Source organism: Bos javanicus, chromosome 1 (genome assembly GCF_032452875.1).
Source record: "Bos javanicus breed banteng chromosome 1, ARS-OSU_banteng_1.0, whole genome shotgun sequence".
Classification (NCBI taxonomy): Eukaryota; Metazoa; Chordata; class Mammalia; order Artiodactyla; family Bovidae; genus Bos; species Bos javanicus.
This window is the reverse complement of record NC_083868.1, coordinates 143,035,507-143,176,878: the sequence shown is the minus strand read 5'-3', so window position 1 is coordinate 143,176,878 and position 141,372 is coordinate 143,035,507. Positions and strand designations below refer to the sequence as shown.

The window sequence follows — 141,372 nt, the reverse complement described above, 5'->3', positions numbered from 1 at the left end:
CTCCTGCCGTTTCTAATGCAGCTTGAACATCTGGTTCACGTACTTTGAAGCCTGGCTTGGGAATTTTGAGATTACTTTGCTAGCATGTGAGATCAGTGGAATTGTGCAGTACTTTGAACATTCTTTGGCATTGCCTTTCTTTGGGATTGGAATGAAAACTGACCTTTTCCAGTCCTATGGCCACTGCTGAGTTTTCCAAATTTGCTGGAGTATTGAGTGCGACACTTTCACAGCATCGCATTTTAGGATTTGAAATAACTCAACTGGAATTCCATCACCTTCACTAGCTTTGTTCGTAGTCATGCTTCCTAAGACTCACTTGACTTCGCATTCCAGGATGTCTGGCTCTCTGTGAGTGATCACACCACTGTAGTTATCTGGGTCATGAAGATCTTTTTTGTGTATTTCTTCTGTCTATTCTTGCCACCTCTTCTTAATATCTTCTGCTTCTGTTAGGACACCTACACACATCTGAGAAATTGAGCAAAACACAAGGAGCCGGGGAGATACTACCCCTCGGAGAGCCCAGCCCTGTGTCCCAAGATAAGACTCCAAAGCAGCCAGATGAGAAAGAAATGAAGTCCTGGGAGCCCCCGAGGCAAGGCAAGTGCTGTTGGCTGAGTTGTGTGCCCTGAAAGTCAGTTCTTGAGGCTCTGCTCCCCGAGCCTACAGTGTGTGAAGGCAGGGACGCAAGAGGCTGGTAAAAGGCGGACAGGGCCCTGATGGGATCCATCTGCCTCAGCCTCAGGAGAACACAACAGGCTGGAGCGGCCCCCACCAGACACCCAGGCAATGGGCACCTTAACCTCTGACCTCCATCTTGCTGTGAGCAGCCAACATCGGCTGTCCAAGCCGCCCAGTTGTGGTATCTGGTTAAGGAAGCCCAGGTGACTGAAACAGCGGGGAGGGGGTTGGAGGGAGGGTCCCAGCTGGCGATGGCTCCTCTTGGGATCCTGCAGTCCTCTACACCATTCACTAAAGCCACTGCTCCCAGGAGCCCCTGGGGGCATATTGAATACACAGCCTGGACTCCCAGACCCACTGGTTGGGTGGACAGATTCCAGGGCTCCCCCAGGCCCAGTGTCCCCTTCCCAGGGGCAATGACTGGTGGAGGTAGGCCCTGGAAGACCAGCACTATGCAGCCACAAAGGCTGAGAGCTCAACCCTGCCGTCTGTTTTTACTCATTTGCACAAAATGGAATTGGGTGGCATTTTATACAGTACAGAAATTAGCACTTCTTCCATTAACATGGAACTAATTGCTGTTGGGAGCAAATTTACAGTTAATGACTCAAAGGTGTAAAGGAAAACACTGAAGGCACTGTTGCCTTTTCTCAAAAGCACAGTTCGCTCCACACTCATGGAACTCAGCCCAGGAAACGGGGGTCGCAGATGGCCCCTAAAACGGAGCTGAGTCACCTCCCCTGGCACCGGAAGCCTCTCCTCCCCCACCCCGGATCAGTACCGACGCATCTTCCTTCTGGGGGCCCAGAAGCCCTCCCAGCACACAGGGTCCCCCGTGTTGACCGCCTCCTCCCTGTACCGGCCGATCCCACTCCTTTCTGCTGCCCCTCCCCCACCAGACTCTCCATGGACTTGACATCCGTGTTCCTGTCATAGCCCCTCTCCCATGCCTCATGAACTTTGTCCATCAAGCAGAATGACATTAGAAAATCCATGTTTCAGAGAAAACTTCTCCTGTTTAGCAAAAGGTCTGTGACAGGATATCTCAGACTACTGAACGCCCGCGTCTCGTTCCAAGTGTGGTTTGATTGACAGCAGCAGGAGTGTGCCTTTCCCCACCCCTTGGCATCTCTGAATCAAAGTCTCATGAACCCTCCCCCCCACTGTGGGGTCCTGGGAAATAACAGGGCTGGAGGTCGTGGTTTACAGGTCCTACCTGTGTGGGTACATTATGTGTTCACAGACTCCTCCAGAGCTGACACTGGCAACACAAGCCCTATCCACAGGCAATCCACAGGTGCCAGCCCTCCTCTGATGGTGGGCATGGCAGACTGCGGTGGGCAGAGCCCCTGGTAAGGAGGACCCTGGTTTGCAAGCAGTGACACCTGGGCAGGTCCTTACTGCCCTGAGGGACAGATGACAGGTGGCCTGTGCAGGCTGAGCAGGTCTGAGCAGGAGAAGGACATCTCTACATGGCAATGAGCCTGGCCTCTCCCTCCACCATCAAGGGTAAGAACCCAGCCCAAGGAAGACATTATGAGGAGGAACCCTGCCTTGGGGTGACCCAAGGTCAACCTCAGGCTTGGACACCTCCCAGGGAAGGGCTCACTGGAGCCACCCGCTCACCCAGCAGCCACCCTGAGATATTCACGAGAAGAGCTGCAACCTGAGCACCCTAGGGGAATAGCACAGGGACCCCAGCTAGCAGGAACCAAGTGTCCCCCTGGGGGACAGAACTGCCTCCCTCGAGAACAGTCAATATAAAGAATGTTTAGAAGTCAGAAGGAAAGGCCAGAACCTGGGAGATACGGGGAGAGATTTCAAAAAGAACCAGCAGAACAGGATACCAGCCTGTGAAAATACTTGACCTCACCACAGTCAGGGACCTCCCTGGCGACCGTGGATGGACTGGATCTGAGACGCTGTTACCTGCGAGGCTGGGCTGGTGTGTCCTGAGTCAGAGCAATGCCGTTCCTGGGACCCAGGGACACGGAGAGTCAGGCTCATGGCAGTGTTTTCTGCTACAGCCACAGATCAGAAACCACCCATTGTCCATCCACAGCAGGTTGTCCATCCACGATGGGATGGAGAAATGGATGGGTTATTTATGGTCACAGGTGTGAACACCACTGAGCGACACCCACAAACATGGCAGGCCGCCTCTCACAGGTGAGGCCAGCGAGGGGGCAGGACCATCAGGACGGGTACACAGGCTCATTGACCTGAGAGTCCCAAACCCACAAACCCGCACAGTGTGTGGTTCAGGGATGTGATCGGTCACACAGACACGGAAGGGCAGCAAAGACCATCACAAGGCTTTTTACCGCAGGGCCACATCTGACTGTGGGACAGGGCTTTCACGTTCTGTTCACTGTGGATCCCGGACACACAGAACAATACCTGGTACATGGCAAGGGCTCAGAGATGTGCTGGATGGATGGATGGATGGACAGACGGATGGATGGATGGATGGATGGTTGGACAGATGGACAGACAGATGGATGGATGGATGGATGGATGGACAGATGGATGGACGGATGGATGGATGGACAGACGGATGGATGGATGGATGGACAGACAGATGGATGGATGGATGGACAGACGGATGGATGGATGGATGGACAGACAGATGGATGGATGGATGGACAGATGGATGGATGGACAGATGGAGGGATGGATGGATAATTAGATGTGACCACAGAGGGCATGCAGGCAGCTTCTCAGTTTCTGGTGAATGTTCTGTTTCTTAATCTGAGACGAGGCCATGCAGTCTTTAAAAGGCACACATGTATTATACACACTTCTCTGTATGTACTATTTCACAATAAAAATATAAAATTAAAAAAATTTTTATTAATTAATTTATTTTAATTGGAAGTTAATTACTTACAATACTGTGGTGGTTTTTGGCATACATTCACATGAATCAGCCATGGGTGTACATGTATTCCCCATTCTGACCCCCCTCCCACCTCCCTTCCCTCCCATCCCTCAGGGTCGTCCCAGTGCCCCAGCCCTGAGCACTCTGTCATTTGGAAACAACCAACACTGGGGAAGGACATGTATTTACTGATGTAGAATAACTAAATCTACTAATACTCCTATTGAAGTAGAATAACTAAACCTCTGTGGTTTTAGTGCAGAAACAGACAAATATAACAGAAGAAACTCAGTACAGCAAGTTCAGGAATAGAATATGGAATCCTTATTTTTTCTTTTCTGAGTTTCAGAAGAGCTCAAGAAACTGAGCTGGATTTTGCTACAGTTTTGACAAAAGTAGAGAAATGCCATGGCTTGCCAAGGGAGATTGGCACCTGCCCTCTTTGAGATGCTCAATTCTCCCAGTCCTGGCAGGATGAGGAGGAAGTTCTGGTGTTGAAAGTCTCCTGATGCCAAGCTGCCCACCAGGTGAAAGTGGGTTTGCTAATTAGTGTCATTAGCAGAGAGGTTGGGAGGGGCCCTCTGGCTAACGTTTCTGCAGGAAGGAGGGAAGAGAGGAGAGAAAGAGAGGCATGGTTAGAGCCTGGGAGCTTGGGTGTAGCCCTGAAATGAAAGGGTGAGGAAGCAATACAATTTCCAGGACTTCCTCGGTGGTCCAGTGGCTAAGATTCGGAGCTCACAATGCAGGGGGCACAGGTTCGATTCCTGGTCAGGGGACTAGATCCTGTGTGCTGCACCCAAGACCTGGCATAGCCAAATAAATAAATAAACAATGCCATTTCCACTCCATCCTATCCTGTTCCTTTTATAAAGAATGCTGGTGTTGTTATCATTCAGTCGCCAAGTCATGTCCAACTCTTTGCAACTCTATGAACTGCTGCATGCCAGGCTTCCCTGCCCTTCACTGTTGCTTAGAGTTTGCTCAAACTCATGTCCATCGAGTTGGTAATGCCATCCAACCATCTCATCCTCTGTCGTCTCCTTCTCCTCCTGCCCTCAATCTTTCCCAGCATCGGGGTCTTTTCCAATGAGTCAGCTCTTTATAGCAGGTAGCCAAAGTATTGGAGTTTTAGCTTCAGCATCAGTCCTTCCAATTAATATTCAGGGTTGATTTCCTTTAGGATTGACTGGTTTGATCTCCTTGCTGTCCAAATAATGCTCAGTTGTGGATGTGTCTGTTGGTGAAAGTAAAGTTTGATGTTGTAAAGAACAATATTGCATAGGAACCTTGAATGTTACAGTCCATGAATCAAGGTAAATTGGAAGTGGTCAAACAGGAGATGGCAAGAGTGAACATTGACATTTTAGAAATCAGTGAACTAAAATAGACAGGAATGGGTGAATTTAATTCAGATGACCATTATATCTACTACTACTGTGGGCAAGAATCTCTTAGAAGAAATGAAGTAGCCTTCACAGTCAACAAAAGAGTCTGGAGTCAATGCAGTACTTGGGTGCAATCTCAAAAACGACAGGCTGATCTCTGTTCGTTTCCAAGGCAAACCATTCAGCATCACAGTAATCCAAGTCCATACCCCAACCACTGATGCCGAAGAAGCTGAGTGCTGGTGGCAACCCACTGAATGAATTTCACAGCATGTGACCACCACGTGCTAAACATGGTCTAAAACCTCTAAAGGTTTTCAACCTGGAATCCGTGACGGGCTTCCCCAAGCCCATGGCCTCTGGAGTGCACATGTGTGTGTGTGTACATGTGTGCATGTTGTGTGTGCGTGTGTGTTGTGTGTGCATGTGTTCGTGTGTGCATGTGTGCAGGCATGCATTTATGTGTGTGTGTCTGTGTGTGTGAGTATATGCCTGTACACTTCTGGAAACTAGTCAGAGCTCTTCGATCACATTTTCAGAGGCACACTGACCCCAGTGCACAGATCACAGATGAAGAAACAGAGGTTCAAGGAGGCCCAGAGCGAGTCCAAGTCCCACCCTGCCTCTGCCCTGGGCTGAGCCCTGTCCCTTCCAAGATGTTCCTGAGTCTCAGGTCACCCTGTGTTACCAGAAGGGGAGGCATCCAGTTGCTTTCCCCCCCGGAACCCTGTGTTCTGCCTGCACCGCCCTGAGGATCGGTTCTGAGCTGACCACACTGCTGTTCTGCACCCCCTAGGACCCCTGGCAGCAGCGAGAGCAGAGGCCCAGCTGGACTGCAGGGCCAACCTTGTGGCAGACCCGAGAAGTCAGCCCTGAGCCTGACACCATGTCACATGACCCTCACCAGGGGCCCACCGTGTAAGGCCCCCATCACCCGGCCCGGCGGGGGTCTAGGGTGGGTGGGAAATGTTACCACAACTGATGTGCAAAGTCTAAACCAGTAAATAAGGCAGGAGGGCTCATGTGGACGAGAAGGAACATGCTTGGTGAGGCACGGGGGCCCCAGGAGAAGAACAACATGGAGGGGAGTGTTTGCACAGGTCTTCCCAGAGGCAGCGCTGGCCCCCTACATAAGGGGGCCACGGCTGACTGGCGATGCAGGCCCCAGAGAACAGGTCTTAGCGCTCCGCTGGCTCCTGGCTGCAGAGTCAGAGGTTCCATGTGGAAATCCAGCTCTGCCCTGGCCCGGTGGCCTTGGTTTCTGGGAGCGTGTTTCAGTGAGTGTAGATGGTGACAATGATGCCTACTGCGGCAGCTTTGAGGTCTGGCCCAGCCAGCACCTGGACCAGGGCATGCCAGGACCCTCCCCCTTCCCCATGCTTCATCCACGCCAAGCCCCTGAGCCCTGCAGCAGCACCATCAGGGCTTAGTACAGGGTCAAGCAGTGACGGGCCACATGCTGATCCAGTTTCATTATTTTGTCACTAGGATTGGTACTTCACAGTGGGTGATCCTCCATAAACCCAAGGTCAGGCCCAACGTCACAAGCACTGAGTCATAACTGCCATGGAGTGATGGGCAAAATTGCTGACTCACTTTCACACCGTGAGCCAGGTGGGGAGAGTCTGGCTCTTAGGAACAGAAAATCCACCCTGCAAGCTCACACAGGATGGGGATGAGGGGGCAGAAGGAGGCTCTGCCCCTTGGAGGAGCCCCAGCTCTGCCCTCTTCTGTGTGGGGCATTTGTCCTCACCCTGGTGGCCAGACGGCTGTAGCAGGTCCACAGTGATGATGTAGGGGGAAGAGGGAGCAAGATCAGTCACCTCGAGATGCTCTCTTCCTATGGCAGAGGGGCCCAGTGCACCTCTTCCTGCCACCCTGGGGTCTGCTGATGACCAGTCCTGCCCAAGGCAAGGACCCCTCCCTCAGGTGCCCCAGGCATGGGGGAGGCGGGAAGGCATCTCTAACACACAACAGGGCCTCAAGGGAGGAAGGCATGGGTGTCCCGAGGGAACCTCAGCACAGTTTCTCCCCGTGTGCGCCATCCTCCCATCTAGGAGGGCCTCCGTCTCTGCTCCAGGCAGTGAACCCACCCCGTCAGCAAGGCTTCCCTCCCTCCCATATCCTGCCTCAATATAATTAATAATCATTTTATTTCTGCACATAGAAGATTTCACTCCATGTTTTAGTTTCTGGTGAAAAGCCTCAGGTGATTGCCATGTTTCTCTGACCTGGTGGGCGTGACCCCAAAACGGTCTTCCCAGCACCGGCTGGATGCTCTGCTCTGTCCACCATCTGGCAGGGGGCCTGGGTTCGATCCCTGGTCAGGAAACTAGATCCCACGCACTGCAACTAAAGACCCTGTGAGCTGCAACTAAGACTCAGTGAAGCCAAATATGTTTTTTTAAAATGATAGAGACTGTTCAGTGTATACTTGATATTTAGCTACATTAATTTTTATGTAATTTTTTCCCACCCCAAATTTCATCCCAGAAAAAAAAATCTCTAGGGTTCAGCCCAACCTTCCACAGGTGAGATGGTTAACATGGCCGACCCCCATGGGGACCTCACTACACGATGGCTTGGCTTCCCAGGGGTACCTGCTCTGGCAGCCCCTCCAGTCACAGATGTGCACCCCCAAGGATTCTGGGAAAGACTGCCTGTCGGTTTCTCCAGAAACAAGAGTGAGCCATATGGCTCGGCCGAGTTCTGGGGTTGGGGGAAAACAGTGATGCCTTCACAGGGACCCTTCCCACGGGATGGCCAGCCCTCCGGCTCCTGTGTCTCCTGCAAAGGGCAGGCATCCTGGATGACTTCCTGCTGCTCTCCACCATTCAGAGAGAGCAGCGGACACCTCACCTGGGAAGCCACCCTGGAGGCACCAGGCCGGGCCCGTCCCCCCAGCACTGCATGTGCAGTGGCCTTGAGGCCAGGAGGGAAGAGGGGAGTCAAACCACAGGAAGACATAAAACTAAGTCCTTTGCTCAGATGGGGAGGAAGGAAAATGCACTAAAAACAAAGGGTCAGTGATGGGATGGAGTACGGGGGCATCCGGAGGAAGGGTGGGGTCACAGAGAGAGAGTGCTGTATGAGGTGGCTCCTCTCCCTGCCCTCAGTGACAGCACCACACCCACTGTCTGAACTGGGCACACCAGGCGTACCTTTGGCCTTGACCTGATGCTAGGTTGTGATACCCGGGCAAGGAACTGGATGCCAACCACACACGGGCCCACTCCACACGAGGGCCTGGTGTCTTGTTGCTGCTGAGCCTCTTTGCTGGCAGGGCCCCACCCCGTGTTCTCCCCCTGGGACCGCTAACACCTAAAGACCACCTCCGTGCCACTGGGGTCTTCATGACATCTTGGCCGTCACTGCATCACACACAAGCGGAGCCCAGCGGTTGCTTCCTACCTACGGAAGACCGTGGGTTCAGGGCTCTGACTGCTCCAGCTTCAGCAGGCCTAGCCAGAATAACCCACCCAGGAAAAAGTGCTGGGATTCTAGGTCCTATGGTCATGGGCTGACCAAGGAAAGCCTCCTGACTTTCCTCCAGCATTAAAAAGCTTCCCTAACCTTACCCATCCAATGCCGGTGAAAACCAGCAGGGGAACATCTTTCCTTGGCCTTTTTAGGCAACCTTGGAGGACTAGAAAATGTAGCTGAAATAATTTCCCCTTTAAAAATGCACACACAGAGAGCCCGCTGTCTTAATGTGACTGCCTATGTAATTAGCAAACAGGGTGAGCGCTTCCCTTCCACGGCGAGCCTCACCCGCCCGTCTGCACTCTAATTTGCCAAAAGGCTCCAACTATATTTGCATGTTTTTCCATCTAATTTAGCCTGATCACAACTTAGAGCAGGTGCAGCTCCAGCAGACGACCTGAGCTGTTAGCCAGGTCCCTCCACGGGTCCCTCCACTTAAAGGGCCCCTGCCTGTCACGGTCAGCACAGGTCATGCAGCCAGGCCATCCATGCACAAGACACTCATGCCAGGGTTGCCACCACGGTCACCTCTGCTGGGTCCTGAGGACCCCTGAGGAACATGAGTGTACCACGGATGCCCTCTGCCCTCCGCGTCCCTGGATGACAGTCACACTTGCCATGAAGTCATGGTTGGGTGTGTGCTGAGATGCCCTGGGGGGCCTGGGGCCCTGTTCTACCTGCAGAGTGGCTGGTGGGAGAGCTGCAGCCCATGCTCAGGGCCACCCTGCATTTAACCCTCACGGCAGGCACACTGCTGTCGAAACCAGCTGCACAGAACCTGTCTGCAGTGCCCCACCTACCACAGGGCCCCATCACCCTCCTGTGCTCCATCTACCAGGGCAGCCAACTCCCAACAGCCACCTTCCACTAAGGTACCCTGGAAGGAGTCCCCGCCGCCTGCAGATCTGCATGTTGAAATGACCCACAGAGGCAAAACTGACTCCCCCAGGCTGCCGCAGAGATGGGGGCCAGCCCAGAGGGGACCGGCTGTTTCACCGAGATGTGAGGTCGACCCCCGGCTGCATCCTAGAAGGGCAGAGACTGTGATCTGCCCCCAAAACCTTCCCAGGTGGCCCCAAGGAGCTCAATATTTAGCTAATATTGGGTTAATGTTGAGGGTTCAAAAATGTGTTGATTTCCCTGCAAAGGCCCAGTGCCTGGGTTCAGGAATCGTGTCCATTTCCTAGTATGCAACCAGCTTATGGATGTACATACACACTCACACACACACAGTCGCATGCTTGTGGACACAAGCACACACATACAAACTCACATTCATACATACTTGCACATCAAGAAGGCACACTCATATGCTCATGAATATGTTCACACATTCGTGGACACGAGGTTGCACACGATCCTATTCTCACACACACACCTCCTAAGGCAAACAGCTAGTCCTGACCTCCAAGTGGGGGAACCTCAGGGCCCGGCTGGGTTGATGCACAAATGCAACCTCAGGCCGTGCAGGTGGCTTGAGCTACGGCGAAGGGAAGCTGCCGGAGGCTGGACAGGCACCTGCAGAGCACAGAGCAGCGGCCCCCAGGATCCAGCCCATGGGGACTGTCACCCGACTGCCTCTGCCACCTCCCAGGCTTGCCCCACTGGGCCCCCTGAGGATGCTGCCAATAGCCACCCTTGCTCCTCAAGGACCCAGCGGCCCCAGCCTGGCCACACCCCTCAGTCACCTGATGGCCCCCCTATCATAACCCCTCCCTCCTTGCCCTGTGGCTTAACCTGACCCCTGCCCCTGAGACACACACCACACACAGATACACACATACACAGACTCACATATGAACACACCTCTATCCACACTGTGTACACAGATACACACATACACAGACTCACATATGAACACACCTCTATCCACACTGTGTACACAGATACACACATACACAGACTCATATATGAACATACCTCTATCCACACTGTGTACACAGATACACACATACACAGACTCACATATGAACACACCTCTATCCACACTGTGTACACAGATACACACATACACAGACTCACATATGAACACACCTCTATCCACACCGCATACACAGATACACACACAGGTACACACACAGTCTGTTTACCATGCACTAAGGATGACGCTCACTGAACTGAGAGCCTCATAACAAAGGATTCTTCATCCTCTTTCCCATCTCTTACTCCCCTGGGCAGCCCAGTGTCCCCCTAACCCTCCTGACTCCCTCATCTCAAGGAGCCTGATTCTGATGGGCCTACCCAGCACACTGTATGCAGCACCTTAACTTTCAGAAGGTCCACCATGGATCCCTGCTCAGTGATGGGACTCGGGATCCACTCACATGTTAATCCTACCTTCCTCCTCTCCACCCACCCCCCACCCTAAGATGCATCTGTGGTCAGATTTTTCTGTAAGGTCAGTCTTTGGTCTACCCCCTCTCTCGCACTCTCTATTTCGTACCCTGGCCTAGACTGCCAGATGAGTACTAAGCATTCTGGCAAACTGACCCAGCAATGATGGTGATGGTGGTGATGGTGATGTGCTAATAGTGATGATAATGGTGATGGTGATCGTGATGATGGTGATGATGGGGATGGTGGTGGTGATGGTGACGGTTGTGATGGTGACGGTGGTGGTGATGGTGACAATGGTGGTGGTGACGGTGACGGTGGTGGTGATGGTGATGGTGGTGATGGTGACGATGGTGGTGATGGTGATGGTGGTGGTGGTGGTGATGGTGGTGATGGTGATGGTGGTGGTGATGGTGACGATGGTGGTGATGGTGACGGTGGTGGTGATGGTGATGGTGGTGACGGTGACGATGGTGGTGATGGTGACGGTGGTGGTGGTGGTGATGGTGGTGATGGTGACGGTGGTGGTGATGGTGACGGTGGTGGTGATGGTGATGGTGGTGATGGTGACGATGGTGGTGGTGATGGTGACGGTGGTGGTGATGGTGATGGTGGTGATGGTGACGATGGTGGTGGTGATGGTGACGGTGGTGGTGATGGTGATGGTGGTGATGGTGACGATGGTGGTGGTGATGGTGACGGTGGTGGTGATGGTGATGGTGGTGATGGTGACGATGGTGGTGGTGATGGTGACGGTGGTGGTGATGGTGATGGTGGTGATGGTGACGATGGTGGTGGTGATGGTGACGGTGGTGGTGATGGTGATGGTGGTGATGGTGACGATGGTGGTGGTGATGGTGACGGTGGTGGTGATGGTGATGGTGGTGATGGTGACAATGGTGGTGGTGATGGTGATGGTGGTGATGGTGACAATGGTGGTGGTGATGGTGACGGTGGTGGTGATGGTGACAGTGGTGGTGGTGATGGGGATGGTGGTGGTGATGGTGACGATGGTGGTGGTGATGGTGATGATGGTGGTTGTGATGGTGACAGTGGTGGTGGTGATGGTGACAGTGGTGATGGTGATGTGGTAATAGTGATGACGATAATGGTGATAGGATCGTGATGATGGTGGTGATGGGGGTGATGGTGGTGGTGGTGATGGTGATGGAGGTGATGGTGGTGATGGTGACGGTGGTGGTTGTGATGGTGATGGTGGTGGTGGTGGTGACAATGGTGGTGATAGTGACGATGGTGGTGGTGATGGTGACGGTGGTTGTGATGGTGATAATGGTGGTGGTGATGGTGACGGTGGTGGTGATGGTGATGAAGGTGGTCATGATGGTGAAGCTCATGCTGTTTCGATTCATTGAGGACTTACTCTAGGCTGATTAAGTATGCTAAATGTTTTATGTCTCCTTTTAATATTTAAAACAATTATCTGAGATAGTGCCACTTCACAGAAAAGGAGACTTAGAGAGCTTTGATAACCTGCCAAAGCCCCATAGCTAGCAACAATGGCATCCAGGCCTGTGTGCCCCAAAGTGCGTGTTCCTGCTGCTGGCCCTACTCAGAGGGGTGGAAGGAAGCCAGAATATCTCCTTAGAATCCAAAGAGGAGGAGACAGGTGGGGGACCTGGGGAAACGTGAGTGGTTGCAAGGCAGCCCCCTGTCAGTGCTGCCCCCCTGTCCTGGGGCTTCTAGACTTCTCTACAGGGAAACCCCTCCTTAGGCTCTTCTGGTTTTTCATCTGCCAGTCCCCATGGAAATGCTTTATCCAGAGACCTCTCCAGACCACCCCAGTCCCATCCCCATTCCAAGGTGCACTCTGTTTTCTTTATTTAAAATTAATTTATAATCATCATATGATATTGTATAAGTTTAAGGTATACAATGTGTTGATTTGATAAGTTTCAATGTAGCAACATGATGTCTTGGCTAACACCCCTGTCTCCTCACATAGTTATTATCTTTTGTGTATGGTGAGAACAATTGAGATCCAATCTCTCAGCAACTTTAAAGTTCACAATGCAGTCCTGTTGACTATAATCACAGTGCTGTGGGTTAGATCTCCGGGCCTCATTTATATACGTGGAGCGAGTCTGTGCCCTTAGACAACACGTGCTCAGCTTTCAAAGGCTGCAGCTCGGGACCCGCATCCTCTCCTGGGCTGTTCAGCATCCTTGGAAACCAGGTTGAGCTTGGTGCTGCCAAGATGGAACAAACTGCTCCCACCTCCTCCCTTGCAGCTGGCTTCCTGGGCTCCTGGTTTCCTCTTTCTTTTCTTTGCCAGATCTTTTCATCAGAATAGGACAGGGAGGCTTCGGCGGCCCTGCCCTTCACATTGTGGGGGTCAGAGCGCAGGTGCAGAGCCCTCCACTCAGCTTTCCCTGCAGGGGCCCTGACGCCTGGAGAGCCATGCCCCTCCCCTCAGCCACCATGGCCCTGTTGGCCCTGGGGGTCCAGCTGGTTAGATGTGGAGGGGACAGCTCTGCGCCACCCTAACAGGGGCTGGCCTGGGTGGTCTGTGTGAAGGGTGATGGGGGGCCTGTGAGACAGAAGCTCCCTCCAACCCCGACACGGATGCCCTCCTTCCCACAACCCATTTCATTAGCAAAGAGACCAGCAAGTTCCAGAAGCTGAGGATCCTGCCCCCTGCTGCCTCCAGTCCTAGCTCCCCAGGCCCCCACTGCTGGGCACCCAGGGGCTGTTCCCTCACTGTCCTACTGGACGTCTCACAGTGGGGTCTCCCAGAGCGGGGTAAGTGCAGATGTCTGAGCCAGTCCAGGGGTGGGGGTGTGAGATGCTGTCCAGTCAGCCCTGTGCCCCCACCCCTGCAGGGCTCTACCTGGAGAGCAGGGGCCAGGAGTGCCAAGGCTCCCTTCTTCCCCATTCACACTCAGTCCTGACAGGGAAGAGCCCAGAATGCGGTGGGCTTGGCCCAAGAACCACACCATCCCTGGCAAACCTGCCTCCCAGGGGCCTACCTCGAGGATCCCAGAGCCCAAGGCCCCACGCAGGGAGTGGGGGTCAAGCTCGGGAAGATTCAGGAAGATTCCATCCACACCAGTGCTCCCCACTCCCGCTCCTGTGGTCAGCTGTGCCCTCTCTGACCTCACCTGGCTGTGTCGCGAGCACAGACAGGTCCCTGTGGAGAGAACCCCTGCAGGCTCTTGACCAACAGTGACAAACAGAGCAGAGAAGAGACAGGCTGGGACCGGGCCACAGAGCCGGGCGGTGGCAGCACCCTCCACCCAGCCACACCCACCACCCACAGGTGACTCGAGAGGGAGAATCCACCCAGCACCTCCCAAACACAGGCCCCTTCTCTGTTGTAACAAGCACAGGGCAGCGGGAGGGGTGGGAGAGCCTGGAAAGTCCCGACAAGAGACTCAAAACTGAGTCACCGTGACCCTGGGGCAGGGAGACGTGCCATCCCTGGCTGGGGTTCAGGCTCAGCTGCAAAACCCAAGGCAGGGAGAGGGTAAGGGCCAGCCGTCTGCAGGTGTAAAGAGCCCTGGGGTGGGCAGACTGCGCCTCTCCCGGGCCTTCCTGCATCCTGCTCTCTGCAGCATGACCCTGCAGCTCCTCCACCATGAGAGGTGGGCCAGCCCCTCCTTCCCCTTGAACCTTGCTGGCTGGCATGGCTCCAGACTCAGGCAGGAGACCATTAGCCCTGCTTCCCTCTTCTTCACTCACAACCCACCTCAGACCAGGGGCAGAGTCTCCTCAGGAAGAGGTGCTGAAGATGAAATGATAATGCCACACTGTGAGCCCAGACAGCAACAACCAGAACTACGCTCTTGGCCCGCCTCAGAGACAAGGCTCTAAGGCACTGAGCTTGGGGCGTACCTGTTATGCAACACAGGAAGTCTGTCCTGACTGCCGCAGGAATGGATGCCAGAGGCCGCGTGTCTCCATCCACCCTAGATCTGAATAAGATGTCAGCTTCTTGTATCTTTCCATTTATGCCCCATCTAACCCTTCCTCTCCCACCTCTTTCCCATCTCCAGTAGAGTGTGTTCCAATGACAAGGACCTGCCTTCCTAAACCAGGCTAGCCTAGAATGCAGCAAATGCTCAATAAACCACTGGTGAACCGATGAATGAGTAAGTGAACGAATCTAGTCGTCTGCCTGGATTCACAGGGTGAACTGTGTCCAGTGACCAGTGCACATACCTACCCAGCTGACCAAGCTCTGTGTGTTCTGAGCACATGGCCTCCTGCACACGGGCACATTCAGAAACACGGGCGTGGCTTCAGGGGGACCCACAGGCCATAAATGACCCCTTGAACACTCGGGGTGCAGCCACTCTGAGCACAGCATTCTGAAGGAGGTCTTGGTCACTGTCATGGAACAAGGGCATTTCTACCCAGGAAACACATGCACACATGTGTACACATCCATAGGTGTGTACACACGAGCACACACAAACATGCACACATGCGTGTATGTGTGTGAAGGTGGTACCAAAACGCGCATGGGCACACGGTACAGATACACACGTGCACCCGCATACACATGCATGCACACACTCAGAGTCCCAGGCCACATGGCCCGCACCTCAGGGGACACGAAGGTGTCTCACTGTCTCTCCCCACTGAATGTGGCAGGGTGGCTGGCTGAGTCTCCTCCAGCCTGTTTTGTTGAACCAAAGGCAGGTCTGTGACAACTTAGTCAAGTGACCATCAGCTTGGGTCTGGGCAGCTGGGGCTCAGGTGGCTGTACCGGATGACTTCACCCTTTGGTTTCCACACTCTTGCACGTGTGTATGTGGGCACGTGCACGCCTGTGTCTACAGGCTGACAGACCTCACCCGGGTTGGGCCCACAGGAGACCAAGGACAGGCTGAGGACAGGCATGAGTGAGGGACTGTTTTTAGGATGGGAAGGAGCGGTGTCAGCCAGCCGCCAGCACCGTCTCCTGGGGTGTGGGGTGTGTGTGTCTACACTGCAGAGATGTGGGGTCCTAGGACTAGAGAAAGCTCAGGAATGGCCATGGAGGCTCTGCCAGCTCTGCCCCTGTGCCCAGGAGAACCAAGACTGCCCCCCAGAAATTCTCACCTGGTGTCCATACCCCCCTCCTTTCCTGGCCCCAAGAAACCATCCCCCACCCCCCGGGCTAAGCCTTCTCCATAGGCCTGCAGGGCTCTGTCTGGTTCCTCAAACCCCACGTGTGCACTGGGATTCCCTGATCAGATAATGAGACTGAGGCCCAGAGAGGCCAGACAACTTGGCCAAAATCTAGGCACCCCACCAGGCGTGTGGAATAGGCTGGATTCCAAATCCATCCACATAGAACATTCACCCTGATACCCCAGAATGCGTGTCGATGGCTTTGCTGGGCAGCCTGACCACACTGCTTCCTCCCCAGCAGGCAGGGCTCAGGACCCCCTGTTCCCAGGCTCACCCACCCCTGCAGTTCAGCAGAGGGCCCTGCACACAGGACATGTGTGCCAGCTGCCAGGCTGTTAATGCCAAGATAGAGAACATTCTAATTAAGAACATTTTACTGAATTTTAAAATGGGGGGAATGCATTAAACTCACTAGTTTTGGTTTGTTGCTTTCAGACTCAGTTTACGGTTATCGCCCTTCCCCTGCGAGGAGCAGCTCCTGCAACAGCCTGCTCCTGCACAGGCTCCTCCCAAACTCCTTCTAGGTCTCAGCTTCAGCTGCTGTTGATGGTGACCGTGCAACCTGCTCAAGGTCAGCAGTTTGTAAAGTATGTGATCTGCAGACACCCAAGGCACTGGGATGGGGTGTGGTTCATCCATTCCCAGGGGCTCCTCCAGGGAGATTTACCTGGACAGCAGGTGTGGTGTGACCAGGAAGGTCTGTGTGTCTCTGGACACCCGGGGACCATGGGTTATGGGGCCCGCATCTTCCCCTTCTGTGCTGGGGTAACCTCATCTCTCGGGCAGAGTTCCAAGACCAGCAGGCACAGTGTCACCCAGGAGCGTTGTTAGAACCCAGCCCCGCCCAGCAGTTTCGAGGCCGCCCCAGAGTCAGAAACTGCTGCCAGTGCAGGGATTCGCCTGGACAATCGTGGCTGCAGGTCATCACCAAGGTCAAACCACAGGTGGGCAGGGCATTGCGGACCGAGAACCCTAGGTGAGGAGTCCTGTGGTCCCAAGAGACAGCGGCATGGATCCCAGCTGCCCAGGGCTCAGGTGGCTGCTTTGGACGACTTCACCCTTTGGCTTCCACACGCTTGCACATGTGTACGTGGGCATATGCACACCTGTGTCTACAGGCCAACAGACGTCACCCGGGTTGGGCCCACAGGAGGCCGAGGACAGGTGTGAATGAGGAACTGTGTCTGCATGATGGGCAGGAATGGGCTCAGCCAGCTGCCAGCACTGTCTCCTGGGATGTGGGTTGTGTGCGTCTACACTGCGGAGACCTGGGGTCCTGGGACTAGAGAAAGCTCAGGAATGGCCACGGAGGCTCTGCCAGCCCCGGCCCTGTGACAGAGCAGAGCGAGAAGCCAGCCAGGCCCCGCCATCAACCTCACTGTCGTCGTGGGGTTGTTAGCCCCAGCCAGGAGCCCCCAGGGTCCCCGCACTGGGCAGGAAAGCCCTCTCTGCCCTGGGGGAGGGGCACCGTCCTGAGTGTGGTCCTGAGAAACACCCGGAAACCGGGAATCAGGAGCACCCTCCCTCCAGGTTTCAGACGTTGCCTCTTTCCTCCTCACCTCCAAGCCCTCCTGCACCCAAACACACCCCCAAGGACTTTCCGTCCCAAGACTACCTTACCCTTGTCTCTCTCCCGCCCAGAAAATGTCCCACTGCCCCGCCTGCCTAGCACAGCACAGTGCTGGGGAAAAGCAGCAGCACGACCCCCGCCCCTACCCCGCTAATTCATACTCAAGCGTGAATGGCTGGACTTCCCTGCTCCAGAAAAATCCCTCCTGCCTCAGGACAACTCATCCCACGCACCATAACTAATGACACCCTTGCTCCGGGGCTCGAGAGCCGCAACAGGAGAAGCCACCGCAACGAGAAGCCCGCACGCCATGAGCCTTCTCAGACGAGAAGCCTTGGGGGCTAGACAGCAGCCCCCACTTGCCACAACCAGAGAAAATCTGTGTGCAGCAATGAAGACCCAGAGCAGCCAAAAAACTTTTCTAAAAAGAGAGAGAATGTCTGATGAGGCCTCCCAGAACTGCCAAGTCACCTAAATGTCCCTCTAACTGGTTGAACATTGAAATAAAGCCTAACCCGGGTCCTTGACCCCGCCTGCATGTAGAACCATCTGAGGGTTTTTACATACCTGTGGAGGCCCACCCAGAATATGTCCAAATGAGGAGGCAGAAGGGTGGCTGGTATCAGTGGTTTTAAAAGCTTCCTGAGTATTGAGGACCAGCCAGGGTTGAGACCACAGAGCTGGGAGGAGGTTCCCGCACTGAGGGGAAGGCAGGCTGGTGGGGCTGTCCTTCCCGTGGGAGTTTCCAGGACTCTCTGGGCCTCTGACTCTATTACCCTCCCCCTCTGACCCTATCACCCTCCCCCTCTGACCATCACCCTCCCCCTCTGACCATCACCCTCCCCCTCTGACCCTAACACCCTCCCCCTCTGACCATATCACCCTCCCCCTCTGACCATCACCGCATTCATTCGTTTGTTCGTTCATTCATTGGTTCCCAGCACTTACCGGGCACCTGCATGGAGCAATCTGCCCGAAGCCCCAGAAATGTGTCAGTGAAGCAGATAGGCCCACCGCTATGCTCATGGGGCTCAGATCCTTTGAGGAGGGGAACTCGGAGCCATCAGAGTCCAGGGTGCATGAGGGGTAGGAAGGGTGCTGCCTAGATGGGGTGCTCAGGGAAGGCCCTCTAGCCAAGGAGCTTGGGCTGGGAAGGGGGAAGCCATGCACAAGGGCCCCCCAGCCAGAGGGGGCAGGAGTCTGCAAGGGGCAGCGTGGCGGGGCAGCATGTGACGGGTCCAGGCCTGCGACAGGAAGGAAGTGGGGACCTTGCAGGTCCGAGGACAGGCTTTCTTCCTCCTCAGGGGACGCTGGGCCTCCCACGTCCAGCAGGATTCGATGGCTCCTCGAACAACAGTCTCCCTGTGTTTGCCTTATTCCAGGGACTCTTCCAGGGCTTGGCTCTGTGCTCAGACCTCGATGCCTATGTGGATCTGAGTTCTGACAGTGAGGGTATGCGGGCTGGTTTGGAGAGCAAGTGTCACCTCAGGGGCTACATGGGTGCCCAGTGTGAGCCATGAGTTTCCAGCAAGCATTGTGAAGGAGCTTTCTTGGCTGGTGGGGTTTGCTCTGGCCACTGGGTGGCCACTGGGTGCTGGGCCGACCCACAGGGTCAGTGTCAGCGTTCCATTTGATGGACTCAGAAACTGAGGCAAGCAGCTCGAAGCTCCAGGCTCCACCCAGACCTGCTGGCCCCAAAGGCAGGGACTCAGCTCTCCCCCTACAAGGGCTAACAGCTCAGACTGACCCAGCATCTAACCACCCACAGGCCCCTGAGGGGCCTCTGTGTCAGCTGCTGGCTGAGGAGCCCTGCTTCCCCTCCCCCACTCTCCACCAACAAGGTACAGAGCCTCCCGGAGGGGCCGGGGGAGGAAGGGGAAGCCATAGTGGGCGGGGTGTCCAGGCAGGAAATGTGGGGGCTGCAGTATCGCCCTGTACTCCACAGGGCCACAAGAACCCAATCTTTCCGGCGACTTCCCTCTGGGGACCCCCTCACGGATGGGGGTGGTGTGGGCAGAGGAGTTTCTGGGTGAAATCCCCAGCTCTTTCTCCGTCGGGGCTTTCCCAGCTGGCAGGTTTGGGGGACGACTTCCCTCCCTGCAGTCAGACCCTCTCCCGCCGCCCACACTGGGAGGGGCCGCAGGGATTTCTCTCGCAGTCCGGGGCTGCGGTCTTCCAGCTGTCCAAGTTCAGAGGAGAAAAGAGCCAGCCTGAAACGAGCTGGGCCACTCAGAGACAGCAGGCCTCCCAGGGGCAGCAAGAGCCCACAAAGCCCTAACAAAGCAGGGCAGTGGCCAGGAGCGGACCCATAGATGTCCCTCATCCTCTTCCCCCACTCTCTGGTCAGAACGCAGGCACCGGGCCACCGGGGGCTGGGGACCAGGGAGGATCACCTGCAGCCCTAACACCCCAGGCCAAACTCAGAGCCGTCTCGCTGCTAAAGTGTGGTCCACCATGGAGTCGACTCTGGGGCGCATCACAAGGGCAGTGCAGCACCCCACCCATGGGGGTGCCGTGCAGACCCTGGTTCCCGGGGGCAAGGCCCAGTGACGCCAGCCAGGCACTGCTCTAGAAAGCAGGGTCTGGATGGAGGATTAGGCAGCTTAAATTCCAAAGGGCAAACCCAGGGCAGCGAGGAGCCACGGGGCCATGGACGCAGTGCCCTCAGTGGTGGTCGGCCCCAGGAACACAGGCTTTGCATGTGGGCTTCCCTGGGGGCGGCTCCAAAACGGGGAGTGGGCAGATCTGCCCTCCACCTGTCAAGGCTTGCCCTGTGGGGCCTCTCAGTGTGGCCGCTGATCCAAGTCAGGCTCAAGCGTTATGACACCAAGACAGAGGCAGAAAGCGGCTGCGGGACCGCGTGGACATGGCTGCTGGACGCTGCCCTAGGCCACTCACACCCACAGCTCGGTGCCCACAGCCCCTGCGCTGCAGGTGGAGGGCGGGGCTCAGGACAGGTGAGCCGCCCCCACAAGCCACCAGGGTCCAAGCTGCTCTCTCACCACCGTGGTGCCCGGCTCTCCTGTCCCTCCCCTGGACTCCCCGGAGGAGAGGTCGGGTCCCTGCTCCACTGTGGTACGGGGAGGCCCGAGGGCAGTGGGGCTGCACCCTGCGGGGTAGGGGCTCCCGTCCTTCAGTCCCATGGTCAGGCGTGTGGGCCGAGCTCCCACCACACCCGAGGACTGATGCCCACCTCGCTGCCGCCCACCGGCCCTGAATTGAACTGGCTGCGGAGGAGGCTGGCTTTGGCTAAGGACTTGCATCTCCTTGTTTTCCGGATGGGAAATCCTCTCTCTCTCTCTGAGTTCAGGGGCCTGAGAGTATCCGCTTGCCCTAAATCTCCTTTAGTTAGCCAGAGGAGACGGGGTATGGAGATGCCCAGTGTGGGCGGAGGGGGGCTGGCCTGAAGCTCAGGGAGTGAGGGGGGGTTTGGGGCGACCTCAGAAAGTGGACACTTAATGCCCAGTGGGGGCTCCCATGAGAAGGTAGGAGGGCTGTGACCTCGTGTCCCCGGCTCCCCCATGTTCAGAGTGCAGGAGGGAAGGCACCAGTCACCCGTGCACTCACCTAGGGTCTCCCCCAGCTCCCCTCCCCCACCCCAACTGCATCACTCACTACATCCCAACTCAGGAGTCGGGGCCAGTGCAGTCAGGGGGCCTGGAGCTGAGAGAGCTGCCCGACAGGGCAGGGGAAGGACAGGGGGCAGCCCCCACCCCCTCACAAAAGGGGGGCTTTGGGCACCCCTCTTCCCATCCTGTCCACCCTGCTGCTCCCCCAAGGCCCCCCCGTGTCCAGACAACACACCACAGGTCCCCCTGACCGTCCCGCACAGTGAGGGCTCCTGGGGCTGGCTGAGGTGGCCAAGGAGGGGGGGAAAGACAACGTTTCCCCTCGTCCGCGAGGCCACAGTGGTGAGTCCCTGCCCGCCCATGACAGGCCCCAGCCAGCTTCCTGAGACCCACACTTACCAACCCCCCAGCAGATCCACCCCAAAACATGCCAGCCCCGAAACGTGTGAGCCCTCAGGACACGGGCAGGGGCGTGGTGTCTAGGGCACTGAGTCTGTCGCGTGGACCCTACTGCCCCCTTGACCTTAGGCCCCACGGACGCTCACGGAAACACGGAAGCCACACCCCGCTGCTCCCCTCCCCTTCGCTCTCACCACAAGGGGGCAGGGGGAGCCCCCAGCACCCGTGGCCCGACTCTCCTCTCTGGGCGACAGACCGAGGGTGGAGGTGATTCAGGACGCTGCCTGGGAGTGCCCCCCGGGGTGGTGGGAACCCAGGCCCCCTGGCCTGCCCTTGCCCACCCCCACCCCATGCACATGCCCCTGGGCACGGCTCCAGGACCGACTTGCTGGCAGGGCGGGGACTTGACCCCATGATCCCTGAGTGGCGCCAGCATCTCCTGGTTCCGGGAAGGAATGTTTGGGGCCCTGTGGGCGGCAGCGCCTGGGCCCAGGTCAGTGGCTGCCCCACGAGTCTGTTAATAGGTGAATCATTGACTCCAGTCTTCGGGTCATCCATGGGTGGGCAAAAGAGTGTTGCCATAGCAATGTCTAAACAGGAACCCAGGCCTCCAAGTGTTAGGATGCAGGCTGGACTCTGGGGGCCAGGGGGGTGTGGCGAGGAACCTCAGACAGATGTATCCAAACCCAGATCTTAAAGCAGTAGCGTGGCTGCTATGATGGAGGCTACGGGGCAGCCTGGCCTGGGTGGGGCAGGGTGGGGGTGACCATCAAACTCTTCACAGACCACTCACTGTCATTTACCATGAAGTCAAGGCATCACAGAATTTACTCACAAAGGGGCCTGAGGGACCTGCCCTTCACTTCATGGGTAGGAACATCAACTCGGGTTAACCCAGCCAGTGGTTGTGCTGGGGCTTCCCCTGCCCCAGGCCTCCTACCCCCTGGCTGTACATTTCTAGGCCTCAGTTTCCTCTTCTTTAAAATGGGCTGGTGTCTGTCCTGCTGACCTCAGAGGCTTCCTTCCAGGACCAAGAGGAGAGTCCCAACAGGCGAGGGAGGGCGTGTGACTCAGGTGGTCATTCCTGACCTGGGTGGAACAGGGGCCCCCAAAGAGCTGCCTCAGTTCTAAACCCAGGAACCTGCAAACGCAACCTTATTTGGAAAAATGGTCTTTTCAGCTGGAGTGAAGGTAATTCTGGAATGCGCTGGTTGCCTAGTGGTCAGGATCCCAGACTTTCACTGCCGTGACCCAGGTTCAATCTGGATTACCCGGGTGGACTTCAAATCCAGTGACCAGTGTCATTAAAAGAAGAGCAGAGACACAGCAGGAAGGGGGCCCCGAGACCGCGGAGGAGGCAGAGCTGGGGGCAGGGAGCAGATGCGGCCTCTGCCAGGGAGGCCGGCAGCACCAGGAGCCGGCAGAGCAGGAAGGAACCCCCTCGAGCCTCCTCGGGACCGATGACCTGACCACTCTGGCCGCCAAACATATGTCCATTGCTTGAAGCTGTCTGGTTCATGGTCAGTTGCTTCAGCAGCCCCGGGAGACCTGGACAGCTGAGCTGGACACGAGCTACCCTTCCCAGGAAACACGCTGTACAATGGCTGAGGGGACCGGCGGTGAAGACAGTCAGGATGTGGCTTGGGAGGAGATGGCTGGGACTCACCCCCCTCGGAGCCCACGTGTCCTCAGAACCCTGGTTTAGCTCGGTTTTTCACAGAAGAAAAGCAGAAGCAGCTGCAACAGCCCCTGGTGAGTCCCCACCGGGAGCCGGGGGTGAGCTCTCAGCATAGACCTGCACAGGAGGACCCCACGTCACTGTTACCAGCCACCAGAAGGAAACTGATTTCCAGCGCCTCCAGGAACTGCCCCTTTCACCATCATGCCAGTGCCCCTGGGCCAGCGCAGGGCCTCCAAGTTCCTGCAGACAGAGGGTAGGTGTCTCACCTCCCACTCAGCCCCCAGGTCTGATGGGTCTCCTTTGCTGGTGCCCAGAGTGCCACCCACTCCATACGCAGCAGTCTGCAAACCCATCCCCCAGCCTTACCTGCAGCATCTCTGAAGACGCCTTGGAAAGCCACATTTTTGAGCCAGATCTTTTTTGTATTGATTTCTGGCTCTTGGTTGGGGGAGGGGGGAAGGCTGTGGAGAAAAGCTGGGCTCTGGGGACCTGACAGTCCCAGAGAAGACAGAGCCACCCTGCTCCTCACACTCTGTCCCCTTGACCTTGGGGTGCCCTTGAGCACACCGCCCCACCCTCTCTCGCTAGTCTCTAGCAGCAGCGGTCATCAGGTGCTTCCAGCAACACGGAGAACATCAGGTCTCCCTAGAAGTGATGTGACGGATCTGCTGACCAACACACACAGGTTTCCCCTCGAGGTGGAGAAGCTGGCAGAAAACATCTTTGTGTGACTGTGTCTTCAAGTTCAAGTACAAATCAGTCACAGAGGGAAGTCAATGAGAAGCAGAAAATAGAGCCTGCTCGAGGTTGTGTGTGTGTGTGTTCTCTGTGTGCATGGATGTGCAGGTGTGCACACTTGTGCATTTGTTGCTCCGTGTGTTGTATGGTGTGCACATATGTGTTTGCGTGCCTGTGTGTGTCTGCATGTGTATGTGACTTGCTCCGTGTGTGTGTGTGTGTGCACATGTCCACACATGTGTGTGTGCACTTCTACTCAGTTCTGTTTTTCTGACAGCAGCCTGCTCACATAGGCATGGAGCCGCCTGCCTCCCCCGCCCCTGCAAATTCAACCCTTGGCCTGGGATCCTGGAGGAAACCCGCAGCAGAGCACCCTGCCCAGTGGCTGCAGCAGCCAGGGAGCTGGCCCTGACACGGGCCAGGTGGGGCTGCAGCCTGCGTCCGGGGCACCACTCAGCTGCTGCGCTGAGTGGGAATCCCCGTCCAGCACCCCTACTCCCCTCACTGTTGCAGCAGGTGCCTGCCCGTGGGGACGCAGGTCCAAGCGTCGACCCTCGGATCCCAGGTCCCACTGCAGCTTTTCTGCTTTCAAATGTCACTCTGACACGCGTGCATAAGCCTCTGGGTCTCAGCCCACTCCCCAGCAGCCACCCGCAGCATCTGGCTGGCAGGACCTCTGAGCCCATGACCTGGCCACTTGTGCCAGGCTCTGGGGCTGCCCGTGGGGGCCACATGCCCTCCTAGGATGTGGCAGGACAGAAGCTGCTCTATGAGTCTTCCCAGCAGCAGCTGTGGGGGCGGGGTGACAGGTGGCTGGGGCAGGCTGACATACCTCATCATTGTGTGTGGGAGGAGATCCCGCCAGGGCTGCGGGAACCCCCAGCATGGTGCTGGTCTGCCACAGCAGTGATTTCCACTTTTTCAAATTATTTTGTAAAAAAATAAATAAATAAGGCAAAAACTGCTTATTACTGAGAAATACCCCTGGATCCCTGTGGGGCTCTCTGTGTCTGTTTTGGAGTCCTCTGCTGGACACTGGCTCCCCGAGTCAGGATGGGGGTCTCTCAGAGCTCTCTACACAGCCAGCCCTGCCCAAACAAGCGAGGGCCTCTGCGGATGTGTGTTGCGGCTGCTTCCCGCGGTCTGGACCCATGAAGGTGACCTTTGTGACAAGCTCTGTGCTTCCTTCCGGCGTGGTCTCAGCAGCCAAGGCAAAGCCTCTGCTGCCATCTGGTGGTGAAACTTGGAGTGGCAGGTGGTCATCTGGGAACTAGACACCCCAGGACCATCTTGTCCACCACCCTCGTAAACTGGTGATAGAGCGTTTGATAAACCTGTCTGTGGTCACACAACGAGTTGCCTGCAGAGCAACCAGGCTGACTTCCTCAGAGCCCCTGACTTACAGGTTAGGGGCAATGCTGTATAATAATACCCATCAAGTAGGGGTTCAGTCTTGCCCTTGAGGTCAAGCAGATGGGGCGGGTCCTGGCCAGGCCCTCACCAATGCAGAAAGCCAGGCAAGTGACTCAGCCTCCAAGCCTGGGTTTCCCCCTAACAGTGGAGCCCATTACAGGTGGCTGGGCTGCCCGGGGGCCTCCAGCTGCCAGTGTGGTTGGCATGGTGCCTGGCACACAGTAGGTGCTCAATCAGTGCTCTTGCCGCCGCTTCTGCTGACGACTGTGATGACATTATGACAATAACGATGATCTTGCTACTCAGGATGAAAATGAGACCCCACTAGGGAACAGGATTGTTCCTGCTCCAGAACCTCGTAGCCACATTCAAGCTCATGTTTGCCAGGTTGAGATGCTGCGCCCCTCCCCACAGAGATGTAGAATGAGGCGGATCCTCGCGGGACTGCCTTCCCCCACACTCACCCTGCCCAGGGACACGGTCACTCTTCCTGAGGCATCCCCAGATTCACCTGGTCGCAGGAGTCACCAGGCACACAGACTCCTGACTCCAGCCCCATGGGCTCCAGTTCGCTGGGTCTGGGCTGGGGCCGGGCACCTGGATTTGTGCAGCACTCTGGTGGGTCCCACAGGCCGGCAAGTTTGGAGGATGCTGACCAATTCCACCTTCCAGTCGATTCTGACAGGAAGGTGGTTCCAGTCGTGGGGACAGCCACGTGTCTTAGGAGAGGGCCAGGTTTGGTGGCCCAGGCCTGTCTGGGGAGCCCCCTCCCCAAAGAGAGAGGTGTCCCCGAGGAGAGATGTGGCCAGAGGTTCCCCAGAGCAGGTCGGGGCCTGGCACCCACACAAGTGACGCGCTCCAGGCCTGCACCAGGTAGACGGACATGAGCCTGAAGAGGGGAGCAGACAAATAGCACAGCCAGGGAGGCCTGAACAGCAGAAGTTCATTTTCTCACGGCCCTGGAGGCTGGAAACCTGAGCTCAAGGCTTGTGTCCTCTAGGGCCTCCCTCCTGGGCATGTAGCCAGCCGCTCCTCCCTGTGTTCCCAAGTGGTTGTCCTTCTGCTTGGGTGTCTGTGTTCTAACCTCCTCTTCTTATAAGGACACCAGTTCTGCGGGGTTTGGAGTCACCCTTACAACCTCATTTTAACTTCATCACTCTTTCAAAGATCCTCACCTCCAAAATGGGCTTCCTAGGTGGCACTAATCGTAAAGAATCCGCCTACAAATGCAAGAGACATAAGAGACCCAGGTTCGATCCCTGGGTTGGGAAGATCCCCTGGAGGAGGAAATGGCAGCCCATTCCAGTATTCTTGCCTGGAGAATCCCCATGGAGAGGGCCCTGGCGGGCTACAGTCCATAGCGTGGCAAAGAGTCGGACACAGCTGAGCAACTGAACAACAAGGAGATCTCCAGAATAGTCACCTTCTGAGATGCTGGTGTGAGGACTTCAGGATGGAGACTGGAGGCTCACAGCTCAGCCCGTGACCAGGCTGGGAAGGAACCACAGTGAACACAAGAGCAGCGGCCTTCAGTGACAGCTCTGTCCCGGCTGCTGCCAGACCCACAGACCCAGGCTCCCCAGACCCGAGCAGTGAGAGGCCAGTGTGCACAAAGAGAGGTGCCTTCTGGGGGGACCCGAGAGGAGCAGGGAGCCTCAGAGACTCTGATTTTCCTAAATACTCGCCACCTCCAAAGATACCCTCCCCAGACCCCAAGGGCAGTGGTCATTTGCGCCAGTTACACAGGGTGCCCCCTTCTCCACAGATGTGGGTGAAAAGGCAGGGTGGTGACAGGGGGCTTCCTATTGGAAGGAACGGGGCAGGTAGGGGTGGGAAGGAGCCTGGAGGAACTCCCGCAGAGGGAGGACCCTTCTGTAGACGGGGACCAGACCTAGAGAAATGCCAGGCCACAAGGGCATGTGTGTGTGTGTGTGTGCATGTATGTGTGTGCGTGTGTGCACATGTGCATGCGTGTGTGTGCGTGCATGCATTGTGCACGCGCGCATGTGTGTGTGTGTTTCACTGCTTTCCACTAAAATCCCTGAACACCAGCTGTTTCCCTGTGTTGAGCGCGGTCACTTCTGGAAGTTCTCCCACGTGTCCTCCCCTCTTGGTGCCATTTCTCCAGGAGGAAGAACATGGACACTGCCCCAAGGACCATCCCATTGACCCCATCAGGCTGCCCAGGGCCCCCAGCCTCTGCTCCCCAGGACAGGGACACCTCCGACCCGGGCGTCTGCCTGCTTTCTGCTCCCAGAAGCCACATCTAGCCCCACTGCTCTCTCCATGGTCACCGTGCTACTGGCAGGGCCCCTGGCTGAGTCCCCTGCCGGCTCCAGTGGAGGCTGCTTGCCTCCTAGTCTCCTCCTGTCTCAGGGGAGTCTGGGCAGACAGGGAGAAAGCCACCTCTTTGGGTGAGGGACACTCAGCCCTGGTCACCAGAAGCCCCCCGAGGGCCCCGTGACTGCTCCAGGAAGGGAGTGGCAGAGCGAAGGGCGCACCTCCCACACAGATGCCCAGGGTGTGGTGCCTAGGAGAACGGACACTTCTGACCACCTGCCCTCTTCCCTTAGGGAGCGAAACCCCAAGGGAGCCTGGACAGGATGATGAGGCCCCACTTGGCAACCCAGTTTGCATGCAGGTTAGAGAGGGGAGCTCAGATGCTCTCCCTCCCATGTCCCCTGCCCCACCTCCTTCCAACCCTGGGAGGAGACCCTGCCTTCCTACACAGCAGAGGTCGAGGTGGGCACTGGTCTGGGAGCTGGGGATGACCTACCTGGTCACTCAGACCAGGGTTGAACAGGGACAGGTGGACCCACCCCCCTCCCCTCGCCTCCCAACCCAACGACACATCCCCCCTCGCCTTCTCCATTGCTCCCCAACACCCGAACAGACAGCACAGCCACCACACCGCAAGTTGCTTGCGTCACCTGCTCTTTATTGACTGCCACGGGCTGCCTTCTCATGGGCGACCAGATGCCCCAAGAGCGGCACTACAGAGAGGAGGGTTGAGGGAAGGGGGTCTGAGAGGCCAGGCGCGGGGGAGCCCCCACCAGACGGATCTCATGAGGGCGCCTGCCACCCAGGGCCGAGACCACCTGGGTGGGCCTGGAGACCAGAGGCCACCCAGAGATGGCTCAGAGAGGGATGCTCTTTGACCTCCAAGGCAGAAACTGCGACAGTGGTCACTTCCCCCGAGGGGCTGGTGTTGGGACCCGGGTCACTCTGAGGTCTTTGCACCACAGGCTGGGGCCCTGGGCCCTCCCGGCTACTCTCTCAAACCCTCAAGCCCTCGGAGAAGAGGAAAAGGAACTGGAAAGGGGGGAAGCAGAGGGAGATGGATGCCCCACTTTCTAGGGTCCCCCAGATGGATGGGTACGGGGGCCACAGCGGGTGGCAGCCGAGGCCAAGGCCGAGCTTAGGACGAGGGCGCAGAGCTGGGCTTCTCCTCCCGGGACACGGGGATGGCCCGCTCGCTGTGGCCGGCGTCCACGCCAGATGGGACCTTGGGGCCAGAGAAGGTCAGCATGCCATCAGCGGACAGGGAGCAGGAGAGTGCGGACTGGTCCACGTTGGAAGGCAGGCGGTAGCGGCGGTGGAACTCGCGGGAGATGTAGCCATGGTCATCCTGGGGACGGGGAGGGCACGGTCAGAGGCACTGCAGCCGCTGGCGGCCCCTGGCCCCCTTGGAGGAGGCCCAGGCCGCACAAGGTCAAACCCACGACGCTCTCCCAGGCAGTGGGCGGCGGGTGCTGGGCCGTGTCCAGAGCCCTGGACCTCCCTGCCTCCCTGCGTGAGATCTGGGCCTGCCCAGGGCCCTTGGCTCCTCACTAATTTCATTCCAGCATCTCGTGAATGGTCCTGCCCTGGCCCCACCCTCAAGTCCAACTTCCCCTTCACCTGCGGCCCCAAGACCGTTTAGGCTCAGGTCTCTGCCATCCGTCTAAATGGAAAGCCACACCCAGACACTCCCATCTCCTGATGCCCTGGCCCGGCTTCCAGGCCCTACAGGTGTAGACTCGGAACCCCCGGGGAGTGCCCGGGCTTGTCTCTAGGGCCCCAGGAGGGAAGGACAGCAGATGCGTGGGGTCTGTCCCCCAAGTCCAGCTCCGCCCCCACTGGAGAAGCCCTGGTCTCTGACCTGTCCTAGCTGGGGTCCTCCTTGAGCCAGGCTGTGCCCCTGCCCCTGCCCCCAAGACAACGGGCACCAGGCACCTGGGCTCCGATGGGAGTCATTGGCTGCACCATCCCCCCAAGTGAGACTGGTGTGGAAGCCTGCCTGGCTAGGAGCTCGCCCCTCAGTGCAGCGTCTCCTGGGTCTTTCCTAATCCCACCCCGTCACCCAGGTGTCTGGACATAGCTAGGGATGCCAAGCAGTGCCCGAGTGGGGATCCTTTCAGGTGCCACGCTGCCCCGGCCTGCGCAGGGCTCAGGAGCGGCCTCCCAGTCACCGGGGTTGGCCACGATCTGGGGGCCGCGGTCCTGCCTCTCAGCGGAGGCTGCGGCCGGTCCCAGGCTCACCTGCCGCTCGTTGTGCTTGCCGTGGATCTCCACGAAGTCCTCCTGCACCTTCACCGTCAGGTCCTCGGGAGAGAAGTGCTTCACGTCCAGGAAGATGACAAACTTGTCCCGGTCGGATCGGACCTGAAACCAAGCACCTGTGTGGGTCCCGCGGAGCTGCGGCTCAGGGACGGGGGCTGGCTGGAGTGGCCGGAGCTGGGCGGCCAGGGCTCGGTCCCGGGTTATCGGAACAGAAAGTACCATCAGGGCTCTGACTGCTCCCTCCGAGTGCCCGGAGACAGGGGCACCCGGGACTCAGGAGCGAGTGGACACTTGGCCAACAACCAGAACCTCGGAGGTCTGCTCTCTGCCTGACTGGTGAGGGGTTGAGTAGCCTGTTGTAGATTGGTGGGTTATGGTTGTAGGGTTGGTTATGGCTTAGTTGCTGGCTTACTGGCAGGTTATGGGTTGGTTGACTAGCCGGTTATGGTTGTGGACTGGTTATGGTTTGTTCAGATGGCCGGTGAGACCAAGCAATTGGCCCTGGCCCGCCTCTCCATCAACAGCCTGGGGCCCTGTCTCTGCACATGGACAGATGTTCCCAGTGGTCTGAACAGACCACCCAGCTCCTCACATACTCCCCCTTCACTCCTCAGAGTGCTCAGCCTTGCACCAGCTCAGGGCAGGTCTCTGTGTTTTAGGCAGTGGTGAGACCCTGCACCCCCAGAGAGCTGGACCCTGTGGAGGGAAGGCCCGTGGGCCTCCTTGTCTGCCCTCGGGGGCCTGGCCTTGGATGGCTAGGCAAACTCTGCAGCTCTGGCTGCAGACGGTTTCAGACAGAAGGCCTCCAACCCGAACTCGGGCAGCACAGCCCACCCCGGGTATCCAGCCAGAGAGCAAGTGCAGCCTTGGAGCACGAAGCTTGGCCCTCCATCACCCATGCCCCAGTGGCGCTGTTCTCGGAGACCCCAGGTGATGGTGGGGACCTCACCAACCACATACAGGTCATGAGTGGAGGGCAGGAGGCATAAACAGTGGGTGGGCTCCTCTTCCCACCACCCCAGAGGCACGGAGACTCTGCTGGGGGAACGGCCTGTCTGGCCTTTGCGTCCGGGGGGACGAGATGGGGCGAGAAGGGAAAGTGGCCTCGCGGCCCTCACCACCCGCTTCACGAGACACAATGGGAGCACTTGGAGCGAGGGTGCTCCCGGCAGCCCTCAGAAGCCCCTGTCTCATATCCTGCCCACCCCATGGCCGCAGCAGGGAACAGCGTGCCCATGGTCTCACCTCAGAGATGCCGGAGTCCAGCACGGTGCGGAAGAGGGACTGGCGGTAGTAGGGGCTGATGGTGGAGGACAGGAAGGGCAGCAGGTCGTACTCGAAGAGGCCCTCGCCGAAGAACTGGTCGAACAGCCGGCTGGGGTAGAAGGGGCCCAGGGTGCGTTTGAACCAGGGGTGCTGAATGGCGATATCCATGGTGGGCAGCGGCTCTGTGGGCACCCGGGGCGAAGAGATGGTCAGAGCAGGGCCTGTGGGCAGCGCACTGAGGAACTGGGATGCAGGCCCTGCCTATATACGCCAGGGCAGAAAGGAGGCATTAGAGGGATTTGTCTGGAAAGCGCGAGCTCAGGAGGCAGGCCGCCCAGTCAGCAGAATCGTGGGCCGGCCAGGCTGCGCGCCCACCTCTCCCAGCGCTGGCTGCAGCACTGACCAGCTGGAGCTCCCTACACCAGGAGGACGGGGCCCCCAGGGAGCTTCTCTGTGGGTGACTCTGTGTCCCCCATGCTTTCCCAGGTGTACAGGGAAGACTGTCCTCTCCCTTCCCCAGGGAAGGGTCTGTGTGCCAGGGACAGTGCCCCTCTCTGCACACATGGTCCCCTGTGATCCCACGGCTGCCCCCTGAGTGGGAGCTCATACCCCTGCTTCACAGATGAGCAAACAGGCACCCAAGTGGTCTCCCAGCCCCACAGCCACCAGGACTGGTTGCATTTCTTTAGGACAGAATTACCTCCCTTACATCTTGGTGATTACAAAAATGATGCGTACTTGTAAAAACCTTGCTAAGGACAAAAAGTGCAGCTCAGAAGCTAAAAAGAGCCTGTGACTCCAGCACCAGGGAGGCCTGTCATGGCGTCTGTCTGCATCCAGGAGGGGAGGCAGGTTTGCTTTGGCAAACAGAAACCGCGTGTGCAGGAGTCTCCTCTGGACACCGTCCCTGCAAACCTCAAGGCCTGGGAACAAACAGAGCCAGGGTCCTTCAAGCAGGTGCCCTGCCCCTGTGCCAGGTGTGTGACTGGTCCACTTGTCCACCTGCGGCCCAGAAGGCATTCCAGGGAGACCCACCACAGTCAGGACACCCCTGGCTTTAAGACTTTCATACTTCTCAGTAGCCTGGCCTCTGGGAGCCCTACACTAATGCACCATCCCCTCCCCACCCACAGCACAATAGAGGCCATTCCCACCCCAGCTAGCTTTCTCATGCATCGTCCAGGCGGCAAGACTTACCCACCCGGCACATCTTCGGGTCCTCATGCAGCTTCTTGTATACTTAATCATTCAGTCACGTCCAACTCTGTTGTGACCCTTTGGACTGCAGCCTGCCAGGCTCCTCTGTCCATGGGATTCTCCAGGCAAGAATACTGGAGTGGGTTGCCATTTCCGCCTCAAAGGGATCTTCCCGACTCAGGGATCGAACCCTCATCTCCCACGTCTCCTGCGTCACAGGCAGATTCTTCACCTGCTGAGCCATCAGGGAAGCCTGCCACTTCTCACAGAGGCCTTCTTGCAGAGCCCTTGGGACCATTCAAGGCCAAGACGACAGCACCATATCAGTTTCCAGCAGCTGCTATAACTACTAAAAAGGATTATTCCACAACAAAGGTTTTTTGGACAGTTGGAGTATGATAACCGTGAAAAGACCGCGGACTTGCTGGCTGAAACAGCATAAACGTACCACCTTGTGGGTTGGAGACCAGAAGCCCACCTGCGTCTCACTGGGCTCAGATCCAAGTCAGCAGGGCTGGTCCCTCCTGGGGATCATCCCCTCTCTTACAGTCTGCTCTTTATGGAACCTTATTTCCCTGCTTGCCACATAAGGTGACACAGTCTTGGGTTCTGGGATCCCCCCACTGCAGCGACGGTTGGAGAGAGCTGTGACTCTTCCTTGGGGCATCCATTGCAGGGACCCTCAGCTCAGGAAAGTCCTGCCAATCACGGCCAATACAAGCTCATGTCACTCGGAGACACCACCACACTCAGATGTAAGTTCATGTCGACTTACATCTCAGGCCTTAACAACTTCCTCTCCGGTTTGCCAGCCTCACCTATTGGCCAAAACTGTGGGTCACATGTGCTGCAGCAGGTGGCCCAGCCTGGCTCTGCAAAGTGGACCCGGGGATAGATGAAGGATGGCGGATGAAGGCAATGGGCACCAATGTTTCCAGCTCGCCTGTGCAGCTTTTCCTGCTCACACTTGGCCTCTCACACACAGCCCCTCCCACCCTGGATTCTGGGAAAACAAGACCCTTTTCATCCAGGTCTGGGCTCCTCCTTGAATTCACAGCTGTGTGCTAAGGGTTGCGTTGTGTGTGTGCACAGAGATTTATTAAAACAATAACAAACCACCTAAAATCCATTCTAATTATGCAGGTGAAAATACACCTCCTCTTCTGTTAATCTACCTAATAATCTAGTTGGTTCTTGGGACTTCCCTGGTGGTCCCGTGTTTACGACTTCATCTTCCGATGCAAGGGGTGCAGATTTCATCCCTAGTCAGGGAACTGAAGCGGCTTCCCAGGGGGCACTAGAGGTAAAGCACCCACCTGCCAATGACACAAGAGATGCGTGTTCGATTCCTGGGTTGAGACGATCCCCTGGAAGAGGGCATGGCAGTCCTCTCCAGTATTCTTGCCTGCGGAATCCTATGGACAGAGGCGCCTGGTTCATGGGATCGCAGAGTTGGACATGACTGAAGTAACTTAGCACACATGTGGGAAGCTAAGTAAGTTAGCACGCACACGGGAAGCTAAGATCCCACGTACCTCTGGGCCAAACAACAAAACCTAAAACAGAAACAACATTATAACAAATTCAGTAAAGACTTTAAAAATGGTCCGAGTCAAAAAAAAAAAAGAAAATCTTAAGGAAAAAAAAATGTAGTTGGTCTATTTATTGGCAGTAGGAACATCCTATAAAGTTGCTGTGAAAGACAAATTAGCAGCTAGTGAGCCGTGGCTCCCAGGGAAGCACAGGGTCAGGGTTCTGCCAGCCTCTGGCCACAACAGTTTTATCAGCCAATCAATACTTGAGCTTGCTTGGTGTGTGTTTCTAAGTAAAGACAGCTGATTTCATGTGTGTTGTTGATTCACTAACCCTGAGCTCCCGCCTGCAGCCCCATAACTCACTCCTGTAACCAAGCTCCTCTGTGACACCCTACTTTCTCCAGAGGTCACAGCCCAGCCTCCTGAACTTGGGACCCAAGACAGCATTCCCACTGTGCTTGAGCCATGAGAAAAGCAAAATCACCGGGAAAAAGCACCAAGATGTGAAAGACCTGGCACTCAGCTGGCCTGGAAAGGAGGCTGGTTTGCAGCACAAGCTGAAACAAGCAGGCGGAGGTGCCCCGTCACCCTCGGCTGAGGACATGTGTGTCCGGCCACTCAGATTCTCCACCTCGTCTGCTCTGCTCAGTGAGTGACTGTGAAAAGGGCCATGAGAATTGATTCGGGGTCAAAAATAAATGTCAGAGAGTAGATGATACAGACTGACTTGCATCCCCCCAAATTCCTGTGTTGAGGTCCCAACCCCCAGCACTTAGAATGTGAACTTATTTGCAGACAGGTCCTTTAAATGGGTGATCAAGCTAAGATAGCTCAGCCTGAGGGTGCGTCCTGGCCTGATACACTGCTGTCCTCGTGAAAAGAGGCACAAGGACACAGACACACAGCGGGGAGGACCTCATCCCCTAGGCTGGTGTCCTTACAAGGGGAAGACACCAGCGGTCCACAAACACGTGAAACACCCTGTGAAGACACAGCAGGAGACAGCCTCTCCACGCCAGCGGGGAGCCTCAGGGGGTCCAGCCCTGCGGCACCTAGCTGTGGCTGCCAGCATGCAGACTGAGAAATCATTCCTGCCATGCAACCATCCATGTATGGCTCTGCATTGAGGCAGCCTGAGCACCTAACACGGGGGACCGGTCCTCAAACATGGAATCCACAAATACACAGAGGGCCTGCCTGTGTGTAAGCTTCACATCTGAAGAGTTCTTTTATCTTCAGTCAGTTCAGTTCAGTCGCTCAGTCGTGTCCGACTCTTTGTGACCCCATGAACTGCAGCACACCAGGCCTCCCTGTCCATCACCAACTCCCGGAGTTCACTCAGACTCATGTCCATCGAGTCCGTGATGCCATCCAGCCATCTCATCCTCTGTCGTCCCCTGCTCCTCCCGCCCTCGATCCCTCCCAGCATCACAGTCTTTTCCAATGAGTCAGCTCTAAACATTTGCTGGGGCTTCCCAGGTGGTACTAATGGTAAAGAACCCGTGTGCCAATGCAAGAGACCTAAGAGATGCAGGTTAGATCCCTGGGTCGGGAAGATCCCCTGGAGGAGGGCATGGCAACCCACTCCAGTATTCTTGCCTGGAGAATCCCATGGACAGAGGAGACTGGTGGGGCTGCAGTCCATGGAGTCACAAAGAGTCAGACACGACTGATCGACTGAGCATGCAAACATTTGGAAGTGGTGATCGCCTGGAGGACCCTCAGTGATATGGCTAGCCCAAAGCTGGCAGATTCCACTCCGTGTTTCTGTTCTGCAGCCAGTTTCCAAGGTCAGGAACCATTAAGGCTCCCAGGGCAGTTCTCACCTCTGGCCTCTGTGATGGGACTTATTTCTGTGCTTAAACACGGGATTTGTAGATCGGCAGTGACAGCCCATGTAAAGCCTCAGCACCCTCGCTCTGCCATTCTGCGTGACTTCTCAGCACTTTTATTGCTATTTTTAGTCACTAAGTCATGTCCAACTCTCTTGCGACCCCAGGGACTGTAGCCCATCAGGCTCCTCTGTCCATAGATTTCCCAGGCAAGAATACTGGAGTGGGTTGCCATTTCCTTCTCCAGGGAATCTTCCAGACCCAAGGATCAAACCTATGTCTCCTGCTTGGCAGGTGGGTTCTTTACCACTGAGCCGCCGGGGAGTGCCTTGGCATATTTACTGCATGTTTAAAAAGCTGTGAAATGGAGCACATGTGGTGCTTCAGTGCAAACAGTTTTGGACACTGATTTAAGATTGAAATATATTCTGTTTTATGGTTAATTGTTTGTTTTAAAAAAACAAATCAGGAAACTCATGCTTACCCATGATTATTCTCTGATTACACTGGGAATAACTGTGCTCTGTGAACAAGGGAGGGTCCCACAGTGGCTCCCGGGGTTAAATGCGCAGGCACGCCACTGGCCTGGGCTCCTCCGGGCACCCTACTGGCAACCCAGGGGCCTTCTGTGGCTTGACAAGAGTGGCATGGGCCCCGCAGCTTTCCAGGGAAGACCCGAAGTCCACCCTACATGTGTCCCCTCAGGAGTTCTCAGAAAGGCCTTGAGTGGAGCCCTTTGGCCGGGACCCCAGCCCTGCCTCTGGGAGTCCCAAGCTGTAACCTGCCTGGTCACCAGCAGCCTTGGGAACCCCGGCGGGAGACGACGCTCTAAGTATCCACGCCAAGACGTTGCAAGTGTGAGGTGCCACCCTGCATGTGCCACACAGTGACACGGCCCCTGGTAAACCCACCCAGGGCAGCAGCTCCTGCCCCTCAGCCCTTAGTGGTCAGGCTTGAGCTCTGAGGACCACACAGCCTCATGGACGACCCTGGGGGACGCAGCCCCCACCACTGTCCTTTTATTACTCCCAGGAACAAAAACAGACCACTGACAGGAGGTGCTTTTTCAAGAAGGTCTGCATGAACTAAGTTTTTAGAAAAGGGCCAACGAACCCTGTGATGTTCTTTCTATTTTAAATGGCATTTTTATTATATAGTGGTCCATTGCCCTTGTTCAGAATTTGGACAAATCCAATAATCTAAAAGTTGGGGGAAAGCCCGTCATCCTACCGAACACTGTTTAGTCTTGGCTGCCTCAGAGGAAGGGTGAGTCTTCCCCGTTCTGTTCGTTGGGCTGTGTATCGGGGTCCTGGGCACCGACCACAAAGCGGTACCCAAGAGAAGTGGAGCCACAACACCCCAGCAATGTGCTCCTGAGACCGGCGGGGCCGCCAGGCTGAGGACACACAGCGAGGAGGTGTCCTGGGGGCACAGCCATCTTGCTGTCTGTCCCAAAGACACCCCTGCAGGCCTGTACAGGGACCTCGGCCCTTGAGCTGAGCGCTCAGCCAGGCCATCCCGGCCGGGACCCTGATCTGTGCAAATCCCTAGTGACCAGACAGCTGTGTTCCTAGGCCCCTGGCCCTCTGGCCTGTCCTCAGACCCCAACAAAGGTCTCCCCACCCAGCCCAGCCATGGAGGCTGCAAGGCCGCAGAGCCAACCCCAAGGCCACCCCCAGTACCGATAAGGGAGCAGATGCCATGCACGGGTGTGCCTGTCTGCTTCCTGGGCCAGGGCTGGCCTTGGAGCCCCCCTCGGAAAGGAAGGACCAGGCTCATGGAGGGCCGGGGCGGGGCAGGCAGGAAGCCGAGGTCCTCAGGCTCCCGAGGGTATGCCTCTGCGTGTGTCTGCTGAGGGGGTGCACGTGTGTGCCTGTATGTGTGTGTGTGTCTGTATGGGGGGTGCTTGCATGGTGTGTCTGTTTTCTACGTGTGTGCGTGCATATATGTGTGTGTGTCTGTATGGGGGGATGCACATGTAGGGTATGTGTGTCCGCGTGTCCATGCAAGTGCTTGTACGTACGTCTTTTTGTATATGTGTTCGTGTGTACCTGTGTGTGTATGTATGTGTGTCTGTGTGTGTGTGTGTCTGTACAAGGGGGTGCCCGTGTCTGGGGTGTGTGTGTGTAGTGTGTGTGTTTGGGGGAGCATGAGCCCCAGTCCCCAACATCATCTCTCTAACATCTGAACAAATCGGGACCTGTCAGGAGTTTGGGGTCGGACCCTGGCAAAGCCCTGCGTCGGCAGGAAGTGGGGCCTTGAGGGTGATCCCGGGCATTGTTTCTGCAGCGCTTAAGCCTGCTCTCAGCAGTTTTGCATCCCGCTGCCCCAGCTGAATGTCAGCCCTTCCCACACAAAGGCTGGTATTTGCTTTATCCACAGCATTCCCGGACGTCAGCAGTTTGCAGGCGTGTTCACAAATCCCCGGGCACCCTGATTTTCCACTCCAGGACCCAGCGGGGCTCACCCACAGATGTGCCCCGTGCAGGCCAACAGGCGCTGCTGGGGGTCAGTGGGCTGGGCCCTCACTCGCCCTGACTCTCCGTGAGGCCGATGGGCTGCAGAGGCAGCCGCCTGCCCACCCCTGCAGCCCAGGGAGGGAGGGCAAGTCTGACCATCCTGCACCACCCCTTGCAGGTCGTGCTCGGCCCTGGCAGGACATACACTTTTGCCCACAACACTTCGCATTTTCAATAATTTTTGTCATGAGAGTAAAGTGCTTTCGAATTTAGTTTATTTTTTGTTACAAATGTTTTCATACATCTAAAATGTTGAAAAAAATGGTACAACGACCCCAGGTACTTATCAACCAGACTCAGCAACGATGGTGAGTTTGGTCCCACTTGCTTCATCTTCTTTTTTCTTTCCTGAAGTATTTTCAAGCAAAGCCCAGACCGCCTGTCATTCCACCCTTACATGGGTCACTACTTCTCTTTTTTCCTCTATATTCCAATAAATGGAAAGTAGTTGCTTTACTAACACTGTTGTGTTAGTTTCTGCTGTACAGCAAAGTGAATCAGCTGTGTGTATACATGTAACCCCCTCTTCCTAGAATTTCCTTCCTGTTTAGCTCACCACAGAACGCTGAGTAGAATTCCTTCTGTTACACAGCAGGATCTCATTAGTTATGTATGTTACACATAGAGTGTATATACGTCAATCCCAATCCCCCATTTCATCCCATGCTTCACTTTCCCTCTTGGTATCTATATGTCTGTTCTCTATATCTGTGTCTCTATTTCTGTTTTGCAAATAAGTTCATCTATACTATTTTTCTAGATTCCACACTTACGGGTTCAGTTCAGTTCAGTCGCTCTGTCATGTCTGACTCTTTGCAACCCCATGGACTGCGGCACGCCAGGCTTCCCTGTCCATCACCAACTCCCGGAGCTTGTTCAAACTCATATCCATCGAGTCAGTGATGCCATCCAACTATCTCATCCTCTGTCGTCTCCTTCTCCTCCTGCCTTCAATCTTTCCCAGCATCAGGGTTTTTTCCAATGAGTCAGTTCTTTCCCTCAGGTGGCCAACATATTCAAGCTTCAGCTTCAGCATCAGTCCTTCCAAACAAAATTCAGGACTGATTTCATTTAGGATGGACTGGTTTGATCTCCTTGCAGTCCAAGGGACTCTCAAGAGTCTTCTCCAACACCACAGTTCAAAAGCATCAAGTTCTTCAGTGCTCAGCTTTCTTTATGGTCCAACTCTCACATCTATACACGGCTACTGGAAAAACCATAGTTTTTACTAGACTGACCTTTGTGAGCAAAGTAATGTCTTTTTAATATGTTGTCTAGATTGGTCATAGCTTTTCTTCCAAGGAGCAAGCATCTTTAAATTTCATGGCTACAATCACCATCTGCAGTGATTTTGGAGCCCAAGAAAATAAAGTCTCTTACTGTTTCCACTGTTTCCCCATCTATTTGCCATGAAGTAATGGGACTGGATGCCATGATCTTAGTTTCTTGAATGTTGAGTTTTAATCTTACTGTTTCACTCTCCTCTTTCACTTTCCTCAAAAAGCTCTTTAGTTCCTCTTGGCTTTCGGCCATAAGGGTAGTGTCATCTGCGTATCTGAGGTGATTGATATTTCTCCTGGCAACCTTGATTTCAGCCTGTGCATCATCCAGTCTGGCATCTCGCATGATGTACTCTGCATAGAAATTAAATAAACAGGTTGACAATATACAGACTTGACATACTCCTTTCCCAGTTTGGAACCAGTCCGTTGCTCCATGTCCAGTATTAACTGTTGCTTGGAGAAGGGAATGGCAAACTACTTCAGTATCCTTGCCTTGAGAACCCCATGAACAGTATGAAAAGGCAAAAAGATAGGACACTGAAAGATGAACTCCCCAGGTCAGTAAATGCCCAATTTGCTACTGGAGAAGTGTGGAGAAATAACTCCAGAAAGAATGAAGAGACAGAGTCAAAGCAAAAACGATGTACAGTTGTGGATGTGACTGGCAATGGAAGTAAAGTCCAATGCTGTAAATAGAAATATTGTGTAGGAACCTGGAATGTTAGGTCCATGAATCATGGCAAATTAGAAGTGGTCAAACAGGAGATGGCAAGAGTGAGCATCGACATTTTAGGAATCATTAAACTAAAATGGACCGGAATGGGCAAATTTAATTCAGATAACCATTATATCTACTACTGTGGGCAAGAATTCCTTAGAAGAAATGGAGTAACCCTTATAGTCAACAAAAGAGTCTGAAATGCAGTACCTGGGTGCAATCTCAAAAGTGACAGAATGATCTCTGTTTATTTCCAAGGCAAACCATTCAGTAATCCAAGTTTATGCCCCAACCACTAATGTCAAAGAAGCTGAAGCTGAATGGTTCTATGAGGACCTTTTAGAACTAACACCAAAATATGTCATTTTCATCATAGGGGACTGGAATGCAAAAGTAGGAAGTCAAGAGATACCTGGAGTAACAGGCAATTTTGGTCTTGGAAGACAAAATGAAGCAGGGCAAAGACTAAGAGTTTTGTCAAGAGAACACACCAGCTCTTCCAAACACCCTCTTCCAACCACACAAGAGATGACTCTACATATGGACATCACCAGATGGTCAATACCAAAATCAGACTGATTATATTCTTTGCAGCCAAAAATGGAGAAGCTCTATAGAGTCAGCAAAAACAAGACTGGGTGCTGACTGTGGCTCAGATCATGAACTCCTTATTGCCAAATTCAGACTTAAATTGGAGAAAGTAGGGGAAACCGCTAGACCACTCCGATATGACCTAAATCAAATCCCTTACAATTCTACAGTGGAAGTGAGAAATAGATTTAAGGGACTAGATCTGATAGAGTGCCTGAAGAACTATGGCCAGAGGTTCATAACATTGTAGAGGAGGCGGTGATCAAAACCATCCCCAAGAAGAAGAAATGCAAAAAGGCAAAATGATTATCTGAGGAGGCCTTACAAATAGCTGAGAAAAGAAGAGAAGCTAAAGCCAAAGGAGAAAAGGACAGATATACCCATCTGAATGCAGAGTGCCAAAGAATAGTAAGGAGAGATGAGAAAGCCTTCCTCAGTGATGAGTGCAAAGAAATAGATGAAAATAATAGAATGGGAAAGACTAGAGATCTCTTCAAGAAAATTAGACATATCAAGGGAATATTTCATGCAAAGATGGGCTCAATAAAGGACAGAAATGGTATGGACCTAACAGAAGTAGAAGATATTAAGAAGAGGTGGCAAGAATACACAGAAGAACTATACAACAAAGGTCTTCATGACCCAGATAACCACGATGCTGTGACCACTCACCTAGAGCCAAACAACCTGGAGTCCGAAGTCAAGTGGACCTTAGGGAGCATCACTATGAACAAAGCTAGTGGAGGTGATGGAATTCCAGTTGAGCTATTTCAAATCCTGAAAGAGGATGCTGTGAAAGTGCTACACTCAATATGCCAGCAAATTTGGAGAATTCAGCAGTGGGCACAGGACTGGAAAAGGTCAGTTTTCATTCCAATCCCAAAGAAAGGCAATGCCAAAGAATGTTCAAACTACTGCACAATTGCACTCATCTCACATGCTAGTAAAGTAATGCTCAAAATTCTCCAAGCCAGGCTTCACTAGGACGTGAACCATGAACTTCCAGATGTTTAAGCTGGATTTGGAAAAGGCAGAGGAACCAGAGATCAAATTGCCAATATCCGTTGGATCATCGAAAAAGCAAGAGAGTTCCAGAAAAACATATATTTCTGCTTTATTGACTATACCAAAGTCTTTGACTGTGTGGATCACAACAAACTGTGGTAAATTCTTCAAGAGATGGGAATACTGGACGACCTTACCTGCCTCCTGAGAAATCTGTATGCAGGTGAGGAAGCAACAGTTAGAACTGGACATGGAACAACAGACTGGTTCCAAATTGGGTAAGAAATATGTCAAGGCTGTATACTGTTACCCTGCTTATTTAACTTCTATGCATAATACATCATGTGAAATGTCAGGCTGGATGAAGCACAAGCTGGAATCAAGATTGCCAGAAGAAATATCAACAACCTCAGATGTGTAGATGATACACCCTAATGGCAGAAACTGAAGAGGAACTAAAGAGCCTCTTGATGAAAGTGAAAGAGGAAAGTGAAAAAACTGGCTCAAAACTCGACATTGAAAAAACTAAGTTCATGGCATCCAGTGTCATCACTTCATGGCAAATAGATGGGGAAACAATGGAAACAGTGAGAGACTTTATTTTCTTGGGCTTGAAAATCACTGCAGATGGAAACTGCAGCCATGAAATTTAAAGATGTTTGATCCTTGAAAGAAAAGCTATGACCAGCCTAAACAGCATATTAAAAAGCAGAGACATCACTTTGCCCACAAAGGTCTGTCTAGTCAAAACTATGGTTTTTCCTGTAGTTATGTACGGATATGAAAGTTGGACTATAAAGAAAGCTAAGCACGGAAGAATTGATGGTTTTGAACTGTGGTGCTGGAGAAGACTTTTGAGAGTCCCTTGGACTGCAAGGAGATCAAACCAGTCCATCCTAAATGAAATCAGTCCTGAATTTTGTTTGGAAGGACTGATGCTGAAGCTGAAGCTTCAATACTTTGGTCACCTGATGGGAAGAACTGACTCATTGGAAAAGACCCTGATGCTGGGAAAGATTGAAGGCAGGATGAAAATGGGACGACAGAGGATGAGATAGTTGGATGGCATCAGCGACTCGATGGACATGAGTTTAAGCAAGCTCCGGGAGTTGGTGATGGACAGGGAAGCCTGGCGTGCTGCTGTCCATGAGGTTGCAAAATGACAGACGGGAATGGACGACTGAACTGCCTGACTGAATGACCATCTGCGCAGCCGCAGGAGCAGAGAACTGGGCGGAGCCTTCTCTCTGCCTAAACGCGGGAGAATAGCGCCCCCTCGTGTCCACTGCCTCAGCCAGCTGGGTGTTTCCACTCCCTTCCCGTCAAACGCGCAGCCCTGCTGCAGCAAAAACCTGAATTTGACAACGTCTGTTCCTGACTGCTGCCTGGTAGATACACCCACAACCACTGACATACACACACTGCTACACATGAAATAAATGACAAATAAAGACCTACTGCATAACACAGCAAACTCTACTCAATACTCCAAAGACCAAAATGGAAAAGAATCTAAAAACGAGTGAATATGTGTACAGGCATATGTATAGCTGATTCACTTTGCTGCACACCTGAAACTAACACAACGCTATGAATCAACTATACTCCAATAAAATTTGTTTAATAAAATAAAAATTGGTTTTCAGAATTTCCAGAAATTAGAAATAAATAAATATACCCACAACCTTCACACCATCACTCAAGATTTGACACATCTGAAACCAGCTTACAACAGCTGCCAGATGGAAAGAGCTCAAAGTTTACAGAACCACAGACCTCCCGTCTGATGCAGCCATTTCACCTGGGGGAAGGCATCCAACAACGTGTGTGTAATGGTTTCACAGATATTGAGCAGCCCGGGCCCCAGATTACCTGGTCCAGCTGTGTTTGTGACAACAGAAGTGGACACTGCATAAAGGCACCCACAGGAGGGTAGGTGCACTGAGTTCCTCCAGCAGAAGAACACGCACGAAGTGAAAAGGTGGAGGCAAGCCAGGTGTCCATAAGTGGAGGACAGATAAGCGAAGTGCAACCATCCATCCACTGGAAAGCTTCTGTCTCAAGAAGGACCAACAGATACATATATAATATGTACGGCTGAATCCCTTCAAGCTATTCACCTGAAACTCTCACAACACTGTTAATCGGCTACACTCCGACACAAAATAAAAGGTTTAAAAATTAATAAGTAAATATGCTACTAGGGGAACAAATAAGCATGTGTGGCATATAACAAAAGGAAGGACATTCCGACATCTGCTACAATGTGGATGAATCCTGAGGACATGATGCTCTGTGACGCAAGCCCGACGCGAATGGACAGATACTGTATGACCATTTGCATGAGGTCCCTGGAGGAGTCGGATTTATAGAGACAGAAAGGGGCCGAGGGAGCGGAATGGCCATGAGTGTTTAATAGGGACAGAGTTTTCCCTGGGGATGATGGGAAATTCTGGAGATGGATGGTTGTACAGCAGTGTGAATGAGCTGAATATTGTAATGAAGCAGGACACTGTGGGGCCTTCCTGGGACAAACACCCCACCCCACCCGCACCGTCCTCCTTGTCTGCAGAAAAACATTAGCCTCCGAGGCTTTCCCCGAGCTCTAAAGAGTGAATTTAGTCAGAGGAGTGAGAATAGGCAGAAAGAAAGGAAAATGGTTAAGCAAGACAAAGTAATAATAGTTTGGCCTTTAAGCAAAGTCAAGGAAACTTTAGTTCCTCCCGAGGGCTATAGATAATATTCTGAGCCATGTCCTTTGAGCTGCTGTGCCAATGCTGAAACCCTCACCAGGAAGAAGTTAACTCTGTGCTGCCCACAAGTGCTTGGACCCCAGACCAGTTAGAACTAGAAGGTTGAAGATGTTGACTCCTGATTACCTCACCACCAGCCAATCAGAGGAGTGGCCATGAGCTGAACACACAGCCCACAACCCCTCCCACTCATCCTGTCTTTAAAGACTGTTTCCTGAAAGCTTTTGGGAGTTCAGGCATTTTGAGCATGAGCTGCTTGGACTCCTTGCTTGGCATCTGCAATACACACTGCATTTTCCTCCACTGAAACTCAGTTGATGTCAGTAGATTGGCTTTACTGCTTGTAGGAGGGTAGACCCAAGTTTGGTAACAATCCTCTGAACTGTGCACTTAAAGATAGCTAAGATGGTAAGTTTTATGTAATGTAAGTGTGTTAATTGCTCAGTCCTGTCTGACTCTGTGAGACCATGGACTGTAGCCTACCACTCTCCTTCATCCACGGGATTTCTCATGCAAGGATACTGCAGTGGGTTGCCATTCCCTTCTCTAGGGGATCTTCCCAACCCAGGGATCGAAACTGAGTCTCCTGCATTGCAGGTGGATTCTTTACTGTCTCGAGCCACCAGGGAATATTTTACCACAATAAAAAGTGAGCGAGTCTTTTTATGTTGTGATATGGAAATATCTCCAAGTTATTACCCCTCAAAAAAGGTAGAGAATACTGTGTACTGTGCCCTAACAATTAAGTCAAGACAGAGGAAACACGCACACAGTCACTGCTTAGATGATCCCTCAGCCCCCTGGAGTGTGCAGCAGGGCTGCTCTTGGGGAAGGCTGTGCAGGGGTTCTCACTTCTGAATTTTGTACCGTGACAACAGTACCCACACCTAAAGTCATTAATTAAAGTAAAAATATAATGAATGAAGATGTAGGGCATGCTACAGAAAGCCGTGTTGAGGGGGCAGTTTGTGTGTGTGGTGTGTGTGGCGGAAGGGTGTGTGTGTGATGGGGGGTTGTGGGAGGTGATGGGGGAGTGTGTGGCGGGGGTGTTGACCATCTTTACAATTTTGTGCTAGTTTCTGCTATACAGCAAAGTGACTATACCGCAAGGCTACATTGATACAGACATATGTTCTTTTCACATTCTTTTCCATTATGGTTTACCATAGGACATAGAATATAGCTCCCTGTGCTCTACAGTAAGAATCTGTTGCTTATCCGTCCTACATATAATATCAATAGTTTGCACCTACTAATTCCAAACTCCCAATCCTTCCGTCCCCTACTCTCCTCCCCCTTGGCAACCATCAGTCTGTTGTTATGTCTGCGTCTCCTGCTGTTTTGTAGATACGTTCATTTGTTTAATATTTTAGATTTCACATATGTAACTGATATCACAGGGTATTTGCCTTTCCTTGATTTATTTCAGTTAATATGATACATGTCCATCCACGTAGCTATAAATGACCTTATTTCATTCTTTTTTTACAGCTGAATAATATTCCATTGTGTATATGTACCACATTTTCTTTATCCACTCATCTGCTGATGGACATTCAGATTGTCTCCCTGTCTTGGCTACTGTAAACCCTTAGAGCTGGCAGGCAATATTTTCCGTTCACAGCAGGCAACGTTTTTTGTGCCCATCACCTTTGTCTATTGTAGAATAACACTGCCGTGAGCATTTGGGCACAAGTTTGTGTGAGACTGAATGCCGTTCTAAAATCGGCAGGTGTTGGGTGTTCCCAGGTGGACTAATGGTTAGGATTCGGTGCTGTCACTGCTGTGGCCCAGGTTTGATCCCTGGTCAGGGACTGAGATCCCACAGCTGCACCTTGCGGCCAAAATACCTTAAAATCTGTAAAAAATAAATCAATAAGTGGACGCCATTGGAGAGTTTGAATGACACACTCCACCTTTGAGACTTTTAAAACAGGAATCAGATCTCAATTCTCTCCTCCTTCAAATTCCGCAGTGGCATCTAGCCGTTTCACAATGACGTCCATATGACCTGGCAGGAGCAACCCTCAGACTGTCAGTCTCGCCTTGCCCTCCGCTCCCTACCCTACTCCAGGGACACTGGCCCACCTCCTGTGCCCTCCCCTTGCCAAGCTCACTCTCCGCTCCCCTCCATTCTCAATTCTCCACACCAGTCAGGTCTCAGATCCAACGTTAGGACTTCCGTGGCCACCCTCATCTCATGCCCACCCCTCCAATCACTCATTCCTTCTCAACTCCCTTCACAGCTCTTGGCAGGATCTGAAATTAGCTCATGCATTTTCCTGTTTTCTCTCTTCCCCCAAATGGGGGCATTAAAAAAAAAAAAAAGGCAATAGTTCCCAAATGGAGCCATTTGCACATGCGCGCGCGCATGCACACACACACACACACACACACACACACACACACACACCAAACAAACCAAGACTTAATTTCAGTGCCAACCCCTCACAGGAATGTGACCTTTAAACAGATAATCTGAAATTTCCGGATCAGCAAGAGTGAGGCAGGCTGACAGCACTGACTCCACCAGTCCCTCCCCCAAGAAGGTGAGGGGCCTGAGAAAATCCTTTTTCTCCTGTCAATACCTTCCATCCGTCCTTCTTCTGCTTCTTACAACCCCCTCGGGCCCTTCTGTTTGCTGGTTGTTATTGCCAAAGAATGCTCAAACTACCGCACAATTGCACGCATCTCACACGCTAGTAAAGTAATGCTCAAAATTCTCCAAGCCAGGCTTCAGCAATATGTGAACCGTGAACTTCCTGATGTTCAAGCTGGTTTTAGAAAAGGCAGAGGAACCAGAGATCAAATTGCCAACATCCGCTGGATCATAGAAAAAGCAAGAGAGTTCCAGAAAAACATCTATTTCTGCTTTATTGACTATGCCAAAGCCTTTGACTGTGTGAATCACAATAAACTGTGGAAAATTCTGAAAGAGATGGGAATACCAGACCAACTGATCTGCCTCTTGAGAAATTTGTATGCAGGTCAGGAAGCAACAGTTAGAACTGGGCATGGAACAACAGACTGGTTCCAAATAGGAAAAGGAGTTCATCAAGGCTGTATACTGTCACCCTGTTTATTTAACTTGTATGCAGAGTACATCATGAGAAACGCTGGACTGGAAGAAACACAAGCTGGAATCAAGATTGCTGGGAGAAATATCAATAACCTCAGATATGCAGATGACACCACCCTTATGGCAGAAAGTGAAGAGGAACTCAAAAGCCTCTTGATGAAAGTGAAAGTGGAGAGTGATAAAGTTGGCTTAAAGCTCAACATTCAGAAAACGAAGATCATGGCATCCGGTCCCACCACTTCATGGGAAATAGATGGGGAAACAGTGGAAACAGTGTCAGACTTTATTTTGGGGGGCTCCAAAATCACTACAGATGGTGACTGCAGCCATGAAATTAAAAGGCGCTTACTCCTTGGAAGGAAAGTTATGACCAACCTAGATAGCATATTCAAAAGCAGAGACATTACTTTGCCAACAAAGGTTCGTCTAGTCAAGGCTATGGTTTTTCCAGTGGTCATGTATGGATGTGAGAGTTGGACTGTGAAGAAGGCTGAGCGCCGAAGAATTGATGCTTTTGAACTGTGGTGTTGGAGAAGACTCTTGAGAGTCCCTTGGACTGCAAGGAGATCCACCCAGTCCATTCTGAAGGAGATCAGCCCTGGGATTTCTTTGGAAGGAATGACGCTAAAGCTGAAACTCCACTACTTTGGCCACCTCATGCAAAGAGTTGATTCATTGGAAAAGACTCTGATGCTGGGAGGGATTGGGGGCAGGAGGAGAAGGGGACGGCAGAGGATGAGATGGCTGGATGGCATCACTGACTCGATGGACGTGAGTCTGGGTGAACTCCGGGAGTTGGTGATGGACAGGGAGGCCTGGCGTGCTGCGATTCATGGGGTCGCAAAGAGTCGGACACGACTGAGCGACTGATCTGATCTGATCTGATCTGATTGCTGTTTAGTCGCTCAGTCATGTCTGACTCTTTTGTGACCCCATGGACCACAGTGCACCAGGCTCCTCTGCGCATGGAATTTCCCAGGCAAGAATACTGGAAGTAAAGTGAAGTCGCTCAGTCGTGTCCAACTCTTTGTGACCCCATGGACTGTAGCCTACCATGCTCCTCCATCCATGGGATTTTCCAGGCAAGAGTACTAGGGTTGCCATTTCCTTCTCCAGAGGGTCCTCCTGACCCAGGGATGGAACCATGTCTTCTGCATTGGCAGGCAGATACCTGAGCCACCAGGAAAGCCTCTGTTTACTAGAGGAGATGTTATTAACTGATGGTTATGAATCACTGAATAAAGCCAATTAGCCTTTCAAATCTATGCAGATGAACTTCCTTTTTCAACACTGAGGACATGATCTGATATCGCGTGCCTGGTATCCCCGTCCTTCCAGCAGTAAATGTCTGGTCCTGAAGGTACCAGGAAAACAAGTGATGAACGAAGAAACAGAACGTGGAAGCCCCAGGAGCTCCCGCAGTCCTAGCCCCACAGGCTCTTCTGAGCATTAGCAAAGCCTGCTGTCCACTTCCTACCCCGCCTACTGTACTTGTTAAAGCGCCTGTCTAGTGAACAGGAGATGCTGGGTTTGAACCCCAGCAGTACCTGGGACAGTTGACTGTATGTGTACCCAGTTCTGCTTGTCGGCCAGTTGGTGGCTGTGATTTGAGGGTTTTCTCCTAGATCCTGAGAGCAATCCATCCACCCACGGGAAAAGGTAAACTGTCCTCTGCCAGGCCTGTCAAGCTCATAATGAGGGAGGGCATGGGGGCTACCAGAATGCACCCAGCGTTTTCTTCTCCTCTAAACATAGAGCAAGAAAGAGCAGGCGCGTGGCTTTGGGGTGGGCATGACTGCCCAGCAGAAGCTGCAAAGGCACAAAGCCTGTAGCTTCTGCCAGGAAGTCCTCCCCACCCAGGGGAGAGAATTGGCTGATGTGCCCAAGTCCCCCGTGCCCCTGGCATCTCTGGACACCGGTGCCCGGTCCACCTGCACTGCACCACCTCCCGGTGTATCTGCTGCCCTGGCTGACACACACTCTGGTCTCGTCTCAACAGTCACAGGGACAGTGGTCAAGAGGTCGGGTCAACCAGACACCAGTCCCTGGGTAGAACTACCATTGCTTCAGTGGAACTAGGGTTTAGTTCCATTTGAAAGCCCACACATGGCCAAGAGCCTGTATCGGCTATCTTCTGCCACAGTCAACGCTGCGTAACAAACCACCCCAAGCCAACAGTGCTTTTATTAGCGCACAATTCTGGGGATCGGCCACTGAAGCTGGTCCACTGGCAGCTGGGCGCCTCACACGTCTGCCATCAGCTCAGGCTCACGTGGACACAGCTGTCCCCGGCTCTAGGCTCCAGCAGGGTGGCCCGCCTGTTGGCAGTTCCTGGAGAATAAGTGTGAAATCCTATGGATGTCCAGGCCTAGAACGGCACCACAGCCTTTCCGCCACACCCTACCACGTACAGCTTCCTTCGAGGGGTGGGGACACAGCCGCCGGCTATACATCTGAGGAGCTGTGGAATTGCAGCTCCAAGCGGCAGAGTGTGCATGCAGCCTTGCAGAGCCAGAGCACACAACCAGCCTGAGGTGCTGTCTGAGGCCTGGAGCTGAACCCTGCAAACCCCTCTCCCACCACTCCTGACCCCGTGGGGTGAGGCCTGGGAAACTGCATGCTTATCAAGTGCCCAGGCCCTTCTGACACTAGGGGTCCATGACCACATGTTAAAAGACACAGACCTGGGCTGATGGTTCTTAACCCAGATCTGCAGACCTCAGGACGTTCATGAACCCCCAGAAATGTACAAAATTCACACTTAGGCCAGAGCCTTTATTCAGAATCGAAAAGGACTCCATGGCCCGAGAAAGGTTAAAACTTGCCTGTAATCCACAAGTACTCACTTTCTCCCCGGTCTATCCTTCTTGCCCAAGCCAAGCGTGACAGCCTACCCCCTCCACCACACACAAAAGTGTGAGGACTATTTGCCTGATTTCATATGGGGGGTTCTGTGGCCAAATGCCTCTGGTTTGGGAGGAGGAAAGGGAGAGGGGTTTCAGGGCACGTGAGGGAGAGGGCTGTGGCTGGGGGCTGAGGAGCACCCCCTATGAACAACTTACAGAACATGCTCAGGTGGGTTGAAGACTTTGTAGACATGAAACCGTAAGGGAAAAAGAGGCCCGAGGATTTTGTTTCCTCCTCTAAAGTAACCCAAGAGCCTGGGTTTACTGCCCCAGCCCCACTATGGCCATGTGGTGGGGGCTGCTGGGGCATCCGTGTGGGTGGGACCATCATGAAAGGGGCGTCTTGTGTCCACTTCGGGGTAAGAACCACATGACCTCTCCAGCCAACTTTAGAAGCTGAGCAGGGATGTCCGAGTCCCTAAAAGAAAACTCTGTGACACCAAATTTGGACCCTGTGACCTGAGCAGGACGCCCCTGGTAAGATCAGAAAATCCCATCTGGGAGCTTCGGTGACAACGTGGACTCCCAATGCTCCCGTCAGTCCAGATCCTTGAGTGGCCAACTTGATATGATCTTGGGTGGACCTGGCCTACAGCAGCTTCCAGTGGGGCTTCGTTTCCCAGCCAGAGATTAAGGCTGGATTGTGCTGGTGAAAGCTCCAAGTCCTAGCCACTAGACCCTGTGGCTCAGTGACAAGGGCCCTGGCCCTTCGGCTTTGCAGAAAAGAATTCCCACAAAGATGAAAAGTAGTGAAGCAAGTCAAGTATTAACATAAGAGCAAAATGAGTACAGTGAGCATAGCGAGACACACCGGCAACTCAGGGAGAGAGTAGCTGAGTTGCACCCCCGTGGCGGTTTGAACTACTTTTATGGGGTATTCTTCCAGGTTTCCTTTGGCCAGTCATTTTTATTTCCCTGGTTCACAGTCCATATTTGGTACATCTCAGGATCCTTCCACATGTGCAGCATACACATCTCTTAGCAAAGATGGCATGTGGCTAGAGCATCTCTTGACATCACTCCCCTTTGACCTCCAAGGAGCCTCTCTGCACAGGAAGGGTTCCTGTTTTCAGGAATGAGAAGTATGTGGTCTGGGCAGGGCCCAGCCTCCTCCCTTAATTGTCCTGCTATTCTGGTCTTAAAGATTCCATCCACAGGAAATTGCTTTACCCTGGGGGCCCCAGGAGGGTAGGGGGGCTTTGGATGTCATCCACTTCCTTCCTCAAAAGGCAAGAGACCCGGCAGCTCCCAGGAGAGGCTGCCCTAGAGATACAGACAGATTCAGGACTTCCCTGGTGGTCCAGTGGTTATGAATCCAAGCTCCCACTGCAGGGGGCCCAGGTTCCAACCCAGGTCAGGCACCTAGGATCCTGCATGCAGCACGGTGCTGCCTAAAAAAAAAAAAAAAGAAGAAGAAGAAAGGTTCAGCATGTAAAGAATCTGCCTGCAATTCAGGAGACCCGGGTTTGATCCCTGGGTGGGGAAGATCCCCCTGGAGGAGCAAAGGGCAACCCGCTCCAGTATTCTTGCCTGAGAAATTCCATGGACAGAGGAGCCCGGTGGGCTACAGTCCATGGGGTCAGAAAGAGTCGGGCACAACTGAGCAACTAAACACAGATCCAGAGCCCCCAGAGTGGAGATGTTGACAGATGCTGAAGGACAACACAGGCTCCCCAGGGTTGCCAGTGGCCCTGAAATTCCCCCAACTCCACCTTACTGGAGTAAGTCCAGATCCCCGGGTCTCGGGGCCCCTTCCCGCCAGAGTGAGAGGCAGGGGTCTCCCCGGAGAAATGCCAGGAGAGCCCAGAGAGGTTGGGGACCATCCCTGAGGGTAGCCCGAGAGGCCCTGAGCCCCCAGACTCCTCTACTGATGGAACCAGGCCTCTTCTTAAGACCTCTGGCTGACGAGAAAGCTGGGCAGTGGCTGGCCTTAGCCCTCTGGTCCGTCTCTCCTGTTAGAGACCTGCAGGGTGACAGCACTGGCTTTGACAGGCTTTCAGGCTGTCAAAAGAAGGTCCCCGGAGGCCCCATGTCCCCTGGTCTGATTACACCACTCTGGTTAGTTTTCTCCTCTGCTAGAAACTGTTGGGGATGGGAAATTTCCCCTCTGCCCTTCTGGGATTCTCATGGCTGGACCAACAGTAAAACTGACACTAGACAGATGAATAGGAGAAAAGGAAACTAATTTTAATTCATGTGCATGGAAGTCTCATATAGATGGAACCTAAGAAATGGGCAAAGCAGGCAGCTTTTATACTTCTAAGACCAAAAAAAAGGTAAATTAGTGAGGAATTGACAGGACAAACAACCTTGGGTTTGGGTGCCCTGTTAGTGAAGAATCTAAACAATTTGGGCTTTAGTCAATGAACGAAGTCATGAGGTCAATGAAAGTCTTCACAGGCCTCCCAGCCCCAGATAACTATCTCTGGTGAAAAGGGTCCTTCTGCCCCCAGGTGCAGGAGTGCACCTTTCACAGGAAGAGAGGAGAGAAGAGTCAGAGTGTTCCTCTTCCATTGATCTTTTTTTTTTTGGCCACACCTTGAGGCTTGAGGATCTTAGTTCCTCAACCAGGGATCGAGCCCGGGCCCTCAGCAGTGAAAGCGCTGAGTCCTAACCCGTGGACCACCAGGAAAGTCCCAGAATGGGCATTTCTTAAGCAACTTTAATTCAAAATAATCAACATGCCATTGAGGCACATTTGGGGGTTGCCTGCTCTGAGCCCCCACAAAACACCCACTGGAGCCTGTGCATAAGAGCTACCTCCAGTGACGCTCTGGGTGGAATATGGTGTCCCTGCAGGCTCCCATCGCAGCCAACTCCAAGCTCCCAAACCCCCTCCTGGGGAAGAATCTTGCATCAAGTTCTCTGCATCCCTTTACCTCCAGCCCTAGCCCCAGGCTGGCCCAGCTTCCCGCTCGGGAGACCTGGCTCCCCCATGTTCCTTCAGCCAGGGGCCGGTTGGTGGTTATGATGACATTATGTGACCTCCACTTCTCAGGAGGCAGACAGTGACCTAAGGGACCCTGGAGAGGTCTTTGAGTAGCATTTGGTGTTCTCAGTCCTAGTTCCATCATAGAGAATCAGCCCAGCTATCAAAATAGATCCCCTTCATGGATCACTGCCTTGTGGAGAAGGAGCTTGCCTTGTGAAGCTATGAGCTACGCCGTGCAGGGTCACCCAAGACAGATAGGTCATAGTGGAGAGTTCTGACAAAACATGGTCCACCAGAAGAGCAAATGGCAAACCACTCCAGTATTCTTGCCCTGAGAACCCCATGAACAGTATGAAAAAAGGCAAAAAAGATACGACTCTGGAAGATGAGCCCCCAGGGTCAAAAGATTATGGTCAAAACCCTTCAAGCTAGGCTTCTGCAGCACATAAACCGAGAACTTCCAGATGGTTAGATAGCATCACTGACTTAATACACATGAATTTGAGCAAACTCTGGGAGACAGTAGAGGACAGAGGAGCCTGGTGTGTTACAGTCCATGGGGTTGCAAAGAGTCAGACACAACTTAGCGACTCAGTAACATCAAAGCAGAGCTCCCATTCTGAAATAGAAAGCAGCCTAGGTTCAGAGTGAAAGCAAGCCTAAAGATGCCTCACACTTGGGCCAGCAAGGTACAATCAGGAGACAGAAACCACAGGGAGATTTTAATGGGAAGGTTTATCAGAGGAATTACAAAAGGGTATTGGAGTGACAGAGAATTGGATGTAACCGGTACAGAGAGCTACAGAACACAGGCGGAGCAGGTGCAGGGAGGAGCCCTAAGGCTGACATGGGGCTCCCAAGGGAGACCCCCACCGCTGGCCTTGCTGGAGCAGGCACGGCATGGTCCCGTGTGGCCGGCAGCCTGGGGCAGGCACGGACCTCGCTGCCTGGTGGAGAAGTCTCGAAGGCCTCCCTAGTGGGGTTGTGGAGGCCTGCCCTCTGGGATGTCAGGAGGGGCCCTCCCCTGGAGCTCTCTGCCAAGCCATACCAGGGGGATGTGGGAGAAGTTGCTCAGGGGACGTGCCAGGTCAGCCCCGTGCTGAGGCCCCAGGAGAGGGGATACTGTGCACTTTGGGGTCTGAACACTGAAACCGGAAGAGAAACCCTCCTCTAGTGTCCCTTGGAGGCCCTGTATTGAACAGGCTCCACGTGGCTCTGGCCGAAAAGCCCAGAGCAGACAGAAAAGGGAGTGTCTGAAGCTGAGAGGCAACAGGCCACGAGCTGGCACAGCCCAGACCCCGGCGGAGTCTGACCCTACGGTCAGCCGTCCCACAAATGGCCGCCGCACGTGTCCCGCGGCCGCCTGAGCTAGGGGGCGTCTACAAGTCACCAGACATAGTACATATAGTGCAGGACGAAGTTCACATACAAGACAGACACTTTGTTAGTATAAATTCCATGCAACACTTGGGATGTACCAAGAAATGATTCATCCTTTATCTGAAACTCAGATGTAGCCGGGCATCCTGTGTTCTTTTAATTGAAGCATGGTTGATTTACAATGTCACGTTATCATGTCAGGTATGCAGCAGAGTGATTCAGTTAGCATTTTCCTTCAGATTCTTTTCCATTATAGGGTATTACCAAATATTGAATAGAAGTCCCTGTGCTGTACAGTAAATCCTTGTTGCTTATCTATTTTATTTAGAGTAGTCTGTTGATCCCATATTCCCAATTTACCCCTCTCCCACCCACATCTTCCTTTTGGTAACCATCAGTTTGTTTTCTCTGTCTGTGAAACTATTTCTTTTTCTTTGTAATGGCTATGCTGGGTCTTCATTGCTGCTCATGGGCTTTCTCTAGTTGCAGTGAGCGGGAGTTTCTCTAGGGTTGCAATACGTGGCCTTTTGCTGTGGCCCCGCAGTGGCTTCTCTTGCTGTGGGGCACGGGCTCTATGATGTGCAGGCTTCAGCAGTTACAGCACGTAGGTTCAGTAGTCGTAGCAGAAGCTTAGTGGCTCGGTGGCTTGCGGCATCTTCCCAGACCAGGGGTCAAACCTGTGTTCCCTGCATTGGCAGGCAGATTCTTAACCACCGGACCACCAGTCTATGTCTGTTTTGTAAATAAGTTCACTTGTACTGTTCTCTAGATTCCACAAAAAGGATGGCATATGATATTTGCCTTTGTCTATGTATGTCACTTAGTATGATCATCTCGAGGTCCGTCCATGTTGCTGCAAAGGAGAGTATTTCATTCTTTTTTATGGTTGAGTAGCATTCCACTGTATCAGTATATAAATATATATACACTATATATATTCTGCATCTTCTTAAACTAATCATCTACTGATGGACACAGGTTGCGTCCATGTCTTGGCTGTTGTAGATAATGCTGCTATGAACACTGGGGTGCGTGTGTCTTTTTGAATTAGAGTTTTCATCTTTCCCGGATATATGGGCATCTGTGTTTTATCTGACACCTCGACCCCAGCACTTCCCTCAGGGACAGAGTTTGACAGACAGAGAAAAGTTCCCTTGAGGCATTTACTCCAGCATCTTCTGTTCACGAGAGCACCAGTCAAGCACAGGGCTGGCTTAAGTGGCTTAATCCCTGTTGCCCTCCCCCCTCTTCCCCAGGGGCTGGCCTGGGTTTCTTCCATCAAAGTATCTGTAATGACCCCTCCTTTGCTCACAAGCATTTCCTGGGACCCTTCTGCTGAGCTCCAGGCTGAGTCCTCTGGGCCAGCTGTGCTTTGGAGTTCAAAGCATTTGGAGCTAAAAATAATGACAATAGGACATACTACACATTACACAACCTCCATCAGGGCTGGGGGCGGGACCCCGACATCAACACACGAACACTTCTGCAGCCAAATCCATCCTGCTAAGGGGATAAATACCCCATAAACGGTATTACAGCTTGCTTCCAGCTGATTTATACAGTAATAGAGTGGTTCGTGAGATGCCAAGATAACTTGAGACAATAAATTCTCTAGGACTTCTCTCTCCCAAGGAAAATGTGATACAGTTTCAAGTTTACACCAGTTCAAGTGAAGCTCAAGGCCTGGACATGGACGTGTAATCAGTCATCTCCAGGCCCAGCAGCCATGGCTCTTGAGGAGGCCCAGACCCTTTGCATGGCTCTGGTCACCAGGCTGGAGGTGGGCATTGGTGGATGGTCATCTCAGGCCACGATGCAGCCCTGTAAAGATGGGGCCTCTCAGTATGTCTCCCCGAGAAACCCACTCGGAACTAAGCCATCTCTCTGTCTCAGTAATTGCCTGCTTGTTGATCAATGTCCTCGAAGTCAGTAATTGGCAGGTCACACCTCATGACCACACAGTCCCTGGCAGCCTCCCTAGCATCCAACAGAGCCTTCACCACCTTCTCCCCTCCTTGTCCCCATCTATATTTAATTCAGTCCAGCAATTTCTCCATCCCTCAAGGAAGGCATAAGACCTGCTCCATTTCCCTGTCCAGCTTTTTTTCCGTGGCCCTGTCCCTGGACTTATACTTCTGGTAGATCAACTTTTGGGGTAAATAATAAAGGTTGGATCACCTTTTCCTCCTCTGGGCAGGCTTCCTCTCCAGGTAGGTTCCAAGTGTTGCATTAGAACAGAGTCCATCCGTGTGTCAAGGAGCTCGGCTGACCGTCCAACCACCAGTCGCTATGGAAATGGCAGTCTTGGGAGTGGACAATTCCAGAAGCCTGGTTTATGTCCACTTCAGGAAGCATTCACACCTCCTACCTCAAAAACGCATCTATATTCACTCTTTTTTTTTTTTTTGCCACAGCACTCAAATTGTGGGATCTTATCAATAGCTTCCTGACCAGGGATTGAACGCAGGTCCACAGCAGTCCATGTCTTATCCACTGGACCCCCAGGGAAGTCTTGATATTCATTCTTCATGGAGTGTAAAACTCCTTTCATAAATTTGGGGAAAGTGAATGTCAGAAATATTACTTCTCAAAAGACTTTCAAGAAGGTATGGTGTGCAGGAATAAGGCAATATTTGTTTTCACCCAGCCTTGCTTCTCTCAGTGAATTCATGCTGCTGATTGAAAAGGATTATCAAGCAGATGGAAAAACACTCACTGGGTCACCAGTACGTATTTGTTTGTGTAAGAGGGCGTGGGGACACATTTGTCATGCACACCTGTGGCTTTTTCCAGTCACAGCCAGTGCTTTTATCCTGAAACCCTGCTTGCTCCCTCCTCAACCATTCTAACGCCCTTCTAGAAATGGAGCACTGGGCCCAGCCGCCTTGTCAGATCTGAAGACCAGTACAGACAGGTTTTAACCTGAAACGATCTTAGCAAATCTATCCGTGTGATTTTCAGATGGTTCCTGAAAGGAAGTTCTTCTACCGCAGACATTCAGATTGTTTTTCACAGAGACACCTCCTAAATTTCCACAACCAACCTTCTGAATATTCATGCTCACCTTTAAAGATCAGTTCTTCCTGCGACATCCAAGCTGTTTCATGAGCAGCAAACCGCCATTTGGCATATGCTGGCATCCTCACTGCCAAACACACCGCTCACTCCTGTTAGCATCCCCACCCACCCACCCACCCCACCACCACCCACCCCACTCCCCCTACCCTGCCCCACCACCACCTTCCCGCCCACAGTGGTTTCCACTCCATGTTTCAGTACGTTTTGGTCATCACCGATACTGCAAAGCTTTGACAGCCTGTCCTGTGATCTCAAAAGTCATCTCATGGTGGGTCCCAACATCTCTGGCTTCCTCCTATCAGCAAAGAGACCTTCTCCCACAGCAAGCAATGGGGTGTCTTTCTCTTTTTCTGCATGAACAGTGCAATTGAGCCCAAAGTCACAAAAGGGAAAATAAGCCTCAGTGACCAACAGAGATGCCTATGTCCTTGGGAGCACTGGAATACTACAGTCAAGTCAGGTCAGATTCTGCAGCAAAACAAGTCTTGGCACCAAGCTTAATGGGGAAAAAAAGTCTCAGTTTTAACTTTTTTCATTTTGGAATTGCAGGGACTGTGGGTCTGTCCTACCAGGGAATCAAGGAAAAGATAGAACCAGAGTCTTCAGTGAGCTCTCAGTCCAGCAAGAGAGAGCTGTCAGCCATCAGAGCACGGCTCGGCGGTTAAAGCAGTAGTGTTCCACCATGTCGGGGAGGAACACCTCTCCCTCTGCCCTTCCAGGTTCTTCCAGCAGCTCTGAAAATTAAATTGACCTGGGACAGATTAACAGGAGAATGTCAAACAAAAGTTCAATAACATGAAAGAGGCCTGGGAAAATGAGCATCTCACCAAAATGGCCTTTTCACACTGTTCATGGGGTTCTCGAAGCAAGAATACTAAAGTGGTTTGCCATTCCCTTCCCCAGTGGACCACGTTCTGTCAGAACTCTGCACGATAACCCGTCCCTCTTGGATGGTCCTGCATGGCAAGGCTCCTAGCTTCCTTGAGTTACACAAAGCTGTGATACATGTGATCATTTTGGTTAGCTTTCTGTGATTGCGGTTCTCCTTCTGGAGGCTGTGGGCTTTATAGTTCTTGGTTCCTGATGGGCAGAATGGCTGTGGGGAAAGCTGTGTCTTGCTCTGGTGGGCAAAGCCATGCTCAGTTCAGTCCAGTCAATCGTGTCCAACTCTTTGTGACCCCATGGACTGCAGCATGCCAGGCTTCCCTGTCCATCACTAACTTCCAGAGTTTACTAAAACTCATGGCCATCGAGTTGGAGATGCCATCCAACCATCTCATCCTCTGTCATCCCCTTCTCCTCCTGCCTTCAATCTTTCCCAGCATCAGGGTCTTTGCCAATGAGTCACTTCTTTCCATCAGGTGGCCAAAGTATTCAAGCTTCAGCTTCAGCATCGGTCCTTTCAATGAATATTTCCTAAAGGAAATCAGTTTCATCTCCTTGCAGTCCAAGGGACTCTCAAGAGTCTTCTCCAACACCAGAGTTCAAAAGCATCAATTCTTTGGTGCTCAGCTTTCTTTATGGTCCAACTCTCACATCATGGCTACTGGAAAAACCATAGTTTTGACTAGACAGACTTTTGTCGGCAAAGTAATATTTCTGCTTTTTAATATGCTGTCTAGGTTGGTCATAGCTTTTCTTCCAAGGAGCAAGCATCTTTTAATTTCATGGCTGCAGTCACCATCTGCAGTGATTTTCGAGCCCAGGAAAACAAAGTCTCTCACTGTTTCCATTGTTTCCCCATCTATTTGCCATGAAGTGATGGGACCAGATGCCATGATCTTAATTTTTTTAATGCTGGGTTTTAAGCCAACTTTTTCACTCTCCTCTTTCACTTTCATCAAGAGGCTCTTCAGTTCCTCTTCGCTTTCTGCCATGAGGATGGTGTCATCTGCATATCTGAGATTATTGCTATTTCTACCAGCAATCTTGATTCCAGCTTGTGTTTCATCTAGCCCGGCATTTCTCATGACATACTCTGCATAGAAGTTAAATAAGCAGGGTGACAATATACAGCCTTGTCATACTCCTTTCCCAATTTGGAACCAGTCTGTTGTTCCATGTCCAGTTCTAACTACTGCTTCTTGACCTGCATACAGATTTCTCAGGAGGCAGGTCAGGTGGTCTGGTATTCCCATCTCTTGAAGAATTTTCCACAGTTTGTTGTGATCCGCACAGTCAAAACCTTTGGCACAGTCAATAAAGCAGGAGTAGATGTTTTTCTGAAACTCTCATGCTTTTTCTATGATCTAATGGATGTTAGCAATTTGATCTTTGGTTCCACTGCCTTTTCCAAATCCAGCTTGAACATCTGGAAGTTCATGGTTCACATCCTGTTGAAGCCTGGCTTGGAGAATTTTGAGCATTATGTTGCTAGCATGTGAGATGAGTGCAATTGTGCAGAATGTGAACATTCTTTGGCATTGCCTTTCTTTGGGATTGGAATGAAAACTGACCTTTTCTAGTCCTGTGGCCACTGCTGAGTTTTCCAAATTTGCTGGCATATTGAGTGCAGCACTTTCACACCATCATCTTTCAGGATTTGAAATAGCTCAACTGGAATTCCATCACCTCCACTAGCTTTGTTTGTAGTGATGCTTTCTAAGGCCCACTTGACTTTGCATTCCAAAATGTCTGGCTCTAGGTGAGTGATCACACCATCTGGGTGGTTATCTGGGTCATGAAGATCTTTTTTGTATAGCTCTTCTGTGTATTCTTGCCACCACTTCCTAATACCTTCTGCTTCTGTTAGGTCCATACTATTTCTGTCCTTTATTGTGCCCATCTTTGCATGAAATGTTCCCTTGGTATCTCTAATTTTCTTGAAGAGATCTCTAGTCTTTCCCATTCTATTGTTTTCCTTTATATCTTTGCATTGATCACTGAGGAAAGCTTTCTTATTTCTCCTTGCTATTCTTTGGAACTCTGCATTCAGATGGGTATATCTTTCCCTTTCTCCTTTGCCTTTCCCTTTTCTTCTTTTCTCAGCTATTTGTAAGGCCTCCTCAGATAACTATTTTTCCTTTTTGCATTTCTTTTTCTGGGAATGGTCCTGATCACTGCCTCCTGTACAATGTTATGAACCTCAATCCATAGTACTTGAGGCACTCTATCAGATCTAATCCCTTGAATTTATTTATCATTTCCACTCTATAATCATAAGGGATTTGATTTAGGTCGTATCTGAATGGTCTAGTAGTTTTCCCTACTTTCTTCAGTTAAGTCTGAATTTTGCAATAAGGAGTTCATGATCTGAGCCACAGTCAGCACCCAGTCTTGTTTTTGCTGACTGTATAGAGCTTTTCCATCTTCAGCTGCAAAGAATATAATCAATCTGATTTCGGTATTGACCATCTGGTGATGTCCACGTTTAGAGTTGTCTCTTGTGTTGTTGGAAGAGGGTGTTTGCTATGACCAGTGTGTTCTCTTGGCAAAACTCTGTTAGCCTTTGCCCTGCTTCATTTAGTACTCCAAGGCCAAATTTTCCTTGGAGTTACTCCAGGTTTGTTACTCCAGGTATCTCTTGACTTCTACTTTTGCATTTCAGTCCCCTCTGATGAAAAGGACATCATTTTGGGTATTTGCTCTAGAAGGCCTTGTAGGTCCTCGTAGAATCTTTCAACTTCAGCTTCTTCAGCATTATTGGTTGGGGCATAGACTTGGATTACTGTGATACTGAATGGCTGGCCTTGGAAATGAAGAGAGATCATTCTGTCGTTTTTGATCAAACAGATCATTTTGCCCATTCCAATCCATTTTAGTTCACTGATTCCTAAAATCTTGATGTTCACTCTTGCCATCTCCTGTTTGATCACTTCCAATTTACCTTGATTCAGGACCTAACATTCCAGTTTCCTATGCAATATTGCTCTTTATATCATCAGACTTACTTCCATCACCAGTCACGTCCACAACTGGGCATTGTTTGTGCTCTGACTCCATCTCTTCATCCTTTCTGGAGTTATTCCTCCACTCTTCTCCAGTAGCATATTGCCCAATATGACCTACTGACCTGGGGAGTTCATCTTTCAGTGTCATTATCTTTTTGCCTTTTCATACTGTTCATGGGGTTCTCAAGGCAAGAATACTGAAGTGGTTTGCCATTCCCTTCTCCAATGGACCACGTTTTGACAGAACTTCCACCATGACCCGTCACCTGTCATCCTTCTGTGTCAGAGCACAGACAGAATGAAATCCACAATCATAGACAGCATCACTGACTCAATATACATGAGTTTGAGCAAACTCTGGGAGATAGTGAAGGAAAGGGAAATCTGGTGTGCTGCAGTTAGTTCATGCAGTCGCAAAGAGTTGGACAGGACTTAGTGACTGAACAACAACCCCACAATGGCTGAAGCCCTCACCTTAAACACCATCTTCAGCTAAAGACAAAAGAGGATTTCAGGGGTAGTGGTTTGGGGCTTCAAAGGGGCAGAAGGCAATTGACAGAGATGGAAAAGCAGATGTTTGGTGAACAAGTGTTTGTGGGCCCTGCAGTGGCAGTGGAACGCAGAGGGGACTCTGATCTGTAGATTTCCCTACCACTCTGGCCCATGTTCTTTGTAGATAGCTCTGGTGGTGGTTCTGTTCCAGGAACAGGCTCCTTATCTAAATTCTTTAGGCAGCTGAGGGAGAGGTAAAAAGACTTCCCAAGTCTTCTTTCTTAAAAAACCATCAGCCTAAATTAATCCTCAGGCCAGAAACACATCTTTGGGTGGCACATTTTACCTGTCACAGTGAGCATGAACTGTCAAGCTCGACGCAATGCTCCAAGGTAGGCATTACTGATCCCATGAACAAACAGAAACTCTTGAGTCCAAATAAGTTTATAATCAAGTGCTATAGGCTAAATACTCATGTCTCCCCACTCAATACATTTAAATTCTAACCCCCAAGAGGTGAGACTTTTGGGTCATGATCAGGCCATGATAGTAGAGTCCTGATATATGGAATTAATGCCCTAATAAAAGAGACCCCAGAGAGCTCTCCTTTCCACTATATGAGGACTGTGGGGAACCAGTATAGGCCATCTCAAAATATGCCTTAATGACATATTTTTTCTTAATATACATATTTATTAAAGTATAGTTGACTTACAATGTTTCAGGTGCACAGCAAGGTGATTCAGTTATACATACACACATATATTATTTAATTATTTTCCAATATAGGTTATTACAAGATATTGACTATAGTTCCCTGTGCTATATAGTAAACCTTTGTTGCATATCTATTTTTTAATTGGAAATATAGCATTATACTAAGTCAAACAAGTTCAATCAAAATGTCATAAATTTTTTACTTGGGCAAAAATTGATAGCTTTTCTAAAACATACACATTACACATATTATTTATACATATGTATACAAAAGATTTTCTACCACACTTGATAAAGGCTTGAGAAAGAACATCAAAAAAAAAAAAAAAAAGATGGAGGAATTGGAAAACATAAACTAAATGAAGTGAGAGCACTGAGTATGAAATTTTAAAAGTGGAACAAACTAGATAAAATAAAAGATCCTCATATAGTCCAGTTGTTTTTAAACATGGCTGCTCATTAGAAACATATCTGGAGCTCTGGAGAAAAAAAAGCAACACCCAAGCATTTGTATTTTTCAAAAAATTCCAAGATAATTCTGATATGCATCTGGATTTTTAAAAGTGATTACAGGTTTTTCTATTAAACCATAGTTTTGGTGATATAGAGTTCTATTATTTTTATGTTGATCAGTCATGATACAATGGTATTAACTGAGTAATAGTCACATGATCACAATCGTAAAAGATGTTTATCAGTTTTCACAACAATAGCCAGACAAAAAATAAAAGATAATTACAATTGCAAGCCATAATGGGAACATGGTCAACCTAACAAGATAATTACATACAATTTCACGACCCAGATAATCACGATGGTGTGATCACTTGACCTAGAGCCAGACATCCTCAAATGTGAAGTCAAGTGGGCCTTAGAAAGCATCACTACGAACAAAGCTAGTAGAGGTGATGGAATTCCAGTTGAGCTATTCCAAATCCTGAAAGAGGATGCTGTGAAAGTGCTGCACTCAATATGCTGGCAAATGTGGAAAACTCAGCAGTGGGTACAGGACTGGAAAAGGTCAGTTTTCATTCCAATCCCAAAGAAAGGCAATGCCAAAGAATGCTTAAACTACCACACAATTGCACTCATCTCACACGCTAGTAAAGTAATGCTCAAAATTCTCCAAGCCAGGCTTCAGCAATACGTGAACCGTGAACTTCCAGATGTTCAAGCTGGTTTTAGAAAAGGCAGAGGAACCAGAGATCAAATTGCCAACATCTGCTGGATCATGGAAAAAGCAAGAGAGTTCCAGAAAAGCATCTATTTCTGCTTTATTGACTATGGCAAAACCTTTGACTGTGTGGATCACAATAAACTGTGGAAAATCCTGCAAGAGATGGGAATACTAGACCAACTGATCTGCCTCTTGAGAAATCTGTATGCAGGTCAGGAAGCAACAGTTAGAACTGGACATGGAACAACAGACTGGTTCCAAATAGGAAAAGGAGTTCGTCAAGGCTGTATATTGTCACCCTGTTTATTTAACTTATATGCAGAGTACATCATGAGAAATGCTGGACTGGAAGAAACACAAGCTGGAATCAAGATTGCTGGGAGAAATATCAATAACCTCAGATATGCAGATGACACCACCCTTACGGCAGAAAGTGAAGAGGAACTAAAAAGCCTCTTGATGAAAGTGAAAGTGGACAGTGAAAAAGTTGGCTTAAAGCTCAACATTCAGAAAACGAAGATCATGGCATCCGGTCCCACCACTTCATGGGAAATAGATGGAGAAACAGTGGAAATAGTGTCAGACTTTATTTTTCTGGGCTCCAAAATCACTGCAGATGGTGACTGCAGCCATGAAATTAAAAGGCGCTTACTCCTTGGAAGGAAAGTTATGACCAACCTAGATAGCATATTCAAAAGCAGAGACATTACTTTGCCAACAAAGGTCCGTTTAGTCAAGGCTATGGTTTTTCCTGTGGTCATGTATGGATGTGAGAGTTGGACTGTGAAGAAGGCTGAGTGCCGAAGAATTGATGGTTTTGAATTGTGGTGTTGGAGAAGACTCTTGAGAGTCCCTTGGACTGCAAGGAGATCCAACCAGTCCATTCTGAAGATCGGCCCTGGGATTTCTTTGGAAGGAATGATGCTAAAGCTGAAACTCCAGTACTTTGGCCACCTCATGCGAAGAGTTGACTCATTGGAAAAGACTCTGATGCTGGGAGGGATTGGGGGCAAGAGGAGAAGGGGACGACAGAGGATGAGATGGCTGGATAGCATCACTGACTCAATGGATGTGAGTCTGGGTGAACTCCGGGAGTTGGTGATGGACAGGGAGGCCTGGCGTGCTGCGATTCATGGGGTCGGAAAGAGTCGGACACGACTGAGCGACTGATCTGATCTGATCTGGGGGGTCAAACAGAGTGATGTGGCAAGTGAAGTGCATACATAAATCCACCCAGCCAGTCTGTCTTTTGGTTTGTGCATTTAACCCATTTACAGTTAAGGTAATTATTGATATGTATGATTCTATTACCATTTTAATTGGTTTGGGTTTATTTTCGGTAGGTCTTTTCCTTCTCTTGTGTTTCCTACCTAGAGAAGTTTCTTTAGCATTTGTTGTAAAGCTGGTTTGGTGGTGCTGAATTCTCTTAATGTTTGCTTGTCTGCAAATCTTCTGATTTCTCCATCAAATTTGAAGGAGAATCTTCCTGGGTAGAGAGTTCTTAGTTGTATATTCCTCCCTTTCATCACTTTAAATATATCATGCCATTCCCTTCTGGCTTGTAGAGTTTCTGTTGAGAAATCAGCTGATAGCCTGATGGGAGTTCCCTTTTATGTTGTTATTTTTCCCTTGTTGATTTTAATATTTTATCTTTGTCTTTAATTGTGATTAGTTTGATTATTATGTGTCTTGGTGTGTTCCTCCTTGGGTTTATCCTGCCTAGGACTCTCTGTGCTTCCTGGACTTGGGACTTATTTTCTTTCCCATGTTAGGGGAAGTTTTCAGCTATTATCTCTTTAAATATTTTCTCAGGTCCTTTCTCTCTTTTCTCCTTCTTCTGGGACCCGTACAATGTGAATGTTGGTGCATTTAATGTTGCCCCAGAGGTCTCTTATGCTGTCTTCATTTCTCTTCATTCTTTTTTATATATTCTGTTCCGCAGCAGTGATTTCTACCTGTCTGTCCTCCAGGTCATTCATCTGTTCTTCTGTCTTTATTATTCTGCAATTGACTCCTTCTAGTGTATTATTCATCTCTGTTCTTTAGTTCTTGCAGGTCTTTGGTAAATGTATCTGCATCTTCTCCATTGTTTTCCCAAGATCCTGGATCATCTTCACTACCATTATTCTGAATTCTTTTTCTGGAAGGTTACCTATCTCCACTTCATTTAGTTGTTTTTCTGAGGTTTTATCTTGTCCCTTCTTCCACGACATAATTTTCTGCTTTTTCATTGTGATAAACCTTCTGTTAAAAAAAAAGGGGGGGGTTGTTTTAGCCACTGTGGGACTGTGTTTCCTCTTGCTTCTTCTGTCTGCCCTCTGATGGATAAAGATAAGAGGCTTGTGCAAGCTTCCCAAGGACTGGCTGGGGGTAAAACTGGGTTTTGCTCTGGTGGACTGGGCCTTGCTCAGTAAAACTTTAATCCAATTATCTGCTGATGGATGGGGTTCACTCCCTCCTTGCTGGGGTCTATGATAGAGTTAATGGTGACCTCCAAGAGGGTTTATGCCAAGGGGGACCTTCTTGGCCTGTTGCTGCCAGTGTCCCTGTCCCTGTGGTGAGCCCCTGCCAACCCACACCACCACAGGAGACCCTCCAACACTAGCAGGTAGTTCTGGTTCAGTTGCCTGTGGGGTCACTGCTCCTTTTCTCTGGGTCTTCAGTTCAGTTCAGTCGCTCAGTCACGTCCAACTCTTTGAGATCCCATGGATGGCAGCACTCCAGGCTTCCCTGTCCTTCACCAACTCCCAAAGCTTGCTCAAACTCATGTCCATCAAGTCGGTGATGCCATCCAACCATCTCATCCTCTGTCTTCCCCTTCTCCTCCTGCCTTCAACCTTTCTGTGTCTTGGTGTGCACAAGATTTTGTTTGTGCCCTCCAAGACTGGAGTCTCTCTTTCCCCCAGTCCTGTAGAAGTCCTATAATCAAATTCCACTGGACTTCAAGGCCAGATTCCCAGGGGATTCCCAGTCTCTCTGTCAGATCCCCAGGCTGGAAAGCCTGACATGGGGTTCAGAACTTTCACAATAAAATGGGAATCCAAGTTCTTATTCTTGGAGCCAAAGAATGGAATCCACGAACCTGCAAATACTCACAGTAGCAAGCGAACAGGATTTATTAAAGAGGAGGAAAGTACAAAGTTCTCAGCATAGACAATGAGAGGGGGTAAACAGTCCCTTAGAAGGTGGGGATTACAGTAGTTTTTTATCTTTACCAGTATTAGTCTGTACATTTTTGGTTGGCTCTGGCTCCTGTCCTTAAAATGCATCATTTTTAACCAATCAGTTTAAAGGTCAAGATGCTTAACATCTTTATGGCTTCTCTTTATCCTTCAGTTCAGTTCAGTCGCTCAGTTGTGTCCGACTCTTTGCGACCCCATGAATTACAGCATGCCAGGCCTCCCTGTCCATCACCAACTCCCGGAGTTCACCCAAACTCATGTGCATCGAGTCAGTGATGCCATCCAGCCATCTCATCCTCTGTCGTCCCCTTCTCCTCCTGCCCCCAATCCCTCCCAGCATCAAGGTCTTTCCCAATGAGTCAACTCTTCACATGAGGTGGCCAAAGTATTGGAGTTTCAGTCCCAGCATCAGTCCTTCCAATGAACACCCAGGACTAGTCTCCTTTAGGATGGACTGGTTGGATCTCATTGCAGTCCAAGGGACTTGCAAGAGTCTTCTCCAGCACCACAATTCAAAACCATCAATTCTTCGGTGCTCAGCTTTCTTCACAGTCTAACTCTCACATCCATACATGACCACCGGAAAAACCACAGCCTTGACTAGACGGACCTTTGTTGGCAAAGTAATGTCTCTGCTTTTGAATATGCTATCTAGGTTGGTCATAACTTTCCTTCCAAGGAATAAGCGTCTTTTAATTTCATGGCTTCAGTCACCATCAGAAGTGATTTTGGAGCCCAAAAAAATAGTCTGACACTGTTTCCACTGTTTCCCCATCTATTTCCCATGAAGTGATGGGATCAGATGCCATGATCTTAGTTTTCTGAATGTTGAGCTTTAAGCCAACTTTTTCATTCTCCTCTTTCACTTTAATCAAGAGTTTTTTTAGTTCCTTTTCACTTTCTGCCATAAGGGTGGTGTCATCTGCATATCTGAGGTTATTGATATTTCCCCCAGCAATCTTGATTCCAGCTTGTGCTTCTTCCAGCCCAGTGTTTCTCATGATGTACTCTGCATGTAAGTTAAATAAACAGGGTGACAATATACAGCCTTGACGAACTCCTTTTCCTATTTGGAACCAGTCTGTTGTTCCATGCCCAGTTCTAACTGTTGCTTCCTGACCTGCATACAAACTTCTCAAGAGGCAGATCAGTTGGTCTGGTATTCCCATCTCTTTCAGAATTTTCCACAGTTTATTGTGATCCACACAGTCAACGGCTTTGGCATAGTCAGTAAAGCAGAAATAGACATTTTTCTGGAACTATCTTGCTTTTTCGATGATTCAGCAGATGTTGGCAATTTGATCTCTGGTTCCTCTGCCTTTTCTAAAACCAGCTTGAACATCTGGAAGTTCATGGTTCACGTATTGCTGAAGCCTGGCTTGGAGAATTTTGAGCATTACTTTACTAGCGTGTGAGATGAGTGCAATTGTGCGGTAGTTTAAGCATTCTTTGGCATTGCCTTTCTTTGGGATTGGAATGAAAACTGACCTTTTCCAGTCCTGTGCCCACTGCTGAGTTTTCCACATTTGCCGGCATATTGAATGCAGCACTTTCACAGCATCATCTTTCAGGATTTGGAATAGCTCAACTGGAATTCCATCACCTCCACTAGCTTTGTTCATAGTGATGCTTTCTAAGGCCCACTTGACTTCACATTTGAGGATGTCTGGCTCTAGGTGAGTGATCACACCATCGTGATTATCTGGGTCGTGAAGATCTTTTTGTACAGTTCTCCTGTGTATTCTTGCCACCTCTACTTAATATCTTCTACTTCTGTTAGGTCCATACCCTTTCTGTCCTTTATCGAGCCCATCTTTGCATGAAATGTTCCCTTGGTATCTCTAATTTTCTTGAAGAGATCTCTAGTCTTTCCCATTCTGTTGTTTTCCTTTATTTCTTTGTACTGATCACTGAGGAAGGCTTTCTTATCTCTCCTTGCTATTCTCTGGAACTTGCATTCAAATGGGAATATCTTTCCTTTTCTTCTTTGCTTTTCGCTTCTCTTCTTTTCACAGCTCCTCAGACACCCATTTTGCTTTTTTTTATTTCTTTTCCATGGGGATGGTCTTGATCCCTGTCTCCTGTACAATGTCACGAACCTCTGTCCATAGTTCATCAGGCACTCTATCTATCAGATATCTATATCTATATATAGATAGATATAGATATATAGATAGATAGATATATCACTCTATCAGATCTAGTCCTTTAAATCTATTTCTCACTTCCACTGTATAATCATAAGTAACTTGATTTTGGTCATACCTGAATGGTCTAGTGGTTTTCCCTACTTTCTTCAATTTAAGTCTGAATTTGGCAATAAGGAGTTCATGATCTGAGCCACAGTCAGCTCCTGGTGACTATATAGAGCTTCTCCATCTTTGGCTGCAAAGAATATAATCAATCTGATTTCGGTGTTGACCATCTAGTGATGTCCATGTGTAGAGTTCTCTCTTGTGTTGTTGGAAGAGGGTGTTTGCTATGACCAGTGTGTTCTCTTGGCAAAACTCTATTAGCCTTTGCCCTGCTTCATTCCGTATTCCAAGGCCAAATTTGCCCATTATTCCAGGTGTTTCTTGACTTCCTACTTTTGCATTCCAGTGCCCTATAGTGAAAAGGACATCTTTTTTGGGTGTTAGTTCTAAAAGGTCATGTAGGTCTTCATAGAACCATTCAGCTTCAGCTTCTTCAGCGTTACTGGTTGGGGCATAGGCTTGGATCACCATGATATTGAATGATTTGCCTTGGAAATGAACAGAGACCATTCTGTCGTTTTTGAGATTGCATCCAAGTACTGCATTTCAGACTCTTTTGTTGACCAAGATGGCTACTCCATTCCTTCTAAGGGATTTCTGCCCACAGTAGTAGATATAATGGTAATCTGAGTTAAATTCACCCATTCCAGTCCATTTTAGTTCGCTGATTCCTAGAATGTCGACGTTCACGCTTGCCATCTCCTATTTGACCACTTCCAATTTGCCTTGGTTCATGGACCTAACTTTCCAGGTTCCTATGCAATATTGCTCTTTACAGCATTGGACCTTGCTTCTATCACAAGTCACATTCACTAGTGATACAATCCACTGGGTATTGTTTTTGCTTTGGCTCCATCCCTTCATTCTTTCTGGAGTGACTTCTCCACTGATCTCCTGTAGCATATTGGGCACCTACCAACCTGGGGAGTTCCTCTTTCAGTATCCTATCATTTTGCCTTTTCGTACTGTTTGTGGGGTTCTCAAAGCAAGAATACTGAAGTTGTTTGCCATTCCCTTCTCCAGTGGACCACATTCTGTCAGACCTCTCCACCATGACCCATCCATCTTGGGTGGCCCCACACGGCATGGCTTAGTTTCATTGAGTTAGACAAGGCTGTGGTCCATGTGATCAGACTGGCTAGTTTTCTGTGATTATGGTTTCAGTGTGTCTGCCCTCTGATGCCCTCTCACAACACCTACCGTCTTACTTGGACTTGGGGTATCTCTTCACAGCTACTCCAGCAAAGCGCACCCACTGCTCCTTACCTTGGACGAAGTTGCCCCTCCTGACCTTGAACATGGAATAGCTCCTCTTAGCTCTTCTGTGCCCGCGCAGCCACCACTCCCTGGACATGGGCTGCTCCTCTTGGCCATCACCCCTGACTTCAGATGTGGGGTAGCTCCTCTTGATCCTTAGATTATGTCAACAGCCTTTTTCATGTCCCCTGGCCACTTTACAATGGACGAGATGTATGGACTTAAGATTAGTGATCACCACGTTATTTTTTCCTCCAACATACAGAAGTTAATTACTGTTCTTCCCTGGATCTAAGGGGCTTCCCTCATAGCTCAGTTGGTAAAGAATCTGCCTACAATGCAGGTGACCAGGGTTCAATCCCTGGGTTGGGAAGATCCCCTGGAGAAGGGAATGGCAACCCACTCCAGTATTCTTGTCTGGAGAATTCCACGGAGAGAGAAGCCTGGTAGGCTACAGTTCATGTGGTTGCAGAATCAGACAGGACTAAGCAACTAACACTTTCACTCACTCAAGGTTACTTAAGAAACAACCAATACAAGAGACACACAGTCTCCCTGAAAGTAGGAAATAAGTCTCCCCTGTAAAAGGTGCAACCCTGCACCTGGAGGAAGAAGGATTCTTATCACCAAAGATGAGGAATTTGGGCACATGAAGCTTATATAAGCAAACCTTTCTACTTCTTTAACTGGGCACCCCAAACTTAAGTCTGTTAATTCCTCACAAAGTCACGGCTTGTCTAAAAAGAATAAAAGCTGCCTGCTTTGCCCACTTCTTGCTGTGGTTACTTGCTCAGTCATGTCTGACTCTTTTGCGACCCCATGGACTGCAGCCTGCCAGGCTCCTCTGTCCATGGAATTCTTCAGGCAAGAATACTGGAGTAGGTTGCCATTCCTTTCTCCAGGGGATCTTCCCATCCCAGGGATCAAACTCCAATCTCCTGCATTGCAAGCAGATTCTTTATCTTCTGAGTCACCAGGGAAGTCCTTGCCCACTTCTTAGGTCCCATTTCTATGGGGCCTCCATGTGCATGAATTAGAGTTAAGTTTCTTCTTTTCCTGGTAATCTACCTTGAGTCAGTTTTACTATTAGTCCAGCCACCAGAACCCAAGAGGGTTGAGGGGTTATTTCACCTCCCCTAAAGTACAAATAGGATCAGAGCCCCTGCTATGACACCCACCAACCAAAAAAGCAGTTCTCAAACTGTATTCAGAGGGAGCCGAGTCCTCCTCGCACTTGCTTTGAGGGCTACACAAGCACCTGATTATCATTTTAACCTTCACTCTCAAATGTGCTCCACACCAAATTTTACCACAGTAGACACTGCCAAAGCATTTCTGCCAGGGTAAAACTCATTTTTGTGCAGGCTTCTTCCCAGGATAAAACTTTTTGTTGCGTTCTCTGTTTACGAACTTCTGAGACTGCAGACCTGGGTGGACAAATAAACCAGATGTGCGTTTGCCCCAAATGCAAAACGATACCTGCAGGACACTCGCTGCAGGACTGTCAGTAGAGGCGAGACTGGTTCATCCTATGGGCCGATCAACAGGGGACTGGTTAGCCACACAACGGAGCTCTGGGGAGCCATGAAAGTAGTCAGGACTGCGACCACAGTCCTATGGAGCCATCTGTGGGATGGACCGTTAGGTGAAAAAGGGAACGAGGAGGAAACAGTGGGTAAAAAGGAGATGCCTCAAAAAAAAAAAAAAAACAACAGAATGAACTAGGAACACCGGAGGTGGGTAGATCTGGGGAAAAGGACCCGGCGTCCACGCAGATCTGTGACTCTGCTCGGCCCTCAGGTGGCCCCACTCCTCGCAGCGGCCCCTGCACTTTGGCTTCTTCGTGGTCTTCAGGATTTCTGTGCCGGGCATTGCTGGACGTCCCTAAACCTGTCCCAAGCCCGACACTCCTCACCCCCCTCGGTGTTGCGGGCCAGTAAGCCCGGCCCGAAGACCTGCGCTCCGCCTTCCCAGCGTCGGAGCCTCTCCAAACCCGCCGGGCTTTCCCGGGGCCAGGCCCAGGCGGCACACCTCCGGACCGGGGAGCCGGGGAGCTCCGACTCTGCTCCCCGAATACGAGGAAGCTGAAGAACGCGTCTTCCCGGAAGAACGGTTCGGTGGGGATCCCCCAGGAAAAGTGCGTGGAGGTGGGGGTCTCGCCCCGCTTAGAGCCCGCGGAACCCCCAACGCGGGACTGACGCGCTCAGGGCCCGGCCCCAGGGACTGCGTGGAAAAGCCCGTCGGCCGCTGCCTCTTCTGCAGCCGCACTTTGAGTGCCTGGCTTCTCTGGGCACTGGGAAAAGCCGGTGGAGGGCGCCGGGCCCCAGCCCGGGACGCGAGAAGCGCGGGAGCTGGCCCGGAGAACCTAACGAGAGCCGGGAGGTGGCGCTGGCGGACGGCGCGCGGGCTCCGCGACCGCCAGGGCAGCGTCTCCCGCGCGCGCCAAGCCCCGCCCATGCGCAGACAGCGCCTCTCCTGATTGGGCAGTGCCGCCACGCCGGTGAGGCGGAACGAGCGTCGTCGCGTCCGGGTGACGTCTCCGGCGGGCGTCGGGCGGGGTCGTCGGCGTCGGCAGCAGTGTCGGCGGCGGCGGCGGCGGGTGGGAAATGGCGGAGTATTTGGCCTCCATCTTCGGCACCGAGAAAGACAAGTAAGTGAGAACCGGCCGCAGGGGTTCCGGGCTGGAGAGGCGGGTGGCGTGCGGAGGAGCTCGGCGGCGGGCCCGGGCGGCGGCGGGAGGCCCGGCGGGGGGAGGGGCGGGCTGCCCTTCCGGCCTCGGAAGCCGCGCGCCGCCGCGTGCGCCCGGGCAGGCGGGCGATGGGCCGGGCAGACGCCGGGCTTCCGCTTGGGCAGAGCGGCCTCTCTTGCCGGGGGTTCCTCGGCGGCCCACCTACAGGCGACCCGTGCCCCCGGCTCTAGGAAGCCGACTCGAGTTGTGCTAAAGTTGTCAACGTTAACGATTCTCCCAAGTTTGATCTTTTAATGTCGAGTCGGGCAAGCTGTAGTATAGACTCGCTCGCGTTAAATCGTTAGATAACTGAGGTTCCTGTTAGGGTTTTAGATGCTTAACAAGCCTCTTGTGTGAGTTAAGCGATCATGGAACTGATCATAAAGACATTTGTTGTGAAACAATATTTTGGAGATTACGAGTTAACTAACCGTATTTTGGAGATTACGAGTTAACTAACCGTGAAAGACAGTCTGCTTTTAAAATACTTTCAGGTGCAATTCCCATGTAAGAATAAGATGGGTGATTTTTTTAGGTTGCATACCTTCCGTAGTCAGTTGTTAGGTTGAGAGTAAAAACATAATTTTGGCTTTGCCAGGTGTTAATTTGGGAGGACAGTTCTTTGAAAACCTTAAGATTGAGCTGGATGTATTCTTCAAATAAATGGTTAGCATCTTGGTGTTCTTCAGAGCTGTACACGGTTTATGTGAATATGTTTTTAACAGTAAACTCTTAAGTTTGCCATAGCTAATGTTTTGACTTTATCAAAAACTTTATGAAAAACTTTAAATTGTTTCTGTTTTCCAGGATGCAGTGTATCTTGTAAAATGTCTTTTTTTACACATTCTAGAATCTCCTGTGTTGTTTGGAAGAGAGGGTTATATTTTTTCCTAGCAAAACTCACAAGACAGTCATCAGTCATATTCACTCCAGAAACACTTACTGGGTGTCAGCTCAAGGCCAGTGTCTGGGGACTGAAAGATGGGTAAAATTTGGATCTTGTTCTCAAGGAGCAAGGGGGTGCTTGTCGTGCAAAGGATAACTGAATTAAAATGAACTGAAACGCATTAAGTGCTGAGGAAAAGAGGTGTGCCCTGAATGCTGTGGCCCCAGAGGCAGCAGCTTGGGAAACAAGATCTTGAATGGATCGGCCAGCTCTGCTGGACAAAGAGGCTTCTCAAGTTTGCTGAAGAGCATGCAGCGTCGATTTTACTCATGAGCTTATATCAGTGTGGGCCATGACTTATGTCTCCTGGAGTTTTTCTTTCCCTCATTCTTGTAAAAAGCTGCAGAAGGTGGTGTCCTCACTGTTACTCTGACGCTCTTACATTCCTGCCATAAACAACCCCATGTCCTCTGTTAGAGTTAGATTATCAAAGTCACAGCTGTAATTTAGGAAACTTGATTATTTAATCTAGGCTTCTCGTTTCAGGGAGATTTGTGGAGTTTTAATTTCCAGGAACAGCTCAAAATTTTCAGCTGAAAAATGATTCCTGCTAACTTTTTTTTTATTATTTAATTTGAACTGAGCGTAAAATGTACACCTAGCAATTAAAAATATCTAGCTAATTACACATTTGAGGTTTTAGACATTTTCTAAATGTAAGAATGGATTAGCCTTTCTAATACCTTCTCTCAAATAGTACACCGCATCTTTTCTTTAACATCTTTTCATTTTATTGCCGTAGTCCAATGAGCCTACTAGACAAGTTTAGACTAATAGATTAAATTCAGTGATTAACTGGCCATTGTGAAATGGGAGTCATTTCTGATGGTACAGCAGCAAGGATTGTTTTAATTATATGGAATAGTTGGGTGTTAATGGTTGAAACAGAGGTTTTGTCCGTTCTCAGACAGTCTTAAACTATTTTCAAGTGACTTTCTGAAGATGTAACATGACATACTCGTGTATGTAGTGATCATTTTTCTCTCCTCATAAATTTAGACTTTTCCATTTTTATTGCTACCTGATAATAAATAAATGGCTGGTTGATTTCATGGGCCATCAAATTTTACTGAGGCCCTTTAATCTTAACTGTGACTGTGAAAGTCGCTCAGTCGTGTCCAAGAGTGGGTAGCCTTTCCCTTCTCCAGGTGATCTTCCCCGCCCAGGGATCGAACCCAGGTCTCCTGCGTTGGCAACTGTGAATGGCCCTTGCTAAAATAATTGAATCTACAGGGTAACTGTCCCACCTCTGCAAGTCTGAATGTTAATGGGACACATCTAGTAAGGTTGCGTAACTCATCACAGATCTGCTCAGCCACAGTGCACTGCTGTCATGCTGTCTTGATTGCTAGTTTTGATTTTATCTGCATCGTCCAAGTATTGGAGCATATTGAGAGACGACCTTGTGTAGTTCTTACAGGCAGAGTGGGCGCCCCAATAGCTTATTCTCAGTGTATTGTAACTAGGGAGGATTGTTTACTTCAGACCTCTTTTTGGAAGTATTCTGTTGGTCTGGTGTCTTGGGTGGGGGAACCTGGACTTTGTATTTATTTGGATGATAGTGACTGCGTGTGATGAGCACGTAGTATACTTGATCCTGGTTCTTGGAACAGTGCCAAGGTTGGCATTTTCCTCAGTTTACAGAGACCTGGCCAGGTGCGGGTGACTGGCCCAAACCCAAGCAACTAGTAGCAGAGTCAAGATCCTGACCCCTCACCAGACTGCTGATGTCCTCAAGAGAGGAGTTCATCATGGAAGGAAAAGAAGCAGCTAGGTTTTGAGTTAAATATAGTTTTAGACTGACTTACATTCAGTTTGAGAGAGAACAGTGGAGCAGAGAAGTATTGAATATAATTGAACCTTTGAACCACATGGAGGTTGGGGTGCCAGCCCTCTGCACAGTCAGTAATCCAATCCCAGTTTATTTAACCTCCAGTCACCCCTTCATGTCTGCTGTTCTGAATCCTGTGATTCATCCAACCATGGGTCCTGTAGTCCTGCAGGATTTAATACCTGAAAAATCTGAATAGAAGTTGCTCAAGGATCAACCGTACTTGAAGGGAATTTGAATGAGGAGGAAGCCAGGTTAGAATAGAGTGCCATGTTTGAAGAGGGGCAAATTGAAGCTAAATCAACCAGAGCTTGCCAGGGTACGGCAGTGGTAAAGAATCTGCCTGCATGCAGGAGACTCGAGGTTTGTTCCCTGGGTCAGGAAGCTCTTCTGGAGGAGGGCATGGCAGCCCTCTCCAGCATTCTTGCCTGGAGAATCCCATGGACAGGAGTGTGGTGGGCTACCATCCATGAGATCACAAAAAGGTGGACACAACTGATCAGATGGGCTGCTGCTAAGTCGCCTCAGTCGTGTCTAACTCTGTGCGACCCCATAGACTGCAGCCCACCAGGCTCCCCCATCCCTGGGATTCTCCAGGCAAGAACACTGGAGTGGGTTGCCAGTTCCTTCTCCAATGCATGAAAGTGAAAAGTGAAAAGTGAAGTCGCTCTGTCGGGCCCTACTCTTAGTGACCCTCCATGGACTGCAGCCCACCAGGCTCCTCCGTCCATGGGATTTTCCAGGCAAGAGTACTGGAGTGGGGTGCCATTGCCTTCAAAGTACCTATTACCAAGAAAAACAATGTGCCTAGGTCTTTGTGAAGTAAAAGAAAAGTAGTGTGGTGGCATTTGTCGTGTTGATGACGTATTTCCATCTATTTGATGTCTTTCCAGCACAATAATCAGTTCTCATTTTCCCTTACAGAGTCAACTGTTCATTTTATTTCAAAATTGGAGCATGTCGTCATGGAGACAGATGCTCTCGGTTGCACAATAAACCGACCTTTAGCCAGGTTTGTTTGTTTTTCCTTTTTTTTCTGTTTTCATGTAAATTATCAAGACTTCATGTACTTTACAGAAGCAGTTAGTAATTTCCATGTGTTAATAATAAGCAGGGTTTTTTTTCCCTCTAGTTTTATTTTTCTATTTGTGTTCATAAATGTGTTTTGTTTAAATGAGAGTGAGGCAGGTGAACCACCCCAGCAGAAGGCCTGAGAGCACCATTCCCTGTTTTTATCATTAGAGAAACTTGTTGGCTGTGACTGGGTTTCACTGCCTTACCACCCTCCCTGCCTCTAATTGACATGGGTCGGGAGGCGCAGCCAGGCCAGCGCTGACCTCGCCTCTTCTCCAGGCTGGTAGATGTAGAGGTGGGTGGGACCCCCTTGAAGGAGCCTGCCGTGCTCTGCCCCCAGGGGCTCTCCAGTTCTACTGGGCATGTCCCCTGAAGACCCCAGCCAAGGACACAGCCAGTTGTATCATGTTATAGAAACATGAAAAACGAAATTTAACCTTAGAATGTGGGCGCTTCCCTTCAGGTTAATGGCCGGTCTGTTCAGTTAATTGAGAGATGCCGGGTATTTGAGTGATTGGGCTTAGCTCTGTTGGAAGTTTAGTCAAAAATTGTGATTTTTGATAGTTTCTTTTCGGCTAATTGAAGAAAAGGCAGGGGTTTACACCCTTCAAGTGATCCGGTGAATTTAAGGGAGATGGCACCTCTGAGAGGAACAGAAGCCTTCTGCCCATGTTCACCTGAACATTTGGAATTTGAAAAAGATCTAGACTTGGGTCTTTCTTGAGCTCCTTCAGGTGGCCCATGAAGTCTAAATGTGCAGCCTTGGCACCGAAAGCCAGCCAGGTGGTGTAAGAAAAAGACAGTATTTTCTCATTTAATTGCTTTGAGCATGTCTCTTTTGAAATTCAGAATATTGGAGGATTTGCTTTACATTTTCTGTAATATTTTTTCTTTAAGTGCTTCCATTTGTGAACTAAGTCTCCCCCACTAGGCCAGTGGCCATGATTCCATAAAGTTTGGTGGGAGTCAGCTGTTATGTGTTAACTTGAACATCTTGTTTGGATTCATTTGGTTGGTTTCAGGTAATCCTGACCTCCTCTGATTTTAATGGAACTGCATTACTCCCTTTAAGTGTCGTTTTATTAAATGGTCACTGCCAGATGACCTGGCTGAGATCTGACAGGAATTTCCTGTTGGAGAGTTGGGCTCTGTATAGCTGTCCATCAGACTTGTCACGCTCAGGTGGTTTTAGTTAAAAACCTAATGTGGTTGGCTTTGGGGAACAGCCCAGGCCTGAGATGGGCTATCAGTGACGTGAGGGAGAGGCCAGGCCAGAGGACGAGGCTGTGCTGTGTGGCTGGTGGTCATTCTCCCCATTGGGTTTCCCAGAGCAGACCTTTGACTGGGGGGCTCTCTCACAACCACTCCCCTTGAACACTCAGCTACAAGTGGAACAGGCCAGTTTTATAAAACCAGTTAAAAAACTGCTTTGGATACATGTTGAGACTGAATATTTATTTTTGTAAATTATGCAATTTATTGGTTCAGCTTGTAAATCTCTAACATAATGTCAGTGTGGGTTTCTTTTTAAGCTTCTTACAGTGATGTGGACATTAAGATTCATGTAATGTGCTAGCCTACTAACTTAAACATGGTTTGTTTTTTCAGACAACTTGATTTTAAGAAGAACGGTACAATGTAAGGTTTCAAGTCTACCTGATCCAGTTTAAAGCACAAGGGCTAAAAGGATTTTTTTCCCTTAAAAGAAGGATCGGAAAAGAGCAAATGTTTTAAGCTATTGTATTATGTAAACAGAGATCCCACCAAGAAAACGTAAATGTGCTAGACGCCTCTGAGAGTTAGGAAACCCATTCGTGTGCCTGTTTCCTACGAGATCAAGAGAGCTTGATGGACTGCATATGCTTGAGTTACACATTTGGTTTTAAAAACAATTTCATATGGGGAATATGATTATAACATGAATTTTTTGACATTATAGTGTCTGCTAGCTTGAAGCATAAAAAATGTTAGTGTTCTATTGCATTAAAACACTTCAATAACATGGGCCTACTCAAAATAACAATTTCTTCTTGGTTGCTGGCTGACTTGACCTAAGTCACTTGATCTAAGTCACCGCTCAAACTCTGTTTTCATAATATGATGGTTTGGGTGTACTCTTCAGAAGACAAGTGTCTGATTTGCAGGAAGCAAACAAAACAGCAGGCGTTGAGCCATTTGCAAACAAGTTGTCTCTTTGCAATTGTCTAATATATGCACAGCAGCCAGTAGAATTCCCCTTTTTATTTTTTTTTCCCCGCAGACCATCTTGATTCAAAACATCTATCGTAATCCCCAAAACAGTGCACAGACGGCTGACGGCTCACACTGTAAGTCCCACAGTTGGAGAAGTTTTTTTAAGACAATGGTGTTAAAGAGCCCACTCTTAATTGAGACAAACCATGTTGGCTTCTGAGCTGCTGACATAGAGCTGTTGCAAACAGGACACGGTGCCGGAGGTCCTTGGCATTCACAGTAAGAACTTGATACTTGGCTGAGGTCAGCAGGCTGGCCGGGGAGGTCGCTGGCCAGGCCTCTCCCGCCCTGGATGTTTGTTAGCGAGAGGGGTCTGGCCCTGTGACAGCCGAACATCACCAGCCAGTTATTGGTCTTCCCAGTGGCTGAACCCCTGGCAATTATTAAGTTCTTTCTGTGAAATCAAAAACCTTAGGAATATGTAGGAATCAATAAGGTAAGTTGCCCAGTAAGTGTGGGTTTTATTTCACCATTACGATTTTTCCTCTAGGGAGTGGAGATTTCATGATATGTAATTATTGTATTTCTCTAGTCCGTTTATACAGGCACGCTTCTTTCTCAGTTGTTCATTAAGTTTCCTGTTACAAGAATGGTTTTGGTGGTAGCCTGCCGACTTGTCTGCATTCTTAACTGGATTGGAACTTTGAAATGGTGAATTCTTCTAGTCTGTGACAGAAATACAATACTAGCATATCATGGGATCTCTGTTACACTGAAGTGTTAGGGCGCTCCAGGACAGCCATCAGCTGAGAGAAAACATCACTGCTTCAAAAGAAAATAACTTGTTCTTTTTTCAGCACTGAGTCTTGACTGAAGCGATCGCCACAGGAAACCGGTTAAGTGTTTACATTTAATTTTCCATAATATAAAGTTGTTGCGTTTTGTATTTCAGACCATTGCCCTCTTGAACATTTACCGTAACCCTCAAAACTCTTCCCAGTCTGCTGACGGTTTGCGCTGTAAGTTCATACAAGTTCCTTCCCTGGTTCCCTGGGCTTGCGTGTCAGAGCTCAGTGTCGACTGCACCTGGTCTGCCGCTGTAGTGTCGAGGACCGCCTTCCACTGGAGGTGTCAGAGCCTGTGTCCCCCTGAGCCCGTGGAAACCTCTGCTGGAGGTTTAACTTCTGCCCACTTAGGGAGGAGCGAGAGCCTTAGAGAGGGGGCCCTTCCCAAGAGCACGGAGCTGCTGCTCCTCTGGGACCGTGGCCGTCATCCGGGAGGATGTGTGTCAGCTTAAATGTGGGCTCACGTTTTTCCCGCTTAAAGTGAAAGTCGCTCTAACTTAAAAAAAAAATAGTTCTGAAATAATTTTTTCAGATATTATTTCTTACTAGAGTTTTTTTCCCTTAAACTCCATTTGGAGATCATGCTTTTCACTGTGAGAGCATTGTTCTGAACATGACCCCAGTAGGGCCCTCCCGGTTGCACTAAACCTTCAACATCAGTCCTGTGCGGACTCTTTTCATCAGATATTTTACATAGGTGTCTCTTGCATTGGGGAAATAAAGGATACGTGGCAGGGAATAGCTCTGGAGTGGGCATTCAGTGGACATCACTCCTTTATGTACCGGGGAGTGCTAAAGTCAAGTCACGGTTGTGGTATTGATGGGTAGTTTTTAGGGAACAGTAGAAATAATAAGTGTTGAACTCCAGAGTAAATGTAGTCATTTGAGGATAAGCTGAAACGAACATCCTGGACTTGTGTTAAAATCAGAGGGTCCAGACCAAAGCGTAGGTGCTTCGCATTCACCAGTTCATTTTAAAGCTGTTTAAAAAAAAGAACAGATCACAGAATAACACCACAAAGTACCTTTGGTGGCCACATGCCTGGATCAGACACACCCTTGGCCCAGAGCCCCTCAGTTTGTAGGGTGACCTGCGGTGGGTGCAGAAGTGCTGGCAGCCGCCACCTCCCTGAGCTGGGCCAGACTGGGAGCCTCCCGGTTCTGTGCCGTGGCGCGTGGCACCTGCGTCCAGGGGGACCGGGCTGGTGCGCTTTTCCTACCAAGACACTAAATGTTTTTCGATGCTAATACTGACCTGAAAAGAGAATTTCTTTCCTTGAATCTGATGGTAGCAGGACTTGGTAGCCCTTGGTGTATTGTTTTTTTAAAGAAACAAGATCAATGGGTGAAAGAAAGTGTTCCTGTTTGGATGGTTAAGTCATTTTGTGACAGCTCTACCCTGGGGTAGAAGTGAATGAGAAGTAGGGGACTGAGTAACGACAGTGGATCGCTCTTTGCCCTGTTTGTTTTCAGGGGGATGTGCATGCTTTATTGACAGAAGGATGTTGTATTAGTTCTCTGTGTGTATATTTGTGATTCACAGGACTCTTGTTTTGCACATGCTACAAAATAAAAGTTTAGCTGTACTAAATGCTACAGTTCTGGAGTCCAGATTGTAAGAATACAAATTAAATGCAATTCTGCTTCTACAGTTTAGCTACTAGATTCATCACTACTGGCTCTTTTTTAATATAACCTTGTATCTGCAGAAAAATAAACTTTCTATGCTTGGATTAAACTTAAATATGAATCCCAGTTTAAGAATGTTTCTTTAAGAAAACTGGGTACTTGCAAGTTGTATTTAAAATATACTGAGTCGTGTTAATACTTTAGTTGAGTAGCTTTTTTAATCACTCACCTCTGCCTTTCAGGTCATTTTGATTGACTCAAAAATTTTTAACCAGAGTCTAGGAGATAAAATATGCCCACTAGGAAGCATTTTAAAACGTGAACTTTATATAAGTTATTAAAATACAGTATTCTGTTTATGTAGTAACAGAGATACCAATCCCACGAATACAGTCAATAGTTTAATGGCCACCAAAATGTGATTCTCGGTATTGCTAAGACTTTGAGTGTGTGAATATTTTGTCTTCTCATTTTCCTAATGTGGAGAAGGATATTAATTTTAAACATTAAAATCTGCCCTTTGGAATGAGCTTCTCTTGACTGGCTTTTCTGTTGTTCAGACTTTGGTTTCTACTCAGGGAAGGGGATACACTCACTGTAACTTTTAAATCAAGACAAGCTGTCCGGAGTGGCGTCACCGCACGTGTTCACTGAGCGCTCTGTTGTAAAGTGAGCGGGGTTCCTGGAAGTTCAGAAACAACCACGATGCAGGGACACCCCCCCACCCCAAATGACTGGAAAGGGAACTTAAATCACTGCCAGAATCAAGATGGAAGCCAGTTTTTATCCTTAGAGGGAAAGTTTTCAGAGAGCTAGGGCGTTGTGGACAGAGCCCATGGCCACAGCCTGGGGCCCTTGTTGGGGCCCAGAGGAGGCCGCCAGTCCTGGAGGATTCCTTTGGAAGGTGGCTGTTAGCAACAGGCTGTCCCTGCCTCGAAGCTGCTGCCGGTCTGGCTGTTGGGAATATCAGCTTAATGACACTCCAGCTTTCTGCTTCCTCAAATTTAGATTCAGAGAGTGTCAGAGTTTGAATGGTAGAATGTAATGAGGATGGGATGTGAATTTGCTAAATCTGTCCACAGAATGGACAAGAGTTCACTTAGTGCATGTGAATTACGAAGAATAAAGATGAAAAGCTTTCTTCAACAAAAACCTGTAACTTTCCCTTTATGCAAAAGAGGGCACTCAGATTACTGCGATTGAACTTGGTCATTGTCCTTCTCAGTCTTCACTTTCCATCATTTGGGTTTTAATCGCATCAGAAAGAATTAATAACATTCTGTGTAGCTGATAATTGGTAAAAGAAGCTAGTAGGGAGCATAGATTTTAATCATCTCCCCTGCCTGATTGCCACCTTTCATTTTAACCCAAGAAAGGAAAGGGGGAAAGTCAGTGTGATTACTTGGCCTGTATCTTAAATCTAAAAAGGAAGAGAATTTTCAATTTGAAAATTTCTTTTGAGAGTCAACCTTTTCCTCATGCTTTCTGAAAATGTTGGCCCTTTGATGCTGATGAAAACTTGTCTTGATTTTAATATTTTAATAGCCAGAACTGAGGTGGTCATAAGGGGCTTTTAAAATCTCACCACACTTCAAACTTTAGCAAGTGGCTGTGTGATGCACTGTCTTCAGTCTGCAGCAGAGTGCAGCTCTGTTTTCTCTCTAGATAAGCTGATGTGTTACATAGCAGTTGTGAGTTTAAGCGCAGAGCTCTGGCGGTCACAGTTCCCGGCTCTAACCAGCAAGCTCTCTGTTGTTCACAGGCGCTGTGAGCGATGTCGAGATGCAGGAACATTATGATGAGTTCTTTGAGGTGAGCTAGTGACTGAACCCTGTAGACCCGTTAACCCCCTGTATGGGGATTGGGACTTGACTCTATTAATAAGAATACATACTCATGAGTTCTTTTCTGTTCCTTTCTCATCTCTATTGTCCCTCTAACCCCTGTTCTCCCCTTAGGAGGTTTTCACAGAAATGGAGGAGAAGTATGGGGAGGTGGAGGAGATGAACGTCTGTGACAACCTAGGAGACCACCTCGTGGGGAACGTGTATGTCAAGGTAGGACTGAGGCAGCAGTTGGGGCCGAGGAGTGAGGCGTGCCTGCCTCACCTTAGCGAGCAGCCCTGCTCAGACCAGGCTGGAGCCTTAATGCCCTGGCCAGCCCTCGTTGGCTGCGGCTCCAGTCCAGCAGCTGGCATGTGGGTCCTGGGAGGATGGGTGTCTTAGGCTGTTGGTTAGTGGTTGTAGGACTGTGGAAAAGAAACTGAATTATATGTTGGGTTTCTTTTTCCTTTTTTTTTTTTAAACTTCTCTTGCCTGCGTAAATCACGACATTTGTGCTTTTAACCAGTTGAATTTGAAAACCAAGGCAGCATGCATGGCATGATCTTGGACTGTTGTAAAAATAAGTCATCGTTAGTAAGGGATGGTCCAGTTTTTAAATTGCTCTCTCGCATTATGCCACCTGTGTGAGCACATGATACATATTTGAATCAATCATTGAAGATACTTGTTACTGAAGTGTGGGTGGTGAGCAGTTCTGCTTTGTCTTTTCAGTTTCGCCGTGAAGAAGATGCGGAAAAGGCTGTGATTGACTTGAACAACCGCTGGTTTAACGGCCAGCCGATCCATGCCGAGCTCTCCCCCGTGACCGACTTCAGAGAAGCCTGCTGCCGCCAGTACGAGATGGGGTAGGTGCAGGCCGGCCTGAGGGGGAGCGGGCGGGGGAGGAGGGGTTGTGTGCCCAGTGTGACCGTTCTGTTCTCCTGCAGGGAGTGCACGCGGGGCGGCTTCTGCAACTTCATGCACCTGAAGCCCATCTCCCGGGAGCTGCGACGGGAGCTGTATGGGCGCCGGCGCAAGAAGTGAGTACTGGGCAGGCTCAGCCCTGGGGCCTCCTCTTCAAAAAGCTCTGCTGGGAACGTAGTGACTACTCCTGGGCAGGCTCAGCCCCAGGGTCTCCTCTTCAGAAGGCTCCTCTGGGAACATAGGGAATACTCCTGGGCAGGCTTAGCCCCGGGGCCTCCTCTTCAAAAAGCTCTGTGGGAACGTAGTGAGTACTCCTGGGCAGGTTCAGCCCCGGGGCCTGCTCTTCAAAAAGCTCTGCTGGGAACGTAGTGACTACTCCGGGGCCTCCTCTTCAGAAGGCTCTGCTGGGAATGTAGTGCACACTGTAGGATATAAAAGGCACTCTGAGGGACATTCCACACATGTCTTTCTGCTTGTCAGGTAGAGATCAGACCTTGTTAACAGGGACCCATTGGCCGGGTGACCACTTAAAAGTAGATTTGTTTGCCCAGGATCTTATTCTGTCCCCTCCATGTCTGAACTTCTTTTTCCATTGGGGTTTCTTGTGTTTTCTTGGTTTGGGCAGGTCTTTGGTTGGGGGCGGCGGGGAGGGGGCACTGTCCTATGAACCAGAGACAGTCAGGCACAGCCACATGACCGGTCCTGGTGCTTAATTGCAGGTGGGTGCTTTTCTCATAAGCAGAGAAAAGGCCAGGGTGTCAGTGTAACAGTCACTCTTCCAGCTCAGATTGTGTTCTGGCCCCCAGAGGGGTTCTCATCCCTCTCCTGTTAAACATGTGTTTGGAAATCCATCACTGATGATCATTTTATTGTCAGCAGAAAAGTATAGGAGAGAAAGAACCTTGTTCTCCCTTCCCCCCAGTGGGCTGGTGGGCCCATTGCTGAGCTGAGAACATCTGAGAGGCTTGGCTCAGGTGGGATGGTGTGTGTGCCCCTTCCATTCTGGGTTATGGCTCCCCTGGCCACGCAAGTTGGCTCCACAGAAGGGGAGAGGGTGTCATTCCTCTTTGGTCCCCAGTTGCGCATTTTTACCCCCAGGCGCTGTAATGTCTGAAATCAGGGCACGTGGTACAGTGTCACCTGAGGCCCAGTCGGCAGCGTTTGTCCCTTTATCGGTGTCCCCAGTGCGCCGAGCTGCCGGGTTTAGGTGTCACTGCCCTGCTAGGTTGCGTGCTGTGGTTTGGGTGCCATGGTTTGTTTCTTGTCCTCTGTTGCAGGCATAGATCACGGTCCCGCTCCCGGGAGCGTCGCTCTCGGTCTCGAGACCGCGGTCGCGGCGGTGGCGGTGGCGGTGGCGGAGGACGGGAGCGCGACAGGAGGCGGTCGAGAGACCGGGAACGGTCTGGGCGATTCTGAGCCATGCCATTTTTACCGTATGTCTGCTAGAAAGTGTTGTAGTTGATTGACCAAACCAGTTCATAATGGGAATTTTTTTTAAAAAACAACAAAAAAAAACAAAGATGGGTTTCTGAATAAAATTTGTAGTGATACAGTGTTCTTGTGTGACTTATTTTTTGTGCACAGTCTTTAAGTCTCTTCCTTCACGTCATGAGTCCTTGAGGGGACTACACCAGTCACTCTGGGTATAAATGACAGATTTTTAAACTTAGGGAATGAAATAAAACACCTCCCAGTTACGGGGAAATTCTTAGGAGAAAAAGTCAGACCTGTTTCTTGTTACCTTCATGTTAACAAGTGGCCCAGCTCTTCTGAGGCTGTTAGTAGGCTGGGGTAGAAGCTGCGAACAGTGCTGGCTCTTAGAAGAGAGCCAGTCCTTGGAGAAGATGCAGTCTGTGGCCCTTGCAGGGGTCGGCTCTCATATCGTGAACTTCTAGTGTTGCTCCCAGAGCCACCTTGTGTCCCTGAGACTTGGGGGCCTGTGACACAGGTGCCTGCCCAGGCCCTTGCTTTCCTGTTTCATCCTGACAGTAGCAAGACCACCAGGGTAGCAGGAGCGCAGCCCTGCCGTCACATCCGCCTCTGCAGAGCCTTCGTGTCTGGTGTCCCCTCCCCACACCTTCGTCACTGATGACGCGAGGCAGCGTAACTTGCTGCAACCATGGACTCGTTCCAAGTTCCTGCCATGGCCACACCTTGGCTAGGGGCACAGAGCTTTTAAGAGAAAGTCCTAACCCAAAGACCAACCAAAACATGGCTCTGGGTGGTCATCTCAGGGCAGCACACTGCGTCCCTGTGCTTGCCCATAGCAGTCCTCCAGACACCCACCCGCATGCCCCTCGGTGACAGGAGTTCAGGGGTGTCCCATCTGATCCCCTTAAACCCTGTTCATGGAAGGTCTGCCAGGAAATACACTACTTCAATCAGTTTGCTTCACGGACATCAATTTTTATTTGATTATAAAAAAGCAATTCTGTGGGTGATAGTTTTGTTCGTTTGTTGTCTTGAAATTACTGTATTTTTTTCACAACAGTAGAGGATTTTGGATAAATTAGTGGCACTTTGACTAGGTAAATCATCGTAATTTTCTTCTAAAAAAGTAAACAGTACTTTAGATCTTCTTCCTGAGTTTGGTCAGAGTTGTAGAAATACTGCCACTCCATCTGAAAGAGGGAATGTGGTAGAGTTTAACTTGTATTAACTTTAAGTCTCCTTTTCTTGTGAAAGGAAATGTAACCGAAAATTCCATCCACCGTGTCTTAAATGTCACTGAAGTGAGAAAGGACCTTACCAAGTAAAGGAAAGAGGCCTGCTGCCCGCCCTCCACACCCTAGTGCAGGTCACATGAGGGGCAGTCTGGGCCTGAAGCTGCCCCCATGTGTTGCTGCTGGTTTGGGCGTGTTCAGGACCCAGTCGAAAGAGACGCTCTGTAGAGAAGCCCAAAAGGAAGATGGGTCCCAGCTCCAAATTTAAAGAAAACAGCCATTTGAAATAACTGATTTATTAATAGCACATTAGATCTGATAGAGTGCCTGAAGAATGGACGGAGGTTTGTGACATTGTATAGAAGGCAGTGATCCAGACCATCTCCAAGAAGAAAAAATGTGAAGAGGCACAATGGTGGTCTGAGGAGGCTTTACAAATAGCTGAGAAAAGAAGAGAAGCTAAAGGCAAACAAGAAAAGGAAAGATACACCCATCTGAATGCAGAGTTCCAAAGAATAGCAAGGAGAGAGAAGAAAGCCTTCCTCAGTGATCAATGCAAAGAAATAGAGGAAAACAATAGAAAAGAGTAGAGATCTCTTCAAGAAAATTAGAGATACCAAGGAAATATTTCATGCAAAGATGGGCACAATAAGACAGAAATGGTATGGACCTAACAGAAGCAGAAGATACTAAGAAGAGGTGGCAAGAATACACAGAAGAACTATGCAAAAAAGATCTTTATGACCCAGATAACCACGGTGGTATGATCACTCAGCTAGAGCCAGACATCCTGGAATGCGAAGTCAAGTGGGCCTTAGGAACCATCACTGCGAAAAAAGCTAGTGGGGGTGATGGAATTCCAGTTGAGCTATTTCAGTCCTAAAAGATGAAGGTGTTAAAGTGCTGCACTCAGTATGCCTGAAAATTTGGGAGACTTAGCAGTGGCCACAGGACTGGAAAAGGTCAGTTTTCATGCCAATCCTAAAGAAAGGCAATGCCAAAGAATGTTCAAACTACCATACAGTTGTACTCATCTCACGCTAGCAAAGTAATGCTCAAAATTCTCCAAGCTAGGTTTCAATAGTATGTAAACCATGAACTTCTAGATGTTCAAGCTGGATTTAGAAAAGGCAGAGGAACCAGAGATCAAATTGCCAACATCCAATGGATCATAGAAAAAGCAAGAGAGTTCCAGGAAAACATCTGCTTTATTGACTCAGCCAAAACCTTTGACTGTGGATCACAACAAATTGTGGAAAATTCTTCAAGAGATGGGAATACCAGACCATCTTACCTGCCTCCTGGGAAATCTGTATGCAGGTCAAGAAGCAGCAGTTAGAATGGGGCATGGAACAACAGACTGGTTCCAGATTGGGAAAGGAGTATATCAAGGCTGTATATTGTCACCCTGCTTATTTAACTTCTATGCATAGTACATCATGCGAAATGCCAGGCTGGATGAAGCACAAGCTGGAATCAAGATTGCTGGGAGAAATATCAATAACCTCAGACAGGCAGATGACACCACCCTTATGGCAGAAAGTGAAGATGAACTGAAGAGCCTCTTGATGAAAGTGAAAGAGAGTGAAAAAATTGGCTTAAAACTCAACATTCAGAAAACTAAGATCATGGCATCCGGTCCCATCACTTCATGGCAAATAGATGGGGAAACAATGGAAACAGTGAGAGACTTTATTTTCTTGGGCTTGAAAATCACTGCACGTGGTGACTGTAGCCATGAAATTAAAAGACGCTCCTTGGAAGAAAAGCTATGACCAACCTAGACAGCATATTAAAAAGCAGAGACATTACTTTGCCAACAAAGGTCCATCTAGTCAAAGCAATGGTTTTTCCAGTAGTCATGTATGGATGTGAGACTTGGACCATAAAGAAAGCTGAGCACCGAAGAATTGATGCTTTTGAACTGTGGTGGAGAAGACTCTTGAGAGTCCCTTGGACTGCAAGGAGATGAAACTGATAAGGAAATCAGTCCTGAATATACATTGGAAGGACTGATGCTGAAGCTGAAGCTTGAATACGTTGGCCATCTAATGGGAAGAACTGAGTCATTGGAAAAGACCCTGATGCTGGAAAAGATTGAAGGCAGAAGGAGAAGGGGACGACAGAGGATGAGATGGTTGGATGGCATCACCGACTCGATGGATGTGAATTTGAGCAAGCTCCGGGAGTTGGTGATGGACAGGGAAGCCTGGTGTGCTGCAGTCCATGGGGTCACAAAGAGTTGGACATGACTGAGCGACTGAACTGAACTGCTCTGTTGATGAGAGAAAACTCGCTTCCTTTGAATGAGACAGCACTGGGGAAAGGGTTGCTGGTGGGGTCCCTGCAGTACCACTTCTTCTTTCTTAGTTCAGCTGTTCTTACCAAAAGGGGGTGAAACAGCAAATGCTTTCTCTTTTTAAAAAAGTCTATGCAAAACGCAGAAGACCGGTATTAGAAATGTGCTTCTGAAGCATTTGTGATGCAAAGTCAGCGGGGTCTTGGCAGTCAGCGTCACGTGGGACTCAGTGTGGCTGACCCTGGTGAGGTTAACTCTGTGTCCAACAGTTCCCAAACTTGGGGTTTTTCACAGACCATGTAGATTTTCCTAAAGAAAGCAGGATTGTGATCAACATAGGATTCTCAATTTCTGATTTTCTAAGTGGGACTTTTTAGATTACTCTCATTAAAGTCCACCCATCATTTCATGAAAGAACATTTCAAGTTTATATCATAAAGGTTTTTTAAACATACTCAAAAGTAGAGAAATTGTGGCGAAGCCTGGTACACTTAAAACTTGTGTATGTAATGTCCACATCCCTGACTTTTCCATGTTACCTTCTCAGCAAAGCACAGCCCTCCAGGAAGCTTGGCTCCAGGAAGCACCCGCAGAGGTACCCTACCTGCCTTGCCTTCCCCCTCCCTGGGCCAGGGTGTGGCAGCTGCATCCATCAGGGTGTCTCGGTGTGTGTGTGTGTGCGTGCATGCGTGTGCACCCCTGCATGTGTGCCAGAAGTGAGCAAGGTGGAATAAATGCGTTGTTGGCACCTGGCATTTCAGCATAGAATAGGCTTTACCCTGGAGAAAAGTATGGTCAACCAGAAGAGGTGGTTCTGAAGACCAGGCACTCCGAGAACTGGTAGATCCAGACAATCGAGTTGGGAAGAGACGGCTCTGTCCAGGTGCCCGGGGGTTTAGACTTTCTGAGGGCTTTGGGCAGCATGAACTAGCTCTGGGGGCTGGATTCCTGTCCCTGCTAAGCCAAACACAGGCAACGCAGAGCATGTGCGGAAGAGAGGGCATCAGCTTCTTATCCCAGGTAATCCACATAACCTTTTAAGAAATAAGAGGAAACTGCTCGGAAACATAAGTAAATTGATAAGGTGCTCGCTCCCAGGCAAGTAGCAGCAGATACGGCCTTCCACCCACGACAATAAAGGTTGACGTAATGGCTGTGCTGACCCACAACAGACAGGTGCTGGTTATTTCTCCAGCAAAGATGGGCTTATTCGGGTTCTCCAGAGAAGGCAGCCTTGAGGAGCACCTGCAAGTCCCCACACGGCCAACAAGATGACGAAAGCCAGGCTCCAGCTGTATTTCGCCACCAGCTCCAGTCCCAACCCTAAAGGGTTTGTGTCACTTCAGGCCAATAACAAGCGGGCTGCAGCTTCTCCAGGCTTCATGCTGACAGAGGAAGGACACCTTCCCCCAAGACCCCCAGCATTTCAAAGCTCATTGACCCAAACTGGTGCTGCTTATTTTTCTAATCAGAAAATGAACAGTTTCCAAGTTCTTCACATGAAATGAGTATGATACTGATAAAACCTCACAGATGGAACACACACAGAAAACAATAGGGGAGTCTCAGTTCTAAATATAGATATAAAGTCCTAAATAAAATACTGGCAAACAGTCTAGCAGCAAATTAAACATGCTAAATTAAGTGGGATTTAGTCTAGGAATTAGGATGAATGATAACAAATATTTAATTTGTTCCAAGAGAAGTTTTCTTAGGAGACTCCCATTCACATTTGAGTTGTATCCCTTAGCCAGCTCAAACATTGTATTTTTCATGAGCTGCATGATGCCTACAGCACAATATTTTGGAAAGAGTTACAAAGTTATGAGCCCCCAGTAGGTCCTGCCCAGTCAAGAAGAAGCTGCATGGGCCAAAGCCCAGCCCAGCCTCCTGGCCACGGAGTTCCTCCTCCCTCCTGGAGGAGATGGCCAGCTCAACATGTGGTCCTGGTCTTGTTTTATTATCTTAAAAACTCTACGTAGATATGAAGTAATTCAGACAGAGAAACACAAATAGATGACATCACTTATATGTGGAGTCTAAAAAAATGGTACAAATGAATGTATTTACAAAACAAATAGACTCAGACAGAAAACAAACTTCTGGTTACCAAAATGGAAAAAGGTTGAAGGAGGGATAAATTGAGAGTTTGGAGTTTAGATATAAAATACTACATATAAAATAGATAACCATATGGCAGAAACCAAAACAGTATTGTAAAGCAATTATCTTCCAATTAAAATATATTAAAAGTTTTTAAATGCTGCTAAGAACAATCAGGAGAAGGCAATGGCACCCCACTCCAGCACTCTTGCCTGGAAAATCCCATGGACAGAGGAGCCTGGTAGGCTGCAGTCCATGAGGTCGCTATGAGTCGGACACGACTGAGCGACTTCACTTTGACTTTTCACTTTCATGCATTGGAGAAGGAAATGGCAACCCACTCCAGTATTCTAGCCTGGAGAATCCCACGGATGGGGGAGCCTGGTGGGCTGCCATCTATGGGGTTGCACAGAGTTGGACACGACTGAAGTGACTTAGCAGCAGCAGCAACAACAAGAACAATCATGAAAAAAAAGATAACCAACAAGGACCTACTGTACAGCACAGGGAACTATATTCAATATCAGTAATAACCTATGATGGAAAAGAATCTGGAAAAGTATATACATATACACACACATATAGGTGGAAGTAGTGACAGATTCCTCTTCTTGGGCTGTAAAACCACTGTGGACAGTGACTGAAGCCATGAAATCTGAAGACAATTGCTCTTGGCAGGAAAGCTATGACAAACGTAGACAGTGTGTTGAAAAGCAGAGATATTACTCTGACGGCAAAGGTCCATATAGTCAAGCCTATGGTCTTCTCATATGACACTGAAAGATGAACTCCCCGGGTCAGTAGGTGCCCAATATGCTACTGGAGAAGAGTGAAGAAATAACTCCAGAAAGAATGAAGAGATGGAGCCAAAGCGAAAACAACACCCAGGTATAGATGTGACTGGTGATGGAAGTAAAGTTTGATGCTATAAAGAAGAATATTCCATAGGAACCTGGAATGTTAGGTCCATCAATCAAGGTAAATTGGAAGTGGTCAAACAGGAGATGGTAAGAGTGAACATCAACATTTTAGGAATCAGAGAACTAAACTGGACTGGAATGGGCAAATTTAATTCAGATGACCATTATATCTACTACTGTGGGCAAGAATCCCTTAGAAGAAATGGAGTAGCCCTCATAGTCAACAAGAGAGTCCGAAATGCAGTACTTGGCTGCAGTCTTAACAACAGAATGATCTCTGTTTGTTTCCAAGGCAAAGCATTCAATATCACAGAAATCTGAGTCTATGCCTCAACCACTAATGCCAAAGTAAGCTGAAGTTAAACGGTTCTATGAGGGCCTGCAAGAACTTCTAGAACCAACACCCAAAAAAGATATCCTTTTCATCACAGGGGACTGGAATGCAAAAGCAGGAAGTCAAGAGATATCTGGAGTAACAGGCAAATTTGGCCTTTGAGGGAAAAATGAAGCAGGGCAAAGGCTAACAGAGTTTTGCCAAAGGAACACACTGGTCATAGCAAACATCCTTTTCCAACAACACAAGAGATGATTCTACACGTGGACATTACCAAATGGTCAATACCAAAATCAGATTAATTATATTCTTTGCAGTCAATGATGAAGAAGCTCTATACACTCAGCAGAAACAAGACCTGGAGCTGACTGTGGTTCAGATCATGAACACCTTATTGCCAAATTCAGACTTAAATTGAAGAAAGTAGGGAAAACCACTAGATGATTCAGGTGTGACCTAAATCAAATCCCTTACGATTATACAGTGGAAGTGAGAAATGGATTCAAGGGATTAGATCTGATAGACAGAGTGCCTGAAGAACTATGGATGGGGGTTCATGATGCTGTAAAAGAGGCAGTGATCAAGACCATCCCCAAGAAAAAGAAATGCGAAAAGCCAAAATGGTTGTCTGAGGAGGCTTTACAAATAATTGAGAAAAGAAGAGAAGCTAAAGGCAAAGGAGAAAAGGAAAGGTGTACCCATCTGAATGCAGAGTTCCAAAGAATAGCAAGGAGAGATAAGAAAGCCTTCCTCAGTGATCAATGCACAGATAGAAGAAAATAAAATGGGAAAGACTAGAAATCTTTAAGAAAATTAGAGATACCAAGAGAATATTTCATGCAAAGATGGGCACAATAAAGGACAGAAATGGTATGGACCTAACAGAAGCAGAAGATACCAAGAAAGGGTGGCAAGAATACACAGAACTATACAAAAAATATCTTCATGACCCAAATAACCACGATTGTGTGATCATTCACCTAGAGCCAGACACCCTTGAGTCCGAAGTCAAGTGGACCTAAGGAAGCATTACTACAAACGAAGCTAATGGAGGTGATGGAATTTCAGCTGAGTTATTTCAAATCCTAAAAGATGATACTGTTAAAGTGCTGCACTCAATATGCCTGCAAATTTGGAAAACTCAGCAGTGGCCAAAGGACTGGAAAAAAATCAGTTTTCATTTCAATTCCAGGAAAAGTAATCCAAAGAATGTTCAAACTACCACACAATTTCACTCGTCTCACTTGCTAGCAAAGTAATGCTCAAAATTCTCCAAGCAAGGCTTCTACAGTACACGAACTGAGAACTTCCAGATGTTCAAGCTGGATTTAGAAAAGGCAGAGAAACCAGAGATCAAATTGCCAACATCCATTGGATCATTGAAAAAGCAAGAGAATTCCAGAAAAACATCTACTTCTGTTTCATTGACTATGTCAAAGTCCTTGACTGTGTGGATCACAATAAACTGTGGAAAATTCTTCAAGAGATGGGAATACCAGACCACCTGACCTGCCTCCTGAGAAATCTGTTTGCAGGTTTCTGGAAATATGGACATGGAACAACAGACTGATTCCAAATCTGGAAAAGGAGTACGTCAAGGCTGTATATTGTCATCCTGCTTGTTTAACTTCTATGCATAGTACATCATGCAAAATGCCGGGCTGGATGAAGCACAAGCTGGAATCAAGATTGCCGGGAGAAATAGCAATAACCTCAGATAGGGAGATGACACCACCCTTGTGGCAGAAAGCAAAGAGGAAATAAAGAGCCTCTTGATGAAAGTGAAAGAGGAGAGTGAAAAAATTGGCTTAAAACTCAACATTGAAACATTGAAGATCATGGCATCTGGTCCCATCACTTCATGGCAAATAGATGGGGAAACAATGGAAACAGTGAGAGACTTTATTTTCTTGGGCTCGAAAACCACTGCAGATGGTGACTGCAGCCATGAAATTAAAAGACGCTTGCTCCTTGGAAGAAAAGCTATGACCAACCTAGACAGCATATTAAAAAGCAGACCCATTACTTTACCAACAAAGGTCCATCTAGTCAAAGCTATGTTTTTCCAGTAGTCACATATGCATGTAACAGTTGGGACTATAAAGAAAGCTGAGCACCGAAGAATTGATGCTTTTGAACTGTGGTGTTGGAGAAGACTCTTGAGAGTCGCTTGGCCTGCAAGGAGATCAAACCAGTCCATCCTAAAGGAAATCAGACATGAATATTCATCGGAAGGACTGATGCTGAAGCTGAAACTCCAATCCTTTGGCCACCTGATGGAAAGAACTGATTCACTGGGAAAGACCCTGATGCTGGGAAAGATTGAAGGCAAAAGGAGAAGGGGACAACAGAGGATGAGATGGTTGGATGGCATCAGTGACTCGATGAACATGAGTTCAAGCAGTCCCTGGGATTGGTGATGGATAGGGAAACCTGGCATTCTGCAGTCCATGGGGTCGCAAAGAGTCAGACACGACTGAGCAACTGAACTGAACTGAACCGACAGTCTTCCCAGTAGTCATGTACACTTGTGAGAGCTGGATTATTAAGAAGGCAGAGCACCAAAGAATTGATGCCTTTGAAGTGGGGTGCTGGAGAAGACTCCTGAGAGTCCCTTGGACAGCAAGGAGATCAAACCATTCAATCTTAAGGGAAATCAACCCTGAATACTCATTGCAAGGACTGATGCTGAAGCCAAAGCTCCAGTATTCTGGTCACCTGATGCAAACTCATTGGTAAAGTCCCTAATGCTGAGAAAGATTGATGGCAGAAGGAGAAGAGGGCGTCAGAGGATGAGATTGCTGGATGGCATTACTGATGCAATGGACATGAACTTGGGCAAACTTCAGGAGATGGTGAAGGCCAAGGAGGCCTGGCGTGCTGCAGTCCATGGAGTAGCAAAGAGTCAGACGTGACTGGGCAACTGAAGAACAACATATATATACGTATCTATTTATCTATATAACTGAAGTACTTTGCTGTGTAACTAGGAACTTCCTGGTGGTCCAGTGGTTAAGAATCCTCCTGCCAATGTAGGGAACGTGGATTTGATCCCTGGTCCTGGAAGATCCCACACATGGCAGAGCAGCTTAGCCTGTGTGCCACAACCGCTGAGCCCTAGACTCTCCGACTCTAGAGCCGGAGAGCCTCAACAAGAGAAGCCACTGCAATGAGAAGCCTGTGCAGCGCAACCATAGGGTAGCCCTCGTGTGTCACAACTCAGAGAAAGCCCACGCAGCAACGAAGACCCAGTGCAGCCAAAAATAAATGAAATTTATAATAATAATAAAAACAGAACTAAAAAACAATCTACATAGGCTTCACCAAACATTACAGTTTTGCCTGTTCTTAAATGCTATATAAATGGAATCATTCTGTATCCCCTTGCCTTGCTTTGGCTCAGCTTGTCTGAGGCATTCGATGTGTTTTTGGACTCAGTGAACTTGAAATTTGCAGCTTGAGTGAATAGCATTGAAACACGTATATTACCATATGTGAAATAGATCGCCAGTCCAGGTTTGATGCATGAGACAGGGTGCTCAGGGCTGGTGCCCTGGGATGACCCTGAGAGATGGAATGGGAAAGGAGGTGGGAGGGGGGTTCAGGATGGGGAACACTGTGTTCAGGATGGCTGTGTTGGGTGGCAAAAACCACCACAATATTGTAAAGCAATTAGCCTCCAATTAAATAAAAATTTTTTTTAATGTGGTAAGAAAGGAACTGAGTAGTTCACATGTGTTTCTGGCACAACTGACCACCTGGAGGAACAGGAGGAGGAGGAGAGGTCAGTGGGGGCAAGTTCCCCGAAGCAGGTATGAGCTTGCACATGCATGGATCAGGACAGGCTGGCACCAGCCCATACTTGGAAACACGTGGCCCATTCCCCTCTCACCCTATGTGTCCGCTGAGAGCTGGCCGCCATGACTCCCACCGCTGTCTTCCCTCGGGACAGCTGGTGGGGCAGCCCTTGCCTGGATGGAGCCCTGCCAGTCACCAGTGCAGACAGAGGGGAAGCCCTTGCTGGTTCTTCAACTCTAATCAAGGCAATGGATGAACTTCCACATTTCATGGGTCAAAGCAAGTCACATGGCTTCTCAGGACTGTGGCCAGGGGGCGCCAGAGGGAGGGCAGGGGGTCCTGGGATGCTGGGTGGACAGCAGCGCCCTCCAGAGTGCACTCAAGGCACAGCAGGCGGGAAAGAGGGCGACATCACACAGGGCCTCTTGAGCTTGGGTAGGTAGCACTGGAGCTCCTCTGAGTCGTGGGAAGGACAAAACGTTCTGACTTATATTTTTAAAGTGATGTCTCACTGCAGGCTGGAGAAGAGACTAAAGGGTGGACGGTGGGGATCAACATGGACGCTGCTGCTGTGGTCCAGACATAGTGGGTGGGGGCAGGCTGGAAGACAGTCTCAGTCCCCTTTGTCTTCCAGCTCTTCCACTGGGACTGCAGTGACAGGTCCCCGGCATGTCCCGAAGGATGGATGAAGCTGGTGCCTTTTCACACTGGCCATTTGCATATCTCTGTGAAGCACCTGCCCAATTCTCTGCCCAGCTTAAAATCCGGTAGTTTATCTCTTTCCTGTGTATTTCTAGTAGTCCTTTACCCAGTGTGAGTCCTTTGTTGACATGTGTTGCAAACATCTATCGCAGTCTAGGGTTTCCTTTTCCCTCCCAATGGCATGTTTTGATGAACGCAACGTCCTCAAACCTAACTAGTTCTGTTCAGCAGTATTTCTTCTAAGGACAATGCTTTCTGGGTTCTGTTTAAGACATCTTTACTCCTGAGCCCCCACTGATACTCTGGCTTTGCCATAAGCTTATTATCTTCCCTGGGCATTTAGGGCTAGAATTCTTTTCTGATCGCTTTGTGTGTAGGGTGTAAGGTTGGGTGTTTTTCTACATGGAGAGCCCATGGCTCCAGCATCTTTCAGTGTGGAAATAGCCACAACCCTCCCCTGCCACACTGAGGGGGCCTCTGTAGATGAGGTGATCACACACATGGACGGGTGTATTTCCAGGGTCTCCTGTCCAGCCAGGGGAGGGGGACAGGAGAGCCAGTCCCCAGGGTTTGCCCCTCTTAAACTGACCAGTATCCTGCAGTCAGGAGATACAGACAAGTTACGGTCGTCCTCCGAGCAGACACGCCACTCTCCTTTCCTGAGAAAGAGGGGATTTGGGAGGAGAGGGGAGGGGCAGTGGGTGCTGCTGCTGAGCTAAAGGGTTGTCACTGCCCACCCCTGGATCCTCAGTGCTCTCTCCCGGCCCACTGCACAGAGGCCGGGGGGTCCAGAGTGGGCTGGAGGGGGAATGTCCCTCAAGACTACCCTCCCTCACGCACAGGCCATGTTCCCAATACTCCCTCCCCCACCTTCCTGTTGGATGGCTGACTCTGTCCCAAGAAAGTCTGAACAGGTAAGAACCGTGTGGTAATCAACTCAAGGGCTGCCCTGAGGTCAAGGCTGAAACCTCACTCCCCATCCATCGGTCTCCCCTGCAGCTCAGTGCTACTGTCCAGGGAGGCTCCCCAGCAGCTGGGCAGGAGACCAAATGAGTTTCAGCAGTCTGAAACTGCTGGAACAGAGAAATGTAACCCTCCTCCCACATCAAAGCCCTACAACAGGGCATGTCCAAAGCTGAATTCTCCTTCTCCTTTAAAGTTGTCTTCTTCAAAGACATTGAAGCTACAGGTCTCTTCCTCCCATGGCCTCTTACATACTGGAGGCTTATCAACCAAACAGTCCCGAGGCCACGAGGTGGCTGCCCTCCCTGCTCCTGTCACCGGTCCCAGGAGCTGCAGGACGGGCCTGGAAACACAGCCCTGCGAGTCCACGTGGCAGGCCCTGCCCAGGGACGTCAGAGCTTCGCCCGGCCCTGGTGGCAGGCTCCCAGAGGCCGAATGACTCATGCAGATGTAGAGCCTGGCTCTCAGGGGGACCTACCTACCTCAACACACCTTTGGACTTAGAGTGAGCTCACCCCCAAAACGGCACCCCCATCTGAAGGCAGACTTCAGTCTTTTGCTCAGAAGGTTCCTCCAGGTGAGCCTGCCTTTCTCAAAGCTGCTGCTTCCTCTGGGGAGCATGTTCAAACCTTACATAGCAGAGCTTTAAGCTCAGAAAATCCCCACCTGTACTACTGAACAAACATTCCAACACCTGCCTCAAATCCCAGGTCTTCTTTTAAAAAAAAAAAAACAAAAACAAGTTGAATCAAATGAAATTGCTGTTTTTTTGTTAGGCTAAAAATGGTGGATTTCCCTGGTGGTCCAGTGGTTAAGAATCTGCCTGCCAATGCAGGGGACACAGGTTCAATCCCTGGGTCGGGGAAGATTCCAAAGGCCGCGGAGAAACTAAGCCCATGAGCCACAACTACTGAGCCTGTGCTCTAGAGCCCATGCTCTGAAACAAGAGAAGCCACCGCGATGAGAAGCTGGCAAGCCGCAATGAAGAGCCCCCGCTCACTGCATTTAGAGAAAGCCCAAGTGCAGCAATGAAGACCAGTGCAGCCAAAAATAGATAAATTAATTATAGGTAAACTTTGATTTATATACTATTTGGCTTCACTGGGTCTTCACTGGGGCACACCAGATCTCTACTTGCAGCATATGAACTCTTAGTTACAGCATGTGGGATCTGGTTCCCTGACCACGGTTGGACCCCGGGGCCCCCTGCAGTGGGAGCATGGAGTCTTAGCCACTGGACCACAAGGGGTCAAACACCAGCTGCTTCATGGGGGTCAACCTCACACATCCCAACTGCCATTGCAAAACAGGCAAGGAAGTCGATGAAGAAAAGCAGAGATGCAGGCGTCTGACAGCCTGGCTGGAATTCTGGCTCTGCTCCCCATTAGTTGCAGACCTTGGGCAAGTCACTGGCCTCCTCTCCTAGGATAGTTATGAAGATTCCATTAGTTACTGTAGGCCAAGTTCCTAGAACAGTGCCGGGCATGTGCTTAAGCTGGGTTAAGCTGTTGTTATTAGCGGAAACGGTACTAGTCATTGAAGGTAGGACATGGTGGTGTGGGGACGGGTGAGCAGAGGAATAACCAGGAACCCTAACAGGCCTGCTTTACAAAGTGAGGACTTGACAGGTGCCATAGGAAGTTACTGAGTACAGGCCGATACGGGCAAGGATCTAGAAGAGTGGACAGATGTGTATGCATAACTGACTCACTTTGCTGTACACCCGAAACTAACACAACATTGTAGATCAACTGTAATCCAATAAAACTTTTTTAAATAAAAAAAATTTTAAAGAACGTACTGAGTATAAAACTTACATTCTGAAATTGACAAAACATCATGGGGAAAAGTAAAGTAGACTTAAATAAATAGACATCCCATGTTCATGGACCCCAAGACTTAATTTTTATCCCTGGCTGGGCCAAACTTTCCCACTTATTCTTCCAAACTGACCAATCAGATACATCGCTCCTCCTTACCTGGGACAGAGGAAGCAGTGGAGACGGGCTGGGGAAACTCCTCCACATGCTTACATGAGAGGGGAGGGAGATACCTGCCCCCAAGCCCACATGCAGCGATTAATGTCAACAGTTAAACCCACTCTGCCACTCCTTCTCTCCTCCATGGCAGCATGTTTCAGAAGACTTGATGTTGACTCCCTAAGTCCAGAAGAATAAAAGAATTAGGAATCAACTTAATCAAGGAAATGTAAGACTTGTACACTGAAAATTACCAAAAAATTGCAAAGAAACTAAAAAAAAACAAAAAACAAACAAACAACTAAATAAGTGGAAAGGTACCCTTTGTTCACAGATCTAGAAGGTTTAACATTGTTAAGATAGCAGTACTCCCCCAAACCAATCCACAGGTCCCAATCAGTCCCTCTCATCATCCTAATAACCTCTTTGCACAAATGGAAAAGCTGATCCTAAAATTCTATGGAATTTCAAGGAACCCTGGGCTTTCCTGGTGGCTCAGATGGTAAAGAATCCACCTGCCATGCAGGAATCTGGGTTGGATCCCTGGGTTGGGAAGATCCCCTGGAGGAGGGCATGGCAACCCACTCCAGTATTATTTCCTGGAGAAGCCCCATGGACAGAGGAGCCTGGCAGGCTATAGTCCATGGAGTCAAAAAGAGTTGGACATGACTGAGAGACTAAGCACACAAAAGGAACCCCAAATAGCCAAGACAATCTCAAAAAAGAACAAAGTTGGAAGACTTGCACTTCCGGATTTCAAAATCTAGTACAAAGTTACAGTAATAAAAATGGTGTGGTTTTGGCATAAGGACAGATGTATGTGGTTGTTGTTCAGTCACTAAGTTGTGTATAACTCTTTGCAACCACATGGACTGAAGCACACCAGGCCTCCCTGTTCCTCACCATATCCTCACCAGGATAGATGTACAGATCAATGAAATAGAATTCAGTTCAGTTCAGTTCAGTTGCTCAGTTGTGTCTGACTCTTTGCAAGCCCATGGACTGCAGCACATCAGGCTTTCCTGTCCATCATTAACTCCCAGAGCTTGCTCAAACTCATGTCCATCAAGTTGGTGATGCCATCCAACCATTTCATCCTGTGTTGTCCCCTTCTCCCCCTGTCTTCAATCTTTCCCAGCATCAGGGTCTTTTCCAATGAGTCAGTTCTTCAAAACGAAATTACAGGTCCATAAGAAAACCCTAACATCTATAGTCAATTGCTTTTGACAAGAGTATCAAGACCAGTCCATGGGGATAAAATGGTCTCTTTAACAAATGGTACTGGGACAACTGGTTATACACATGCAAAAGAATGAAGCTGGATTTTCACCTCACACCATAAACAAAAAAATTAACCCAAAGTAGGACTTCCCTGATGGCTCAGTGGTAAAGAATCTGCCTGCCAATGCAGGAGACACGGGTTTGATCACTGATCAGGAAGATCCCACAGGCCGCAGAGCAACCAAGCCCGGTTGACTGTGCTCTAGAGCCCGTGCTCCACAACAAGAGAAGCCGCCTCAGTGAGAAGCCCGCGCAGTGCCACTAGAGAGAAGCCCCTGCTTGTGGCACTAGAGAAAAGCCTGCGCAGCAACAAAGAACCAGCATATTTATAAATAAATAAATAATTTAAAAATTAACTCAAGGTAGATAAAAATCTGAATACTGTAATTAAACCCATGAAAGTCATCAAAGACAACACAGTAGATCTTCATGACCTTGGATTAGGCAGTGGTTTCTTAGATATGACAACAGAAACACAAGGCACAAAAGAAGAAAAAGTAGGTAAACTGGAGTTCATCAAAACTGAACCCTTTCGCGCATCAAAAAACACTACCGATAAAATGAAAAGACGCCTCACAGAATGGGATAAAATATTTGCAAATTACATATCTGATAAAGGGTCCAGTATCCAGAATATAAAAAGAACTATTATAACTCAACCACAAAACATCAAGCAACCCAATTAAAAATGGGCAAACGATCTGAATAGACATTTTCCCAAAGAAGATATACAAATGACCAAGAAGCACGTGAAAAATGCTTCACATCACTTGTCATCAGGCAAATGCAAATCAAAACCACAACCAGATACCCCTTCACACCCCCTAGGATGGCTGTGATCAAAACAAGGAATGATGATAGGTGTTGGTAAGTGCATAAACAAATTGGAACCCTCCTACATGGCTGATGGGAATGTAATGTTGTGTAATGGGAGTGTAATGTAAGGTGCAGTTGTGTGGAAAACAGGCAGTTTCTCAAAGGTTAAACGTAGAGTTACCATATGACCAAGCAACTGTATTTTTAGCTGTCTGTCCAAGAGAAATGAAAACATATGTCCACATGAAAAAGTGTCCATGAGTATTCATAGCAACATTAATCATACTAACCAAAAAGTGGAAACAATACAAATGTCCATCAACTGACAAAGGAATAAATAAAATATGAGACAGCCATACAACAGCATTTCATTGGACAATAAAAAGAAAAGTACTGATACGTACAACATGGATGTATCTTGAAAAAACGCTAAGTGAAGGAAGCCAGTCACAAGAGACCACATGCTAGATGATTCCATTTATATGAAACATCCAGAATAGGCAAATCTAGAGAGACAGAAAGTAGATTAGAGTTTGCCAGGGGCTGGGGGGTATGGAAAGGGTATGGGAAGCTTGGTGTGGGAGTGATAGCTAAGGGGCTAGGGTTTCTATGGTGATTAGAACATTCTAAATTGACTGTGGTGATGGCTGAACTTTTCTGTGAATATACTAAAAGTCATTGAATTGTACACTTTAAATAGGTGAATTGTAGAGTATGTGAATTGTATCAATAAAACTGTTGGGATTCCCTGGTGGTCCAGTGGTGAAGACTCCAGGCTCCCAATGCAGGGGCCCTGGGTTCAACCCTGGCCAGGGAATTAGATCCCACATGCTGCAACTAAGATCTGGCACAGCCGAATCAATAAATTTAAAAAATAAAACTGTTGCAAATATAAAAAGTTGTCGGCATAAGAAAGAGCATTTTTTTTTTTTTTTAAGCTGTGCTGGGTCTTCATTGCTGCATGCAGGCTTTCTCTAGTTGCAATGTGCAGGCTTCTCATTGCAGTGGGAAAGAGCATTTATTTTTATTGTTAAAATAGGTATGGTCTAAAGTTCATAAATCAAGAAAAGAAATACAGGATGTTGTCTATATAATGGTGATGAATACCATTTGAAAATGTGTAAGACTCTAAGAGATATACATACAGAGAGAAATGTAAAGCAAATGTAATACAAATTCAACATTTGGGAAATCTGAATGAAGGGTGTCTGGAAATTCTTTGCACTATTTTGCCACTTTTCTGAGACTCTAAAATTATGTTGAGGACTTCCCTGACGGTCAAGTTGTTAGGACTCGGCACTTACCCTGTTGAGGGCTCAGGTTCAATCTCTGGGTTGGGAACTAAGATCCTACAAGCCGTGCAGTGTGACCAAACAAAATAAAATGATATCCAAAAATTTTTTTTTAATTTTACCGCTTGCATTTTAAAACAACACAAACTTACTGTCTCTCACAATCCTGGGGGCCTCACTCCTTCTGAGGGCTCTGGCAGAGGGTCCCCCCGTCTCTTTCAGCTCCTGCTAGTTGCCCGTGTTCTTGTCTTGTGCCCAGATGACTCCAGCCTGTGTCTCTGTCTTCACGTGGCTGTCTCCCCTCCTTGGCTCTGTGGCCACAATTCCCTGTTATGAGGACATCAGTTTTATTGGATTTAGAACTCCCTTCTTTGTCCAGTACAACCTCATCTTGAGTTGATCACACCCTCAAAGACCCCATTTCCAGATGCCTCACACTCTCTTAGTAAAAGTTTAACATCTGGGAATCCGTGAGAATCTGGGAATTCTCACACTATTCTTGCCACTTTTGTGGTGATCTGAAATTATGCCAAGAGAAAATAATTTGAGCATAATAAAAAAAACTCCCCACCAGAAACCCTCTCAAGTGCCCCAGGTCATCGAAGCTGAAGTCAGAACCCAGGTCCAGACCCAGCCACCCCTCCCACCCTCTGGGTGCTCCTGTTCCTTCTCTGGCCGCACTGACCTTCTCTGGATCCCCTGCTTCTGGCCTTTGCACTGACCTACTTCAGCCAGGGACATCCTTCCCTGGAACAAGGTGTGGTTCTTAAGCTCCCTGCTCAAGGGTCACCTGTCCAGAGAACCTGCTGACCACCTGATCTAGGGCTCCCATTCCTGTCTCTCTCCATTTATCTCTCTCACCTTGTCATTCTTCCTATCAGTCTCATTAGTGGAAGTTTCTTACAAAATGATGTCTGTCGAGCCTGCTCCCCTAGAACAGCAGCCGCTCAGGCGCAGAGGCCCTGTCTGCGCTCCCTGTTTCCCCAGGCAGGCCTGGGTGCAGTGCGCGCACGTGGCCGGACACTAAACAGTCGGGTACTGGGCGCAGTAACTCCATCCTCTGCCCAAGCCTGGCGGCCCCGCCCCTGACTCAGTCACTACGGTGCAGGAAAAACTCAAGGGTCAGTGTTTCTCCACTCAGCTCAGGAACCTCAAGAGAAACACAGGCTCTTCAAAAATCGAGAGCAACCAGTTTGGAATACTATTGTTGGAGGTGGCCTTCCCAACGGCCAGGGCGATCCTGGCGGTCAGCCATTGGATCCCGGAGCTGGGGACAGCCTGCCAGCAGCCCGGTTCACAACGCCTTTGTGGCTTATGCCGTGTCCACGAGCGCTCAGCTTCCTCCCCGATGGGAGCGGTCACCCGGCTCGGCACACAGCGGAGCGCTGTATGTGCCGGACGCTTGGACCATGAGGGGCAGGACAAACCCGCGGTGATGGATCCGAAGCCCAGGTGCAGAGGGCCTACTGTCTGCGCTCTGGGCCCCCAGCTTTCGGCCCCTTGGGGTCCCGCGACCAGAAAGAACCTTGTCGGGTGGTCGCGGGACTGGGGCCCGCGTGATACGTGCTCATCCTCAAGTCCTTGCTCTCTCCAGACAGCAGGCCTGTAACTCAACAAAAAGTATTTATTACATTCCCGCAGAGCAAGGAGTTACCCAAGTAAAACAGAATCGGGACACTGGGTACAGAGCCTTCGCGCCAGTTGGGGTCTCGGGGTAGAGAAGCAGGGGAAGGGAAGGCGTAGGCGGGGTGGGCGGGGGTCCCGGGAGCGAGGGGAAAGGAGGAGACACAGGCCACCGGCCCCTCGTGGCGTCTAACCAGAGTTCGGTGTGGGGGAGTGGGGGTGAGGCAGTGGGGGAGGGAGGGGGGCGGTGCGCTAGGGGCATGGCGAGGGGGCGGGTACGAGCGAGGTGTGGGTGGGGCCCTCGATCCGCAACTCGGGATTGGCCCGGTGCCGGCCCCCGCCCCCCTTCTCTCGGCCAATCGCCTTCCTCCCACTCTGGCCGCCGGGTGCAGGGTAGCCAACAGCCTTGGGGTTGCGTCTCCGCGTCGCAGCTTTCCCGGCCGCCGCTCGCCGCTCCCGGACGCGCCCACCCCTCCTCTCTCTTCGGGTCTCGGTCCAGGTGAGCACCTGTAGGACCGAGACTCGCCTCAACCCTAGGCGGAGGGATCTGGCTGGGTTCTCGGAAGGGGTCCCCGCCGCCCAACCGCGGGCCAGTGTTGCATCATCTGCATCTGCTCGCGGCGGAGCCGGGGCCGCGCCTGCGGCGTCCCAGACCCACTCCTAGCGCGAGTCCAGACTCTCCTGAAGCGGGGGTTTCCGCGCCCACGTGGCGTAGGGCCTCCGCTCCAGCTCCCGAGACTGAGCAGGGGTCAGCAGTGGGGGCGAGCCGGGGAGCGTGGGGCCGAGACCTGGGGAGGGTACTTTCGGAAGGTGCGCTCTAATGGTGCGTGCCATCATTGATTTTTTGCTGCTTTTTGGATGAAAAGTGGTCGTTTCGTAAATTGCTCTTTTCCGTCAATTCTATTAAGTGGGTTGTGTGTGTGTGAAATATTGATGTGGTTGCGCGCGCCGCACGAGCCCTGGCTGCCCGCGGGCGGGGGTAGCGTGGCGAGGGAGCGCAGGGCCCCGCCCACGGCACGAACCAAGGGAATGGGGGAGGGTGCCATACTTTGAGCGCTAGACGGGGTGGGTGGCTGAGCTGGACAGTACGGAGGGGAAGTGGAGGAGGAGGAGGGGGGAGCGCAAAACGTAGCCTCCCAGGGGTTACTTGGGGGTGTTTATCCCACACGATATCCCCAAATGCCCCTCCGATAGTCTGGGTGACCCGCGGTCTCCAGGTTCACTGGAGAGGCTCGATTTTCCGCCTGGAAAGTCCCACTGGGAAACAGGAGTTTACTACTTTCCACGCCCTTGGCCCTGACTGGACCCCTGGACCGACTAGGGCGCGTGTGCAGGGAGCGGGGGGTGGGGGGGGTGGGGTGAGGGTTCTGTCGAGGGTCGTGACCCCAGGAGGGTCTTGCGGTTTGAGGTGCGGCAGGAGCCGGCAGGGCGGCGCTAAGTGAGCCCGCCTGCCCCGGACGCACATGCGTCGGCGCGCAGGGCGCTTTGCCTGCGTGGAACTGAGCCCACCTGGAGCCTAGCCAGGCTGGGCGGGACCTAGTTCGCGGGTTCGGGACCCAGTCGCCCAGCGAGCGTCGCACCGAGTGCCTGTGGGTTCTGTAGAGACTGTCTGCTCCAGTCTGAGTTCCCAGTAGCTCCTTACTTTTCCGGAGGTTGCTCGAGGCGAGGTAGGTCGCCACCTAGGAGGCGCGGGGCTGCCCGCGTCTACGGGGTATTGTGGCCAGTTCCCCGGCCTGGGGCTGCCGGCCTGTGGGCCTCTGATGGGGGGAGAGGGCGCTTCTGCGTGATGGAAGAACCACATTCCCCCGCCGGCGGGCGCCCCGCGGAGCTGAAGCAGTGTCCCGCTTACCGCACGGGCTTTTTGATAAGGAGCAAGAATGACGTAGGATATCCTTGCAGCGTTTCATGAGGGAACCTAAACCCCTGAAAAAATATTTGCTGATCCTAGGGTTTGAAGGAACCACTGCTCCAGGTACGTTTCAGGCAGACGAGCTCGAAGGCTGATTTCTGCCCCGGAAAGCTGGGGGAGAATTTGAAAGGGCCTCGGGGATTTGAAATGGATGTGATTGCGAAGGGTGGGGGTCTCCGCCTCCCTAGGCTTCTGCCTGTGCATCTGGGGCGACCTGCTGGGCTCTGGTCTGCACCTGACCCCGCCCTGGGAGACGGAATCAGCTGGGGCTACCTCTACTCTTGCTGGGGTGCCTCTACTCTTGCTGATGGCAGCGGTACCCACAGGGCCTGCTCTGGAGGAGAGAGCCAGCCGGTCAGTTAGCCTCCACGTGTACTTCCAAGTGTGGGGCCCAGTTCTACCTGGACTACCCCACCTGTTCACAGCATAACTGCTTTCCTAAGCCTCCTGGGGAGCAGAGGCACAGGGTTGGGGGCTGGGGTCCCTCTAGCTTCCAGGAGGAGGGCGGGAGTGGGGATGCACTCAGAGATCACCTGGAGCCACATCCCTACCTTGAGCCCCTCTCAGGGACCTTCCAAATCCACAGGGCTCCAGATAGGTTGGGGAAGGGGAACTTTAGATTTATAAAAAAGTTGGGAATAGAACAGAGTTCTCACAACCCAACCCCCCCCCCCGCCCCGCCCCCAACACAAACGCATCGAGCACAGTTCCTCCTCTTATTACCATCTTAGGTTTTTTTTGCAACCAATGTTGATTTAAGTCCGTACTGTTGATTTAAGTCCGTACTTACTCAGAGTGCCTTAGTTTCCCCTTTTCTGTTCTGGGGTTCCCTTCTGGAGACCTCATTCCATTTAGTCTTCACTGCTCCTTGTAGAGTCGGAGCCCTGATAAATTTTCAGTCGTCAGCCTGGTGAGTGATGGCTGTCCATTCCTGTTTCTTTCTTTCCTTTTTTTTTTTTTGTCATCTGTTTTAAGTTTCCATGAATTTTAAAAATTTGATAAAATACATGTAATATGTTGTTTATTTTAACCATTCATAACTACAATTTGGTAGCAATACTTACATTCACAGTGTTATGCAGCCATTACTATTGTCTGTACCCCAAACTTTTTCATGGTAACTCTACCCATTAAACAGTGACTCCTTTCCCCAGCTCCTGGAAACCTCTGTTCTCACTGTCTCTGATTTTGTCTGTTCTGAGTACCTCGTATAGGTGGAGTCATGCAATGTTTCTTCTTTGCCTGATTTACTTGACTTAGCAGAATGTTTCCTTTTTTTAGGGTAAAAATATATTTATTACTATCTTCATCTTCCTCTAATTATTTCCATCGTTCAATGTAGTCTTTTTAACACAACATTGTTGAGATATCTTTGATGTATAAAAGTTGTGTGTATATTTAAGGTATACAACTTGATGTTTTAATTTACATATTCATTGTGAAAAGACACCACAATCAACCTATAAGATAAATAACATTCATTACCTCTACATAGCTGCTGTGTGTGTGTGTGTGTGTGTGTGTGTGTTCATATGTTGAGAATTAAAACTTCATTCCATTTTTGTGACCAAATACAATTCCACTGTGTGGATAAGCCGCATTTTGTTATCCGTTCACCCACTGATGGACATTTGGTTTGTTTCCATGTTTTTGCTGTTGTGAATAGTGCTGTTATCAATGTGGTGGACAGATGCCTGTCTCCATGTTTTGGGGTAGGTGTGTAGGAGTGGGATAGCTGGGGCACACAGTAGCTGTACGTTTAACCTTTGGGGAAAGCGCCCAGTTGTTTTGCACAGCAGCTGTGCCTGCATAGGTATGCCTCTTCTTGTCCAGCTTCTTGAGTGAGAGGAGCCCCACACCCAGAGGAGGCCAGGTGAGCAGGAGTCTCCAGATGGGAGCTGTAAAGCAGGCTCTTCTGCAGGAATCTGGAAATAGGCTGAACTGACAGCTTCTCCTCCCCTTCCCTTTGGCAGGTCCCACCATGCCTTTTGAGACATCCCCCGCAGACACCCTCTGCAGGTCTGCAGGGTGCCCCCACCTCTCAGGGGCACACTTGGGGAGAGGGAGCCTGGAGAAGGAGCCTCCGGAGGACAAGGAAGCCAAGGAGCTGCTGTGGATCCGTCCCGACGCCCCAAGCAGGTGTTCCTGGCAACTCGGCAGGCCGGTCGCCGACTCCCCACATTGCCACGCTGCCCTGTGAGTCCCGCTAATGATCCTAAGATGGTCCATCTGTTACCCTGCAGGGGAGGGTCTGTTTTCTGGAAGCCAGATGGTCATGTGGACCTGGGGTATGACCCCCCGCCCCCTGCTCCATCCTTTGCAGTCACTCCAGGTGGATGGTGAGTTGAGATGGGAGGTATTTCATAGCTGAGTCCCCCAGGGCTCAGAGAGGCCACGGCTTGTTTGTGCTGTAGCCCGGCACCTAGGTGGGGCTTCTCAGGTGATAAAGAATCCACTTGCAATGCTAAGGATGTCTCTGGGCTTCCCTGATGGCTCAGTGGTTAAAAAAAAAAACAAAACTGCCTGCCAGTGCAGGAAACTCGGGTTCGACCCCTGGGTTAGGAAGATCCCCTGGAGGAGGAAATGGCAACCCACTCCAGTATTCTTGCCTGGGAAATTCCATGAGCAGAGGAGCCTGGCAGGCTACAGTCCATGGGATTGCAAGGAGTCGGACACGGCTGAGTGGCTGAGTATGCACACATGCTAGCCCTTAGGTGGGTGCCCTCCCTGCCAGCCCAGGACTGCGCATTCTTGTAATTAGAACCATGTCTGCCTTCTCTACTTAACTCCAGGTCATGAAATATTTTTCTATAGTGGGGTTTTTGTGGTTGGACTGAGACTGTTGGATGAACAAGCCATGATTTTAAGCGCTCTCAGGCATTCACTGTCTGCAGTGATCTCAGTTTGAAGAACTGTGGTGGAAAATAGAGTTCATATAGTGCATGCGTCTTTATCAGGCACCTCCTGTGTCTGTGCCCTGTTCTAGGTGCAGGAGATAATCAGTGGGAAAGACAAAAAGGCAAAAATCCCTGACCTGCCGTGAAACTCAAATCAAGTCCACTACATCTTAGGATTATCTTTATTTCCCTGGTGTAACCTCCCAACAGTAGAACATAAGTGTCATAAGAATGTACCTTTTAGGTGCTTGATTCTTACTTCTCATACACTGCTATGCCGACGCCGATGCTTACTGATTTTAGATTCAGAACTGGGGATGTGCAGGGGGTGTGCTCCAAAGTGGGGTCAATGGACAGAAATGACATTTACAAACCCAGAAACTCCCGACATTAAACACATCTCAATGCTGGGAGCTCAGGAGGCCAAGATGGCTACTGGCCAGACGTCACGAGCCCTCACTGCCAAAGCAAACCAGGGCAGGGGGTGAAGGGCCTGTGTGAGGCTGGGGTTGGGGAGGCCCGGACTCCTGACGGCTCCATGAGCGTCTCACCTGGGCCTGGACACCGTTGTACCCAAGCTGTAACCTGGCACCACACCTGTGCTCCACGCGGTGGCCTGACCCTCCTCCAGCGCCCTGGCAGGCTTGCTGTCCACCCCAAACCGCTTGACACAGCTCAGGTTCACTGTTTGTGAGGAGCTGGGCTCAGGCCCGAGGCACTAGGGCTCACCTACTGTGGGACTCTAGACCTGGGTCCCTGAAGGAGACAGCCTGGGGGTCCCAGCGGGGAGACCAGAGGGTGATGAGATGGTGGCGTGGCCACGTGACTGGGGGAGACTTCAGAGGTGGTACCTGGATTGGCAGGAGATGCTAGGCATGTGGGTATCTGGGGAAGGGGATTCCAGATGGTTCCCAGGTGGGGTGGACTTAGAGGAACAGAGCGGGAGCACCGGGCCGGGGGAAGAGCTGCGGAGGGAAAGGGGAAAGCAGGCCCCTCCGTGGTGAGGGGTTTCAGGTTTGTTCCAGGGTGCTGTGGGCTCTCCCAAAGGAAAAAGGGAAAGCAACTGAGATGAGGTGTTAAGTCTACCCCCAGGCTCCTGCCCTGGTCACCTCAGGCCAACTTCTCCCGTGACTTTCTGGCCCCAGGGCCTTGTACTGAGTCGGGAACCCTGAGTTCTCCGCTTGCCCATTAGCCCCTGCTGGGGGCAGGGGTGGGGGTGGGGTTACAGGCAGGCCAGGCCTCCCTCTCCTTCTAGTCCATAAGCCTCTGCTGGGGGTGGATGACTCAGCCACCCCTCCTGCCCTCCCCAGGTGTTTAGTTCTCCTGCCTTGGCTTTAATTAGTTAATGAGTCCACCCCAGGGTTGCCCCTAGCACTTGGTCTCCCTCCAAGGCTGGGGTCAGGAGCCCTTTGTCCCTGCCCAGGCTCTCTCCCCTCACTCTGATGCCCACACCTCTATTGGCTGAGCCTGCTTCCGGGGCGGCCCAGGGCATCTGTTTTAGCTCCTCACCACCTTGGAAGGTGCAAGGGTTCCAGCTGGGCCATGTCGCCGCCTGTCTGGGCTAGGGGCGGAAGGCAGCATTCCTGGGGAGCTGGCTCACCACCTTGGGAGTGGGTGAAGAATCCACATTTATAACAGGCTCTTGCTGTGGGGGCCGGGGTGCCTTCAGCTGTGGGAGCCATGGTACAGGAGAGATCCAGAGCGTAGGAAGCCTTTGTGTTTCTTCGGCTCAGTTTTGCATATTCCAGCAAGAATTGGTGGCACCTCCTTGGCGTGGATGGGGCAAGAGTGTGGGATCTGAATCTCTCCTCGAGGGTGAAGGTGGAGGGTGCATTGTGGGGGCCACTTGGGAGACGCAGGTTCAAGGTGTGTACACAGCTGAGCAGCTGCTGGGCTGTCCTACACCCCCTGTCAACTGTCACCAGCTTCTCAGCTGGAAGAACTGCTGCGGGGGGTGGTCACTCAACTTGAATGGGGACCGTTGACCCATGAGAAGCGAATCCGACTCTGAGCCTGGAAGCCCACCTGGGAGTCGTCTGACCCCGGCCCCAAGCACAGGGGTGACCAGCCTTTGTTCTTTGGCCTGCGAGTCGAGCTTCCCACACCTGTGACAGACACCCGAGTGACGCCTGGGTGGGCTCTGAAGCCACTGTCCTTGTCTGGTGGCCAGACCCTCTGAGGGGTCCCTGCCCTCAGGTCCCTACCAGTTTTTTCATCAAAGAGAAGGAAAGGAGGTATTCCAGGAGGCAGGGGCCATGAGAGGAGATGAATATCAAAAACCCTAAAAAGACGGGGGCTTCCCCAGTGGCCCAGTGTGAGACCCCCACTCCCGGTACAGGCGCACAGGTTCCAGCCCTGGTTGAAGAACTAAGATCCCACATACCATGTGGTGCAGCCAGAAAAATGAACAAACAGAACCCCGAGAAAGATAGACCAGGACATGCTGCTGTTTTGAGAAGTAAAAGTGTTAGTTACTCAGTCGTGTCACCCTCTGCGACCCCTTGGACTGCAGCCCGCCAGGCTCCTCTGTCCATTGAATTCTCCAGGCAAGGATACTGGAGTGGGTTGCCATTCCCTTCTCCAGGGGATCTTCCTGACCCAGTGATCCAACCCGGGTCTCCCACTTGGCAGAGAGATTAACACTCAAAAGAAGTTGCAGAAATAGCACAGAGAGATCGTGGGGACGTCACCCAGCTGCCCACTGACACCGTCTGTTACCACCGTGCGTTTGCAAACCCTGGAGACACCGGTGCAGCTGTTACTAAATCACATTCGTTTTCATGGGTTTTGAGGTGCACTTGCCCGTGTGTGTGTGTGTGTGTGTGTGTGCGTGTGCCTTTTACCAAGCGTGGATTTGTATAATCGCCATCCTGATGCTTGTGAAAGCCAATTCTTTGATTTATTTAAAAGAGTGTGCTGGGCTGCCAAAGCCGGTTTTGTTTTTTTCTGAGTAATCACGGACTCCTCCTCTGTTTAAGGGTAAAATCTCCAAAAATCTTGCCGGATATCCTGAAGAAAATCGGGGATACCCCGATGGTGAGGATCAACAAGATCGGGAGGAACTTTGGCCTCAAGTGTGAGCTCTGTGAGTGCCGGCTTCCTCGCCCTATGCGAGTCTTGTGGGCCTGGGGGGGCGGGTGTCCCTCCACATCGGGTAAAGTCAGAAGCATACACGACAGGGAGGGGCGCTGGGGGGTGACCGAGGCCGCTCCGGAGTCGTCGGTGTCAGAGAGCCGAGACCTGAGTGTGGACAGCAGCGTGTCCAGGCAGACATCGGGGGTGGTACCCAAGCGGGGACTGCGGGTGATGTAACCTTGCAGCTGCAGGAGGAGGGGGCCGGAGCCCAGGAGCAGAGCGGGACCCTTCTGTCCTGGACCATCCCAGGGAGGAGCAGACACGCCTTGGCTTGGACGGGCTGACGGGACAGTGGGGGCGACTATTGTGAGGAGGGTCTCAGCCATCAGCCAGGCAGGAAGTGACTCCCTGGGGGCTTAGACAGACACTTGTCATTCATGAGACGCAGTGGGAATTTGGGGGCTGTGTTTGCCTGGGCCCCCTACACAAGGGGATCGCCCTTGAGTCTCCTTCAAGTCCTGTGGGGAGGGGGCATCTTTGCAGGAGGCTATCTCCAGGAACACGAGAGGGTGAGGGGCTTTCTTCACCTCCACTCTTCTGGGCACGGAGCCCAGGTAGACGTCAGCCTTGACCCAGAGGAAGTGGCAGGTACAGAGGTCCTGGTTGGGGGGCAAGAGGACCAGGCCCAGTGCTGGAGCAGAGAGCCGGGGAGGGGAGAGGGTGGGGGTCTAGGGACTGAGGCCCTGTGGTCGATTCGCCCCAGAGGCATCATCATTAGAGCCTTCCTGCCCCCACCCTTCCCCGGGCAGTGAAGAGTTTTCTCCAGAGCAGTGAGCAGAACACACCACTGGGTGGGGAAGGGGTTCGCTGCCGGGGCTGTGCCATAGTGGGCTCCATGCTCTCACGTCAGATAATAGAAGCCATTACCTAGTACCCTGTAGGCATGGGCCTGCTGCTGCTGCTTCTAAGTCACTTCAGTCGTGTCCGACTCTGTGCGACCCCATAGACAGCAACCCACCAGGCTCCCCCGTCCCTGGGATTCTCCAGGCAACAACACTGGAGTGGGTTACCATTTCCTTCTCCAATGCATGAAAGTGGAAAGTGAAAGTGAAGTCGTTCAGTCGTGTCCGACCCTCAGCGACCCCATGGACTGCAGCCTACCAGGCTCCTCCATCCATGGGATTTTCCAGGCAAGAGTACTGGAGTGGGTTGCCATTGCCTTCTCCGGGATCACCCTTGAGTCTCCTCCAAGTCCTGTGGGGAGGGGGCATCTTTGCAGGAGGCTATCTCCAGGAACACGGGAGGGTGAGGGGCTTTCTTCACTTCCACTCTTCTGGGCACGGAGCCCAGGTAGACATCAGCCTTGACCCAGAGGAAGTGGCAGGTGCAGAGGTCCTGGTTGGGGGGAAAGGGGACCAGGCCCAGTGCTGGAGCAGAGTTCTGGGGAGGGGAGAGTGTGGGGGTCTAGGGGCTTGGTGCCTCCTAGAGGGACTGAGGCCCTGTGGTCGATTCACCCCAGAGGCATCATCATTAGAGCCTTCCTGCCCCCACCCCTCCCCGGGCAGTGAAGAGTTTTCTCCAGAGCAGTGAGCAGAACACACCACTGGGTGGGGGAGGGGTTCGCTGCCGGGGCTGTGCCATAGTGGGCTCCATGCTCTCACGTCAGATAATAGAAGCCATTACCTAGTACCCTGTAGGCATGGGCCTGCTGCTGCTGCTGCTAAGTCACTTCAGTCGTGTCCGACTCTGTGCGACCCCATAGACGCAGCCCACCAGGCTTCCCTGTCCCTGGGATTCTCCAGGCAAGAACACTGGAGTGGGTTGCCATTTCCTTCTCCAGTGCATGAAAGTGATAAGTGAAAGTGAAGTCACTGAGTCATGTCCGACTTTTCACAACCCCATGGATTGCAGCCTGCCAGGCTTCTCTGTCCATGGGATTTTCTAGGCAAGAGTACTGGCTTGCTGCACCTCAACTCGGCAAAAGCCCTTGAAACATTTTAGTGTGTCCATTTTACAGGTGGAAAAACCGAGGCTCAGATTGGTTATGTGGCTTACCCATGGCTGATCAGCTGGAATCCCTGCCTTTGTGCCAGCCTTTCCATGGGCTCGTTAGAATTTTCTAACTAATTCAAGTGTGTGGCCGGCAAGAGTCCAGGGCGCAGGCCTCCTCAGCGGTCAGACACTTGAGAGCCCCCTTCACTGTCCCAGCAGGGCCTCTGTGAGTCCCGGGAGAGAAAACCTGTCTCTGGTTGTGGGATTTCAGAAGCCAGCACAGACCAGGATGGAACGCAATCTGTGGGCCCTCCAGGCTGGCCAGGGCCCTGCCAATCACATTTGGAGCCACATCGCTCCCTTTTACTGACACGGCATAGTTTTAAGAGGTGGGAGGGAGTGCCCCTATGGAAAGACAAGCAGAGGCTTGGGCACAGCAAGGGCGATCCTGCCTGCAGGATGGGGAGGATGGCCAGGAGGCCCAGGGGATTGGGGTGTGGAGGGTCTGCTGGTTGTGGTCTGGCCGTGTGATGGGGGGGCTGTTACTTTAGGATATGAGGTCATTTGGCAGGGCCACTGGGCCCGATTTAAGCCTGGGGCTCCAGTCACCACCCACCCCCAGCACATGCCCAGCATGTCTCTTTGGGCCTGTGCTGCCTCATGGGGGTGGCTCTGCTCCGTCCATCCAGTGGGGGCCCCCTTGGCTCCTCTGTCTCATTCACCTGGAGTCGTCGCATGGTGCATGGCAGGTAGGATGGACAGGTGAGAGAAGCCACAGTGGGCATTGCACCTTCGTCCAGGTCAGGTGTGGGAGGCACAGTGGAAAGTGACGATTTTCAGAACCCCTGAAGCCTGCTGCTGCATCCCAGGCGTATCGGGTGATGGGAAGGGACAGCAGGCATCAGTTAGGGCTCAGGGCCTCTTCCTCTCGTGATGCCTCTCTGGCTCCCAGTGGCCAAGTGCGAGTTCTTCAACGCGGGCGGGAGCGTGAAGGACCGTATCAGCCTGCGGATGATTGAAGACGCCGAGCGTGAGGGGACCATAAAGCCTGGGGACACGATCATTGAGCCGACGTCGGGGAACACAGGTGGGCGCTGCCTCCTCCTCCGGGCCCGCAGTGGGGGTGGGAGCGGCAGTGCCCCCCCGGCTGCATTCAGGGTCACTCTCCCCTCCGGTGCAGCAGCCCCTGGGTCCACAGTGAGCCCCACAATGTCTGCTGCTGTTGCTTTTGAAATATTTACGTGCTCATTTGGCTGTGCTGGGTCTTAATTGTGGCATGTGGGTCTTACTTGCGGCGTGTGGGATCTAGTTTCCTGAACGGAAATCAAACCCAGGCACCCTGCGTTGGGAGCTTGGAGTCTTAGCCACTGTTATTATCACCTCCTCGGCTCCCAGTGTGAGCTGGAGGAATTGGGGTTCACGACATGCACCCCCTTTTCTCCCCTCATTCGAGGGCAGAAGGGGGTGACGGAGGGCCTTTTTCCAGTGCCCTCTCCCCTGGGCCTCTGGGGCTGGCGGTGGGGCCTGGAGGGTGCCATGGCCCCTCTCACCCCATGTCCTGTCCCCAGGGATTGGGCTGGCCCTGGCTGCCGCTGTGAAGGGCTATCGCTGCATCATCGTGATGCCGGAGAAGATGAGCACAGAGAAGGTAGGCAGGTGGGCGGGGGATGGGGCGGCTCCCGGGCCTCGTCCCCGCGCTGCAGGCCTGGCAGGGAGTTGAAGGCTGCCACGTGCCTCTGCAGGTGGATGTCTTGCGGGCACTGGGGGCTGAGATTGTGAGGACGCCCACCAACGCCAGATTTGACTCCCCCGAGTCGCACGTAGGGGTGGCCTGGAGGCTAAGGAATGAGATCCCCAATTCTCACATCCTGGACCAGGTGAGGTCAGGGCTGAGGGGTGAACACGCTCCCAGAGGTTTGGACCGAGTGGGGCCTTCCCTGGGGGATCTCTGTTGGGGGCTTGCGGGTGGTGTTGCCTCTGCAGGAGGAGGGGCGGGGTGCAGAGTGACCGATGTGCTGGCATGCAGTTGCTGCCCTCTCCCGGCCCAGTGTGTGGCTGATGGGGTCGGCAAGCCTTTGGCTCTGCTGCTCGTGTGCCCACTTCAAGGGCTCAGCTCAGCACGCTGGGTTGGAATGTCCCTTGCAGAGGACCCTGGGAGCTCTCTAAGACATAAAATGCATGCAGACCTTTTAACTGGATGCTCTTCTTTGTCATTCATTCCACGTCTGGGTTAATTCAGAAATCTCATCTTCTGGAGAGCTGGTTTTGATGCTTGGTGTCTGTTGAGCCACAGGAGCCCCTCTGACTTGCACTGAGTCATTTGCCTGGCACCCTGTGGCTGCTGCCAGTTCTGTGCGTTGACCTCATCATGGCTCCTTTGCTCTTTCCTGGCAGTACCGCAACGCCAGCAACCCCCTCGCTCACTATGACATCACGGCTGAGGAGATCCTGCAGCAGTGTGACGGTGGGTACCTCTAACTCTGCTGTCCATCTTGACTGGGAGTGTACACTTACCCACTCCTTGATAAACTCCTATTCATGCTTCAAAACCCAGTTCAAATATCCCTTCTCTGTGAAATGCTACCCTGAATATTTCCCAAGAGCATTTTCCGCCCTCCGTTCTGCCCTCTTGGACTCTGCCCATGCCTCGCCTGCAACACCCAACTTATCATATCTGTTTACCTAGTAGTCTTTTCCTCCAAACTTGTAGGCGCTCCTAAGTGCAGGGAACAAGCATGTCCCAGGCTGGTGCTGGGCTCACAGTGGGGGCTTCACATTGCTGAACGGCACTGACCCCAAACACCAGTGTGGGCACTGAATTCAGCGTTCGGGTTTTCTCATGTGCAGACCTGGGGTGGTGGCTTGCAGCTTGGCTTCTTGGAAGCTCTCTGCACATTTGGTGCCAAACCGCACGGGGGTTGCGATGTTCTCTAAGGGCTCTTTCCTGGGAGAGTCCTGGGAGTGGCTGCCAGGGGCTTGGCACCTTTGGCTTCCTGTTTGGAGCCTGGTGTTGGCTTAAGTGCCCTCATTCTGTGCCCAGGAGCCAGGCAGCATGGTCCAGGCATTTGCTCACCCAGGTTTTACATGTGAGAATCCTCTCATTTGGCAAAAACAGTGCATCTGCCTCAGCATGGGTGCCTGCGCTGACTTGCCTCCTGGGTGCCTGAGCTGGCCACCAGGTGCCGAGAGAGCCCAGACAATGTCAGAGCTGAGCTGAGTGGTTAATTCTAGTTCCTTTGGTAGTTCAGTTCACTTACCCACGTCATCTGAAACCAGACAGCCCCTGTGCCCCACCTCCTGCACGAAGGTCCCCTGTTCACAGATTCACAGCTCTCATGGGGGTTTTATGACTGGCTGCTATTTAGATTAAATGGGGCTTCCTGGGTCCCCATTACGGTGAATGCTTCTTCAAGGTGGAGGATGTGATGAAAGGTTTCAGCATGAGAACAGTTCTGCTTTTGCCCTTTGGATGACCTGCCTTTGTCGTGTATGAGAGCATTCTCGATTCCTATGAAGAGTTGGTGGGGCATGGCCGCTCCTTCCTGGGGATGTCCTCCCTGACACACTTCTCCATCCCTAGGGAGGCTGGACATGCTGGTGGCGTCAGCGGGCACGGGTGGGACCATCACAGGCGTGGCCAGGAAGCTGAAGGAGAAGTGCCCTGGGTGCAAGGTGAGGGACTGCGAGGGGCATGGGCACCACCCCGCCCTGCCCTGCCCGGAGATGGGGGCCTGAACGCAGGTATGTTTCCCACCTGTGGCCTGAACTACAGCCAGAGGCTTAGCCATCAGTCTGCTTGGCCTTGGGCACCCAGAGCGGCCTGTGCTTTAGAGCTGAAAGTTCTAGCTCCCGACACTTCTGCCCCGACAGCCTTGCATCTTGTAGGGTGTGTGGACCTGCCCTGCCAGGTGATAAAGGACAGCAGTGCATGACCCGGGTGCCTAGATGGACTGGGGTGGGAGAGTCCAGCTGGGGGGCCTCCCAGGATCGTCCCAGAGCTGTAAGCGCTCAGGCCCTGGGCTCTGAGATCTGGGGGGGGCACTTGGGCCTGGGGAGGGGCTCAGAAAGACCCCACTGGTGGTACCCGCGTATCCTCTCTTGCTGCCTGTTTCTCTGATGTCCAGGAGAGGTCATCCCAGTGCTGCCCCTCGCCCCAGGCTCCCACTGTCCATTGGCATCTCTCCAGGGTTGTCCTAGGTGCCCTGCACAGGAGGAGTTTGCCGGAAATCCACTTCCCCCAGCCTCCCACTGCCCCACCCCAAGTGCCCCGAGCTGGACATTTAACATGTGATCTTCCAGCACCTGGGCCTGGGCTTCTGAGTTTTGAGTCTTGAGGCCTGGGAGCGGGGCTGCACCCTGATGCCAGCCGGGCGTGTCCAGGTGAGACTGGAGCCCTAAGGACACCCACTCCACAGATTGTTGGCGTGGATCCCGAAGGCTCCATCCTCGCAGAGCCTGAGGAGCTGAACCAGACGGAGCAGACGGCCTACGAGGTGGAAGGGATTGGCTATGACTTCATCCCCACGGTGCTGGACCGCACGGTAGGCGGGGCAGCAGTGGCGGGGCCAGCCTCAGCCTTGTCCAGCTGGGCACGGGTGACCGGCCCAGCAGGAGCAGAGAAATGAGTTCCGAGCTGTGTAGATGGTGGTAGACGAGGTGCTGTCCCAGGGGTCCTCACGTGGTGACTCACGGTACTGTGGTCAGTGAGCTCCTGCCACGGACACAGAGGCCATGGGTAGGGGTGTGGCACGTCCTGTCTGTGTACAAACCTTCCTGCAGAGCGAGGGAGCTGGGCGGCTGGGGCAGGTGAGCAGGCCAAGGAGGGAGATGTGAGGACCACAGAGAAGGCTGCTTTTAAGGACCATAAAGGAAGCTTCAGGCAGAGAGACCTAGGCTACAGTGTGGCCACGCTGCAGGGCTGCAGGCAGTTTAGGCGCCATGGGCACACTGTGGACCCTTGGGCAGGGGGAGGGGGGACGATCTAGGTCTGCAGAGTGAGTGTTGGATCCCAGCAGAGGCTGGGCTGCATCCCTGGAGGTCATGGCCACCTGGACCACAGTCGTCTGCGAGATTGCAAACTGGGCCGTGGGCCCCACGCCCACCCCCACCCCCCCACCTGACTGCTGAGTGCTGGGCGCTGCCCGGGCTGACCGTTGTCCTTGGCTTCCCGCAGGTGGTGGACAAGTGGTTCAAGAGCAACGATGAGGAGGCCTTTGCCTTCGCCCGCATGCTGATCGCTCAGGAGGGGCTGTTGTGTGGTGAGTGGATGCCGCACTCTGCCCTGCCAGCTTCCGTCCAGCGTGTGAGGGACACCCTCGCTCTGGCCGCCCAGCCACCTGCCCCGGGGCTCTGAGTTCCGTGGGAGGCTTTGGTGGTGCAGTGCTGAGCAGATGGGAGACGGAGCAGGGTGTGGACGGATAGTGAAAAGTGAGGTCCCCCAGCACCCCACACCCAGCTCATCCACCAAGGATCTCTCCAGAGCAGGTGTGGGCTTGCCCACACTTGGGTGCACATGCAGCCCCCCGCCCCCCAGCGTGTCTGACCCCTCCTGCCCTCTCGGCAGGTGGCAGCTCTGGCAGTGCCATGTCCGTGGCCGTGAAGGCCGCCCAGGAGCTGCAGGAAGGCCAGCGCTGTGTGGTGATCCTGCCGGACTCGGTGCGGAATTACATGTGAGGCCTCCGTCCTCCCCGGCCTCCAGTGCCTGCACTGTCTCTGCTCCCGGCCATTCCCCCAGATCCTACGGCAGGGCCCAGGGAGCCTGGGGTCTGCGGCCCCGCTCCGCGTCCCTGGAGTTCACGCGTTCTCGGCCGGCTTGTCCCCAGCTTGGGTCTCCCAGATGCCTTTGGAAGTCTGTGCACGTTCATCATGGCAGCACTTGGGGGCCTGGCGGGACTCCCCAGGGAAGGGACCCCGTGTGTCCCCTCACTCCTTTGAGCTCTCAGGGCCTCCTGTTCAGCCATGGAGGGTGAGGACGAGGACGTGGCCACCCTGAGAGCAGCTCCCCACCCCCGCCCACTGGATCCTTTGCTCACTCACAGTCTGGCCCTGAACTGGGGAGACCCAGACTGGGGTCAGTGGCCCCCGAGGCCCCTTCGAGTCCAGTGGTTCTGAGTGTCTGTGCACCTGGAGCTCGCTGGCTCCTCTGGGCTCATGGCCCTGCCTGGGGTCACTGGCCGAAAGAGCCAAGGTTGGAGTGTGGGCCGGAGGTCACAGGGGGCTAATGCCCTCCTCCATGGATGCGTGTACCCTCTGGTGTCCTCCCTGACCCAAGAGTGACCCAAGAGTTACACACCTCGAGTGAGCTCAGCTTCCCCCAGGGGGGCCATTCCGTAACCGGGACTCCAGCTGGGGGTGAGTCACCTCTGGGCGTCCACTGCCAAGTTGCCCTGAGCCTGGCTACCCACCCACACTACACAGTGCATGAGAATGGCCATCTCCCCATGTGCTTGGCTGGCCTGCTGTGTGGGCACGCATGTGTGCCTATGTGTGCGTGAGAGAGGGTGGAGTGAGTGAGTGATCGTGTCCTCAGCATGGACGTCTGGGCTAGGGGCTGGGGGGCCTCGGCCCCCACTTTTTTGGCCCTCATCTGCCTTTTGGGGCAGGTCCCTGGCAGCCCCTGAAGCCTGGCCTGGTGTCCTCTGACCCCTGGTGGGACAGGCTCCCCCTGCCAGAAGCCCCAAGGGGCTGTGACGACACGAGATTCGGGACAGAACTGTTACTGACCGGGGTCTTGGACCCTTTGATCAGTAGAAATGGATCCGAGGCCAGACGGGAAGTTCAGGCAGGGCTTTACCGGGACTTGTGCTGCAGCAGTGGGAGCAAAAACAAATATTAATAACGGGTTCCCTGGCTTGTTCCCTGAGTGTGGGGGGTGGTGAGCTGGGTCCTTACATGGGGTGGGTCCAGGGGTCGGGCCAGAGGGTGGTCTGCCCACTGCTGGGTGGTGGTGTGTGCAGGGGGCATGAGCAAGACCCTGCCTCTGCTCCTGACACCTCGGAAGCGGTGGTCGGGTTTGGGTCCTTTAGCATCTTGTCCACAGTTTGTCGCATCCGCATGTGGTTACTTCTAGTCCCTTCTCGTTTCCTGGTATCTGTCGCTGGAGGAGATGTTTGTCCAGGTGCAGGCATTGCAGCGAAGGGTCCCGAGTCCCAGGGTCCCAGCCCATCACAGAACCTTCTGCTGTGCTCTGGGTGTATTCAGTTCTGGTTGGCCAGATACCCATACTGACCACCATTCCCTAGGAGGTCTTTCTGGCATCCAGCCCTCAGATCTCTTCGTGGAGCCTCCAGCCAGCCCCTTGGGGTCTCTGCTGGACTGTGGGGTCTGGGGAAGGTGGGGTCTGGGCTTACTCTGAGGCCCTCTGCCCTCTTTGGGGGCAGGGGTGGTGTTGAGACCCTCCGCCCAGCCCTGTGGCTTCTGATGCTGTAGGTCCAAGTTCCTGAGCGACAAGTGGATGCTGCAAAAGGGCTTCATGAAGGAGGAGGAGATCTCGGTGAAGAGGCCATGGTGAGGACACCTCTGGGCAGAGACCACATGTGCGGGGCTCAGGACTCGCGTGCCAGGTCCCCAGCGGCACATGTGCAGTCCCTCACCTGGCTGGATGCCCCCCGCGGGCTCCCTGTTCTCACTCGTCTCTCGGTTCACGGACTCCCTGGCCTGCCCTCTTCCCTCAGGTGGTGGCACCTCCAGGTTCAGGAGCTGAGCCTCTCGGCCCCGCTGACCGTGCTGCCCACCGTCACCTGTGAGCACACCATCGAGATCCTCCGGGAGAAGGGCTTCGACCAGGCGCCCGTGGTGGACGAGTCGGGGTCAGTCTCAGCCTCCGTCCAGTGCTCTGCCCTACCGGCCCTGCCTGTGTGCCCCTCTGCTCCGTGCCTGCACTGCTGGGCAGGGTGGCCCAGCTGACCCCACGGCTGGCTGGCTGACATCGGTCACTTTTCATCCAGATGCTCAGAGCGTTGGACGGCTGGTCCCTGAGCCCTGGCCGGGGTGGGGCCTGGTCGTATTAACCCTTCCCACCCCCCGCACCCAGTGTGTGCACAGGAGCACTTGCCTCCCTGGAAGACCATGGCAGACGTGCGGTGGTGACGGGCCTCCATCAGGACTGTTCCAGGTCTAGCACCAAAAGGCCCACATCCCAGGACCCTGGCCAGTTGGTGACCCTTGACACTTGTCAGAATGGAAATGCCCAAAGGACTCACCCACTGGTTTGCTCTCTGCCCGCACCGGACAGTCAGCTCCCAGGGTGGGGCGTCAGGTCACTGCTGTGCCACACAGAGACCCCAGGCAGACAGTGTTAGTGTGTTAGACGCTCAGTCGTGTCCAGCTCTTTGCATCCCCATGGACTGCAGCCCGCCAGGCTTCTCTGTCCATGGGATTCTCCAGGCAAGAACACTGGAGTGGGTTGTCATTTCCTTCTCCAGGGGATCTTCCTGACCCAAGGATCGAACCCGGGTCTCTCACATTGCAGGCGGATTCTTTATCCTCTGAGCCACCAGACCAGATAGTGGTTGATTCCAAGAGGAGTTTGGGTTTGGCCGTGAGGGCGGCTGTGCTGAATTCTGCCATATGGTAGGAGAGGCGCCAGCGCTGACCACTGCCCTGTGTCCACTTCCCCAGGGTGATCCTAGGGATGGTGACCCTGGGGAACATGCTGTCGTCCCTGCTCGCAGGGAAGGTTCAGCCATCGGACCAGGTTTGCAAAGTCATCTACAAGCAGTTCAAACAGGTACGTGCCCCACATGACCCAAGCAGGCAGTGCCGAGACCAGCTCTGTTCTGGAAGGCGGGGCGGGGAGTCCCTCTCTCTAGGGTGCCGGGTCCCTAATGCTCAGCTCATCAGATCCATAAATCGGAGGCTTTGCCCTGGCTTCACAAAGTGAGAAGCCCCGGGTGGGGAGAGGCCAGCATCGGCGAGGTCTCACCCACGTTTCACCGACACCCGAAGGCTTCCTCACCCCTCCCCTCCCGGCCCGCTGGTGTGCACCCTGTCCCGCAGACGGTGCACGCTCCCCAGGCTCGTGTGTGCACACAGCCCCACCGTGTGTGCCCTCCGCGGGCTCGTGTGCACACGCAGCCCCAGTGTGTGTGCCCTTGTCTGGCTGCTTTGACACAGTAGTGTTTCAGGGTCCCTTGGAGGTGTGCGTGCACACTGTCCACCCTTCCGTGCCTGAGTCCAGTTCCGTTGTGTCTCTGGCCTTTCCTGTGGATTCTTCGGTGTGTGTATGGCCCTCCCATCCCTCAGGGAAGAGCCGAGCCTCTAAGTCCCCCTCCCTTAGTGTCCCAGGCTGGCCTGCAGCCACACCCTTCCTCCAGGGGGTAGCTGAGTCCCAGTCCCTTGGGCTTGAGTGCCACCCAGATCCTCGGGGGTCTCAATGCCTTGCCACTGAGGTGCTGGGGGGGGTGCAGGCAGACTCAGGAGGTCCTTCAGTGTGGCCCCACGCATCCCCGTCCCTGTCCAGAGAATGTCCCAAGAAGAATGCAGCACTGTGGAAACCCAGGCGGGTTCCATCTCCTGGGCACACCTTCCCTGCCCAGGGCTGCCCCTTCTCACCGCCACCACCTCGGCGGGCTGGCTGCTGTCACTGAGCAGCATGAAGAGGTCCCCGTGGAGCTCTGGCTTTCCCAGAGGGGAGGAGGAATCCTGACCCCCATGGTCTGACTACGTCCAGCATCTGACCTCATGAAGACAAGCACTGGGGAAGTTGCTCCTGCAGCCCAGCACGGCTGTGTTGGGTACCCCTCAGCATGCACGCGCACCCACGGGCAGGTGGGCCCGACCCTCCTCACACAGCTGAAGGCCCGCTGATGTATTTCCTCCCGCCCTGGAGCTCGCATCTTCTCCCAGGGAGCCTGCCTCCGTTACTGGAGTCGAACTAGAAAGCATACCCAGTGGGGTTTCCCCGGGGCTCACTGCTTTGGAGATCACCCTGGGGGTTGAGAAATGGACCCTAAGTGTGCCTCCTTCTTTCTCTTGGAAGCTCTCACCATGTGTCTGTCGAGCAGATGGAACGGAGGGCCCCATGCTCCCTTGCCCTCCCTGTGCCCTGCAGTACTATGTCTTGTCCTCACGTGGGATTCGTTCCAATGGACGTGAATACTGCGTTGTTCATAACCGAAGGCCCTAGTTTTCACCGAGGGTCCAGTCGTTGAGTTCTGCAGTTATGTTGTTCAGTTGCTCAGTCATGTCCGACTCTGCGACGCCATGGACTGCAGCACGCCAGGCTTCCCGTCCATCACCAGCTCCCGGAGCTTGCTCAAACTCATGACCATTGATGCCATCCAGCCGTCTCATCCTGTCGTCCCCTTCGCCTCCTGCCTTCAGTCTTTCCCAGGGGTCTTTTCTGATGAGTCAGTTCTTCGCATCAGGTGGCCAAAGTATTAGAGCTTCAGTTTCAGCATCAGTGCTTCCAATGAATATTCAGGCTTGATTTTCTCTAGGATTGACTGGTTTGATCTGGATTGGTGGGTTTGATCTCCTTGTTGTCCAAGGGACTCTCAAGGGTATCCTCCAGCACCACAGTTCGAAAGCATCAATTCTTCCAGTTCTCTCAGGTGTTCTTTTATGAGTGTCGAGTCCCGTTCAGTCTCTTGGGTCAGCAGGAGGCTCCAGAAAAGCCCCGTGGGGATGCCAGCCTCTCTGCCGCTCCTTTCCTTGGGCTCCGGCCAGCGAGCACTGACCACAGCTTCTCTTCCAGATCTATCTGACGGACCCGCTGGGCAAGCTCTCGCACATCCTGGAGATGGACCACTTCGCCCTGGTGGTCCACGAGCAGATCCAGTGTAAGCTGGGTCCCCTGGGGCCTGGGGGAGGGGTGCCGGAGCAGGAGCTCTGTGGGATGCTGGCTGCCCAGCCCCCGACCCCTGAGCTTTCCTGCTTTGAGCTCCAGGGCATCTGGGAGCCAGAGGTACTGACCCCCGGCCTTGGATGCAGATCCCAGAGGGACCCTGCTGTGGGCCAGGCCTGGGTGCTGGCTACCAGTGAGCTAGGGCGCTTTATAATCCAGGCCTCCTTGCTGCGTCTCCAGAGGCCAGTGGTGTCCTTCAGGTTCTAGGCTACAACAAGGTTGTAGAAATCCCAAGAATTGGTGGTGGGCTCCAAGGCCCCCACCCACTTTCCCGCTGAGGGTTGGTCCAGGAGCCTGGGCGCCAACTCTAACCCCTCTCCCGTCCTTGGCTCCACAGCGCGGGACCTGGCCTTGTCGGGAGAGGTGGGGGGGCCGGCAGGTATGTACGCCCTGCCCACCCCTGGAGCTCGGAAGTGGCGCTGCAGTCAGTACCGCAGCCTCCGAGTGCAGGGGAGGGCGTCCAGCCCTGGACCCTGAGCCCGGCTGGGAGGGCCCTCCTCTGTGTTGACCATATTCTCATGTTTGAACACCCGCACACCCTGACCAGGGATCCAGCTTCAGGGTCTGTGAGTAGTTTCCGTGGACGCAGCCCTACCTGGAAGCACTGCCATAGATGCTTTTGTGCTGTGTTGGCAGAGCTGAGTGGCCGCAACAGACACCCAACAGCCCTTTACAGGAACTTGAAAGACCTGGTTTTGGACGGTGTCCCCAGGGGGCCTGAGGCCACCCCGACTGCCCTCCCCTGAGGGCTCAGTGCTCCTCCAAAGCTGCCCCTTTGCCTAAAGCCCCCAGTCTCTTCTGGGTCCCTGTGCTTTTTTCTGAGATGCTCCAAGCTGGCACCTCCATGCCTCCCCACCCCCACCCTGTCGACCTCTGCCCTCAAGGTTGTCAGGGACAGACGGAGGTGGGAGCTGGTGGAATGGGATGCACCCTGGTCATTTCCCACCCACTGCTCAGCTCTGCCCCACCCTCCGTGGGCTTCTCCACAGCTGTCAGTCAGCATTCTCCCGAGAAAGAACTAGCAGGACATGTGCATATAGAGATTCCCTGTAAGGTATAATCGGCTTACAGGCTGGCATGCCCCAAGAAGACCTGCAGGGCGAGTGGGCAGGCCTGAGACCCCATATCCAATGTTCCCAAATCCAAAGGCAGGACTCTTTCCTCTTGCTCATGGAGGGTCAGCTCTTCTGTTCTATTTGGGGCCTTCAACTGGTTGGACAAGGCCCACCCACACTGGGCAGGGCGATCTGTTTTACTAGGTCCATCCAGTCAAGAGTTGTTCACATCCAAAGACACCCGGAATGACGTTTGACCCAGCGTAGGGGCACTCCATGGCCCAGTTGGGTTGAAATGTCGAATTAACCATCTCAGCCACCCTTTCTACCCTTGGGCTGCAGGGCAGGGGGCCCGAGTTCATTCTAAACCTAAGAGAAAGGCAGGGGTTTGAGCACAGAATTGTAAGCCAGAGATGCGAGCTGGTGGTGGTGGGTGTGAGTGGGACTGGGATTTCAGGCCAAGACTCAGACCTTGGGCACCAGCTGCTCCAATGACTTTGACCCTCGGGCATCTCCCCATGGGTGTGACTCAGAGGGGTCAGGCCCTGCTCTCTGCAGCCTCACCTGTGTGGATACTCTTGGGAGAAGAGGGCACTTGTGGTCAGACACACAGGTGCCCGTGGACATGGGGCAGCCTCAGGGCTGGCCCACCTGCCCGTGCCTGGGGATGAGCTCAGTGGCCTCAGCTCTGCGATGGGCAGAGGCCCCTCTGAACCTTTGGCCTTGTCCCTCCTCAGACCGCTGCCACGGGGAGTCCAGTAAGAGGCAGATGGTGTTCGGGGTCGTCACTGCCATCGACTTGCTGAACTTCGTGGCCACCCGGGAGCGGAACCAGAGGACGAAACCAGAAAGTGCTTTGAAGCTCGGAGGCGCGGGGGCTGAGGCCCAGCTCTGACTTCTCACTGCGAGCCTGCTTGGTTGTTCTCTTTTGCTTTTGTAAATACCAAGCAAACGGGTGATTTTTAGCCTCCTGGTGCTGGGTGTCACTCTGTCTAGACCAGTAGCAAGACTGCTTATAGCTTAGCCCGGGGCCGGCAGAGATCTTGTCGTTTCCTCGTCTTTAACACTTGTCTCCCTAAATGAATCTATTTATGGTTTATTCCATTAGATATGTTTTTCTTTAACTTTCTTTTAAAATGTTTCAGCAAGCAAATCTATCAAAAGAGAACCCAGCCAGGCAGATAGACCCCTGAATGACCAGGGTAGGGAGACTGAAGGCGGAGGCGAGAGGGCCTCGCCAAGGAGTCCAGAGCGGGGAGCAGCAGAATGGGGCCCAGGAAGTGTGGGTCGGGGCAACAGTCCACTTGGAGCTGGGCCAGTTGGAGTGGCTGGAGTGCTTGGGGTTTTTTAATTGAGGTGAAATTCCCGTAACCTAAAATGATTGATTTTTAGATGTGTAATTCAGTAGTGTTTACTAGAGGTTGTCCAGCCACCACCTCTGTCAAATTCCAAAACCTTTCATCCGCCTCTCAAACTGTCACTCCTGTCTCCCCACTTCGCCTGGCAGTTACCACTCTGCTTTCTGTCCATGGATTTACCTGCTCTGGATATTTCATATAAAGAGAATCATACTGTGACCTCTCATGTCTGGCTTATTTTATTTTACATTATGTTTTGGGGGTTCATTCACACTGTAGCGGGAATCAGTACTTCATTCCTTTTTGTGCGTTGGTCAGTCCTATCCGACTCTTTGTGACCCCAGGGGCTGTAACCCGCCAGCCTCCTCTGTCCATGGGATTCTGCAGGCAAGAATACTGGGGTGGGTTGCCATTTCCTTCTCCAGAGGATCTTCCTGACCTTGGCATTGAACCTGGGTCTCCTGCATTGCAGGCAGACTCTTTACCATCTGAGCCACCAGGGAAAATTTCTTTCGTGTGGCTGAGTGGTATTCCTGACATGGATAGACCAGTTGGTAGGTATTTGAGTTGTTTCCAGTCTCGGGCTATTGTGACTAGCAGTGCGATGAACGTTCGTGGATAGGTTATCTGAACACCTCCTTTCAGTTCTTTTGGTTGTATGCCCAGGACTGGAATTGCTGGGCGTGTGACCATTGTATGTTTCAGCTTTTTTTTTTTGAGGGACCACCAGATTGTGTTCCGCAGCCACACCGTTTTACATCCCACCAGCAGCGCAGAAAGACTCCAGTTGCTCCATGTCTTTGCCAACACTTTTATTTTCTGGCTTATATATATATCTATCTATTTGGCTGCACCAGGTCTCAGTTGCGGCATGCGGGATCTTTTCATTGTGGCATGCACGATCTCCAGCCTGTGGGATCCAGTTCCCCAACCAGGGATCAAACCCATGCCCCCTGTATGGGGAACATGGAATTCCAGCCACGGGACTACCAGGGAAGTCCCTGGCTTTTGGTTTTTACAGCCATGGTAGTGGGTGTGATGTGTATGTTAGTCGCCCAGTCGTGTCCGACTCTTTGCGACCCTATGGACTGTAGCCATAGTCTACAGAGGACTCTACAGGCTCCTCGGTCTGTGGAATTCTCCAGGCAAGAATCCTGGAGTGGGTTGCCATTCCCTGCTCGTGGTAACTCACCCTGGTTTTGATTTGCATTTCCTTAATGACTAACAGCGGAGAAGGCAATGGCACCCACTCCAGTACTCTTGCCTGGAAAATCCCATGGACAGAGGAGCCTGGTGGGCTGCAGTCCATGCGATCGCTAAGAGTCGGACACGACTGAGCAACTTCACTTTCACTTTTCACTTTCATGCATTGGAGAAGGAAATGGCAACCCACTCCAGTGTTCTTGTCTGGAGAACCCCAGGGACGGGGGAGCCTGGTGGGCTGCCGTCTATGGGGTTGTGCAGAGTCGGACACGACTGAAGTGACTTAGCATAGAATAGCATAGCAATGACTAACAGATGTTGAGCATCTTTTCACGTGCTTTTTTGGTCATTTGTGTATCGTCTTTGGAGGAGTGTCTGTTCAAGTCCCTTGTCCACTTCCAAGTTGGGTTGTCTTCTGTTCGGTTGTAAAAGTTCTTCACCTGTTCTGTATACCAGGCCCTTCTCAGACCTGTGATTTGCAAACACTGCCTCCCATTCTACGATGTGTCTTTTCCCCTTTCTTGATAGTGACCTTTGGTGCACAACAGGATTTTCTTGTTCTGTTTGTTTTTGGTTTATTTGGCCTCCCCCTGCGGCATGCGGGATTTCAGTCCCCTGACCAGGGATTGAACGTTCACCATGACCCCTGCATTGGAAGCCTGGAGTCTTAACCACTGGGCTCCCAGGGAAGTTCCAACAGTGTTTTGTGATGAAGTCCGATTTATCTTTTTGGCTTTGGTATTATATCTGAGAACCCGCTGCCAAATCTGAGGTCATATTTTCTTCTAAGAGTTTACCACTGTAGCTTGTACCTTTAGTTCGTTGGTCCACCTTGAATTAATTGTTGTACCTCGAGGGAGTCTGGGATCCAGCTTCATTCTTTTGTGTGGCTTTTCTTTTGGTGAAGAAACACTCTTCCTCACTGAGGGCACAGCCTGGTGGGTGATGCCATTGTCCCTCAGGAGCTTTGTGGTGGGGGCTCACAGGTGCCCCGCTCCCCGCCCCATGCCAGCTGCCTCCCTTCCTCCCCGCATCCCTGGGGGGCTGCCTCTTGGAGCAGCATGTTTTCTGGGAAAGGCTTCCTGTTGTGGACATGGCTTTGCTCCTCAGGGAGGATCCCGGGTACAGCGGGGTGTGCCTTGTGGGAATGGCTGGTCCCTTGGTCGTCAACTACTCGTCTCCAAGACTAGAGGACCAGGTGTCCTGCAGCCTGGGGTCCCCTGGAGCCACAAGAAGGTCACACCACCATTCTCCCCAAGGCTGTTCGGGCCCAGAGACAAGCTGGCAGGTGGAGGTTTTCCCAACCAGGCCCTGGGACCACACAGAGCTGGCTGGAAATGAATTCCAACCTTGGGGGTGGCTCATGGATGATTTGACTGAGAACAGCAAAATATTTTTAAAAAGTGTTTTTCAACAGAACGGGTAGGACAAATAATGTGCCCCAGAGATGCAAGGTCCCAATCCTGGAACCCGAGGATGTTCCCGGGTGGAAGTGTTTGCAGATGCGAAGTGATTGAGGCTCGAGGTGCATGACAATCCCAGATCACCCAGACAGGCCTAAACGCCCTCACATATGGAGAAACAAGGGTCCAGCTACGGGAGAAGCAAGGGGAGGTCTGAGACATGGACAGGAGGAGGACGCGGCCACACGCCAAGGAACACCGCCAGGGACCTGGGAAGCTGGGAGAGGCAGGAGGCCCCACCCCCAGTGTCTTTTCAGGGAGCACAGCCCTGTGACATCCTGACTGCTGGCTTCCTGGCTTCTAGGGGATGACAGTCCGTTGCTTTATGTCCCCATCAGTGATCCTTCGTTTCAGCAGTCCCAAGACGAGTGCAGGTTCCTGTCAGTGGAATCATCAGATGATGCTCTTGTGTTTCACTTCTTTCTCTCAGCACAATATTCTGCTGATTTTTAAGATTTATTTATGTATTTGGCTGCGTTAAGTCTTCGTTACGGCATGTAGGATACAGGTTCCATCATGCAGGATTATTCATTGCCGCACTCAGACTCTCTACTTGCGGCGTGCAGGCTCAGCAGCTGTGGACCTAGCTGCTTAATTGCCACTAAGTTGTGGACTTAGTAGCCCAGACTTAGTTGCTTCTCAGCATGAGAGCTTGTTAGCTCTCCCACCAGGGATCAAACCTGTGTCCCCTTCATTGCAAGGCATGTTCTTAACCACCGGACCCTCAAGAAAGTCCCTTTTTTAACAAATCAGTTCAGTTCAGTCGCTCAGTCATATCTGACTCTTTGCAACCCCATGGACTGCAGCATGCCAGGCCTCCCTGTCCGTCACCAACTCCTAGAGTTTATTCAGACTCATGTCCATCAAGTCAGTGATGCCATCCATCTCATCCTCTGTCTTCCCCTTCTCCTCCCGCCTTCAGTCTTTCCCAGCATCAGGGTCTTTTCCAAGAAGTCAGTTCTGCACATCAGGTGGCCAAAGTATTGGAGCTTCAGCTTCAGCATCAGTCCTTCCAATGTATATTCAGGACTGATTTCCTTTAGGACTGACTGGTTTGATATTCTTGCAGTCCAAGGGACTCTCAAGAGTCTTCTCCAGCACCACAGTTCAAAAGCATCAATTCTTTGGCGCTCAGCTTTCTTTATAGTCCAACTCTCACATCCATACATGACTACTGGAAAAACCATAACCTTAACTAGATGGACCTTTGTTGGCAAAGTAATATCTCTGCTTTTTAATATGCTATCTAGGTTGGTCATAACTTTCCTTCCAAGGAGTAAGCGTCTTTTAATTTCATGGCTATAGTCACATCTGCAGTGATTTTGGAGCCTCCCAAAATAAAGTCTCTCACTGTTTCATTGTTCCCCTATCTATTTGCCATGAAGTGATGGAACCAGATGCCATGATCTTCTTTTTCTGAATGTTGAGTTTTTTTAAAAATAGTTAAAAAAAAAATTTTTTTTTTTGGCTGTACCAGGCCTTAGTCAAAGCATGTGGGATCTAGTTTCCTGACCAGGGATTGAACCCGGGCACCCTGCATTGGGAGCGGGGAGTCTTAGCCACTGGACCACCAGGAAGGTCCCCAATATTCTGCTGATTTTAATAAAATATATCAGACATACAAAAAGGTAGAAAGAATACCTACCCCACTGAAGAGAGAAACCCTCACAGAGGGAGTTGGAGCCTGCCTGTGTCCTCTCATGGCACACGTGTGTGTCCCTAGAGCATCACGTGTATCTTGGTACAGCCATCCTTCCCCGCTCAGCTCTGCACTTCCGAGATCGGCTGTGTGGACAGGGGCTGCACCGGCTCATCCGCATCCCTGTCGTTTTCCATCAGGCGGCTTTGCGCGCCCGCACTGATGGACTTTTGTCTCCAGTACTTTGTTGTGACCCTTGGTGCTGCCACAAACTTTTAAAAAAAACAATTGTATTTATTTTTGGCTGTGCTGGGTCTTCGCTGCTGTCAGAGTTCCTCTCTAGTTGTGGTGTGCAGGCCTCTCTCTGTGCCGGCTCCTCCTGGTACAGAGCACGGCCTCTAGGCCTCTAGGTCACGGGCTTCAGCAGTTGCGGCTCCCGGGCTCTAGGGCTCAGGCTCAGTAGTCGCAACATGTGGACTGAGTTGCTCCATGGCATGTGGGATCTTCCCGGATCGGGATCAAATTCGTGTCTCCCACGTTGGCAGGCGGATTCTTTACCACCTGAGCCTCCAGGGAAGCCCAGACACGAACATTTCTGAACACAGAGGCTGATCCTTACAGATCACTGTTGTGAACTGGCCACTGTTCTCGGCATTTCATCTGTATTCATTCAGTTTAGGTCTCATGACTTAACCTCTGTGCTTCTACGAGACAGAAAGAAACTCACCCCTCTGTTGTGTGAGCCGCTGGTACTCTGGGTGTGGGCTGCTCACAGGGGTACTTAGGCAGGAGGAGGGGGCAGCTCTGGAGGAAGGGGGCCAAGGCTGGGGTGGGGACAGCAGGTTCCTTCTGGAGGCTGGGGGGAGGGTCTGTCCCAGGCTGTCCTAGCTTCTGGAGGTCTGCTGGCAATTCTTGAGGTTTCTTGGGGTGTAGAAGCATCACTTTGACCTCTGCCTCCATCTTCACAGTGTCCTCTCTATGTGTCTCTTTCCATGTCACCGTATTTTATAAGGAGCCAGGTCATTGTGTTAGGGCTAATCTAATGACCTCATCTTAATTAACTGCATTAGAACAGCCTTCGGAGAAGGCAATGGCACCCCACTCCAGTACTCTTGCCTGGAAAATCCCATGGACGGAGGAGCCTGGTAGGCTGCAGTCCATGGAGTCGATAAGGGTTGGACACGACTGAGCAACTTCACTTTCACTTTTCACTTTCATGCATTGGAGAAGGAAATGGCAACCCACTCCAGTGTTCTTGCCTGGAGAATCCCAGGGACGGGGGAGCCTGGTGGGCTGCTATCTATGGGGTCACACAGAGTTGGACACGACTGAAGCGACTTAGCAGCAGCAGCAGAACAACCTTATTCCAGATAAGGTTACATTCCGAGGTGCTGGGTTAGGACTTCAGTGTGGATTTGGAGGGGACTCAGTCAGCCCCTGACAGAGCCTCCCAGTGTTGGGACAGCTCTACCTTGACGAGCACTGCGTCCTACAGAAAGCAGAGTCAGGACCCAGTTCAGGCTGGGTTGGAATTCTGACTGCAGGGTCCTTGGGCAGGTTGCCCTGATTTCCAGTCTACAAGAAGGAGATGAAATCAACACTCCAGGTATGGAATCAAGTCAAATGCGATCAGGCCCACCCACTGTCTGGTAAGTCTCAGCATGGTATTAGCACCACCCCTCTCTTGACCCTCTTCCCTGTCTCCCCCTCCTCTGGGCTCTGCCTCATGGGACACGGCTCCGTGCTCACATGCACTCATTTCCCAGGACTTGCACACTCTTGAGACTTACATCAACCCGTTGGTGTGCAATGGGGCTGAATCCAGACTCTTCTGGGAGCAGTTCCAAAAGCTAGTTATTTGAGAACAGATTTTTAAAACTCAGTTGAGAGCCTGATCCTCCCTGTATCTATTCCTGAGACTATCTATTTCCCTCTTCCACCCATTATTGAGAAATGGGACCCCAGGAACCCAGAAGGTCTCCAACCGATCAGCATGGATTAAGTTCTTTAGAAAGCATGCTTTGACATGATTACTAAGAGCAATCATTTGTGTGGAGCTGTCACCTCCTACCACTGTTCCTCTGAGTGAAGGGACTCCTCAGGGGTGAAGAGCTTGCTGATGAGAGAGCTCTATGGCTGACTGTTTGCTAGCACTGGGGAAATAGTTAAGTTTCTTTCTGCAGGACTTCTCAGAGCCTTTAGTATGCTAATGAGCATCAAGACTCTCTGTGAAAGTGAAAAAGTTAGTTGCTCATTTATGTCCAACTCTATCCATGGACAGAGGAGCCTGGCAGGCTACAATCCATGGGATTCTCCAGGCAAGAATACTGGAGTGGGTTGCATTCCCTTCTCCAGGGGATCTTTCCGACCCAGGGATCAAACCCAGGTCTCCCACATTGTAGGCAGATTCTTTACTGTCTGAGCCACAAGGAAGCTGGTTCAAGACTCTGTATCAGCTATAATTCAGTTCTCCTGCAAGTGATGGAAACCCCAGATGACAATGACTCCATTCAAGTTAGAGGAGTTTATTTCTCTCTCACTGAATCACAGTGCAGAGGCCAGCAGTTCCATCATCAGCCGAAACCTAACACCTTTCTAACTTGTCGCTCTTGCCTTCTCAACACAGGCTTCTACCTCGTGATCCCAGAGGGCTGCTGATGCACCAGCCATTATGTGTAGGTTCCAGTGAGCAGGGAGAAGGGGATAAAGAAGGGTGCCCTCTTCCCTTTGTCACACTTCCACTTGGGGCCTATTGGTTGATCCATCTGCCAACACAACAGTGCAACTTTGGGGGAATTTGAAAAAGGCAATTCCTCTACCAGACACAGAAGGACACACAGCTTGACAAGGCCACACTGCCTTTGTGCAAACTGGAAAAATGGTGAATTAGCCCATCACTATCCTTTCTCGAGGCAGACCTGGGACACAGCCTGGTGCTGGAGACCTTCTAGGTTAAGCAGAGGGTATGTTCTCTAGGCCCACCATCTCTGCTCCAAACTCTCACACTGGGCACAGCTGGCATTAGTCAGCATGGGAGGCTGCCCTGCCCCCTGACCTGAATATGGGAACACAGCCAATCTTAGCTGCAAGGGAGGCTGGGAAGTGCAATCTTTATTCAGTGGCCGCAGGCTCAGCTTAAAATAGGGGTGTTGTTCCAAAGAAGTCCTAAGGAAGAAAAAAGTAGGGTGCTGGTTTGAGTCTCTGCCACACCCTCACCCAAGGAACGCTTTAAAATGAAACCCCAAATGACAGACAGCTGGCTCAGGACACTGGGGTCCCAAAGGGCAAGCTGGTGGAGTACCTTGGGTCCAAATCCATGGTTGTTCCACACAGCTGATGGACCTTCCCTGCTGGGGCGGTGGACATGGGTTATGCTTGGCGGTACCCAGCAGGAAGGGGTCTTCCTGGGCTGTGGTTGCCTCATCTCATGACTCACATCCTGGGGGGAATCCAAGCCCACCTCCCAACCTCTAGACCAGAGCAGCAGTCACTCCCCCATCAACCCAGGCAGCTGGGATGCAGGCCCCAAGACACTTGGAGGAAGAGAGCAGGACCAGGGCCTGGGCCACCAGGAGGGAGGGGGATGTGGAGCTTCTCCACAGGGTCTGGCTGGCAGGCAGAGGGCAGTGCTGCCCCACCCGCTGGTGGCAGCAGCATGGCTGCCTCCCCATCCCTGGTGTGACCAGCTGTGGGTGGGGGGCCAGTCTGAGCCTGCCTCCAGCTTCCTGTCTGTCAGTCAGGCCCCCAGGTGGTCCCCCTTCTGAACAAGGCCCGGGCTGTGTGGGTCACGGCAGGAGCCCTGAGGTGGCACGTCCCCTCCACCACCACTACCAAGGATGGCTGGGTTTCCATCCTGCCCACGTTCTGCGTCACAGCTGAGTGCAGGGTGAGTTCCAGGAGAACGCACACTTCCTGGAGCCAAGCCAGTCGGAGAAGGAAGCAGCTGTCCTCCATGTCAGTCTGGGAGGGGCTGGGAGGACTCCTGCCCCTATTAACACAGAAATATCATCTTCAGCAGAAATACCTTCGCAAATATTCATCGGAAGGACCGATGCTGAAGCTGAAGTGCCAGTACTTGGGCCACCTGATGCAAAGAGCCAACCCATTGGAAGAGACCCTGATGGGAAAGATTGAAGGCAGGAAGAAAAGGGGATGACAGAGGATGAGATGGTTGGATGCCATCATCAATTCAGTGGACATGAGTTTGAGCAAACTCTGGGACATAGTGATGGACAGGGAAGCCTGGTGTGCTGCTGTCCATGGCGTCGCAAGGAGTCGGACATGACTGAGCAACTGAACAACTGTCTGCGTACTTCATTCATTAGAATACTGGTGTGGCACACGCCTCCACATGGACGCAGAGGCATGCAGGCTAACATGGTTTATCCTCCAAATTGGTCAGCATCAAGAGAAGAAGAAGCAGTGAGGGGTGCTGGGCATCCTTGCCCCCTTCCCGGGAAGTGGGTCTCTGCCAGCTCCAGACCGGGGGAAACCAAACTTGGACAATCCTGGGGAAGGTGGCCTGACAGTAAGGGCCTTAAAATGTTCCCTCCCTCCCTCCCTCACCAGGTAGCACTGAGCTCCCACCAGGGATCAGGTACTGGGGCTTCCTTGCTCGGGGGAGGAGTCATATAGGAAATAAACACCTGGAGAGGGCTAGAGACCAACAGAGGACAGATAAAAAGTACAGTGTGTACCCACGGATGAGAATTCAGACTTGAACATCCTGACACGCGGATGAACCTACAGGACGTGATGCCGAGGGAAGTAAGCTGGTCATAGAAGGATAAACATTGAATGGTCCCACTCACAGAGGCCCCTGGAGGAGTCAGCTTCCCAGAGACAGGAAGTGAGAATGGTGGGGGCCAGGGGCAGAGTCGGGGTGATGGGAAATGAAATAAACTGTGCACTCATGGTAAATGTTATGATATGTGTACTTTACCACAATTTCACAAAGAAAGGAAAATCAAGGAAAGGGTTGAAGAGCCCCAGGGGCAGAATGGCCACATATCCCAACAGACAGGCGGGACTGCCCAGCAGGTGGCAAGGGAAGAGCCCAGCAGGCCGAAGGCACAGCCGGTGCAAAGGCCCTGGGGTGGGAGAAGCTCTCCGAGTCAGGGGAGGGGCCAGGGGACCAGGTTCAGAGCTGAGTCCGAGGGTGGTCCCTCCGTGGAGGTGCTCAGCACAGTGTCTCCTGCAGGAGCATACTTGCCCTGCTCTGCGTAGCACACCCAGCCTCCATCACCATGCTGTCCAGATGGCCGGGGTGGAAGTCCCCTGCCCATCTGCCGCCTCCGTCAGATCACCAGCATCTCAGGCAGGGCAGGGCCTCCTGTGGCCTCAGCAAAGGCAGTGTTTGGCCGGGTGCGCTCTTAACAGGCTGGGGGTGAGTTACCTAGTCTGGAGGGAGAGGGGGCGGGAGGCAGAGCCACCTTGTGGCACGTCCCTCGTGGCACGTCCCTCGTGGCCTAGTCAGGCTCAAGACAGCACCGCAGGGTCAAAGGTAAGCTTCACACCCTGGATGAGGCAGGTGTCTGCTGGAGGAGCGAGGTCCCTGGCAAGACAGGTCATGGGCACCTCAGCCCTTTCGGTGCTTTTCTGGGGCCCAACACCAACATGGGGGAAGGCTAGTGGCTGGATCCAGAACCAGCATTAAAATTAATGTGACTCACTCTTCTCCTGGGTCCATGGTGCCTGCCAAGGTGGAGGAGAGGAGGCCCCGTGAGGGCACAGCACGGCGGAGCACAGGGGGAGGCCACTCAGGGGGTCCCCCCGGCAGCACCAGGCAATGGGGGTGTCCATCTGCTCACACTGCCCACGTGCAGCAGCCACCCTGCCTCAGGGCGCAGCTCCCAGTGTCTGCAGTGTCACCCGCCCATGTGTGCTGGGAGGCGGATGCTGTGCCTGGAACCACTGCAGGTGGCCTGGGCTTCCTTACACATGGTGGCTAGGACCCAAGGGCGCATGTCCTGAGAGGCAGATTTCCAGGACGACGAAGGCCACGTTTGTTCTGACCTCGGACCCCAGCGACACAACCGTTGCCTCCTGTCCTGACGTCAAGACGGCACCAGACCTCACCCGGTTCCCAGAGAGGGTGACCTGCTTGGAGGACGAAGTTCTAGAAGAGCATCAGGACCTGGAAATACCATTGTGTCTACTGGGAAACTCACCCACTGAGACCCCCCAGCTGCAAAGAGTAACATCCCAGTGCAAAGAGCCAGGATCTAACGGCTTTCAGTCACACAACAGTAAGGGGGAGATCATCAGATAGGCCCTTCAACACTGAATAAAAATGATTTCTAGCACAGTTTTTCCCCTTCTCGATTCTCACATTTAATTCCTGGCCTCTGGTGCAAAGAGCTCGCTGTGCATGCTGCCCACCACCCTCAATTTGGACAAGGCCCCACCTCATCTGAGACTGGCTGGTCCTCGGGACCTACTCACTCCTAATGCCCTCCCTCCTGGGCATCCTTCCTGGGTGTGTGCCTTTGGAAAGGCACAATCCTTGAAAAATAGCGTTTTCTACATTCCTCATTTACCTAAATGGGATGGTGAAATGGGTCTGGTTCTACTTCCTTTTTCTCCACTCAAACTGATCTTAAAATCTTGTTTTCAGTACATGTTTTGAGGCTCACTTCCATTTTGGATGTAGAAGCCATGAGAACACTACTCACAGCCTATCAACAAGGAAAAGTGGAGGATCTACAAGATCTTTAACTATTCTTGAACTCAGAGAGCTGAGGCTGCGAGGCGACCAGGTGACTGAATTCTGAAGAGGGACAAGCCCCTCCAAGTCAGGTGGGGGTAGGGCACAGACTCAGGAGGGGGCAGATACAAAGGAGGTAGCCCAGCCTTTGAGGACCACCCCCCGCATCATCTCACAGGCGTGCAGGATGGGACTGGAGAGACCCCTCAACCCCCAGGGTGAGCCGGCATGAAACCCCACCCACCACCCCCACCCTTCCCTCCTTTGAAGCAAAAACCTTAATTTAATGGGGGAGGAAACTGGCCCCCCACCCCAGGCAACCTGGGTGAAGACTGCTGCTTCTGGGTAGAAGTGTGTAACCTTTCGGCCCCAGGCCCCCACCCCGATACACGACAGGGGCTGCGGCAGACGCATGAGAGACCAGACTGCTGGCTAGGCTGACCCTGGAGACCCAGGACACAGGACTTGCTCAAGATCAGAACATCTTCCTCCACCCAGGGTCGGGGGACGAGAGCAGAGACACTGCCCACCCCAGGGTGGGGACAGGTGCACTGGGCCAACTGAAAGCTGGAAGCGGGGCAGGAACACGGAGGGAGACCTTCTGGCAGGAGGAATCTGAAGGCCATGAAAGCCACTAAACCCCACACCCAGCTTGCCAGCTCAGCAGACGGACTCAGCCCCACACTGCGGGCCAACTGGACGGTGCGTCCACTTCCGAGGCCCAGGACTCTTGGCTTTGGTCTCTGTTGTTCTATAGAAAGCATCCGGCATTTGGTCAGGAGTCAGGAGATACAGCGAAGAGAAAACCACCCATCCTCAGAACCAGACCTGAGAGTATCTGCCTGCCACCCATTCTCCATCAACTGCACGGCTGCTCCACTCGGCAGGGACCCCAGGGTGCTTCTGTGACTCTCGCTGCCACAGATAGCACCCACGTGCATCGCCGTAGGTCCCGGGTGACCCTGTAGGAGCCTTCTGGTGAAGCCTGTAGGACCACAGAGTCCAGCTTCATCTCCTTGGGGACCGCTAGGTTCCATGACAACCGCCCCAGCAATGCTCCCACCAGCAGCAACCAGCAGTAGGGCCACCCATTAACAGCAGGGCCAGATAAACTGCCATCTCACGGGTCTCCAAGCATGTGTCTCTGATGAGGCCGAGGCCCAGAACATCTTCATGCACTTGTTGGCCGCGTGGCTTTTCTTTTCAGGGAGCTATTAAGATCCTCTGCCATTTTCTCCTGATTTCCAACAATTCTCCCTTAACCCTAAATGTGAATTCCTTGCCAGCTTTAGCATTAAAAAAGAGAGAGAGGGAGAAGGCTTCCTCCCCGATGGTCGCCTGTTCATAGTCAAGGCTCTCCTCCTGATGTGGCTGCATCTCCCAGGGCCTCCACCGATGACTCACACGTGTCTCATAGGTCTTCTTCACCCTGAGTAGCTATGATCAGGAGAAGGCAATGGCACCCCACTCCAGTACTCTTGCCTGGAAAATCCCATGGGAGGAGCTTGTTAGGCTACAGTCCATGGGGTCGCTAAGAGTCAGACATGACTGAGTGGCTTCACTTTCACTTTTCACTTTCATGCACTGGAGAAGGAAATGGCAAC

General features: G+C 51.4%; 3 protein-coding genes across 7 annotated transcripts; 2 read left to right on the top strand and 1 right to left on the bottom strand.

Annotated features, from left to right (window-relative positions):
• Positions 1-28,190: 28,190 nt before the first annotated feature.
• Positions 28,191-31,330, bottom strand: CRYAA (crystallin alpha A). Its single transcript, XM_061422720.1, has 3 exons — positions 31,061-31,330; positions 29,795-29,917; positions 28,191-28,901 (listed from the first exon to the last, which is right to left on the bottom strand). The coding sequence occupies exons 1-3, from the start codon at positions 31,247-31,249 to the stop codon at positions 28,692-28,694; spliced, it is 522 nt and encodes a 173-aa protein (XP_061278704.1). The 5' UTR covers positions 31,250-31,330; the 3' UTR covers positions 28,191-28,691.
• Positions 31,331-73,425: 42,095 nt separating this feature from the next.
• Positions 73,426-86,407, top strand: U2AF1 (U2 small nuclear RNA auxiliary factor 1). 2 transcript variants are annotated; one of them, XM_061422692.1, is made up of 8 exons: positions 73,426-73,509; positions 77,289-77,376; positions 80,584-80,650; positions 83,868-83,917; positions 84,064-84,162; positions 84,661-84,794; positions 84,876-84,968; positions 86,130-86,407. In XM_061422692.1, exons 1-8 carry the CDS (start codon positions 73,466-73,468, stop codon positions 86,266-86,268), a joined length of 714 nt encoding a protein of 237 aa, XP_061278676.1. In that variant the 5' UTR covers positions 73,426-73,465; the 3' UTR covers positions 86,269-86,407. The 2 variants fall into 2 exon arrangements, with proteins under 2 accessions (XP_061278676.1, XP_061278684.1); XM_061422700.1 differs by lacking the exon at positions 80,584-80,650 and adding an exon at positions 79,699-79,765.
• Positions 86,408-105,760: 19,353 nt separating this feature from the next.
• CBS (cystathionine beta-synthase) lies at positions 105,761-128,976 on the top strand. Of its 4 annotated transcripts, XM_061422610.1 has the most exons (17): positions 105,761-106,124; positions 109,508-109,730; positions 113,410-113,516; positions 116,451-116,585; positions 117,067-117,146; positions 117,241-117,375; positions 117,893-117,962; positions 119,079-119,170; positions 119,914-120,039; positions 120,672-120,756; positions 121,062-121,167; positions 122,927-123,004; positions 123,172-123,306; positions 124,118-124,226; positions 126,195-126,279; positions 126,682-126,723; positions 128,137-128,976. In XM_061422610.1, exons 2-17 carry the CDS (start codon positions 109,516-109,518, stop codon positions 128,292-128,294), a joined length of 1,758 nt encoding a protein of 585 aa, XP_061278594.1. In that variant the 5' UTR covers positions 105,761-106,124; positions 109,508-109,515; the 3' UTR covers positions 128,295-128,976. The 4 variants fall into 4 exon arrangements, with proteins under 4 accessions (XP_061278594.1, XP_061278569.1, XP_061278577.1 ...); XM_061422585.1 differs by lacking the exon at positions 126,682-126,723 and having other exon boundaries at positions 105,997-106,124; XM_061422593.1 differs by lacking the exons at positions 105,761-106,124; positions 126,682-126,723 and adding an exon at positions 107,118-107,292.
• The last annotated feature ends 12,396 nt before the right edge of the window (positions 128,977-141,372 follow it).

Excerpts from the sequence above, each read along its gene's own strand:
- CBS (XM_061422610.1), top strand. The coding sequence starts at position 109,516 with ATGCCTTTTGAGACATCCCCCGCAGACACCCTCTGCAGGTCTGCAGGG. Across the intron at positions 116,586-117,066 it reads GCCGACGTCGGGGAACACAG|GGATTGGGCTGGCCCTGGCT; the intron begins GTGGGCGCTGCC and ends TCCTGTCCCCAG. Across the intron at positions 120,757-121,061 it reads TCAGGAGGGGCTGTTGTGTG|GTGGCAGCTCTGGCAGTGCC; the intron begins GTGAGTGGATGC and ends CCCTCTCGGCAG.
- U2AF1 (XM_061422692.1), top strand. The coding sequence starts at position 73,466 with ATGGCGGAGTATTTGGCCTCCATCTTCGGCACCGAGAAAGACAA. Across the intron at positions 77,377-80,583 it reads ATAAACCGACCTTTAGCCAG|ACCATTGCCCTCTTGAACAT; the intron begins GTTTGTTTGTTT and ends TTTGTATTTCAG. Across the intron at positions 84,795-84,875 it reads TGCCGCCAGTACGAGATGGG|GGAGTGCACGCGGGGCGGCT; the intron begins GTAGGTGCAGGC and ends GTTCTCCTGCAG.
- CRYAA (XM_061422720.1), bottom strand. The coding sequence starts at position 31,249 with ATGGATATCGCCATTCAGCACCCCTGGTTCAAACGCACCCTGGGCCCC. Across the intron at positions 29,918-31,060 it reads TGGACTCCGGCATCTCTGAG|GTCCGATCCGACCGGGACAA; the intron begins GTGAGACCATGG and ends GCTTGGTTTCAG. Across the intron at positions 28,902-29,794 it reads GCAAGCACAACGAGCGGCAG|GATGACCATGGCTACATCTC; the intron begins GTGAGCCTGGGA and ends CCCCGTCCCCAG.